The 144179-nt window shown below is 43.6% G+C and overlaps 1 long non-coding RNA gene across 1 annotated transcript; it reads left to right on the top strand.

Annotated features, from left to right (window-relative positions):
* The first annotated feature begins 63224 nt into the window (after positions 1-63224).
* Positions 63225-118880, top strand: LOC121286772. The gene is made up of 6 exons (XR_005945049.1): positions 63225-63321; positions 66140-66312; positions 67154-67325; positions 69304-69481; positions 118364-118492; positions 118719-118880. It is a non-coding gene; the product is annotated as an uncharacterized LOC121286772 (long non-coding RNA).
* The last annotated feature ends 25299 nt before the right edge of the window (positions 118881-144179 follow it).

Below are 144179 nucleotides of genomic sequence, written 5' to 3' on the forward strand. Positions count from 1 at the left end.
GGTGGAAAAAAAGGCAGTTTAACTGAAGTTGAAAATCATATATTTAGGTACTGAGAAGTCTGTCCACTTCTCAATTGGCTTAAGGAAGACAACACATTCCTGGGTCCGTCGTGTTGGTAATCTGATGGAGGCTGAGCAGTGGGAGGCTGAGCAGTGGGATAAAGCTTCCAAGGGGATGTCAAACCAGAGCTGGTATCCCTAGAGGGGAGCGCACAAAGATGTGCTCTCCAGACTTGTACCCCCTCCAAAACAGTTATGTGCAATTGCATGTTTGGATCACAGAAAGTGTCTCAAGGTTTCAGGAAAGCATCTTTTTTTTATCTATTGGATATGGCCTCAGCCAACATTTATTCCCATCCCTAATTGCCCTCGTTCAGAGGGCATTTAAGAGTCAACCACATTTGCTGTGGGTCTGGAGTCACATGTAAGCCAGACCAGCAGATTTCCTCCCCCTGAAGGATATTTGTGAACCAGGTGGGTTTTTACAACAATCAGCAGTGGTTTCATGGTCATCATCAGACCTTTAATTCCAGATTTTTGTTGAATTCAACAATTTAAATTCCACCAGCTGCCATGGCAGGATTTGAGCCCAGGTCCCTGGGGCATTAATTTGGGAATCTGGATTGACTAGTCCAGCGACAATACCACTGCGCCATCACCTCCCCCATTTGATGGGGCTGGGCAACCTGCCTTCAAGCTGTTGCATGGGGACATCCTGACCTCCCATCACATTATGCAAGTTGGCTGAAAAATTAGCTGAACAGTTTGTTGCCTCGTAACGGTTGATTACATGCCTGCCATGTGCCATCCCCTTTTACCAAGTGCACAGGTGTTGCCATGTCCTGCCACCTTTTGCACAGTTAAGTGGCACTCGACGACCTTTACTGGTTCTTGTGCCACTGACCTTTGCACTCCTTCCAGCTTTCTGTGCACCCAGAGGCTTCTGCATCACTCATAAGTCACTGTTCCACTATATTACTTCAGAGCGTGCAGAAGCCAGATGAAAATATGCAAAGTGCCAAAGCATTAAAATAGAATGTCAAGCATCTTTCTTTTATCCTTTAGAAACGGCTTCCCGTTCATCAAAGCAGCGATAATGGAAAATTTGAACGCTGTCACATTTATGATGGCAACCGTGATACTAGCTAAAAAACCAAATCACAGTGTTGTCAGTCTTTTATTGCTAGATGTGTCATACTAAGCATAGTGGAGACTGGGTGGCAATCTAGAATCATAAGCTGCACGCGCACTATTCAGAAACAAATACTTGCATTTCTGTTGCATCTTATCAAATCATTGAAATAACTCAAAGGATTTCAGGTACTGAAGTATTTTTGGAGTGCAGTGTTGACAGACCTGGCAATCGTTCCAACCTGCCAAGTCCTGCGAGCACTGCAATGAGTCAGATGGCCTGTTAATGTGACACGGAGGGTGGAATCGCCCCAGATTTGCACTAAGTGCGGTAGCGGGCGGGGAAAACATCTTACCCACCGGCCGTAATCGCAGCTTTTCATATTGTATTGTCCCGAACCCGCCGCGTTAATTATTCATTCCCGGGAAACCACACCTTTACCTCGCCAGGCGGGGTCTCATTCGACCTGCCAAGCCATCACCTCGCCGCTTCATCATGCCAGGCGTCACTTTTTAAGTGCAGCTGTGCGCACACCTCTTATCGCTTCCAGCCCAGGACTGTAACACAGAAGATAGGATGGCCCGAAAGGCAAAAAGACTGCAGACCCCCATCCCGCTTCAGTGACACATCCCTCGAGCGCCTTTTGAACACCGTGGAAGCCTGCCTTGATGTCCTCTACCTCCGCTCAGGCCACAGGAGGGGCAGCTGCATCACCAATCCAGCATGGGAGGTGGTGGCGGTGGTGATCAGCGCCAATGCCCTGCACAAGAGGGCAGCCACCCAGTGTCAACTCACAAACCCATCACACATCAACAGGGGTCTCACACCTCAAGGGACAACACCACTAACTCTCCCACACACCGTCACATCTTCATCAGCCTCATATCCTCTGGAGCTCGCATCCTCATCCTGTCCATGGCTCCACTCACCACACAAATATTCCACGCAGTGTCCTCTTCACACCTCTCCATCTGTTTTCATGCAGGAGAAGCTGGCTCACATCAGCAGGAAGGGGTCCCAGACCGGGGCGGGGGGGGGGTGGAGTGGCTCACATTAGGCCCCTCATTCACTTTGAGGAGTGTGTCATCACGCTGACTGGTGAGGATGTGGACCTTGCCTGCGGTGACGGTGAGGTCGGCGGCAAACACACTCGTAAGGATCCTGTACCACATCATCCCTCTCTCAACGCAACTGTGAGTGCTCTCTCTCCTGCTTTTGACTCTGCTGACATGCACTAATCATCTCTACTTTGGGTCACAGGGAGCTCTGCCAAGCAACCAACACCCTCAGCCAGCCAGTCCTTCAGCTCCACTCACATCCTCACCTCCAGCCAAGAGGACACCTCCTCCATTGAAGAGCTAGAAATAAGCAGCCTGGAAGACCCATCACAGCGCTTCCCCACACCTTCCAACAGCGCAGAGTCACACACCTTGGTGGAACCTAGATCTAGAGCAGGCTCGGATTCACAATCAGGTGCTCACTGCACGGACACGTGTCCGCAGCAACAGGAGGCAGGTTTGAGAAAGCTCCCCGGCACTTGGAGGACTGCTGGGGAAGAGGCATCTGTGAGGTCCGAATCAGATGACGAGCCTCTCGATTCGGCCTTCCAACTCATCCTGGAGAGTCAGCAGAAGGCGGGGGAACATCAGGTAGAGCTGTTGGAAGCCCACAACAGAGTGGCTTGCGAGTTGGGGGAGTGCATCCACCTGCTCTCTGATGAAGAGGTGTCCACATGTGCGCGTATGGAGGTCTCCATGGGGAGGATGGTAGACGCCATGGAGACCCTGGTCCAGCAGAACGCGGACATGCATGCAGACCTGCACTCCATCACGGGTGAGTTCCTGCAGTGGCAACGTGAGAGGGAAATGGCACACCTCAATGTCCCTCCAGGTGCTCCTTCCCCGCAAAGAATCAGGCCAGGACCCTTGGGCACCGAAATGAAGGAGGCGCAGCAGCTGGACACTCCTGGGTCATCCACTCAGGAATCTCAGAGGCTGTCCTCTCCCTCCCAGTCTTTGTCTGTGACCCCCTCAACCTTGTCCTCTGTCACTGCAGAGGGAGCAGCCGGCCCATGAGCGGTTCTGGAGGGAGAAATGTGTGTGTGTAGCAGGGCCTTTCGGAGCCTCGTGCAAGCACTCTCCCAAACACGCAGATCCTTCCCGTATCACCCTCATCTCAATGTCCTGAGCATTTTCAGTGCTGCCTGCTGGGGTTCACTTTCAGTTGTCCATCTGAGCTGACCTGCATCTCTACCCACCCACTGACTGCACTCCCTTGCAGCATCTGTTCCCATCACCACGACTGTCATTTCACTTTCGATTTAGACAGCACAGTCTGGATTCGTTTATTTGTCAGCTCCCCCATCTTTTCCCCTCCCCCAGTTACCCATTTCCTTACCCCCCCACCCCCAGACATCACCTTCCACCTCCCCTCCCTGACCTACAGCCACAGCCCTTTCCCTTCCAGGATGCCCAGGTGAACGTGCATGTTCCCTTCCTTCTCGAAAATCCCACCACTTCCCCAACATCCTCCTTCCCACCCCCAGGGTCTGTGTCTGCCTCTAAGTCCCCATCAACCATCCTCACCATCCCTTCTACTACTACCATTGAATCCTCACCCTCCCACCCTACCAACTCACTCCGTCCTCTCTCATTCCCAAATTCCCTCATTCCACACCCACCCTCAGTTCACTCTCCGGGAGGCAGTCTTGGACCTCCTTTGCATGTTCATCTGGATATCCCCCCCATGGACCCCTTCCCTCAGCCCTTTCCCCCTCCGGAACCCTTGCCCCCCACCCCCCCGGACTCCTCCCACCACCCGCCTTGGTCCTCTGCCATCAGCAGACTTCACCCCGGCTTAGCCCTTCCTGACTCCTTCAGACCTCTTTACCTCTTCCTCCAGCCTTAGTCCTTCCCCTTCCTGACTCCTTCCTCCACTCTTACTTCTTCCTCCAGTCTTACTCCTTCCCCTTTCCGCACTCCTTCCTCCCCACTAACTCCCTCCTCTCTCTGCACTCCTTCTCCCCTCAAGACTCCTTCCCTTGCACCTTCCACCGCACCCCCCTCCCCCTTACACCTACCTTCCCAGTTGCTATCTTCTCTTCTCCCCTGTTACCCCTTCCGCCCCCACCTCCCAGCCTCCACCCACCTAACGCCTTCATTTTCCCCCCCCCCCGCTCCACACCTCTCCTCATCCTGACACCTCTTCCTCTCCCAGTCGATCCTAGACCTTCCTCTCCCACACCCCCCACCCGGTACATCTTCCTCTCCCAAAAGCAGCTGGACCTTCCTCTCCATCCCTTCGACTATCATCTGTTGTGAGCAGACCCTCAACAGTGACTTTCCAATGTCTGTGAGCTGCTTCGTGGCGGAACCATGTTCATGAGAATCTACCCAGCATGCCATGGACCTTTCTCCAACGTGCTGTTGGTGTCGGGCTCCAGCATCCTCTGCTCCCCAGATGTCCACGATGTGAGCAAGGCCCTGGCGGTAAGTCCCAGCTTCTGCACGTCACACTCATCAAGATGTGCTCTGCACCGACGCGCAATCATGCCGATGTGGTTGAACGATGCAGCAAGGAGGGGATGATGCCCGTGGGCTGGCCTTGTAAATGATATCCAGATGTATTACAATGAGGTTCCGGGTGTCCAATGGTGGGGAACGCAGGTCACCATCGACAGGCTGAGCAGACGATCGCAAACCGGTTTCACGACATCATGAAACCAATTTTTGGCCTTCTTGCCATATTGTCTTCTCACTCCGCTGAGCACGCCCGATGCCAGCGGGCACGGACGATTCCACCCATAACCCTTGAGAGTCTTGTTACAGTGCTATTGCAGCCTTGTTTTCCATGGCCTCGCCACCCCCCACCATCGCTGTAACCTCCTCCAGTCCCACCTCCTCTGAGATTTCTGCACTCCTCCAATTCTGTCCTCTCGTGCATCCCCAATTTTAATCCCTCCCTACAACACCACCAACATCTCAATGTTAAAATTCTTGTTTCCAAATTCCTTCATTGTCTTGTTCCTCCCTATCTCTGTAATCTCCTCCAGCTCCTCCAAAATATCTAAGCTCATCTGATTTGAGCATCCGAGGTTTTAATCGCTCCACCATTAGTGGCAGTTTCTTCAACTGCCTGGATCCTAAGCACCTGAAATCCCTCCCTAAACCTCTCCACCTCTCTATCTCTCACTCCTCCTTTAAGACACTCCTTAAAATCTACCTCATTCACCAAGTTTTTGGTCAAATTTTGTTTCATAAGCACTCCTGTGAAATACCTTGGGATGTTTTACTCATTTAAAGATGCTACCTAAATGCAAATTGTTGTTGCTTGCATTGAGATTGGGAAGATGGTTGGGAAAGTGACAGATTATTGATACACCTTTGAATAAGCGATGAATATATGTTGCCAATAAATTGCTGAGTATAAGTGAGTCTTGTTGATTAGAAGGGTGTTAAGACCTTTTGTTGCCATGGCAGTAGTTTTGTGAAGCAGACCACTTGCCTATTATAACATCCAGCACATTTTTAACCTATTGATTTTAGCCTTGGAGTCTTTAGATGTAGTAGCGTTGGAGGGAAGGGGTAATTAGACTAGGACATGCAGATATACTTCATTTTATATAAAATTACATGGACTATACAGCACAGAAACAGGCCCTTCAGTCCAACTAGTCTGCGCTGGTGTTTATATTCACTCTGAGTCTCTTCCTACTTTATCTGTCTGATCTCAGCCTTTCAGCTTATCTTTCTATTCCCTTTTCCCTCATGTACTCATCTAGTTTCCTTTTGAAAGCGGCTAAGCTATTTACCTCAACCACTTCCAGTGTTAGTGAGTTCCACACACCAACCATTCTTTGTAACTTGGTGAATAGGGTATTGGGGTTACTGTGCTGTGTAATTTTGACCTTGCACCTAGTTGATATGGCCTCCAAGGATTCTTATTTCCATTGATCCATAATTAGAATCTTGCTTTCATGTTTAAATAGCGATGCATTTCATGGTGATCAGTTCCACAAAGAGGTGATCCAATAAATCTACAGTCTAGCACAGATCACGGAAGACCATTTGCTTTATTGATGCCACTCAATCCTTTCAGAATTCACCTTTGACAGTTGGCATCATTTAAACTAAATGGGGTCTAGGTGAGGTTGGGGGTCCTCAGTTTGTGCTCAAATGATTTGGAGGTTCGTCTACAGCTACTTAAATCTTTCAACACCATTCAGGAAATAAGCTGATATTGAATCGAGTAAAATGTAGCATATTACTTGCTGAGCAACATGTACCCCTTTTATAATTGCAAGGGCTGATATTTACGCCAATGGGATTTTACGGTCTCGCCAAAGTCAATGGACTTTTGATTGGCTCAGTGCATTTTACAGTCCCGCTCCCCTGCTGTGACCGGGCTGTAAAATTCCGCCCCGCGAGTGGGGACACCATTCATACTTAACATTTAGCATTTTTCAATATGAAGCGTGTGTTGCATGACTGTCCTCCCCCTTAACACGGGTGGGGGATTAGATGTTTGTCGAATGACAGGGAGTCAGTGCTTGGGGCCAGCCAGAGCTTTGAACCATCAGGTTGTGAGAGGTCGAAGCAACACATGCCAAGGAAGACTTGCCATGGGCCAGAAATTCCAGCAGGTTGTGGAAGGATGTTGGAGCAGTTTTGTCAACCTGGGCCTCACCAACTTATAGAGCCACCTTGAATGGAGGTGATGGGAGTCTCACCAGAGGCCGGTGAATTGGCAAGAGCCCCACATTGCCTTCTTTCAGGAAGACCTGCCAAATTGAGTGCCAGTCAGGCACTTAACTAGACAGCGATGGGAATCCCCCGGTGTAGTGATTGTAAGTAAAACCTTTCATACTGTTTTGGGGATCATGTGACTGTGCAGACGAATCAGCCCTAAGCACGGGTAATCTTAGAGGTGGAGCTTTCCGGCCTTGGTCTTATTTCAAGCATATAGCTTCATCGGGAGCTCTGTAAATAAAGTTTACTGTTTCTAACAAGAAACCTGTCCGGTACACCAAATTTATTACACCCGGGATCAAGGACAATGAAGGAGAAAATTACGCCCTTCCCCCAAGCACTGCCACCAATCAGAGGCTGGGAGCTGTGCATTGCTCGACAGGGCCAGTGGCAGCAGCGGTTGCTGCCAGCGCTGCATCCCCAGCTGAGGCCCAGGATCGCCAAGGGACCCAGACCACGGGTGAGTGATGGCAGGATGGGGATCATGGAGGAGGGAGGGGGGTCGCAGGGGAGGGAGTTTGGCAGCAAGGGCAAGGAGTGGCAGTCAGTGGGTACCCCCCTTCTGCTACTGGGTGAATACAGCGCTGGTGGGGTGAGGCCCTTAGATGGGGATTTTTTGCTTACCTAAGAGCCTCAATTGACAAAAGGGCAGGAAGGCTGTTCACGAGCCTTCCCACGCCTGACCTAATTGGGGAAGTGGCAGGAAGCCGGCAGTGTCGCCACCCACCACTGCCACCCAATTAATTGCCCCTGCCACCAATCTTACATCGGGGGAAAGCATTAAATTCCACCCATGGAGTCATCACAGCACAGAAGGAAGCCACTCGGCCCATTGAGTCCATGAAAGCTCTCTGCAGATCCATCCAGTCTGTCTCATTCCCCTGTTCTATTCCATATCCCAGCAAGTTTATTTCCCTCAAGTGCCTATATATGTTAGAGTAATTTTGCATAGTTAAATAGTGACATTTAACTGAACTCCTGAACTAATCATCTTGTAATTTTCTGTTGTGTATTATATTTTGTTTAGCATATTTGAGGATTTCAGATTAAAAATATCCCATTTACTTTTCCCCTTTGATGTTTGGGTTGGCTTTTATTTTCACCCAGTGATATTACATTTTGTTTGTTCAGACAACTTCATTTTCAAGATAGCAGCAAGCCTGAACTAAAATCCGCCTGGAATTCTTTCTCAATTTATTGCTAAGGTCCGGTCTGCTTCTTCTTGTTGCTTAGATAGATATCCAAGATTCCACGGAGCTATTCAAAGATGAGAAAGACTCCTCACTGGTGATATCCTGCCCAATATTCCTTCTTCAACCAATCTAATCCTTGGCTCAGAAACAGGAGGAGGCCATTCAATCCTTTGAGTTTGGTCCCCCTTTCAATTAGGTTATAGACGATCTATATCTTAACTCCATTTAGTTGTTTTGGTATCATATCCCTTTATATCCTCATGTAAGGAAAATCTATCAATCTCAGTTTTGAATTTTTCAATTGAGCCTCAGCCTCAGGGAGCGAGAGAGTGTGAGAGATACAGATTCCCAACACACATTGTGTACATAGCTGGTTCCTGAAATCACGCCTGAACAGCCTACCTCTAATATTAAGGTTATACCCCTTTGTACTGGACCCCACCAGCCCCACCAGAGAAATTTTTACCCTGTCAGAAGCTTGTGGGATCTTGCTGTATTGCAAAATGACATGTTTTCCGACATAACAGCAGTCACTGCACTTTGGAATAACTCAGAGTATGTGAAAAGCTCTGAGACACTTGAGAGACCTGACAGGTGGTACATAAATGCAAGACTTGCTTTTAATTTGCCTTTTGCAAACATTAATTAGAATTTTCTGAAACGACATATTCCCAATTGAACTTACAGATGATAAGGATCGCTCCGACTTTTTTTACCCCCACATTGTACCTTGAGTCAAGGTACGGGTTTCAATGGAGGCCTGTTCAAAGCCAATGCAAGGATGAGTGTGTTTACAAAAGAACAGGTGCAACCTCAAGTGAAGCTTCAACATCAGACTGCTTTCTTTCGCAGTTTAACCACAAATTGGATTTTGTGCAGCCTGAGTCGCGACATATTACTTTACAATTAGGTAAATTAAGTTCTTCTCTGCATTCAGAGGATTGCAAAACCTGGCACCTCAGTTTGATTTGGTCCTTTGCCATTTCATCAAAAGCCGAGCAAACTCAAGTCTTCAGAAGCATAAGAACAAACACGGACACAAAAAGTCTTGTCAGCCCATCTAGCTTGTCCCACTCAATGGAGGTACCTTGTACATCATAATGTATATACTCTACACCCTATCCAAAACCATGTGACCTCCTGGAAGAAGTTAAAAAGAACAGATACCAACACATACAGGTGAAGGGGAGAGGGGTGGATGTTGTCATGAAAATATAATAACTCTCATAATATTATTGTGCTTTATTGTAGAAGTGGGTTAATAGTGGGGTTTGGATTAGTTTCTCTGTGAGGTTGTGCGTGTGGGGTTTTAATTGAACTGCAGACAGCTGGTCTGGAGCTATTGAGCTATCAAAACAGAAGCGAGGTTTGAAATGCTAAATACGTAAACAAGGCTGAAGTTTTAGAATATGAGGGGTGAGAAACATTTGCATTTTTAGGTAAACCTGAAGTAGCAGTGAGTTTCAAAGAGATGGTGAGGTGTTACACCTAGCCAACAGAGGCTAAGCCAAATAGTGTGTTTATTTTTTCCAAAGATTACTGATCATATGAGTACTATTAAATATTTATGGGTTGAATTTTCTGTTTGGTGGGGGGAGGGAAACAGAATGGGAGCGGCTGTGGACCTGATCGCCACCCGTGATCGGCTCCGCGCCGCCGTGTTACGTGGAAGGGCCAATTAAGGCCCGCCCAGCGTAACGCCCGACTCCCGAGGATAGTGGGAGTGGGCAGGTGGCAGTGGGAGTGCACTGTCCACCGGGTCCAATGGCGACCAGGCGGCCTGTTTATCAGATGCACTGGGAGTCTCTGCAAGGCTGCTCACAATGTCCAGCTGAATCCTGGTGAGCAGGCCAGTCCAGAGGATAAGCCAGCTGAGCAGGCGAGGCTGGGGGGTAGGGCAATGGGACAGGCCAGGCTGGAGGGTAGGGCAGGGAGCCAGTGTGCCCCTCATTTCTCGGATGACTGCGTTACTGCCCTCCTGGAAGAGGTGGCAGCACAGCAGGAGGTGCTGGTTCCCCAGGATGGGAGGAGGAGGCCCCCCCCCCCCCCACATGACGAAATGTGCCTGGGAGGTGAGGAGCTCCTGTGACATAGTGCGGCGCTTCTGGATCCAGTGTCGCAAGCGCTTCAATGACTTGTTGCGCTCTGGCAGGGTGAGTATCATGTCAGCATCGGTCATGTAACCCAGCAGGTCGGCTTACCCCCTGCTGCCCACACCCCCAGCCCACACCCCCCCCCCACCAACCCCCCCCCCACCCCCCCCACCCCCCCCCCTCCCACCCCCCCACCCCCCCCCTCCCCACCCCCCCAACCAAGTCTGACTGTAGTGACTGCATTGAATCATTGGCGGCATGTGTTCTTTGCTGGGTGGGCCAGCAGATTTTGCCCATGCTGAGGTCAGCCTGAGAGGGAGCTGAAGAGATGTGTATTACCCCCGTGGCATGTGTTACACTGAGTCCCACATGACTGGTTTGGGGGCAACCTGGAGGAGCTGCACCTAGGCGCTGTACTTGAACTGCAGGACGTGTCCAAGTCAGGGTGATGACATGCTGGGAGGGGAGCTTCAAGGTGGCGTGGCAGTGATCAGTCTGCTGTCCTCTGCACTCCATGTGCTTGCGCCTCCTTGCTACGGAAGGATATACCATGTGGTGCCTAACGTGATGTAGGCAGCATGTGTCCAAGGGGGAGGTGGGGGGATCTGGAGCAGGCCTAGCATCTTTGTGTGAGTGTTCGGCAGCAGTGGGGAGAGGAGGCTCTGGAGCCCTGATATGTCCCACTCTGGTTGGGGTGGGTTGTGTATGAAGAGATCCCACGTGCAACTTGCACTAATCAATGCTCTTCTCTCAATTTCAGGAGAAGAATGCTCATAACACGGCAGAGCGTGTGGGGACTGGCGGTGGACATGTGCAGATTGCCATTCTTAGCCGCTTTGAGCATTTACTTTGAATATCACTGCCCAGGGTACTGCATGCTGTGCCTGGGTCTGTTGAAATGTATGTTGCTTTACTGTTGCCTTAAAGGAGGTGTAACTAGGAGCTAGATTAATTAGGGGATTTAGGAGTTATTATAGTAGTAGCTTGTAGAGCCATGTACGTGCTTAAAATATTTTCTTCGATTGATAAATGCTTAATTTATTTTTGTGAAATAAACCTCTAAGTCTTGGTGGCCTTATTACTAATGAATTCAAGGCATGCATCATGAAATAAAAACACAAATTGCAAAACAGTTGTGCCAGCTGTTTCAAGTTTCCCTCTGGGATTTTAGCAGCTCAGCATTTACCATCTGTTGTGCCATAACAGTGTGGAATATGGGAAATCCCTCTCTGACAGGCAGGTTCAGGAGATCACTCTGACCCTGGGAAAGTGGGAGAATTTGAGAGAATCATGAAATACAGGAAAGCAAGTGGAACGGTTGGATACATTTTTGTGCCAGCCAGGGTGTCATCTATGGAAGTTGCAATGGTCATTATTTTCCCCTAGGTGGAGAAGGAAGGGATGGGTTGGAGAATTGGGGGCAAGTTCCTTTTCAGTTGGACAGCCTTTTTTTTAATAACATCTGAACTAATTATTTCCTCAAATGCTCAATGGATCTAAAAGGGGGAAATACCCTAGGCCTGCTCTGCTGCTTTTGTGCACAATGGGTGTGTAATTGGAAAATTGTGGGGAGTGCATCCTCCCCACTCCCTCTCCCCATCCCCCTCCTCCCCTCCCCCCCACCACAATAAGCTGTCAGCTGTGTGTGAGTACCAAACAGGTCCTTGGAAAATTTAACTCCAGTGACCCTATGATGCTCCAAAAAAACGCTTTTCTTCCCCTTCTCTTTTGAAGGCGTTTACCTGATTAGCATCCCACTCATCACCTTAAACATTCATTCCTCCACCAATGGCCCACACTGACTGCAGTGTGTACCTTCTACAGGAGGATCTGCAGCAACTCATCAAGGCTTCTTCGACAGCACCTTCCAAACCCCCAACTTCTACCACCCCTAAAGACAAGGGCACCAGCTGCTTGGGAACACCGCTGCCTCCAAGTTCCCCACCAAGTCACACATGACCCTGACTTGGGCATACATTATCATTCCTTCGTGGGCACTGAGTCAAAATCCTAGAGTTCCCTACATAACTATGAGAGTATCTTCACTATACAAGTTCCTGACAATTCCACATGTGAAGGAGAGTGGTAATACAGGCATGTCCATTCCTGCCTCACAAATGGAGACTTCCATCCACAGGAGTCCAACATCTAAAAACTCGTATTTGAAGTGTGATAAATCAATGCTATACCTCAACATGATAATTAACATAATGTGGCGAGCAATCTTCCTCAAGGTTGTGAGTGTAATGTTAGTCAGGACGTCTCTGTCAAGGTGTTTTGCCTCTGAGTCAGAAGGTTATGGGTTCAAATTCCACTCAAGGACTTGAGCGCAACAATTTAGGCTGACACTCCAGTGTAGTACTGAGGGAGTTGCATTGTCAAAGAGTTGGCTTCTGGGCGAGACATTAAACCAAGGCCCCATTTGCCCTCTCAGAGGGATGTAAAGGACCTCGTGGCATTGCTGTGAAGAAGAGCAGGGGAGTTATCTCTGCTGTCCTGGCTAACTTCATCCCTCAGTCAACATCACAAAACAGGTTATTGTCATTATCATATTGCTGTATGTGGAATCTTGCGGTGAGCAAATTGGCCGATGAGCTTCTGACATTACAACTGTGACGACACTTATAAAGTACTTAATTGGCTGTAAAGTACTTTTGGATGAATGTGGTCATGAAGGTGCTATGAGAACATAAGAACATAAGAAATAGGAGCAGGAGTAGGCCATTGGGCCCCTCAAGCCTGCCCCGCCATTCAATAAAATCAGGGCTGATCTGCCCCAGGCCTCAACAACTCTTTCATGCCAGCTCCTCATAGCCCTCATATTTCAAAAATCTATCTACCTCCTCTTTAAATACTTTCAGTGACCTATCCTCCACAATTCTCTGGGGTAGAGAATTCCGGACATTCACTCCCCTCTGAGAGAAGAAATTCTTTCACAACTCAGTTTTAAATGAGCGTCCCCTTGTTCTGTAACTATGTCCTCTAGTTTGAGATTCACCCACTAGTGGAAACATCTTCTCAACATCTACCCTGTCAAGCCCCCTCAGAATCTTGTACGTTTCAATAAGATCATCCCTCATTCTTCTAAAATCTAATGAATAAAGGGCTAAACTGTTTAACTGTTCTTGATAAGTCAACCTTCATCCCAGAAATCAGCCTAGTGAATCTCTTTTGAACTGTCTCCAATGCCAGTATCTCCTTTCTTAAATACAAAATTTTACACAGTTCTCCAGGTGCAGCCTCACCAAAACCCTCTACAGTTGTAACAAGACTTCCCTGTTTTTAAACTCCAACCCTTAACAATGCAGGTCAAAATTCCATTTGTCTTCTTAATTACTTGCTGCAACTACATGATAACTTTTTCTGTTTCATGCACAAGAACACCCAGTTCTGCACTCTTTTGGAGTCTCTCTCCATTTAAATAATAGTCTGCCTTTTGATTCTTCCTACCAAAGTGCATGACCTTACACTTTCCTACATTGAACTCCATCTGCCAAGTTTTCACCCACTCACTCAACCTGTCTACATCCCCTTGCAGGTTTCTTATGTCCTCATCACAACGTGCCCTCCCACCTATGTTTGTACTGTCAGCAAATTGGGATACATTACACTCTGCTCCCTCCTCCAAGTCATTAATATAGATAGTAAATAATTGAGGGCCTAGGACTGACCCTTGTGGCACTCCACTAGTTATGTCTTTCCAACCTGAAAAAGACCCATTAATCACGACTCTCTGCCTTCTGTGTGTTAACCAATTCTCAGTCCATGCGAAAATATTATCCCCAATACCAGGGGCTCCTATCTTGTGCAATAACCTTTTATGTGGCACCTTATCGAATGCCTTCTGGAAATCCAAATGCACTACATCGACTGGTTCCCCTTTATCAAATCGGCTTGTTATATCCTCAAAGAACTCTAACAAATTTATCAAACATGATTTCCCTTTCACAAAATCATGTTGACTCTGTTTAATTGGTTTAAGCTTTTCTAAACGTCCTGCTATTACTTCCTTAATAATGGACCACAACATTTTCCCAATGACAGATGTTAGGTTGACAGGCCTATAATTTCCTGCTTTGTGTCTCCCTCTCTTCTTGAACAGGAGTGTCACATTAGCGATTTTCCAATCTGTTGGGGCCCTCTCAGAATCCATGAGTTCTGGAATATTTCGACCAATGCCTCCACCATCTCTGCAGCATCTTTAAAACCCTTGGATGCAGGCCATCAGGCCCTGGCAACTTGTCTGCCTTTAGTCCCATTAATTTGTCAAATAATTTGTCCCTCAGGATAGAGACTGTTACAAGATCTTTCCTCCCATTAGCTCCTTGCTGATCTGATATTTTTGAGATGTTTATAGTGTCCTCAACAGTGAAGACCGATGCAAAATATCGGTTAAATTATCTGCCAATTCCCTGTTCCCTGTTATCAATTCCCTAGTCACATCCTCCAAGGGTCCCAAGCTTACTTTAGCTACTCTCTTTCTTTTATATACTTGTTGAAGCTCTTGCTGTTGGTTTTTATATTTCCTGCCAATTCACTTTCATAATCAATTTTCTCCCTCTTTATTAGTTTCCCAGTTAGCTGTTGCTGATTCCTAAAAAATCCCCAACCCTCTGGCCTACCACTACTTTTTGCCGCTTCGTATGCCTTAGTGTTTGATTGGAAACTCTCCTTGACCACCTTTGTTAACCATGGGTGGTTCATGCTTCTCAACGAGTCCTTCTTTCTGACTGGAATAAATTTTTGCTGAGTGTTATAAAGTATCTGCTTGAATGTCTGCCACTGCTCAGCCACTGACCTTCCCCTTAGTCTATTTCCCCAGCCCGCTTTAGACAATTCTTTCTTCACACCTCTGTAATTGCCCTTATTGAACCCCTCCATTAGATTCCAGTCTGTAACTCACTCTCGGGTATCTGTTATTCTATATGTAAACCACCCCGAACACCTCGATTAGATTCCAGTCTGTACCTCACTCTCGGGTATCTGTTATTCTATATGTAAACCACCCCGAACACCTCGATTAGATTCCAGTCTGTACCTCACTCTCGGGTATCTGTTATTCTATATGTAAACCACCCCGAACACCTCGATTACAGTCCAGTCTATAACTCACTCCCGGGAGTCTATTATTCTATATATAAGTTGCTCGCCCTCAAACTGAATTTGAAATTCTACCATGTTGTGATCGCCACCCCCTGGAGGATCCTTAACCATGATATCTCTTATTAATCCTACCTCATTATACATTACTAGATCTAAGATAGCCTGTTCCCGGGTAGGTTCTGCAACGTGTTGCTCTAAGAAACAATGCAAATCCTCCTTTTTATTCTTTTTGTTTGAAGAGAAGAGGGATACTGTATGTATTTAGGAAGTCAGGTGCTTTAAGTGATAAGAAAAGTAATTCAAACAGGTATTTACGTCCCTAGGGGTGGGAACAGCATGTGCAAGAATCACAGATTGAAGAATTAGGTCTAGCGTTGTAGCCTTCTCTCGGACTGGAGCTCGATGTAAATCCAACTTCCTGCTGTGAGCACCAGAGAACCTTGTGCAGTAAACGTGAGCGAATGAGCTTAAAAAGATTGAGCTGGCACGGTTATCCAGTCTGGGTGCAGCATTGCCCTTGGACCACTGGCTTACGCCTGTTCAAAGTATTTCCAAGAGTTCTCCACATCCAGCAAGCTATCTGGAAAAGCAAGATGAAAACATAAAAGAACATCTTTAAAAAATTATATATTTCAAATTTGATTTTAATTATGTTTAATAAAACAAAACCCCAGCCCTCATGATTCATGTCCATTGTGGTAAGCTGAGGGCCAAAGGTTCCAATAAATTGAAGCCAGTTTTTTTCCTCTCATTCCAATCGTTTCTTCATTTCCCCACTTCCCATTTCCCGACCACAGCTCCAACTGCCCAGTTTTTCATTCCTTTTCTGATCATTCTTTTAATGGACCTTTCATGGATTTGTATTCATTTCCAGCCTGTTAGTGACTCATTTTGACTGCTTCTTGCACAGAGCTGCCTATTTCCTGTGTATATTTTTAATCCAAATTCATTCTCGGAATTTATTGCCCATAAGATTGAACGGCTGTCTGAGTGCCATTTAAATATGGCACCTGGATGTTGGAGCCTATGAGTTAAAGGTAGAGTGGGCCACTTCCTGCCCACCCTGCCACAAGATTCAACATGCTCTTTGTGGATGCATATTAATGAGCTGAACAGTGCATGATCACATGTATTCAGCCGCCCCACTTTCCAGTGGAAATCACTCTGACTTTCGCTCCCTCCACCGGACTTAATCTCCAGAACGGAAAATTCTGCATCTTTCGGATTAAGTTCAAAGGGGCAAAATAAAGCACTAAGAGTATTTATTGAGAGGCAGTAGCAACTAGTATATCAACCAACTCCAATATCCAATGGCAATTCCTGACAGCAACCCTGGAAGAACAATGGAGCTTTGACCCCCATCAGGTCAATCCGTATGCACATGCATGTTATACTTGAGCTGCCTAATTAAAATAAATATGAATTATTCACGTTTATCCTACATAACTCTGTTGGCCTTCATAGCCAGAGGATTCGAGTACAGGAACAGGGATGTCTTGCTGCAATTGTACAGGGCCTTGGTGAGACCACACCTGGAATATTGTGTGCAGTTTTGGTCTCCTTATCTGAGGAAGGATGTACTTGCTATGGAGGGAGTGCAGCGAAGGTTTACCCGACTGATTCCTGGGATGGCGGGACTGACATATGTGGAGAAATTGAGTCGATTAGGATTATATTCGCTGGAGTTCAGAAGAATGAGGGGGGATCTCATAGAAACCTATAAAATTCTAACAGGACCAGACAGGGTAGATGCAGAAAGGATGTTCCCGATGGTGGAGGATCCAGAATCAGGAGTCACACTCTAAGGATATGGGGTAGACCATTAAGACTGAGATGAGGAGAAATTTCTTCACCCAGAGAGTGGTGAGCCTGTGGAATTCGTTACCACAGAAAGTAGTTGAGACCAAAACATTGTATGTTTTCAAGAGGGAGTTAGACATAGCTCTTGGGGGCGAAAGGGATCAAAGGGTATGGGGAGAAAGTGGGAGCAGGCTATTGAGTTGGATGATCAGCCATGATCATAATGAATGGCGGAGCAGGCTCGAAGGGCCGAATGGCCTACTCATGCTCATAGTTTCTATGTTTCTGTGTAACTCCTCCTCCAGGTACCATGCCCTAAGAGGCCATTAGCAACCATGGACTTCCATTTGATTGGTCCATGATTATGCTTGGCAAAGTACTGCAGTGGTTTGCCGTTGCCTTCTACAGTAAGGCTGACCAGGAAACTCTCCCACTCTTACCGCCTGTCAGCAAGCATATTGGAAGGGTTTACAGGTTGATAGTCAGCCTGTTTGACCATGTTGTGAACTCACTTTCCGTGGTCACCAAATTTGGAATTAGGATGCTACCACCGTGCCACAACACCTCCTTTACATAACTACTCTTCATTAAGCCTTAAAACTGGGTTGTTGATTGTTATACCATTGTCTGATTTATAAATACTAATCTAATCATAATATTCTTACATAACTTAACCAAAGATGACAACCATGGACCCACCAGAGAGTGAGCAGCTAATGAACCAGTTAGACCACTGATCTCGTGTTAATACAATGCAATATTGGATCCACCATGATACAAACTAGAATGTAATTCAACAGTAATATTGACAATCTGATTGCATTAAATGTGAATGAAATAGCATTCCTATAGGGAGGTTTCGCACACTGCTTGGGATTTACAGTGCCTGCAGTATAACTGCAGCCCGGTGTGCAGCCACCCTTAAAGCCTTGATGAAGCTTGGGCCCCTGAAATTCCACAAAGGTACATCCAGTCTCCTCCTGTAACTCACGACGGGAGACCAGTGGGAGACACCAGGAACACAGTCGTTTGCGACCATTTCTTGGGCCTATGACCAGAATTATGGTGGGAAAGCAGTGGAACAGCACATGGAATTTCAGAGGCTTGGATCTTTGTAATGTCAGCAAAGGTCCATTATTGCCACTGTACTCTGCTTATACTAAAGTGTAACCACAATACAGAAGCACTAAGCGGATCACAATACGGTAAAGCGCAAGGCAAGTCCAGTATCATTGCTCTGGCCTAATGGCTCACCATCACCTCCTACAGGTAAGTGTGACACCCTGGCTCAGTCGGATGCACTTTCAATAACAACAACAAAAACGACTTCTAACACTCAGGGTCGCTGTTTCAAAATAAGGGGCCGGCCTTTTAGGATCGAGATGAGGAAAAACATTTTCTCTCAGAGGGTTGTGAGACTTTGGAATTCTCTTCCTCAAAAGGTGGTTGAGGCAGAGTCCTTGAATATCTTTAACGCAGAGGTAGATAAATTCTTGATAAGCAAGGGGTTGAAAGGAGATAGGCAGGAATGTGAAGTTGAGGTTGAAATCAGATCAGCCACGATCCTTCAAAACATTCCTTAAATCCTACCTCTTTAACCAAGCTTTTGGTCATCTGCCATAAGATGTCCTAACATGAATTGGTGCCACATTTTGCTCCATAAAGCACCTGAACGCCTTCGAACGAGGGAACACACCCCGCTCCTCACCACCCTCATGGGAACCTACAACCAGGATTAATACCAGTGGTGGCAGAATGAGACCCTTAAGTGGGCATTAAATACCCACCATGGACTTAATTAGGGTGGAGGCGAGAAGGTGGCAGTTTCTCCACCTGCCACCCTCCCACCCGATTAATTGTCCCTCTGCCACCAAACTCACCAGTGGGGAGAGCACAAGATTCTGCCCAATGGCTTCAATCCTCCCAATATGTCCAATAAGCAGCCTGACTTTTTCTTTTGGAAAAATATACTTTATTCATAAAATATCTGAAAAAACATTACGAAACATTTCAAAATGGCCATCACAAAAAGTCCAATCATATTCAACTTTTCCATGTAGATCATAAGGTGCTTCAATACAATCAATGAACATTACAGACTTTTCAACATGGTCATTACAGACAGTCAGGCAATCAAAATATCGACATAGATCATGTTGCACTCTGAGGTGCTCCAATACAATTATGATACATGTAGTATTCACTGCAGACATTCAATGTGGGTCATACAGCCCGAGGGGTCTATGCAATTCCCAGCCCCTCGGTGCACTATGGCAGAAAGGTCTTAGACAGCGACCTTTCCCCATTGTGCCTTTGTGGCGGCTGCCCCAAGCTTTAGTGTGTCCCTCAGCACGTAGTCCTGGACCTTGGAATGTGCCAGTCTGCAACACTCGGTCGGGGACAACTCTTTGCACTGGAAGACCAACAAGTTTCAGGCAGACCAAAGGGCGTCTTTCACCGAGTTGATGATCCTCCAGCTGCAGTTGATGTTTGTCTCAGTGTGTGTCCCTGGGAACAGCCCGTAGAGCACAGAGTCCTGTGTCACCGCGCTGCTCGGGATGAACCTTGACAAAAGCCACTGCATCTCTCTCCAGACCTTCTTTGCACAGGCACATTCCACAAGGAGGTGAACAATGGTCTCTTCCCCACCACAGCCTCCTTAAGGACAACATGGAGAGAGAGTGAGACTCCTCGGACGTAGGAAGGATCTGACGGGGAGGGTCTTTCTCACCACCAGCCAAGCTACATCTTGGGGCTTGTTGGAAAGTTCTGGCAATGAGGCATTCTGCCAAATGACTTTGACAGTCTGCTCGGGGAACCATCTGACAGGATCCACCCTGTCCTTTTCCCGCAGGGCCTCTAGGATGTTACGTGCTGACCACTGCCTGATGGAAAGGTGTTTCTCCGTATAAATTTTTCCACACGGGACAGGTGGTACAGCACAGTCCAACTACTTGGAGCGTTCCACGGCAGCGTGACCAGACCCATCCTTCGTAACACTGGGGACAGGTAGAACCTCTGCACATAGTGACACTTGGTGTTTGCATACTGAGGGTCTACACACAGCTTGATGCAGCCACACACAAAGGTAGCCATCAGGATGAGGATGATATTGGGCATGTTTTTTCCCCCTTTATCTTGAGGTTTGTACATCACGTACCTGTGAACACGATCCATTTTCGACCTCCAGATAAAGTGAAAGATGGCTCAGGTGATCGCCACAGCACAGGAGTCAGGAATAGGCCAGACCTGGCCCACGTACAGCAACAGCGAGAGTGCCTCACACATGATGACCAGGCTCTTACCCGCAATGGAGAGGGAGCATCGCTCCCACATGGCTAGTTTTCTTTTCACCATGGCCACAAAGCAGTCTGACAGTTTAGAGATGGTGGAGGAGTCGAGAGAGGTAGTGATAGGGTTGAGCTGGGTGTGGTCAGCATGTATGTTAGAAAGATGCTGTAGGATCAAGTTCCATCCCAGGACTGAAAGTAATCTCGACTGATTCTCCGGTGTATTACTGAGGGAGTACTGCATTGTCAGAGGTCATCCCTTTACCACGGGATGCAATTACTCATTCCAATGGCTCAAATTCTTGTGAACAATATCGATGCCTTATGTGAAAAAAAAAGCAGGGGAGGTTTCCAGGTGTCCTGTGAAAGATCCCTTGCTGAATAGAAACAGCTAAGTACAGATTAACCAGTCATTAAATTCTGCCCCGTCAAAGGAAAATAATTTATAGAAAAGTGTGTTACAGTAGGCCTGAGCAGATGAAAAGAAATAATGATTGGTGATTGCTGCCACAAATGGGATTGAACAATTTAATTAAGTTGGGGGACCAAATTCAAACTTTCCCAAGATGATTCTGAAAGGCAGATGAACACAATTAAGATTGGATCATTTAGGTAATTTAGAATGGGTTTAACAGATTCAGAAAAGTGCATTTGATATAATTAAATCTGCTCTATATTCAGCACAATTAATGGTCCCTCTCGGCACTGGTCTTCATGCAGGAAAATGAGCTGAGTGCAGTCGAAAGTGCTGTTAGGAAATCTGAGCACGGAATTGATTAGACATTGTTATCCATTGGTTATTAAAATGGAATTTGGATAATGAATCATGACGAAAACAGCAAATGGTGGGAATGTACGGACCCAAAATCATAACCTATCCCACCCATCAGGGAACTCATGGGATCAAAAATATTGCTGTTTTTATACCCTTCCTGAATTTACTCTCCATTGAATCTATTGGACAGCAATGCCAAACCATTAAGTTAAAATTACCCCTCTGTTTTAAATAGGAACAGATAAAACCAGAGTCATAATCGTTACAGCATAGATGGGGGCCACTTGGCCCAACAAGTCCATGCTGGCTCTCTGTAAAGCAATTTACTCCATCCCATACCTCCACTCTATCCCTGTAGCCCTGCAGTTTATTTCCCTCAAGTGCCCATCCAATATCCTTTGGAAATGATTCACCATCATCTCCACTTCCACCAGCCTCGTAGGCAGCAGATTGGAGCAATCTCAGTTTCCCTCTTTGTAACTTTGAACAGCTTACTTGCAAACAGGACCTAGGGTGGAATTTTTAGGTAGCATGCGAGAGCGCGCGCTCGACTCGATCAGATATGAAATCACGCGAGATGATGTCAGGCGAGCGTTCCAACGTCAACCCGCGCTGGCGCGATATTTCGGTGGGCGCGGCCACCGACAACTAAGAAGACAATTAAAGTTGTTAAGGTTCCAATTGTGCCCGATTTCTCGTGGTCTGTCCAACCTTACAGTTGGCGGACAGGCGAATTTGTCAGGCAGGCTTTGCATTTTTGATGAAACCTCATTCAAGGGCGGGATGAGGTTTCCGTCATTAAATTTGAAAAAATAAAAATGTATGGACAGAATTTTCATCATGTACATGTTCAGGTGACCGATTGTGATGTGTAGACTTTTTTTTATAAACTTGAAAATCTTTATTTAATTGTTTTGAAGTCTTTAACTCTCTGCCTTCAGGGAACTTTCATTCAGCGCTCGCCCGTGCTTATGCCAGCGATCACCCTCCTCCCACCCCCCCCCCCCCCCCCCCCCCCCACCCCACCCCGGCAGCGCTGGCATTGGTCTGCCAGAGTGAAATCATGGTCAGGGGCCGATTGTGGGCAGCGGTCCATTCCCCGGCCACTCCTAGGCCGGCCCATTGCGCCCACATGCTGACCTAAAAACTCCTCTCCAACCTTCCAGTCTGGAATTGGAGTCTAAATTTAACATAGACCGTCCACTGGGTAATTGATGGAATCAAGTCGGCCACCCATTTTACACCCAGCTCAATTTTCTTCAAATTTTGTTTGTCACATGCTAAGGAAAAGACAAACAGGTGAATTTTGACCTATGGTTCCCAAATCCTTCCACTATTGGTGATTTTCGTCACATTGGTCTAGGTCTTCTGTAGACTAATTGATAGGCATTGATTGCTTTGATTATTCAACAGCTCCACTATCATTGAATCATGTGACTATCTGCTTGGTAGAAGTTGAGTGAGATGGACCTTGGTTTCTTGTCTCAACAATTGCTACGTCCCTGAGTCCAGGTTGTAACAATGGTTGGCCTGGTGATCCACCTAATGTTTTGCATGTACCTCTTGCACAGTCCAGAGGCAGCGGGAGTACATCTAAGCAGTAGAAACCAGTTAAAAACAGGTTGATTGAGTAATGTATCCTAACAGTTCTGTAGTGCATTTTTCATCGAGTCTTTATTACTGGAGAGGAGTTGGAGGAGAATTGGTCAACAGGCCAAATTATCCTCTGAGGCCTGTGACAACTCCACACCTTTGTGAAAATTGAAAGAGAAGCTTCAGCTCATCAACGGTCCTGGCCCTGGGCTGCAGGAGACTGCCACCTGATTGGTGCTACGGGGTTGGTTTCTGATTGGGCAATCAAGAATTAGACCTTAACCAATCACCAAGGTCCAGGAATCTAAAGACATTCCAGCTTCCAAGTTTTCAAACTAAGATAGAACAAAAGGCACACGAGGGTAGCTGGGAAGGAGGTGGGGCAATTGGGGGGTGTGAGGTGGGAGGGTCTGCTAGAGGGAAGGAGGATGAAGCGACGCAGGAGAATGGTTAACTTGCAATTCTTCTGTATGGGTTGGGCTCATCTGTTTTTGGTGCGTAGAAGTTTGCATTGTTCTATAATCATTTGGAGCCCTATGTCCATTTTTTTTAAAACCACATTTTGCTTCATTAAGTCATGAGAAAAAGCTTATTTCTGCAATGAATGGTTTGGATCTGGGATGCAGATGGTATGGAAATAGATTCAAAGTAGTCTTTGAAAGGTAATTATCTAAATATTTGAAAGAGAAGAAAAGAATGCAGGAATATGGAGAAAGAAATGAGACTAACTGGATTGCTTTTCAAAAGGGCTGCATGAGGTCTCAATGGGCCGAATGGTCTCCTTTTGTGCTGTACTGTTCCATAAATCATGGATGTGATGTTCAGGTGTTTAATTTGGGGGAGAATCACACCATAATAACATAGGTCTGAACCAACAAGAGGAGAAAAATCGTCACCTTGTCCCTACCCTCTGAACTTAAATTCGCTCCCTAAACCCCAACTCCTTGCTAGGTCTTACCTCACTTTTATAACCATCTTCAAAATCTGTTATAAAAACTGTTGGTTTCAAAATCTGTTGGTTTATTCTGTGGTTTCAGTTATCCCTTCTATCTCTTCTGGTCTTTTCCTTCAGTGAATTCCCTTGGGGCTTTTAGGGAATGGATCTTTCCGTACAGCTCATGTAATTCAGTGGCAAAGTAAAGTTTACTTTTACCATTGTGGCCTGCAAGTATTTATTAAAATAATTTCTGACAGGGGATCTGCATTTATTATAACCATTGCGTGCTTATAATACTGACAGGACTTTTCCTGGCACTTCAGTAAGCGCTGAACCCCTCAGACTAATGGTCTGGTGATTGAGCAGTAGGTAGGAGCCAGATCCCACTTGTGTTTGCCTGGCTTTGTTGCGGACAGGTTGATCAGCAGAAATTGTCCCAAATGGGTCATGGTATTTAAAGCTCGTGACTGCAGCAGTATTTTGCAACCCAGCACTCTGCATAATGTATCTCAACTGATAGAGTATCCATTACCGGTCCCCTCACTTAAAAGCAAGTCGATTAAGAGCAACTTCCTCCTCAGGGCAATTTTAAATCTACTAGTTGATTTCCTTTGGCATTGCTCACAGTCATTTGAAAATGGTATTTTTCTTCCTATAACTGTAACTGCTTGTCTCACCCTCTTTCATGTTTTTGTTTTTTTTTGTTTTCCCATCTCTTTTCATTGGTCTTCCAGTCTTAAAAGAAAGAAACAGACTTGCATTTATGTAGCACTTTCCATGACCTCAGGACATCACAAAATGCTTTACAGCCAAAAGCATTACTTTTGAAGCGTAGTCACCATTGGAGTGTGGGAAAAGTGGCAGCTCACTTATGTGCAGCAAGATCCCATAAACAACAATGTGATGAAGTCCAGATAATCTGTTTTTTCTTTCATGAGGGATAAATATTGGCAAAGACACTGGGGATAACTTCCCTGCTTCATCTTCAAAATAGCGCGATGGGCTCTTTTACATCCGCCTTAGAAAGAAGAGAGGGCTTCAGTTTAACATCTCATCTAAAAAGGCAGTAACACTGACAGTGCAGCACTCCCTCACTACTGGCACTGGAGTGTCAGCCTAGATTCTTATGTTCAAGTTTCTGGGCTGGGACTTGAATTCACATCTTGTGACAGAGGAAAAAGTGTTACCAACTGAGGACAGCTGGAATAACATTTGTCTCCTTCACTGTTTTTTTTGCACATCGCCACCACCATTCCTCACCCTGCCCCACTTTCTGTAAATGTCTTGGGTTGCCTGGGTTGTATATAAGTGTTGTTAATCCCTTGAGGTATGTACAGTCAGACTGTCAACGCTCACATGTTTCTAACGGTTTACTTTTTAGGCTTTAAGGTCAAAAATAAGTGGGTTGTAAAATAGGCATCTCTACTTTCTGCTTTCCAGAAGTAGTGAACTCTTGATATCATCTCAAACAAAACAGATGTTCTAAATTTGTTGGTTTTGGCTCATCTGGTAGCTGTCACTTTGAAATTTTTTTTTAAAACTCCAAAAGTGCACACACAATATGGGATGTTGCATTGGGAAAGTCAGCTGGCGTACCAGCCAACTCAGAGCTCTGTTCTTCATATGTCAGATCACTTTGAGATTGTCCGACCCCTCCAGAGATACCTACACCTCTCACGTTACAAAGACTTCCACTCTTTTAGAGAGCAGGAGTCTTGGCCAAACAGACAGTATAGTTTCAGCAGCTCATGAATCATAAAGCTGCTTAATTGTCACACCTTGTCCCTTCCATGGGGCTGATTGGCTTGCACTCCTCTTCCCCCTGGCATCATGCACTTCCACTGGACTTTCCAACTTAACTAACAGAGCTCCTTCCCAGCCCACTGATGTTGCAGGTTCTTCAGCACAGCCAGGTGAAGAATTTTGAAGCAGCCTTTTCTCTGCACTCAGAGCCAGATACACTGCTCCACACATCTTCTAGATCCCTACATTTATTGTTCTATTTGTAGCAACGTAGAAACAGGAGGAGGCCATTTATCCCCTCAAGCTTGTTCTGCCATTCAATGAGATCATGGCTGATCTGCAGCCTAGCTCCATATACCCTCCTTTGCCTTATTTGGTGAACAAAAATCTGGCAATCTCAGATTTAAAATTAATAATTAATCTGGCATTCCATTTGCAGAAGAGAGTTCCAAACTTCTACCAGCCTCTGTATGTTCAATTCTGTAAGGCCTGGCCTTATTTATAGACTGTGCACCGTAATCCTAGACTCCCATCGAGCTGTAATAGTTTCTCTCCACCTAACTTGTCTGTTACCCTTAATATCTTTGAAAATTTCGCTCAAATCACTCTTTAACCTTCGAAATTGCATTGAATGAAAACCTTATAATTTAACCCTTAAGAGTTCAGGTGTCATTCTGGTAAATCTATGCTGCACTTCCTCTGACATCAATATATCGATCTCAACGATGGGCACCCAGAACTGCTCACAGTACTCCAGGTATGGTCTGCCTAGGACTTTGTGTGGTTGTAGATTGACTTCTACATCCTCGTGTATTCTCATCCACTAGATATAAAACATTCCCTTAGCCCTTTTGATTAGTTTCTGTAGCTGTTCATGACATTTTAATGATCTATGTACTGCCCCCCCCACACCCTCACCAAGTCTTTTTGTTTCTAGTATTCCACCATTTAGAAAGTATCCTTCTCAGGTCCAAAGTGGATGACCTCACATTTGCCTGCATTGTGGCCTCTGGCAGAGCTTTGCCCATTCACTTGAAAGGTTTTGTAGACTTTTCAACACCAGTTCTAAGGAAACCAAAGGGTTGACTGGAACCCTGTATAGTATTAGGGTTGAAAGAGTTAATGTGTGGGAATGTGCAGCCACCCACATGATGATGTAAGATACACCTGAGCAAGAGTCGTGAGGGAGAATGCTTTTAGCTTAGACAGAGTAACACCTAGTCGTGTATATCTGTATATAATTCTGCTATATCCAATAATTCAGTTAATGTTTCGACATGCCAATGTCACAGCAATCACTCCTTAGCCAGCCACAGCCAACATACAACACGGTGACAGCTCTGAAGGATCCTGAAATCTTCAAAAAATCAGTTTTAAAGAAGATTGCAGGTCTGACCTGGAAATGTAGCACCAAAATTGCAGAACTCGGTAAGACAGTCGAAGAACTTCAAAAGCTGCTCCATTGAAGAAGTAGAGGCAGGGAGATTCAGAAAATCAACAGCTCAACTCATTAAGGGCTTAACCACAGCACAAGGTCATCCATCAAGAAACCCTGATCTAGTGATAGAGTTGGAGAACCCGGCGATAATTGATGAAAGGTGAGCAACCGTTAAAAAAGGGTAAAAACTTCAATTTAACAGCACAGTAAGCAGGCAGCGGTGGGCAAGTAACATTCTTAGTGGGCGCATGTTTCGATACATCCTGCAGTTTGGTCCAAAGTTGGCACCATTACAAGAGGTGACCGCAAGGCAGCAAATGAAAGAAAAAAAAACAGCCGCAATATTTGATGTTCTGGGGGAAAGCAGTGAAGAGAGTATAGTAATAACTTTAAGCAAAGAGTTTAAAGGCTTTGCAGAGTTTAAGAAGCAAATATCTAAAAGACTGCAGTGGGTATCAGTGAAAGCTTGATCAGCAGGGGAATATTGCATAACTGCAACAGAAGTTTAAAAATTAAAGCACACCATCTAGAAGCTTAGAGCAGCTATGGATTCCAAATTTACATTACCTGACAGATTTGGACATATGGAAGGATTAAATCAAGCTGAGAATTGGTCACTTTGGGTAAAAAACATTCTGGGTTCCAAATTGCTTCAGGATTGGACAATTAACTCTGAAGATGAACAAATCAATACATTACTGTAGTCGATTGGAACAGTAGCAGATGATGTTATTGTAAGACAAGGCATTAATGAAACCTCAGACAATTTGAAGAAGTCTTAAAAACTTTTGATAATTATTTTAACTTAAGGAGCAACAAGATTCTGGAAAAGAGCCAAATTCAACAAAAGGACCCACAAACCAGGTGAACCAGTAGCTGCTTTTATTAATGGCCTTTACAGACTGTCTGAAGGTTGCGAATATAATGACCAAAAAACGGAATTAATGCAAGACCTCATTGTAATCAGTGTTAGTGATGACACCCTTTCAGACCTATTGCAATCTAAGGAAGAACTAACCTTGGAGAAAGCAGTACAGCTGGTGAGACAAACAGAGGTCTGTAAACAGAAAAGGGCAATATTAGAGGTGAAAAAAACCCTTGATTCAGGACACCTCCAGTGACTGTATAATTTATTAAATATAGACATGTCAAAGAAATTCCAGGAAATGAGATATCATATGGAGGAAGTACAAGAGGCCATCAAACTATGCCAGCGCTGTGGCACCAAAAAACTCCACAGGTGGGAACAATGTTCTGCTAGCACTGCAGAATGCCTTCATTGTAAAAGGATTGGATACTTTGGGAAGTTACGCCAAAGTAAAGCCTCTAACTTTACTGGTGATAAGGAGAAAACCTTCACACACATGGCCATCAATGAAATTGAGGAATTCCAATTGAGGAGATCCATGACCCCCAAGTACATGTTCTGGAATGCAGATATCTGCATCAATGGATATATCACTAACTTTAAACTGGATACCAGAGCGAGTGTAACAGCATCAGACAAAGAACTGTGGCTAGTAACACAATGCCTGAAGCCCACAGGAACCCAGTTGCATGGTCCAGGAGAGTTCAAACTACAAATCAAGGGCACGTTGCAGGCAATGCTCCAGTACAAATGAAAACAGATACTGGAAATGTATGTTCTACGCAATCAGGAATTCTCTCCTATGTGGACCTCAACCTCCTCAAGACAGTGGATGACGTCAATCAATAGACATCTAAGAATGAAACTATCCAACTGCACTGAAGTTGCAATTGGAACTTCACTGCCAATTTCTTTTGACACTCTTCACAGAGGTTGATAATTCAGCCCTTTCCCGGGAAGATGTCCAGGATGGGGGTGGGGGGGTGGGGGGGGGGGGGTTGGTGGGGGTGGGGGGGTTGTGGTGAGTGAACTCATTCTCACTGAAGGCATAGTGAGCCAATTAAACCAGAGAGTACTTGAGAACGGCAACAATTTTTCATCATTTTGTGGTTCTACTGAAAAGATGGAAGCTGAAATTCAAGTGACAGAATACACTGTTACAATTCATCCAACAGTGGTGATGTTTTAGAAAGTGCATCTGCACCTATCCATCCACCAAAAGTGCTGGTCTAGGATGCTAGCAGTCACACAAGTCCAGAACTAGACACAGAACCAAACCATGCAACATTCACCTCTTCCAAACCACTGAGCTTATTGCTACACCAGGCCTGTGGGATTTTGAGGGAGATCAAAATATTGATCAAGTGCATTCTTCACAGCTTCACATTCCACCTAAACAATTTTTTAAAAATTCATTCATGGGATGTGGGCATTGCTGGCTGGGCCAGCATTTATTGCCCATCCCTAATTGCCCTTGAAAAGGTGGTGGTGAGCTGACTTCTTGAACGACTTCAGTCCAGAGATAGCAGTCCAGGGTTCTCAAAGAGTTCATGAATGAGAGGCAACAAGGAGTCATCACTCCAGAAGTAAAGAAAGACAGACAACATCATCTGAAGGTACCAGGGAAAACGCAACAGGAGAGGAAACATGCGAAACGCAGGAGAGCAATAATCCTACAAAATCTAATCAAGAGAGGGAGAGAGACAAGTGATCGAGAAAAGTATAACTTCAAAGAGAGAAAAAAAGGATCAATCCAGGTCTGGATAAAAGACCAAGGCAGAGAAGTTATAATTGTTCAGAGAGAAGTTCAATCAACAGAGATCCTGTTTAGTACATACTTCAGAGAGTACTATAAGAAGGAACAGGAGAAATCTTATCGTCATTCCCCAAAGACAACCAGCAATCACACATTTGGAAGAACCAGATGTTGAGTCACAAACTAACAAAGACCCAGATACTGCAACTCTTACTAAAGATCAACCATGTCAAGAAAAAGAAGTTCAAAGAGAGACTACTGATCTTCCAAGTCTGACAAGAACACTAACAGAGAGAATCGTGAAGCTTCCTGACAGATTGAATCTATGAAGCCAGAGCCTTGGGGGGAGATGTAAATACAAATGTAAACTATATATGGACAGATGGTTGGTAGGAGAGATGTACTATTACAGTTTAAAGGATTAATGAGGGACTGTGGAAACACCCACATGATGCTGTAAGAGACACATGGCCAAGAGTCAAGAGGGAAAATGCTTCTAGCTTAGACAGAGTAATACCTAGTCATGTATATCTGTACATAGTTCTGTTATACCCAATAAACCAGTTATTGTTTAGACATACCAATTTCTCAGCGAACATTCCTTTGCCAGTCACAGCCAACATACAACGCCCTGGATTATTTACCTGCAAGACAAGCTGAGTTTAGCTAAATAAATTGACTGTTCGAGAAAGCATGCTACAAAGATTAGCCGGGTTTGTAAAATTATGGTAGGGACCATTTGGAAGGCTACAAATGTGGAGGCCTTTAGAGACTGCGAGAATTATTTAAACAGCAGGAGGGAGAAATCTGTTCATGTGTCATTGAAGAATGTCATGCAGTTAGCAGCCTGTGATGTTGTTTGCCTCCCGTGGATACGAGGTAAGTCTGCATAGTGCTGCTTCTAGCGGCTCTACGTGGATGAAGTTCTCCCCTCAGGTGTTGTTTTTGTAACAACACCCATGGGAGAAAGAGGATGAGAAGTTATTGAACATGGAATGTTTTATCAGCAAGAATGGTAGAAGAGCAACCATCCCTAAATGAAAGGAAGGCATAGTGCACGAGACAGACTGGAGGAATGCGTTGCAGGATGTAGAGGAATTATTAACTTTTCAGTGTACACAAAGCAGAAGAATTGGCCATTCTGAGCTTCAACAACAACAACTTATATTTATATAGCACCTTTAACGTAATGAAGCATCCCAAGGTGCTTCACAGGAAGATTATAAAGCAAAGTATGACACTAAGCAACATATGTAGATATTAGGTCAGACAACCAAAAGCTTGATCAAAGAGGTAAGTTTTAAGAAGTGTCTTAAGGGAGGACAGCGAGAGGTGGAGGGGTGTATGGAGAGAATTCCAGAGCTTGAGCTTAGACAACTGAAGGCACAGCCACTAATGATGAGGCAATTATGATTGGAACTGCACAAGAAGGCAGAATTTTAGGAGCACAAAAATCTCGGAGGATTGTGGAGTTGGAGGAGATTACAGAGATAGGGAGGGGCAAGACCATGGAGGGATTTGAAAACAAAGATGAGAGTTTTACATTTCAAGTTTTGGGTGACACTGTTGACTTAAAGGTTGTATGCATCTCTACCTGTAAACTTGTTGTGTTTTGATGTTAATAAATCCATTATTTGAATAAGTTTGAAGCCCTGGTTGATCTCAATTCTGAATACCCTCAAATGTTCAGAGTTAAAACTAATAGCTCACAGCCAGTAGCTGTCACATTTAAATGTCACACTTTATGGTCACAACCTCAGATTTATACAAAAGAAAACCAGTCAGACCTACTATTGATTCAAGAATCTACTGACTGCTCAGTCTCTAATTGACTTGAGAAAGGCACTCAAAGGATCTTCCATCTGACTTCAAAGTCACACAAGGAGAGAAAGTCACTCTGACCGCTAAGCGTGCTGATCACTTATTGCAAACAATCAGCATACAATTGATCTCAAAGTTGCAGCAAAATTACACCCTGTATCCTTTAAGTCACAGACACTTGCTGGATATTACATTGCACGTTACATGGTATAATGTACCTTGCTTTTTAAAACTGAGTATCCTGCAGTCTACCATGAATTGTGTCATGGGACATCTAGTACATCTGGAGACGCATTCAGCGTTCATGTAAACTGTAGGCAGAGGTTAGGATCTTTTCTTTCCAATCTGTTTACTAGAGGCAATGATGTGTGACAGACACAGAAGTGCTCTAGATGTAAGACTTTTGATTATGTACGTTTATATAAGAATGTACTGTCAATCGCGGCATATAAGTCAACCCAGCGTGTAAGGTGGCCCCATTTTTTCAGCCCTCAAAATCATTTTTATGCATATATTTGGTGTATAATTCAAACCCCCACTTTTCAGCCATGAGATAGTGTACTTGCATTACTACTTAGCCTCAGTTTTTCACCCCACAAATGCACGTTTTACATACTGGCCCTTATAACTGTTCCCTGTAACTGGGTACCTAGTCCAAGCAAGCGATATGGACAATGTTGCAAAGATGTAAAGGAGTTTAAAATGTGCCTACTCTTCATGTTGGATGCCGATGACATCTCAATATGGCAACCACCCTCAACGGCAGTTCACTTTTCTACTTGGCATATAAATCCACTCCTGTCTTTGGAGGGATTTTTCGAGGCTTCAAAGATCGACATCTGCGGGTAGGAATTTTTACCAATAGAGATTCTAGTGACATATTTTACATTGTTAACACGTTGACTTGTTCTTGTTGCCATATTATAAAAAGAATAAACAGACATTAGAGATAGTGCAGAGAAAATTTACAAGCATGATACCAAAAATGTATGGATGTACATATTAAGAAAAGATTGACAGTCTGGGTTTCTTATCTCTTGAAACAAGAAGGCTGAGTGGTGACCTAATAGAGGCCTTTAAAATTATGAAAGGTTTTGATAGGGTGGATACAGAGAGAATGTTTTCTCTTGGGGGGAAGAACATAACTAAAGACCATCAATATAAGATAGTCACCAAGAAATCCAATAGGGAATTCAGGAGGAATTTCTTTACCCAAAGAGTAGTAAGTATGTAGAACCCACCACTCAGGGAGCGGTTGAAGCGAATAGTATAGACACATTTAAGGGGAAACCAGACAAGCATCTGGCAGGAGAAATGAATAGAGTGTTACAATGGTAGATTTAGAAGAGAAAAGAAAGGAGGAAGGTCGAGTGGAGCTTAGTGCCAACATGGAGTGGTTGGGCCAAATGGCCTGTTTCTGTACAGTATATTCTATGGAATTCCTTTGTAAGTCCCTTTCTGTTTTCCATTAATATATTGATGATGAGCAATCAGGGTGAGGCTATCTGGCCTAATAACTTTACCTGCCACCTTATCGCCATATTCTTCCATTGCTTCTCTCTTGGCAGACTTAGTTAGCTATGTCTTTAATGCGTTTGTCCTGTTTGGTTCAATGGCATTCCCTCAAGGCTCTTTCAATAAGTCGAGGATTCTTTCTTTGAAAAACCTGTTGTAATTTCCCTGTGTTCTACCTTGTCTTTAACTTGTGTCTGCTAATGTTTCAACCTTTGTCATTGTGAACATGTGCCTGGATCAGCGTTCTCAATTCCTTGTACAATCTTGAAAATTTCAAGGAAAATTCCCAAAACACCGCTTTTCTTAAACGAATGAGTGCAAAGTTCACAATCTTTCCTCAGAATAAATTCCCTGGTACCTGGAGTCATCATGTTGCCCTCCTCTGTATATCCTCATAAAATCATAGAATAGTAGGGCACAGAAGGAGGCCATCTGGCCCATCAAATCCTCATTAGCTCTTCCAAAGTGCAATCTAGTTAATCTAGTCCCCAGCCCTTCCCCCATATCGCTGCAATTTTTTCTCCTTCAAGTGTTTAACCAATTTTCTTTTGAAGGCTACTGTTGAATTTGTTTCCACCACCCTTCCAGGCAGTGCATTCCAAATCTTAACCACTCTGAGTAAAAGAAGTTTTTCCTCATGTCACCTCTTATTTTTGCCAATCACCTTAAATCTGTGCCCCCGGGTTATCAAACCTTGGAAACAGTTTCTTGTTATTTATTCTATTTAAACCCTTTTAAACACTTCTGTCAAATCTCCTCTTACCCTTCTGTGCTCTAAGGAGAACATACCCAGCTTCTCCACATAGATCTCTGGAACCTAAAGGTCAATGTTAAAGTGATCAGCCCAGCATGAAGAATCCCAGATAGTATTTGACTGGCACCTCATACAGCAAAAATATAGCCTCTTCTTCCTTGTACTCTATCACAATATCAATACAACTCAATGTGTTACTTGTCATTCTTTAATGTATGCAAGAACAGTCTGTTGCTTTCATTGACATAGCATACCTTTTTCTATAGCTTCGTTAGGCTACCATGCTATCTCTGTATATCATGCATGACTTTACCTAGCAATGTCTAATATGCTGGGAAAGTTGCTTTAAAAATGTTCCAGGATCACGGCATCCTATCTGCTAAAGTGGGAATCTAGAAACTTTATTAAATACACATCCATAAAGTCCAACATCCAGTCTGCACAAATTCTGGCCTCTACTTTATTTATTCGCACATCCCTATAAAATATTAATAGACACTGGCACAAGACTCCGAATTTGCTGAAAGGAATAATAGTGGCGGAATGACGCATTTGGTTATTAATGCACAAATCACCCAAAAACTCGTGACAAAGAAGAGCAATCCCATGAATTGTGAATCAGCATAAGTAGCTGGGCAATTTGCATTGCTCTGCTATTAGCTTTATGACCATGCGTCTCATACTTAACCGTCCTATTGCTTTAATGCAGTTGCTGCATTTGCTCATTAATTGCCCATTAAACTCACCCCAGACAGTTAAGTCGACTATATACCAACATAAGTGCACGGTTAACGTTAATGACTGCCCAATTAAAATCCCTTGCCCAGAAAGTGAATAATTATTAATGTGGGGTCTCAATCCTTCAGCTTTTGAATTGTTTTAGGAAATTTTATACGTGTAAAGCTCAAGTTTATTTTTATATTTTTCCTTACTTTTCCTTTCTAACTCTTATTACTTTCTATCTCTCTCATTCCAATCTTTCTTTCCTTCTCTTTATTTCTTTTCTGTACCTTATTTTGCATTAAATTCACGCATTCTAATTCACCTACCTACCACTCAGTTTATGCACTGTTCATTTCACAATCCTTAAATCACATCGTTTAAAGCGATGCACTTTAGTCTTGATGTTCACCAAGGTCCCAGATGCCCAGTTGCTCTAGCTGCACCATTTTAAGCTCATACTTCCAACAATTTTGTTGGCAAAAGACTTTTAAAACCTAAACATGCAGGAACATATCTAACTAACAGAGCAAGATCATAAGAAATAGAAATAGGAGCAGATGACTGGACCTCTCGAACCTGCTCTGCCATTCAATAAGACCCTGGCTGACCTGATTGTGGCCTTACTCCACTTTCCTGCCTGCCCCCCATAACCCTTAACAATCAAATCTTTGTCTCATTCAGCCTTGAACATATTCAAAGACCTAGCCTGGGATTTTCCGTGCCCGCTGGCATCGGGCATGTTTGTTGGCGTAAGCGGACAATATGGCAAGAAGGCCAAAAATCGGTTTCACAACGTTATGAAACCAGTTTGCGATCATCTGCTCAGCCCATCGATGGAGGGCCACTTTCCCCATCATTGGACGTTGGGAACCTCATTGTAATACATCAGCATATCAGAGACAGCATGATAACCTAACGAAACTAAAGAAAGAAAGAGGTATGCCATGTCTATGAAAGCAGTTCTTTCGTACATTAAAGAATGACAAATAACACACTGACACACTGAGTTATATTGATGTTGTGATAGAGTACAGCAAGAAGAGGCTATATTTTTGCTGTATGAGGTGCCAATCAAATATTATCTGGGATTCTTCATGCCGGACTCATCCCCCCCATCACTGGATCGTCTGCCCACGTTGGCAGGAAAACACGCTGACGTGTTTCACAACAGCATATATGAGGCATGCAGTTGGAGAGCTGCACTTCGCTCGGGACTTCCAGGTTTGTTTGCCTACCTTGCTTCGGGCAGCACTCGCAGTCATCAGCGCCAGGCTTCGCAGGCAGAGCCACATCACTTTTAGGGGGGCTCACGGGCAGGTCTGTACCTACCAGACCAGCCATACAGTGGGGGTGGCTTTTTAACGGCTGCAGAGCTAGGGCTTGCTGGGAGAAGAAGTGGCCGCAGGAAAGGGAAGAGGCTGCAGGACGAGCGCTGCACTGGGAAAAGAGGGTATCCTAGGGTGTGTGGGGAGGACACATATGCAAGTGGCCACAAGATGGTGAGGACTGAGGAGCCAGCCCCTAGAAGGGTTGAGGGTATGTGTGTGAGAATGGGTGGTGAGGTCCCTTGAGCTGGCAGTGAGTGAGATGCTAGTGAATGTGTGATGGGCTTGAGTGTGTGTGAGTTTAGAGCGATGAAGTTGTTGCCTTACCCTGGCGGCACGGATGAGATCATTCATCCTCTAGCTGCATTGGATGACCAATCCCTTCTGTGCAGCATTGGCACTGACCCCCACTGACATCACCTACCAAGGCAAGATGGTTATGTTTCTGCCCCTCCTGCGGCCAGAGCAGGGGTAGAGGACATCACAGCGGGCCTCCACAGTGTCCAAAAGGTGCTCGAGGGCTGCATTCTTCTTGCCTTTCAGGGCAGGCAGGTTGGAAGGCCTCTTAGTTTGCCTGCTCATGGCCATTAACAGGTCCAGGCAGCAGGCAATTGAGGGGGGTCACAGGACAGTCTGCCTCTCTTCCATGGTTACGTACACAGCCAGGTGTCCCTGGAGAGGGAACATGCGGTTTCCACTAGTACACTTAAGGCCTTTCATGACCGGTGTGCACCATAGGGGTTAAAATGCATCATCAGCCCAGGGAATGTTATTTTAATTTAATAAGTTCCTGTTAGAGTTTTTTTTTGTTACAGTGTCCCTTTAAGGAGCTGTTAATTAGTTAATTAGTTAATTTGTTTATTGGATTTTTACTTAAAAGACACTCTTCCCAAAATACTACTTTAATTTGATACGTTTCTTTTAACTATCTATTTTTGTTACAATAACCTAGAAAAACCCATTAAAAAGGAAGGATCATTTGCATAATTAATTCATCTGTTAACAAGTACTCAAAAGAGTATAAAAAGACACTTGTCCTTTCAATTAGTTAATTTGTTTATTTGATTTTCACGCAAAGGAGCATAAAGAAACATTTCGAGGCTACAGTGCATCATCAGCCCCTGAAATGTTACTTTAATTTAAAATTGGGTAAGGTTCCTTTCAAGTTTTGATTTTTGATCCAATGGCCTTTTAAGGGGCTGTTAATTAGTTCATTAGTTAATTGCTTTATTTGTTCCACTGTTCTACTCAAAAGAGTGTAAAGCGACACTATTATTGGAGAGGGGGTTGGTAGGGGTGGGCAGGTCGGAGGACCTGCTCGTTAGCCTGAACCTGGGTTTGGCCAAAGTGGCCATTAGCAGGAATGGGCAGCAGCCGGTTGAGGGGGTCATTCGACCTGACTCCATATCGCTATTCCGCAGCTCCAGTCACACCCGGGTATCCCTGGAAAGGGAGCATGCGGTGTCCACCAGTTGGCTTGAAGCCTTCTGCGGCCAGTAGGTGCCATGGGGTGAAGAGCCTCATCAGCCCCGAGAATGTTATTTTAATTCGATAAGCTTCCTTTATGGTTTTTGTTTTCGTTACAATGCCCCTTTAAAGGGTTCTCAATTAGTTAATTTGTTTATTTGTTTTAATTTGCTCAAAAGAGTATAAAATGACACTTACTGGCCATGGTGGTGGGTTGTAGAGTTAGGGGCGATACAATTGTGGTGTTTCACTTTTTGAATAAATCTAGAACTGAGTCTCCTTCACCAACTGGCTGTCAGAAGTTTAACACCTGGCCTCATGTTACAGCATCTCTCTAAGTGGCAAGGGGTGTGAAAAAGTGGCACAGAGTGTCTGTCTCCCTCTCTCCCCCCTCTTTATTTCCTACCCACTCTCTCTGGCCAGATTGCAATTGTTTAGGTCAATAAGAAATTATAAGAGTTGCCAAATTTTATTGACAGTGCTTCATTCCTTCGTGATTGATCATTTTGCTTTTGGCATGAAAATGAGATGAAATCACTGAGTTACACCATGGTTGGCATCTCCTTTCCATCTCCTCCTGTCTTTTGGAAAGGTTACTCAAAAGTTCTGCTGTACCAATATCTATTTCCCGTCCACCGATGTTGGCATGTTGGCCTCTTTCTTCAAGGGAAGTGGAATGGTTTGGACCACATACTACGCTCCTGCTATCATTGATTCACACTCATCCTGTACCAGCTGATCATAGCATGGTTCAGATGGGGAGAGACTGCTCCTGCAGGATTTTCCTCATTCTTCCTCAATATGTTGCCTCTTAATGATTAAGTGAGGGCAAGTAACTTGGGAAAGGGTTCAAAGATGGCTTTCAAAATTTGCACTTGTGCTAGTACCATAATTCTCAGCATGCAATAGAAGGGCTTTCTCTACCTCATGTGTAATCTCCAGGACCAAGCTATGAGGTGGATATCTGGCAAAAGGTGGATGGCACTATGGAGTGGGTGGGCTCTAGCCCACCCCAATGCAATACATAGTGCCTCAAAGTGGCCACAAATCATTACCAAACTTCTTTACACAAGTAACAGGGTTGAGAGGTTTGCCCTGGTTGAAGCTGGTAGATGGCTTTGGGTTTGGGCATCTAGATCATCAAGGTGACTGGCGCAAGAGAAGGTGCCCTGTGTAGTACTTTAAAGACAGATGTCAATCATGCAGCTGATGAGGGAACTCTAAGATGCGGAATGATAAGGCACTGGGAGATATTAACTGCATGTTGGATATGAGAACGCGCTCATATATTCACAGCTTGGTATCCACCAGGGTGGGGTTGGAAAGATTTTAGCTGCTGGAACACTGCACCTTTGACCATCATTCAATGGTTAAAGTCAATGGGGGTGGTGGTAATACACTCACAGGTTTCAGAGCGAACTGTGTTGCTTGTGAGGAGCTTCAGCTACCAGTGGACTCTAAACAACTCAACCACTTACATTTCACGACTAAAATGATATTTTAGTAATTGTGTTGCTTAGATGAAATTTTCCTAAATTATTTCTCATGTCATTTATCATGTTTTGATAAATTGTTGGAGCTGTCAAGGTTTCCTAGCAAGAGATCGGAGTGTGGAAGCTCTCAGTATAAATAGCCCAATTTCTATGTTCAGTAAATACAAAGGGCTCTGTGTACCACATCCCTCATTTCTGATAAAAAAATAGAAAATCAATATGCTACATGGAAAAGGAGTAATGGAAATGTATTATGCACCAGACATTCATAAGCATTTCGCTCTAGGCTGGATTTCCTTTGCAAATTGATGTGATGTGAATAGAAAAGCATGTGGAATATATAAACATTATATTGGATTGTGTGAGATCTCTTCAATTTATAGTATTACTCAGTAGACTGGCCTTCCCAAGAAATTCAACAGGAGTGCAAGAAGCTAGCTTAGTTCATGTATTTTACATTACATACTAGACTGGGTTCCCCATTAAAATTACATAGGGCAGTGCAAAGGTCATTTTGATCTAAATTTAATGTTATTCCAAACATGACTGCCTTTCCCTTCTGATCAACAGTGCACAAGAGATTTCCCCATTAAATATTTCGAAGTGTAATGCGGTGGCGAGAGGTACCATGAAAGACGTGCAGCGTAAGAGTTCCGTTAAGTAGCTGCCCAGCATTCTGAACCAGAATAAGCTCTTCCTTTGAAATCAATGACAGTGCAAAAAGGTTGGTTCATTACATATTCCAAAATATAACACAGCTTACAGGCTTTGCTGTTGAAAGCGTTCTGAATGAGAGAGATTCCCTTCAGTGCATCACTTGTGCTGTTACACATGAGACAAGCTTTACCACTGAAATTAATGGTGGGAGCAGTAGGTCACTTAGTTTGTTCTTATTCCTGACTCAGATGAAAGCGTAACATTTATCTCTAAGTTGATTTCTATATGGAAAGCCACAGGAACGGGGGATGTTTCACGAATCATACTTCCCTGTTACTTTTTACATAGTTTGACTTGACTTCAATGCCCATGAAAGCAAACCAATTTATCACTGGATTATTTTCCCTTCCCATCCTCTGTCAGGAGAAAGAACTTGTATTTGTATAGCGCCTTTCACAGCCTCAGGATGTCCCAGAACACAAATGCTAAGTATTTTTCTAAGCGTAGTCACTGTTATAACGTAGGAAGCACACAGCCAGACCCCACGAATAGCAATGAGAAAATGATCAGATAATCTTTTTTTTGAGTGATGTTGGCTGAGGGATGAATATTCACCAGGGCACTGTGAAGGATGCCATGGGGCTTCTTCAAAATTGTCTATGTCCACCTGCGAGAGAAAATGGGGCTTCAGTTTTACATTTCATCCGAAAGATGGCACCTCCGACATAGCAGTGCTCCCACAGTGTTTATGCTCACGTCTCTTGGACAACTAAACTGTACAGTTGCTGTTATTTGAATTCTCACCCCTAGCCCACCACAAGAGCCAGGCTGGTATTCAAATGTATAATGAAATTAAATTATTCTTTAATAATAACAATGGCTAGACCTAGGGATCATATAAATAAGATAGTCGCTAATAAATCCAATAGAGAATTCTGGTGAAACTTCTTTACCCACTTTTTTGTTCTGGGAATGGTTGGAATGTCTCTACTGCATGGAATAGTTGAGGCAACTATAGATGCGTTTAAGGAGAAGCTAGACAGGCATATGACAGGGAACAAAATAAAATGTTATTCTGATAGGGTTAGATGAAATAGGATGGTAAGAGGCTTATGTGGAGCATCAAGGCCGGCATTGACCATTTGGGCTGAAAGGCCTGTATCTGTGCTGTAAATTTTGATATGATGTTCTCTCTATGGCCAAGGTATATGAATTTCCCATTCTTACAATGTGGCAGAAACCTAATTACCCAAAGGTGAAGCATTAATATTTACGAAAGCTGGCTTTTGACTGTTTCAAGAAGGGGAAGGTGCATAAAAGATTTACATGGATGATATCAGAACTGAGAGGTTATATCTATCAGGAAAGATTGAACAGCCTGAGGCTCATCTCTCCTGAAAAGGGATTGCTGAGGGGGTGACCTTTAAGATTATGAAGGGGTTTGGCAGGTCAAACACAGAGATGATGTTTTGACTTGCTGGTAGGACACCAAAACCAGAGGCCATAAATATAAGATAGTCACTAACAAATCCAGTAGGGAATTCAGGATAAACTCCTTTTCCAAAAATGGTAAGAATGTAGAGCTCACTGCCACATGAGGTAGCAGAGATGATGATCTAAAGGCAAGCTGGATAATTACCTGAGAGAGAATGGAATAGAAAGTTATTCTGATAGAGTTAGATGAAGTAGTGTTGCAGGATCTTGGAGCATAAAGACTGGCATTGAGGCCAGTTGTGTCAAATGGTCTGTTTCTGTACCACAAACTCTATGTAGCCTATGCGATACAGACAATATTTATACTGATGAACTGATATAATACATACGCAGGCAAGCATTGAATGAGATCAAGGAGAAAGATGTTTGAGCTGCAGGTTTGTATACAAATCAATGAGAACCTTTTTTTTTTAACCATTTACAATACCTAATGGCGTATTTAATAAGGAGTACATACAAGGCAACTGACCTGTGCTGACCTGCTACCTGTATTACTGAGACACTTGATAAATTTAGTTGGAATTTTTGAGCAGTTTGTTAATGGCCCTGACATGACCTCTCAGTGTACCAATGAGCATGGCATCCTAGAGGTGACATGACCTCTCAGTGTACCAATGAGCATGGCATCCTAGAGGTGACATGACCTCTCAGTGTACCAATGAGCATGGCATCCTAGAGGTGACATGACCTCTCAGTGTACCAATGAGCATGGCATCCTAGAGGTGACATGACCTCTCAGTGTACCAATGAGCATGGCATCCTAGAGGTGACATGACCTCTCAGTGTACCAATGAGCATGGCATCCCAGAGGTGACATGACCTCTCAGTGTACCAATGAGCATGGCATCCTAGAGGTGACCTTAAGGGTTTTTCCTCAGAGCACAGATTTTCAAGCAGCAGGACATCACTACTTCTGTGGAAAGTAATAAGTATCGTGTGATTATTCATGCAGCATTTATTCATTTCAAACAGCGTCACCTTTTAACAATTGTTCTTTTGAACAACTACTGCAGCCCTCAATGACTTTGCTCTAGGTGGTCATTTGCTAATGACTTCCCAAGTCCTCTAGACCCTGTTCTGTGTAAATGTGACGTGCAGTGAATAATGTAGTGATTATTTAGCAATTACTCAAGCATTCACTTCAATCATTTCCAAAGTAATGGACTATAAATTTTATAGCTGAATAACCATTATTAATTGAGTTCTCTTTGCTTGCTGTTTCCTGCCACTTTCTGAAATAATTTCAGTAAAGCCCTGTGACCTTACATCACTTATTTTGTGTGCATCAATTAGTTAAAGTTACATATGACAGATACAACAGAAGACAGGACTAGAATTTAAAGCGTGCTTTGGATTTGGAGTCACATGGTAGCACACAAGGGTTAAGCTGCAGATGAATTTACTAGCCTAGCATATGGGTCACTGCATCAATTGAATTAAAAATAAAATTTTAAAAGCTTGCATTTGTATCACACCTTGCATAACCTCAGGTCATCCCAAAGTGCTTCACAGCCAATGAAGTACATGTTTTGAAGTGTAGTTATGGTTGTAATGTAGGAAATGCAGCAGCCAATTTGCACACAGCAATCTCCCACAACAGCAAGGTGATCTTGCTTGAGCAATAAATATTGGCTTGGGTACCAAAGATAACTCCCTGCGTTCCTCTTCAAAATAGTGCCATGGCATCCTCTACATCCACTTGAGATTGGAAGCATGGTCCCAGCATAACATCTAATCTGAAAGAGAGCACCTCTGGCAGTGTTTCACACCCTCGGTACTGCACTGAAATGTCAACATAGATCTTTGTATTCAAGTTCCTGGATTGGAAACTAAACCTATAACATTCTGACTGAGGGATGAGATTTCTACCCACTGAACTACAGATGACACTCCAAGGGTTTCTACTAGTTGGGATTAATAAGGATGGTTGAACACCCACCTTCCTCTCACCCACTCCAATCTGTCTCCTTCTGAACTTGCAGCACTCTACTCTCTCAGGTCCAACCCTGACTTTGTTATCAAACCTGCCGACAAGGGTGGTGCTGTTGTTGCCTGGCATACTGACCTCTACCTCGCAGAGGCTGAGTGCCAACTCTCACGGTGGGATTTTCTGCACCTGCCCGAAGCCGTGATCTTCCAGTCCTGCCGAAAGTCCATGGACTTCTGGCTGGGGCGCCACCTTGCCCGCAGCAGGTCCCACCCATGACAGGGCCAGAAAACCCCAGCCTTAGACACTTCTTCCTACCTCCCCTTGGACCATGACCCCACCACCAAACATCAAACCATTGTTTCCAGGACTGTTACTGACCTCATCCCCTCCAAAGATCTTTGCTCCACAGATTCCAGCCTCATAGTCTCCCATGCTCAGACAGCCCACTTCTACCTCCTCCCCAAAATCCACAAACAGGACTGTCCTGGTAGACCGATCGTGTCAGCCTGTTCCTGCCCCATGAAACTCATTTATTCCTATCTTGACTTCATTCTCTCTCCCCTTGTCCAGTCTCTTCCCACCTACATCCACAATTCCTCTGATGCCCAATGTCATATCAACAATTCCCAGTTCCATGACCCTAACTGCAGGCTATTGAGTTGGATGATCAGCCATGATCATAATGAATGATGGAGCAGGCTCGAAGGGCCGAATGGCCTACTCCTGCTCCTAGTTTCTACCTCCATCCCCCACCAGGATGGTCTGAGGGCTCTCCGCTTCTTCCTCAAATGGAGGCCCGAACAATCCCCATCCACCACCACTCTCCTCTGTCTGAATGAACTTGTTCTCTCACTGAACAATTTCCCCTTTAACTTGTCTCACTTCCTCCAAATAAAAGGTGTGGCTATGGGTACCTGCATGGGCCCCAATTATGCCTGTCTCTTTATGGGGTATGTGGAGCATTCCTTGTTCCAGTCCTCCTCAGGCCCCCTCCCACAACTCCTTTTTCGGTAAATCAATGACTGTTTCAGTGCCGCTTCATGCTCTTGGCTGGACCTGGAAAAATTTATCAAGTTTGCTTCCAATTTCTATCCCTTTATCACCTCCACATGGTCCATCTCCGACACTTCCCTTTCCTTCCTTGACCTCTCTGTATCCATTTCTGCTGATAGACTGCCCACCAATATTCATCACAAGCCCACCAACTCCCACAGCTACCTCGACTACAGCTCCTCACACCCCACTTCCTGTAAGGACTTCATCCCATTCTCTCAGTTCCTCCACCTCTGTTGCCTCTGCTCTGATGATGCTACTTTCCAAAATGGCACTCCCGACATGACTTTCTTCTTCCTTAACTGAGGATTCCCCCCTCACTATGGTTGAAAGAGCTGTCAACCATGTCCGGCCCATCTCTCGCGCCCTCACACCTTCCCCTCCCTCCCTGAACCATGATAGGGTCCCACTTGTCCTCACTTATCACCCCACCAGGCCCTGCATTTAAAGGACCATCCTCTGCCATTTCCGCCAACACCAGCATGATGCCTCAACCAAACACATCTTCCCCTCACTCCTCTGTCAGCATTCCATAGGGACCGTTCCCTCCAGGCCAACCTGGTCCACTCCTCCATCACCCACAACACCTCATCTCCTTCCCAAGGCATCTTCCGATGCAATCGCAGAAGGTGCAACACCTGCCCCTTTCCTCCTCCCTCCTCACCGTCCAAGGGCCCAAACACTCCTTTCAGGTGAAGCAGCATTTCACTTGTACCTCCTTCAATTTGGTCTAGAGCATTCGCTGCTCCCAATGTGTTCTCCTCCACACTGGGAAGACTAAACGCAGACTGGGTGACCGCTTTGCACAATGTCTTCAGTCTGTCTGCAAGCATGACCCAGAACTCCTTGTCGCTTGCCATTTTAACACTCCACCCTGCTCTCTTGCCCACATGTCCGTCCTTGGCTTGCTGCATTGTTCCAGTGAAGCTCAACGCAAACTGGAGGAACAGCACCTCATCTTCCGATTAGGCACTTTACAGCCTTCCTTAACGTTGAGTTCAACAACTTCAGACCATGAACTCTGCACTCCACCTTCACCCCTTTTTTAAAATGTATTTTTTATTTACTTATTTTTATTTTTATTCATTGTTTTATCCCTTTTATCCCTTTTTATCCCTTTTTCTATCCTTTATCCACAAACACCGCACCGCCCCCCCACCCCCCCCCCCCCCCCCCCCCCCCCCACCCCGGCCCCCCAACCCCCATCAAAGGAGCCATCTGTCACTTGGCCTATGTTGTCCTTTCACAGAGCGCTGACACTTGTTCTGCTATTAACACATTCTGCTTTCTTACCTTTATGCCACTATTGGCACCTTCTTCAGCCGTTACCACTACCATTAACACTCCCTTTGTCTTGTGTCCATGACATTTTTGTCAATCTCTCCTCAGACCCCACCTATCGCAGACTTTCTATCCTGCTCTACTTGCTCGACCTCGCTTAAACAGAAGAAATTCCACCACTTTCTACTTCTCTTTAGCTCTGAAGGAGAGTCATACAGACGCAAAACATTAACTGTTTCTCTCTCCATCGATACTGTGAGACCTGCTAAGTTTTTCCAGCATTTTCTGTTTTTATTTCAGATTTCCAGCATCCGCAGTATTTTGCTTTTATATTTATGGTTGCCTATGATCAAAGGCTCCATTCCTCCTGGTGGAACATAGTGCAAACGTGGTTGTTTCTTCCAAATGATTTCCCGACTATAATGTTTGGGAACTGGTGGGTATTGTTTGTCTGAGCTTCAAACCTGTGTTGTCAGCAGTCGAATTCTGTTGGCATTGCAGACTTGTAATAATTACCATTTTATCCTTTTCTTATTCCCAATTATATTCTCCCCATGCCTCTCACTGTTGAAAGTTTCCCACTGGAGTATGATTCTGTGGATACCAGTCATCCTGAGTTGCATTCAGCCAAGTGACTGTCACAGATGTTCAATGGCGAGGCATCGTAAATAATCCCAATGTCATTCTTAGTCAACATCCACAAACAAGCACTTTCCAGAAAGGAAATAATCCACACTGACACTCCCAGTGCAGTACTGAGGAAGCGTTATACTCTGCTCGATATAATTATAATGTCACCAGTGTGATGCCAGAGCTAGCCGTTCAGATTGTTTAATTGATTATACTTTTAGTCAATGATATTTGTGGATGATTAATGGTCTCACCGACCTTTAGGCTAAAACCTTTGATGAGAGATTTAGATTCTTCCATTTACAAATCGCACACATATTGATTTATGGTTATTACATCATTCTTGTCACAAAATGACCAATACCTGGGGGGAATGTAAGGACAGCACAGCAGCACATTTTAATGATAATACAAAAAAAATTGCTTGTGGTTCAAAATTAATCAATGTCAATTCTACATATTTTCAAACAAACCCAAGAACAAATGTTAAATTCCATTTTTTTTTTTACAGGAATAGAAAAGGCATTTTCTAAGAGGGGGAAACATCTAGAATTTGCTTTTACCTTCATTAACTCTTTCTCTTTTTTTTGCACAATTGACTTTTAGACGTTTCAGCAGTGCATTAGAAGCTGCAATGAGGAAACTGTAGGATCTTTCCAGATGGAGAAGCCTTGTTCATTCAACAGAACCACCAAGGTGTCATGAAGGATGCAAAACTTTAATAATGAGGTGAGACTGATTAAGAACATAAGAACCTAACAACATAAGAAATAAGAGCAGGAATAGACCATATGGCCCTGCTCCTCCTTTCATTAGAGTCAAGGCTAATCTTCTGCCTCCAATTCCACTTTCCTGCCCGATCCCCCTATCCCTTGACTCTCTTCGAGTCCAAAATTCTATCGATCTCAGTCTTGAATATATTCAACAACTGAGCAGCCATTGGCTCTCTGGAGTATAGAATTCCAATGATCCATGAATCTCTTTTGCCAGGATGTGATTGGTTAGACCTTTGTCCTATGATGGAATGTCAATTGGGAAGAAAGTTTTTGTATAAAATAATTGGTCGACAACAAATGCGGTTATGATTTTGGTGAAGACCAGTAACTTTTATTTCTAAAAAAGAAATCCAAGGTGTTCAATAAAAGAATGAAGCGACAAGATTCCACAGTTTAAAAGTGAAGAATTTTTATTATGCAACAGTAAAACAAAGCAAACACTAGATATTATCATAGCTAACTATCGATATCATACAACCCAGAATCACCATATGTTAAACAATAACTAACAAGCAAATTCTAGTAGATTATAAACTATAAATTCAATAGCAGACACAACTAAGTTGGATCTTACAAATTGACTCAAGAGTCCTCACAGTTGGTCATCAAACTCAGTCGCAAAGTCCTTCAAAACTCTGTCTTCCTTATGAAGAGTTACAGCTTCTCTCCTTCTAGGATGTAGCCTGATCCCCAGCTGACAGCAGCACTGGACCAATTGAGCTCCACAGCCCGGCTTTCACCAAAAATGGCACGCGTATGCAGAACCTCCTCAACTTAGTCTATATGGTTTGGATCCTGCAATGTTATCGTCAAGTTATGGAAGCAGCTGCAGCAACTTATTCTCAGCTTCTGGATCTGGCCTCAGTCTCCTTCAGTGGCCTGTACTGCACCACTGGATTTCATCAACTACTACTACTGAGCAGGGAAGGCTCTGCGTCCCTTTATATCACCTCAACTAGTTTCAGTCTACCTAGAAGTTTTGCTTTTCAATCTCTATTTCAGTTTTTGTTTCCTTAGAAACTGGGAGGGCCAGTTTTCTTTAATTGTTCCCATTGCTGGTTTCCCTTTTAAGTTTCTGTTATCAGTTATAATCTGCCTCAAAACAAGCAAACTTTGAAACCACTGATGGCATAACAACTTTTAAGCTAGAACAGGGGAAAGTAAACCACCTTGAAAGAAAGCATTAGCTGTCAATTTTGACTGATGGTTATAATAAACACTAAGGATGGCAATTTTTACCTCTCAGCATTAGCCAATCTTTGCAACATTGATTTCTCACATGTTGAGACCAGGAAAATGTACTGTTTTAAAGCATAAATTTTGAGCATCTTGTTGAGAGCTAAGAAATTTCCACACAGTGTGTTGTAAAAGTCAAACTATTGAGCCTAAAGATAATGATCCAGTCGTCACATCTTCCCTACCAGCTCAACTCAGCTGGTAGTACCATTACCTCTAAGTTAGAATGTTGTGGGTTCAAGCCCAGCTTTGGGGTCTGGGAACTTACTTAAGGCTGTCACTTCAGTGCATTATGGAAAGAGTGCTGCACTGTCCGAGGTTTTGTTTTTTAGATGAGACATTTAGATGTAGAAGGTTGCATAGCAACTAAGAGTAGGGAGTGCTCCTGGTGCTTTGGCCAACATTCCTACTACAAGATTAGCAGGTCACTCATCTCATTTTCTGTTAAATGAACATTGCTATCTGCTACATTTGCCCAAAGGGGAGTAATGACCACTCTTCAGAAAGTAATTCATTGGTGCTTTAGGACATCTTGAGGATGCCACAAGACCTTATACAAATCCAAGACCTTTCTTTCTCACTAATTCAATATACCTTAGGTTGGGAATATTCTAAAGTCTGTCCGCACTGCCTGGGCAACTGCTTCTCAAACCCAAACAGAACTATGTCCACATCACTAGATGGCGAGCCTAAATCTTGTTAAATACTAGTCGTTTCACAGATATTTCTTTTCCTTCCTTAGCAGTGACAGTGGTATGGCATCACTCAACAGCTTTCAATTCCCTGAGTGAATGTAAGGAAGTGAAGTAAAAAGTAGAGAAAAGACCATCCTTTGTGCAATGTGAAATGCTCTAATCGAAGGCAGCTGATATGTTCAGTCTATATTAGCTCAAGGAATTTGCAGAAAATTCATCAAATGTGACAGTAAAATAACCTTTGGCAGCTGTTGAGCGTCTACACTTGGAACCTAGATTTGGCCGAGACGATAAGTAAGAGTTTTGAACTCAAGATCTGTCGGATCCCATCTGTGCGGTGACAGCGAAGTAGACAGCGTGGCCAGGGTAGCAGGTGGGTCTCCTCCAGGTACCAAGAGTGCTCAATGCATTAAGATATTTAGACATTGTGTAACATTGAGATGTGGCTTCCTCCCTGTTGTTAATGAACCACTTTTTTATATACAAGTTGAAAAACAGCCAGGTTACTGTTTCACTATAGAATAACAATTAAAAAGGAAGTGTTCCTGACTAATGAGAAAGAAAATGATGGATCTATTGGCTGCCTAATGGCAGCTTCCTTTAGTGTGTTGATGCAGACTAGGAGCGGAACCACAAGAGGTCCTGGCTGGCATGTTATGGATCTAAAGAGTCAAATGTCAGAACGTGTTGAATTAGTTAGGTTAATAGCTCTTCCACTCTGGGACCAGGTGGTCCTGGGTTTCAACCATGTACCAGAATTTTAACTCAGATTTGAGGCTGATATTTTAGTGTAGTATTGAGGGACTTCTAAGCTATCAAATGCTGTCCTTCAGATGAGATGTTACAACCTAGGCTCCTTAGGTCCGTTTTGGTACATTCAGATAGATGACAAAGATCCCTTGGGACTTTTCATAAAGCAGCAGAGAATTGTCCCCTGTATCCAGGTCGATATTCCTCATTCCAGCAGATTAAACTAGTCATTGTTGTGAATGGGATGTTATGCGTGCAGAATGGCTGTTGTGTGGGTTTACATAACAGCAGCCACTGAACTTCAAAGCCAATTCGCCATGGCAAGTATTTTGATATAAATAAGTGGCACATAAATACAGATAGTATTAAATGCCACTGTAGAGTGAGAAACACGACTGGTAAGAGGTAGTAATGGACTGATTGCTGTCAGCAATGCTTCATCACAGCTCACCAATTAAACCTATCATTGCATTTGAGCTTGGGTCATAGAATACATTGCGGCTAGGCCCATTCTTTACAATAACGTAAGCACACAACATTCATTCAGTCATGCCAATTTATACTGAGAAACCTTATGAGCACAACACAGACCGTAAGATGTGTTTGAACGGGTGGAAGAGTGGATGGGCTTGGACACGCTCTTTTTTTCCTGCACATAAGAACATATGAACTAAAAGCAGGAGTAGACCATTTAGCTCCTCAAGCCTGCTCCGCCCTCAATGAAATCATACATCTGATTGTAACCTCAACTCCAAATTCCCGCCTACCCCATATAACCTTGCTTCTCTATCTAGCTCTGCCTTAAAAATATTTAAAGATTCTGCTTCCACCGCATTTTGAGGAAGAGCTTTCCAAGGACTCACGATCCTCTGAGAGAAAAAAAAAATTCTCCTAATCTCAGTCTTAAATGGGCAACCCCTTATTGTTAAATAGTGACCCCTAGTTCTAGATTCTTCCACAAGGGGAAACATCCTTTCAACATACACCTGTCAAGGCCCCTCAAAATCTTATATGTTTGGCTTCAGTTTTGTCATCAAACAGCAAACGTGCTGAGTGTCCAGTTATTCTCACAGTATTGGTTGAGGGAGAAATGTTGGCCAGGACACAGGGTGAACTCTCTCCTCTTAGCATCATGGGATCTCCTCCATCCACCTAAACTGGAACCAGCAGTCAGGGCCTCAGTTTTAACATCTCATCCAAAAGAAGAAACATATGGCCTGCTCAGTTCTTCCCTTTTCTTACTTGAAGGGTTCCACACGAAATGTGTTTTGGCATACTTGACCTGGTGTTTGGCTGGCATGGATGCTAAGTAGAAGCCTTGTTGCCTTGTACTCTGAAGAAGATGCTTGCGAAATGGTGCTTCTCTGAGGTGAGCTAACGTACACTGTTGGAGCACAAGACAAAAAGCTTTACTGTGCTACATCTGACATGGAAGTGCATAAGATGAGCTGCCCAGAATGAGAAACTGTTCTATTCCCAGTGCTAATATCCCTTACCTTAATTAATTACAAAGAAAAGAAAGAACTTGCTTTTATATCATATCTTTCGCATCCTTGGCATGTCCGAAAAGTGATCCTTGACCAATGGGTTTCCTTGGCAAAGTGTACTGACTGTAGCCAAATGCAGCAATCACACACGGCAATGATATAAATGGCCAATTAATCTATTTTTTTCGTGGTGTTGATTGTGAGCTAATTATCAGCCAGAACAACTCTCACAAACTTCAAGTTATGCGATAGAATTTATTTACACCCATTTAAATCCAACACTCTAATCTCATCTGAAGGGTGGCATCCCTGACAATACAGCACTCCTTCAGTACTGAATATGAGACATCGGTTTAGATTACATGCTCAAATCCTGCAGTGGGGATTGAATCTATAACCTTTTGATTCAGGCGCAAAAGTGCTATCACTGACTCAGGCTGGTGCTTAAATAACCACTTATGGAGTTTAAAAAAGATTATTTAGGATGATTTTTTAAAAAATCTTTCTTCACCATTTCTAAATATGTAACTTGCGTTGCAAAGACCTCATTGAGTTTCTTGAGTACAACATTGTCGTGTTAAGATTGAATAAACAGAATTATCAGACAGCTCACTCCCTAAAACTGTGATAATCTCTGATTAAAGCCAAAGCCTTGTCATGGGTCCTTCTTCTAAGATCAGTTAGAGTTCTGACTGATTTTGACATCTGCCTGGACCTTTTTTATAGAGCACCAGAGGAAAGAGAAGAGAATGACAAAAGCTATTGAGCCTGATGTGAGGGAGCTGAAATAATATTGGCAGAGATTCACATTTAACACAGGGTACCTCACAAAGTGTGTTTTTCAGTTGTCCGTTTTTAATTCCTCTTTTCCAGACGTGAGAACTTCCCCTCAAACAAATTCCCTATGGATGGTATCAGGACTGCTGGTTAAAAAAAATAGTAATAAAAAGGCAAATGTGTGGAAACAGATGGAAAAACAAATCAGACTTTGGCGTTTTTATAGAGGATGATTTGAGGCTCTATTTAACTCAGTATTAAACTTTTACTGAAGAATAACACCCACTGCTGGACACATTTGATAAATGAACTGTCCACTATGGGATTGAGCCACGGGGAAGGTCATGCGTTCAACCTCCGAACATTGAGCCAGATGATCTCAGTCAGGGTGTACCATGTTCTCTATAATTGGGGGATAAGGAAAGGGAAACATTAAGATAAAAGCAAAATACTGCGGATGCTGGAAATCCGAAACAAAAACAAAAATAGCTGGAAAAACTCAGCAGGTCTGACAGCATCTGTGGAGAGGAAGACAGAGTTAACGTTTTGAGTCCGTGGAAACATAAGCTTGCTGCTGGAAGTTAGGCAGGTTGTATGTATAGGATTAGGATCCAGGGCCTTGGCCTCCGAGGTTGAAAAGCCTGTTGAAGCTCAATCACACATGTAGAATTTTATTACCTCCAGTCTCGACTGTTCCAATGCTCTCTTGGCCTACCTCGCTCCTTGCCCCTTCCTAAACTTCAGTTCACTCACAGCTCTGCTATTCATATCCTAACTCACACCAAGTCCGGTTGGTCTCTGGATCCCTGGCCAGCAATGCCTCAAATTTAAAATTCTCATCCCGCCGTTCAAATTCCTCCATAGACTTTCTGTAAGCCCCTACAACCCTCTGAGGTCTCCCTGCTCTTCCAATTCTGGTTTCTTGCACAGCCCCAATTTTTATTAGCGGATGTCCTGTTTGCTGCCAAAGCCTTAAGCTCTGGAATGGAAGAACGTAAGAAGGAGGAGCAGACGCAGGCCTTTTGAGACTTAGTGGCCATTTAATAATATCATGGCTGGCTTTCCTCCTGAACTCCACTCTCCTGCTTTATCGACTGATCCCTTGAATATGCAAAAATCTATCAATCTCAGTCGTGAATGTTGTCACGACAGCGGACTACAGCCACCAACTAGCTACGGGCATATTGATTTTATTTTTAAGGAAGACCTGCGTTTTTTTAAAAAAATACAAGTAAAGTCTGATCAAAAGATGGCTGATTATGCAAAGTGACTACTTTCTGGAAAAGTCCCGTACGGATTATACTGATAGACTAGTCCTGAGAGAATGTGGAATGTCACACCTGAAGAGGTGTCAAGGCCTACTTCAAACAGAGACACTTGAAAGGGAGATATGGAGAATGCAAGAGGCTGGACTTTTAATCTCTTGTGTTTGCGGAGACAATGGAGGCTGATTCCCACATCTTAGCAGCCATCCAAAAATCCATCTCCTGTTGACTTATGTCTCAGAATGTGTAAATTGGTCAGAAATGAAAGAAAAACGGACTCTGGGTGCATGACAGGACTATTTCCCCTCTTGGGAATACGCAAGAAAGATGGGTTAAAAAACGCAGACTGGGTGACCGCTTTGCAGAACACCTTCGGTCTGTCTGCAAGCATTACCCAGACCTCCCTGTCGCTTGCCATTTCAACACTCCACCCTGCTCTCATGCCCACATGTCCGTCCTTGGCCTGCTGCATTGTTCCAGTGAAGCTCAACACAAACTGGAGGAACAGAACCTCATCTTCCGACTAGGCACTTTACAGCCTTCCGGACTGAATATTGAGTCCAACAATTTTAGATCATGAACTCTCCTCCATCCCCATCCACTTTCCGATCCCTCCCCCCCTTTTTTCCCAATAATTTATATAGATTTTTCTTTTCCCACCTATTTCCATTATTTTTAAATGTATTTCCATCCATTGTTTTATCTCTACCTTTTAGCCTATTTCAATCCGTTCACCCCATCCCCACCTCCCACTAGGACTATCTATACCTTGCTCGTCCTGCTTTCTACCCTTAATTAGCACATTCCTTAGATAATATCACCACCTTCAACACCTCTTTGTCCTTTTGTCTATAACATCTTTTGGCTATCTCTACCTATCACTGGCTGTCTATCCAGCTCTACTTGTCCCAACCCCCTTAAACCAGCTTGTATTTCACCTCTCTTCTATTTTCACTTAGTTCTGTTGAAGGGTCATTCGGACTCAAAACATTAATTGTGTTCCTCTCCGCAGATGCTGCCAGACCTGTTGAGTTTTTCCAGGTATTTTTGTTTTTGTTTTGGCTTAAAAAACTGGCTTCACCCAAGTGTTTGTGAGTGACAGAAACAAGAAGAAACACCAGTCAGTCACCCCTGCAAACACAAGCAGGTACTTTCTCTATCTCTCTCTTTTGCTGGGGGGCAAGTGTGTTCTAGCAGAGACCACAAGGTAAAAAAAAACAAAACAGCCCCTTTAGTTACCTTGCAGAGAGAACCAGGATTCCTTCCCCTAGGACAAGCCAACAAGTGTCTCCAACAGACTGCGAATCTGCCAAAGTCAGCTCTACCAAAATCACTCAACTTAACGGCCACAATGTTTCACCGTCTACACCTCACAGACAAGCCAAGGACTGATTTGTATTATTTCTTCATTTTTATTTGGACGCTTAACTTTTCATTTCTGATCTGCGTGTGTATGTGTGTGTCACATCATTTTATTATTTTTCCTCGCGTTTTGGTAACGAATAAACTTACACTTTCTTTAACTCAAGAAAGCCTGGTTAAATTGCCTCCTTATAAAAAAGGAAATACATCTGAGACTGGGAAAAGGTATCCACGGGGAAAGGATTTTTAAACAAACCTTGTTGTGACCAACCGAGGGGGTTGAATGAAGAGAGGGGCCAGTTCTTTCCTCCTCATCCGGGATCATAACAAACTTGGGGTCTCATCCCAGTCAGAACAAATTGGGGATCTGGTCTGGGATCGGTTGTAACAATGTATTCAATGACTGAGGATCTGCAGCCCTCTGGTGTAGAGAATTCCAAAGATTCAGAACCTTTTGAGTGAAAGAATGTTTTCTCATCTCAGTCCTAAATGCCTTTTGGTCCCTTTATTCTGAGATTATAACCCCTAGTTTGAGATTCTCTAGCCAGGGGAAACATCCCTTCAGCATCCATCCTGTCAAGCCCCTTAAGAATTTTATACATTTCAATGAGATCACCTCTCACCCTCTTTAACTTTGGGAATATAGGCCTAGTCTTCTCAATTTCTCTTCATAGAACATCCCCCTCAGCTCAGGAATCAATCTAGGGAACCTTCATTGCGCTCCCTCTAGGGCAAGCATGCCCTTCCTTAAGTAAGGAGACCAAAACTGTACAGAGTACTCCATGTGTGGGTGTGGCTATTGAAGGTCGATCATCCCAGTCCCAGGACATCACTGCAGGGGTTCCTCAGGGTAGTGTCCTAGGCTCAAACACCTTCAGCTCCTTCATCAGTGACCTTCCCTCCATCATAAGGTTAGAAGTGGGGATGTTTGCTGATGATTGCACAATATTCAGCATTACTTATGACTCCTCAGATGCTGTCCATGTGCAGCAAGACCTGAACAACATTCAGACTTTCCGCTTATCAGCTCAAGTAACATTCACTCCACATAAATGCCAGGCAATGACCATCTCCAACAAGAGAGAATCAGAGAATCAAACCATCACCCCTTGACATTCAATGGCATTATCATCGCTGAATCACTCCCTTATAACATCTTGGGGTTTCCATTGACCAGAAACTGAACTGAACCAGCCATATAAATACTGTGGCCATAAGAGCAGGTCAGAGGCTAGGTATCCAGCAGTGAGTAACTCAACTCCTGAGTCCCCAAAGCCTGCCCATGCTCTGCAAGGCACAAGTCAGGAGTGTGATGGAATACTCCTCACTTGCCTGGATGAGTGCAGCTCCCACAACACTCAAGAAGCTTGATGTAAAATGTTTGCTACCAGCCACTCCCTCACCACCACTAACAACACCCCCCCACCCCCCACTGTACCACTGTGAAGCACCGTGGGATGCTTTACTTTGTTAAAGACACTATACAAACACAAATTGTGCCAGTAACCATGGATCCAGAACAAAGCAGCCTGCTTGATTGGCTCCTTGTCCATCACCTTCAACATTCATTCCCTTCATGACCAACGCACAGTGACAGCAGTGTGCACTGTCTACAAGATGCACTGCAGCAACTCACCAAGGCTCCTTAGACAGCACCTTCCAAACCTGCGATCTGAACCATTTAGAAGGACAAGGGCAGCAGACACATGGGAACACCACCATCTGCAGCTTCCCCTCCCAGCCACACACCATCCTGACTTGGAAGTATATCACTGTTCCTTCACTGTCACTGGTTCAAAATCCTGGAACTCCCTCCCTAACAGCTCTGTGGGTGTACCTACACCATATGGACTACAGCAGTTCAAGAAGGAGGCTCACCACCACCATCTTGAGGGCAATTAGGCATGAGAAATAATTGCTGGCCTAGCTAGCGACACCCACCTCATGTGAAAGAATAAAAAAGTTTGGCTACACCAATGCCCTATACAATTGTAGTCAGACTTCTTTCCTCTTAAAATCGAATCTCTTTGTACTAAAAGGCTCGCATACCGTTTGCCTTCCTAATTGCTTGCTGCACCTGCATGTTGACTTCCTGGGGCGTAACTTCCGAGCCCCCCATTGGGGGCGTACCCCAAAGATGCGCTGGGAATCCCTCTGGGAAGTTCCCAGGTAAGGGCTTACATTGCAATTGCCCAGGAGTTCACACTTCCTCGGGACAATTGCGTTGCACTGGGAACCATCTGAAAATGCAAACTTCGGATAGTTCCAACAGGGTTACACCAATAGTTTCCCAGAAAAAGTTAGAAGAATTAAAATCTCTTCTAACTTCTGGGTAACTATTGTATAAACTCGGACTGACCCCACAGGACTCCCGCAACACCCCAGACCCCACAGAGACTCCCACACTCCAGACTAACCACCCCCAACAGATTCCCCATCCCCCAACCCCCCCCATGGGACTCGCCCCACCTGCTTGGGGCTGCTCAGCCTCTTCCCCCCACCCCCCATCCACCGGCACATTCCCGACTTTCACCCTTACCCCGCTGACCCGACGGGACCCCCACCCCGGAGGTCTAACCAGACCAACGCACACGCACACCCCCACCCCCTCCCAATGCCCAAACCCCAGAGCCCCCCACAGGCCCACCTTATGTCCGAACCCCTACCCCCATGAAATTCCAACCCTCTCCACCACCCCGAATTTCCGACTCCCCAACCCCTCCCGATCGTCCAATCTCCCGCTAACCCCACAAATGTCTGACCCCACCCCCTCACCCCCTCCCGAATGTCCGGCCCCACCACCCCCCCAAATTTCCCAACCCCCCCACCCCGTCCTGAACATCTGACGCCCCCAACCGCACAAATGTCTGACCTACACGCCCCCCCCAACCCCCTCCTGAATGTCCGACCCCGCACCCCATCCCGATGTCCAAAACCCTTTCCCCACCCCCACCCTACCTCCGAACACCCCCACCCCCCACAAATCCTATCCACTTACCTTCTCCCTGGCCTGTCAATTTCCATCGGACCTTTAAACTGACCTGCTTTCCAGTCAAATCGATGGTGCTGGACTGCGGCTCTGTGCTTCGGAGATGGCTGCGCTGCCTGGATCTCCCCCCGGCCTGAGTCGGAAGTTCGGGCGAGACAGGCACGGAAGAACTTTGGTGTAGGTAAGTGAGCACGGAGTGGCAATCCGGCGCAGATTGCCGCTCCAAGGTAGTTATGGCCCCCCGTGTTTTGTGTGCAAGGACACCCAGGTTCCCCTAAATCCCAACAATTCCCAGTCTCTCACCTTTTTAAAAAATTGTGCTTTTCTATTTTTCCTACCAAATTGGATAACTTTACGTTTCTCCACACCATCGGCGGTGGAATTAATCCAGTCCATCGCAGCAAAAAACATGGCAGCTGGGCCCACTTAATCGCAGGATAAGCTCTGCTTCAGTCTCCTGGTGGCTGGAAAAGCGCCCAAAATTAAGAAAGAGACAGGAAGGGGCCCCGGCGGGAAACACACCCACTTTCCAATAGATGTCATATAGGCTCATTAATGAGCCAATTGACACCAATTACCCCTGAGCCCACTAGAGTTTAGTGGTAGCTCAGGGATTACCAGCAGACTACTGGTGAGGCCCCTCGTTGTCAGGCTTTCTGTGCCTGATTGAGGGCCCCAGCATTGGGAAGAGGAGGGAAGCTCAAAGCCATGCCCCCTGCCCTGGCCTCTGACCCTCCTGCCCCTCCTCTCCTTTGGCCCCCCCTCCCTACATCCCGCCCTCACTCACCTGAGTCCAGGGATCCAGCGGCAATCCCTGGTGAAGCCCCGATGGTATTGCCGACCTCAATCGGATCGGCCAGTTGTTCCCGGTGGGTGGGGCCCTAAATCTCAGAGGAGGCCTGACCCTGACCAGTTAAGCCCCTGAGAGGCATTTAATTTAGTCAGGGCCTCCCCCATCGTAGCAGCGCGGGTTTCCCACCACTTCTCCAACTGGTGAGCAGCATCTGCGTCAGGAATGTTATATCTAGCCCGATATTCCATCTGCCGTATTCCTGCCAACTCAGTTAACCTTGGTATCCCTTTGCAACCTCTTTATGTTCCTCCCAAAACAATTGTACTCTCTCTACTTCCCTTGCGCCCTTTAATTCACTCCCTGACAATTATATCTTTAACTAAGCATTTTGGTCACTTGGTGTAAAATATGACTTGGTGTAAAGTTTTTGTTTGTTACCACCCCACCCCCACTACCCTGTGAAGCACCATGGGGCACTTTACTATGTTAAAGGCACTATATAAACGTAAATTGTTGTTGTGCCAATAACCATGCATACATGCACCAGCTTGAGTTAGCATGTTTAGGAATGGAGATTTAAAAATAACATCTCTTTCGCTAAAACTATTATATTTGACAACTTAATGTCGGACCAGTTGAAGCACTGATGAAACGTTTTACTGATAAAAAAAAAGCTATCCTTCCTGTATTTGACAAGTTTCCTTTGTTTAAAAATGAGTCAGCATCCTGAGCAAATATTTTCTTTAAATGAATTGACCCATTCACAAGGCACACTTGAGTCAAAGTGCACGAGTATTTCATTTAAGTTACGCATGCAGCAATGTGAAAATGATTTTTACCTAGTGGAGAGGTTTCACCAAAAGGAACGTCTTTAAACCTGGCCTGTGGCACAGGTGCCAGCCAACAAAACAAAAGCCAAACCCCAGCCAAACTTTCAGCCCTGCGGCTTCTCTTCAGAAAGCCAGTTTTCATCAGTTCTGACAAAAGATCACAGACCTGAAATGCTAATTGTTTTTTTCTCCACGGGTGCTGCCTGACCTGCTGAGTGTTTCCAGCATTTTCTGTTTTGATTTCAGATTTCCATCAATTACATTTTTTTGTTTTTTCCCTTTACAACCATTGTTTTTTACACCACGTTTGCAAGGAGAGAACCAATTGGCACAGATATCTCAAACAGGACAATGACAGTTAATTCCAAAGTATCAAACGTTGCGCAAGTTCCAGGTTTTAAGAAAGTTCATGAGAAAAGACGACGCAATGAGTTAAACCCACCCGGCAGAAGTGCTTTTCTTTTACACCGGCCATCTCTGATTGTAAAACTCTGCTGAAGGATTGACGGCAGTTTTCATGTTAATGAAGAGCCACTGATTGCAGTTGTGCTGCCGACAGCAATCTTGAATATAAATGATGTGATTTACCTGATGGCATTGCAAGCTGTGGCCTGTTAGGTCTCCCGTCAGAACCGAATGCCTGGAAATCCTTTCCCTCCCTGTTAGCAATGGGATTTGCCGGTCTCCAGACTGGGTTAGGACGAGCAGCAGGAAGAATGTTAGATAATTGGGAGAGGGAATGTTTTGACTGAGCACCAACTTTCCTGCGTTACCTTTTATTGAACGTGCGCAATCAAAGAGAAGCAATGTGAATAATTATCAAAGGGAATTAAGTTTTTATTCTGAAAAAGGAGCGCTGGAGAAGTTTGTTTCTTATGATTCTGGTAGGTCCTGAATTTAATTGTTGCTGCATTGAGAACCAGGGTTCCTGATTGGGCATGTAAAGGAGGGAACCACCTTATACTTCTTACAGGACCAGAGCGACTTTGTGGCTGAGCTGGACATTGCTGCATTAGAATTTGCTGCTTCCAGATATCAGTGTTAGATAAATGATGACAGCAGAATGTTAAAGCCTTTAAAAGCTGACGCATGTATTCTAGGCTGTCAGAGCAGTACTGTCGGAAATGCTGGCTCTCAGAGGAGATGTTAAACTAAAGCCTCCTCTGCCTTCCCAGGCAGGTGTTAAAGATTGCATGGTACCACTGGAAGAAGAGCGGGGCAGGCATCCTGGCCAATGTTCATTCTTCAAATAACACCACCAAAACATTAACACGTAAGAACCTTCATGTGTGTGAAAGGCACTATATAATACAAGTCTGAAGAAGAGTCATACAGACTCGAAACATTAACTCTGTCTTTCTCTCCACAGATGCTGTTAGACCTGCTGAGTTTATCCAGCATTTTCTGTTTTTGTTTCAGATTTCCAGCATCCGCAGTATTTTGCTTTTATATGATACAAGTCACTTCTTTCACATCAATAACCCCCAGGAGGACTCCCCTGGTCTGGGACAGCATCTTGTTCCTGAGAGAACGGATGGGGACTCGGTTTAACATCCCATCTCACAGGCTAAGAGTAAAACTGCTTCAGCATCTCTCTCTGCTTTAATCTCGATCCGTCAGGCACCTGTTACTGCATGGGAATTTCTATTTCCAAACATCTGCAATCCTTATGGCCTCACCAAGAGAAATTGTTTATTTAATGCTAATTAGTGCCCAAGTATTGATCATTGGACTGATATTGTATTGTTTTAAATCTGGTGTTGATTGATCACTTATTAATGGTTGAAAATCACTTCACATTCAGGGGAAGCAAAACTCTGCAAATGCTGGAAATCTGAAAGAAAAATAGAATTCTGATGTCTTGACGGAAGGTAATTGAACTGAAATATTAATTCTTTTTTCTCTCTCCACAGATGCCACCTGATCTCCTGAGCATTCCCAACATTTTCTGTTGTTAGTTTTGCATTCAGGAACTCTCAACTCATCTTGCGTACTGAATTCACTCACCTTTTGTTAATCAATTACTTAATTGAAGCATTGATAGCAATATTAAGGGAACATCAATAATTTCTCACACTTAAACCATTACAGTTGGAGAGGGAGTAAGAGAGGTTTTGATCATTACAGTTGGAGAGGGAGTAAGATCAGAGCAGGTTACACTAGGTTTGAATCCAGATTCTTGAGAATCAGAGACCAGTATTCCAACTAACTGCACCAGCCATTTATCACTCATTTATTTTGGACCCCAATCAGCCATGAAAAAACAATGCTCATTACTCACCCTTAAAAGGTCAATGAAAAATTCCTATTCCTTTGGTGTATTCCTAGTGGGGAATGTGCCCATTGTACAAAAATAGGGAGATGCCATTATTCACTTTCAAACACAACCATTCATTCATTACTGAAACTGGTTGAATCCTGTCATATTTTAGCCATCTGTTTCTTAGCTCTTATGATCTTCACTGAAATATTCCTGGCTGAAAGTTCAAAAGTCCCTGCCGCACAAGTCAATCTGAACTCCCATTTCCCTTTGGAGCATTTACACAGTGACCAGAGTTTTCCAGAGTCGAGGACCTCATTCTATTTTGATAACTGAGTGGGAGAATTGCCAAAAGCATTTGAGAGCATGACCACTCGAGGGACTGTGATATAAAGACAAATACAAGACTGATTACAATCTGAACAAAAATTATGGAGTGGGTTTCCATTGATAATGCCACTCTACAGCTGGCTTGCAGTTTTGAGTTAGTTTTTAATATTACTGATTGTAATAGTTAAAAACTGGCCTGATCAGAACCAGGTTTTACCACGGAGTCTTCACAAATTATAGTAAAAGAATAATGTAATCTTTCCCCATCCCAATAGCAACTTGCTATTATATAGCCCCCAATACATCCCAAGGCATGGGAGGGAAATGGGCACTGAGCACGATTTAGGGGAGGGACTGAATATTTGGTTGCAGAGTGAGATTAAGAGGAGACTTTTGAAGATGGGGAAGTTTTAGGAAGAGAGCTGTAGAGTGCAAGGTCACAAAGCTGAGTGGAGTAAGTGGGAAGATGCACAGTCAGCCAGAGTAGGAAGAGCTGGGGGGAATGAACTGGAGCATAAGGTTCGAAGATGTTGACAGGAAGCTAGGGTGGGGGAAGAAGATGGTGGTGTAGTGGTAACGTCACTAGACTAGTAGTCCTGTGGCCAGACTTATGCACTGGGGACATGGTTCAAATCCCACAATAGCAGTTGGTGCAATTTGAATTCAATTAATAAAGCTAATCAACCAGCTATTACTGATTGTTGTAAAAACCCATTAACCCATCTGGTTCACATCTGCCATCTTTACCTGGTCTGGCCTATACATGACTCCAGACCCACAGCTTAACTGCCTCTGAAATGGCCAAGTCAGTCAATCAGTTCAACAGCAGTTAGGGATGGGCAACAAATGGCCTTGCACTAGATCCCATGAAAACAAATAAAGGAAAAAAATGGTAGCACAAAGAGAGGCCCTGGAGGGACTTGAAAGTGAGAATTAAGATTTGAGGTCAATAAAACAGGAGATGGAGAGCCAGTGAAGATTGGTTTGTGCTGGGGGTGATAAGTGAGTTCTATTGGTTTTAGGTGAGCTGGAGAATGGACATCATAGTGATAGAGGAATAATTATCCCATAGTGTGATTTGAGAGACAGAAAGTGGAAGAGAAAGTTTCACATGTAAAACTTGATAGACCTAAACCAAGAAACACCTTGATAACATGAAGCCAAATTGAGGTAAAGAACATTGTAATTGCGTAAGCTCAGTTTAACATGTTCTTTGTGCGCAAACCACCCCTCTCAACAAATGCCTCCTCAAATCCTAACTTGTTCCCTATTGATGCTCACAAGAAGGTCCATGTTTGTCTATTGAAAAACAGATTAGAAAGGAAAAAAGGTGACCAAGATCACTATTCAGCCATCCTTATTAAAAAATAGACTTGCATTTATAAAGTGCCCTTTCACAGCCTTGGGACATCTCAAAGTGCTTTCCAGACAATTTGAAGTGTAGTTACTATCCTAAGGTAGGAAATACTGCTGTCAATTTGCTTATGGCAAAGTCCAACAAACAATAATTAAATAAGTGACAAATGATAACTGATTTACCCAGTGAGTAGTTAGGATTTGGAATGCACTGCCTGAAAGTGTGATGGAGGCAGTGTTATGATCCCTGTCGACTTTTAAAAAGAAATCTGAACTCCCTGAAAGGCTGACACAACACGTTTTCATGTTTTAAGACTGTAATAAGCAAACTAGGAAAAACAGTTATGACTGAGCACTATTTGTGTTGGCAACATATACTTTAAACTACAGACCAGAACTTCCCCTTTTGCTTTTAACACAACCGAAAATCCTACTTTACAATTATAACTTAAACTGTCCCTTAGGTAGACATTGAATTCTCCCAGAACCAGTCCAAAGTGATTCTTAGCTCCTGAGGGTTTAATTCTATTCTTTTCCTTTCCCGGCCTGGTAACTTTTAACTCCAGAATTATCTTTGACCTTGAATGTTCTTCCTGGGGATTCCCCCCGTAGCACAAGCTAGTTCAATTTTTTAGCTTCGTTTCAAATCCTCAAGAGTTTGATTTTTTCTGTTTCTCTCTCCACAGATGCTGCTAGACCTGCTGAGTTTTTCCAACATTTTCTGTTTTTGACTCTCAATACCTTCCTGGGACTTTGGAGACTAGCAGTATAAACACTGTAAGCTTGATGCTGCTGCCATTGTGTGTAAGTGTGAACACCTCACACCTTCTTTCCAAAACAACCCAGGCCTCCCTTTAATCTTTAACAGCCACATCACTCAGGCCTGTTTTCAGGCAGACTTCAGTACAGGTCACCTGACATTTTATCCTAAATTAAAGACACAGCCTCCAAACATAACAATCTTATAAACCTCATATTTGAAACAATCATGGTATTCAAAAGGGAATTGGATCATTATCTGAAAAGGAAAATTGGCAGAATGGTACAGTGAAATGGCACTCCCTCAACCTAGATTGTTATATAGAGGCTCTAGGGCAGGGCTTGAACCCACAACCTTCAGACTCAGAGGCACAAGTGCTATAATTGAGCCACAGTTGTCACACAATACTAGGAACCATGTGAATTGCTCCTGCAGAAAGCCAGGACAGACACAACAGGCCAAATGGCCTCCCTCTCCCTCTGTGTGGTAAACCATTCTATGTTCTTGGTGTTAGTCAAGGAGACATTAGCTAAGGTGCCAGGAAAACCCCTGGCTCTTCTACAATCGTGCCACGAGATCTGTCGTATCCAAGTGAGTGCGAAGACAGGGCTTTGGTTTAACATCTCATTCAAAGAACAGCACCTCTGACAGCCCAGCACTTACTCAGTATTGCACTGGAGTGTCAGTCTAGATTATGTGCTCAAGTCTCAGGAGTGAGGTTTGAACCTACAGCCTTCCAAATCAGAGATAGAGTGCTACCACTGCGCCTAGGCTGGACATTGCCAGTGGGGATAGAAGGAAGGGCAGTGTATGAAAGACATCCCAGACTGCTTTGATCCCACTCAAGCACAAGTGGCTTTTGGTACTCTGTGATAGCTGTGGCTCAATGATAGCACTTGTGCTTCTAGAGTTAGAAAGTTGTGGGTTCCAGTCCTATAACAATCTAGGTTGATTCTCTGGTGGGGAGTGCTGCACTGTTGGGGATCCTGTCTCTCAAATGAGACATTAAACCAAGGTTCCTTTTGCTTGGATGTAAGAAATCCCATGGCAATATTTTGAAGAAGCCCAGGGGAGTAATGTCAGTTGTCCTGGCCAATATTTACGTTGATATTCTATCACCATAAAAAAATGACAGTTAATCTGGTCATTATCACATGGCTGGTTATGGGAGTTTTCTGTGGCCATTTTCACTGTTGTAATGTATGAAATATGTTCAGAATGTACTTAATTGGCTGTAAACACTTTGAACAGCCTATGATCTTAAAGGAAGTGACAGCGGAGATAGCGGATGCATTGGCAACAATATTCCAAAATTCCCTGGATTCTGGAAAGGTTCCAGTGGATTGGAAAAATGCTAATGTAATGCCCTTATTCAAAAAGGGGGGGAGGCAGAAAGTAGGAAACTATAGACCAGTTAGTTTAACGTCTGTCGTTGGGAAATTGTTGGAATCCATTATTAAGGAAGTAGTAACTGGGCATTTGGAAAATCAAAATGCAATCCATCAGAGTCAGCATGGTTTTATGAAGAGTAAATCATGTTTAACTAATTTGCTAGAGTTCTTTGAAGATGTGACAAGCAAAGTGGATAATGGGGATCCTGTAGATGTATATCTGGACTTCCAGAATGCTTTTGATAAGGTGCCGCTCAAAAGATTAATACACAAGATAAGATCACAGGGAGTTAGGGGTAATATATTGGTTTGGATAGAGGATTGGCTAACCAACAGAAAGCAGAGAGTCGGGATAAATGGTTTTTTATCTGGTTGGCAATCTGTGGGGTGCCACAGAGTTCAGTCCTTGAGCCCCAACTATTTACAATCGATATTAATGACTTGGATTCAGGGATAGAAGGTAATATAGCTAAATTTGAAGAAGACACCAAATTAGGTGGGGAAGTAAGTTGCAATGAAGAAATAAGAAATTTACAAGTGGGTATGGATAGGTTAGGTGAATGGGCCAAAATTTGGCAGATGGAGTTCAACGTGGATAAGTGTGAGGTTATCCATTTTGGTCGGAAGAATAAAAAGGCAACTTATTATTTAAATGGAGAGAAACTTCAGAATGCTTCAGTGCAGGGGGTTCTGGATGCCCTCGTGTATGAATCGCTGAAAGCTAGTATCCAGGTACAGCAGGTGACAAGGAAGGCAAATAGAATTTTGGCATTTATTGCTAAAGGAATAGAGTATAAAAATAGGGAAGTGTTGTTGTAACTGTACAAGGCATTGGTGAGATTGCACCTGGAGTACTGTGCACAGTTTTGGTCCCCTTACTTGAGGAAGGATGCAGTTGCATTGGAGGCGGTTCAGAGGAGGTTCACTAGATTGATTCCAGAGATGCAAGGCTTGTGTTATGAGGAGCGAATGAGTAGTTTAGGCATATACTCGCTAGAGTTTAGAAGGATGTGAGGAGATCTAATTGAGGTATATAAGATGCTAAAGGAGATAGACAAAGTAGACGTGGAGCGGATGTTTTCCCTTGTTGGGTATTCTAGAAAGAGACGCCATAGTTTTAGACTAAGGCGTGGCAGATTTAAATCAGAGATGAGGAGGAATTACTTTTCTCAAAGGGTCATGAATCTGTGGAATTCACTACCTCAGAGTGCAGTGGATGCTGGGACGTTGAATAAATTTAAGGAGGAGAGAGACAGATTTTTCATTAATAACAGGTTGAAAAGTTATGGGGAGAGGGCGGGAAATTGGAGTTGAGACTGAAATGAAATCAACCGTGATCGTAATGAATGGTGGGGCAGGCTTGAGGGGCTGAATTGTTTACTTCTGCTCCTAGTTCTTATGTTCTTATGTTCTTATGATCGTGAAAGGTACTATATAAATACAAATATTTCTTTTTTCCCTGCGTCATTAGATAGTAATCAGAAGAACAATTCCTGACAAATTTTCTTCTCTTCACTCCTGAAACCCCATCCACCTCCACCTCACAGAGAGCTGTGTTCAATTACAGGACCTCTACTCCTACCCCGACTTCAGGTCAACTAACTCAGCACAGATTAAGGATGGAGCCTGAGATTTTCCCAGTCTGTAAGTGGCATTACCATGTTGTGTTCTGCACTGTCAAAGGAGTGTCTTTTGGGTGGGCCTGAGATCCAGCCTGCCTTCTCAGGTGGATGTAAAATATCACACCTCATTATTTCTAAGAAGAATAAGAAAGCTCTCCCTGGTGTCTTGGCCAACATTTTTATCCAAAACAATATCACTTAAAAAGAAAACAGTTGATCTGGTCATTATCACCTTGAATATTGCTGAAAAAAGAGACATGCTTACTGAAGCTTGCACTCATCAGGAGAGATGCAAGAATGCCAAATTTCAAAGGAAGCAATAATTTATACTGCATGAGAAAAGGGTGCTGACTGATTGGCAAGTTGACTCTGATTAGTCAAGGCATTGCAACGGAAAACATAAATAGGAACTATTGCCTAAGTGCCCTGCCCACCACCCACCCCCCACCACCACCCCCAATATTTTAATTCTGAAAAGGCCTGGACATGTTCCTTTTGCCTGCAGAGGACAGATCTCTTCATATAAATGTATGTAGCTTCTAGCAACTGTAAGTGAGCCACATTGCGATACCAACTGATAATCTTAACTTGGTTGTTAGTGTAGTAATTAGCACACTCAGGATCATATTACATTGCTGTTTGTGGAACCTTTCTATGCTTGAATTTGCTGCTGTGTTCCCTACATTACAACAGAGACTACATTTCAAATTATTTGATTGGCAGTAAAACACTTTTGGATTTCCTGAGGTTGAGAATGCTGTATAAAGAAAATAATTTATTTTTTCTCTTACTCCTTTAAACCATTTTCCAGAAAAAAACATTAATGCTTGACTTAACTTGTAAGTTTGTAACTTTTTCCTCAGGTTCCTGATGGTGATAAATTTACTTTGACCTCACAATCCTAGGAACTTGTTGGGGAGTTAGCGCCTGCTCACTAACCAGTTACCACCCAGATTAATCTGACTACAAATGGAGCACTGGATGAAATTTCTTCGATGACTTGTAAATGAGGGAAACAAGCTACCTCTGGGGCCTGTAAGTATTCCACAAGTACTGTACACAAGAATCTAACCAAACTGCCTTGGCAGCCTTTGTTCTAAGTAGGGACATCATTCATGTGTGGCAGTTCTGTGTTTTGACAGTAAGCACCATCTGTATTGATTTAAAACACTTGTAATACATTATGAAGAACAGTATTTTTCTTCCATCCCAATGAATCAAAAGTCCGTTAGTTGGGAAGGGAAAAACACAATGTGGAGGAACTGAGAATTTATGATGTAGATTGAGCGTCAAGGGTGGAGGGGAAATTTTTCAAATTTGCTGCCATTCAGGTTTTCCTAGTTTAAGACTCTCTCCTTGTCCTGCTGCTTAATGTAACAATTTTCTTTTTCCATTCTCTTAACTAGCTTGTTATGTTTAAAAGGCCACATTTCAAGACCCCTCATAACCAGGCTGAAAAGCTGAAGCTTCTCCGTAATGTGAACTTTTGACATTAGGGATCAGTCGTGTGGAACTGCTTCCTGCTCTGTTGTGCTTTGGCAATCGGAACTAGACTGAATGATGAAGGTACAGTCTGCCCAGAGCACTGATCGTGTCTGCCTCTGATTTACAGCCTGATGTAGAATTATGTAGAGCTTTACAGCACAGAAACAGACCATTCAGCCCAACTGATTGATGCTGGTGTTGATCTAACCCTATCAACATATCATCTATTCCTTTCTCCCTCATGCGCTTCTTTCTCTACCTTCCCTTCAAGGACATCTGTTCTATTGACCTCAACTACTCCACATGATAACAAGTTCCACATTCTCACCACTCTGAGTGAAAAGGTTTTTCTTGAATCCCTTGTTAGTTTTAATGGTGACTACTTATATTTAAGATTCTTATTTTGCACTCCCCCACCCACCCCCCCAGAAGTGGAAACATCTCTACATATACCCACCCAACCATCCTTCTCCCTCATGTACTTACCTATCTTTCCCTTAAATGCATCTATGCTATTTGTCTCAACAACACCAAATGGTAGCAAGTTCCTGAATTTCTTATTGGATTTATTATGGTTATCTTATATTTATTGTAACTATCTTATATGCATCAGCTGCTATAGATATATTCTACAAAAAGCCTTTGGTGAAACCATTAGTAAACTGAAGTACACTATAGTGCTTGTCTTAGTGTCTTAGACAGTAGCTCTTCTGTCAACCGTTATTGGCTATAAGCAACATGCAAAATGTTTACCGCACTGGCAAAGTCAGGTAATCAGAATGAAAGGTTTCTTAGCTATCCATGTTTTCTGGGATTACCGTTCCTGTTCAAGTGTTGTACATCATTCCTTTCAATCATCTGGGTTGTTAGGGGAACATTGAATTGAGCCTCCCAGCCTGTGGACTGTTATTAGGCCAACAGCGATGAGGTCACCAGTCTTCACAGTCGGTTCAGATATAGTGTGTTATCTGTCAATGCTGTAAATTACAATGGCCCAGATTTTGCAGTCAGTGGCAAAGTCATTGTTCACTATGTTAAAGCTACCCACAGACTTTTTGTGGGCTTTTGAGCAGCAACACGTTATCATTGGGCATTTGATCCAGTGTGGTGCCCTCTACAGGGGATCTGTAGCAAGTCTGAGCAGGGAAAGCAACAGTGAAGCTCCTCAACCAATTAGATTGAAGAATCCTCCCTGAAAGATACAAAGTCTAAACCAGGAAGTATAAATTAGAACATTTAATTTTCTATAAAAAATCATGTACAGAAAGTGAAATCAAGGAAAGGAAAGATGAAATCAACAGAGAGATACAAGAGACAGAAAGAAACATAAAAATAAATGTTAATTTCTATCTTTGTTAAAATCTCTAACAATAATTAAATTCTGAAGGAATAGACTCTACACTTGTAAAATTAAAATTTCAGTGCCAGAGATGTTATTTGGCAGTAACTATGACATCACAGTTAAAAATTCACTTATGTCTGAATTCATCAACCTGAAAATTTTCTATCATGTTCTGTTGTTAACTAGTTAAGAACAGCAATTTCATGTCCTAGCATGGATTTTAATGCTAAGTCTATCAGCAAGAGCCCAGCGTAGTGAAGATACTGAAGGAGTATGGCAACTTGGACAGCAATCTCAGCATTTCCACATTTAACTGCACATGTACAGACTCCAGAAGTCCTTACTCAATTTACTCCAAAATACAGTGAGTACTGTTAGCCTTACTATAATTTTCATTGCAAAGTCCAGGCTAATATTTGATCTTGTATTTGAATTACTTGAAAATGAAAAGAATTGCAGAGCCTATGGGGAAAGAGCACGGGTATGGGTCTAATTGGTTACCTCTTTCAAAGAGCCAGCATGGACATGATGGGCTGAAAGGCCTCCTTTTGTTCTGTGTGAATCTATGATACCAAATGTACAAGAAAGCAATAAAAAGCAGCAACTGGGAGGAGAGGGACAATGAGCTAAACAGTCAAAAAGTTGCATAGCAGCTGGCAGAGTCTGCCAAGTTAACTGCTGTATTAAAATCATGTTTTTGGAAAGTGGAGGGGGAGATTGGCCTTTACAAGAATACATTTTATAATTCTGCATCTAATTCTGGGTAAGATTGTAAACATTTCCACTTATGTGCCATTCCTGATTGAACCACTGGGTAATACCGCTGAATATGAAGACCAGTATTATTTCACAGTGATATCGATTTTCATCAGTCATCAGCTTGCAGGAGTCTGCTTTCTGAAGGGTCCCAGTGGAACAACAACAACACCAACAAGTTATGTTCATATAATGCTTTCATGTAATAAAATATCTCAAGGCACTTTGCAGGAGCAATATAAAGCAAAATTTGACACCAAGCCACATAAGGAGATATTAGGGAAGATGAGGGCCAAAAGCATGGACAAAAACTTAGGTTTGAAGGAGAATCTTAAAGGGTGAAAGAGAGGTAGAGAGTTGGAGAGGTTTAAGAAGTGAATTCCTGAGCTTGGGGCCCAGGCAACTGAAGGCACAGCCGCTAATAATAGAGTGATCAAAATCGGGGATGCTCAGAAGTGGATAAATGCAGGTAGCTCGGAGGGTTGTGTGGCTGGAGCAGGTTATAGAGATAGGGAGGGGTGAGACCACAGAAGAATTGGAAAACAAGGATGTGAATTTTAACTCGAGGTGTTGCTCGACCGGGAGCCAGCATAGGTCAGTGAGCACAACAGTGTGAAGGGTGAACAGGACTTGGTGCAAGTATGGACACCGGCAGTAGAGTTTTGGATGACTTCAAGTTTACAGAGAGTAGAATGTGAGAGGTTGGCCAGGAGTGAGTTGGAATAGTCAAATCCAGAGGCAACAAAGGCATAAACTCCACCCACATGCTGAGCACTTCCGGTATGGAACTACTTGCACAACTATAACTTAAAGGGATCTTGTCTATCCACATTCCCTAAGTGCATTTTCAAGGGAGATTGAGAGATGCACACTCTACTTCCATTGTTTCCTAGGAGCAGAAACCAAACAACAGTACATCAAAATACAGCGATAGTGATTCACTGAGAACTATTACTATAATGGGTATGGAGAATTTGCCAATATGTTCCCCACATTTACACCATCCATTCTTATCCCAGACTCCCAGATTGTCCATATCAGGAAAATGACACTGAGTATTTTCCATTACCACAAATGTCAATGGAGAAGGCACCACTTATAATGTATTTAAGTGCACAGGCTTTTTCGGGCATTTCGATAAGTGTTTAGCCCTGTTGAAAAGACTCTGCTGATTTGAAACAAAGTCAGATCTTCATTCATCAGGTCGAAGACTTCACTTTCAGGCTGCCTCCTGTTGTGGTTAATAGTGCAAGCAGCTGAATAAAGCTGCCCGAGGTTTCCATCAGCCATTCATCCTGTAAACGTGTTAGAAAATATACCAAGGGCAGAATTTTACGGCTTCTCCCGCCGGCATGATCTTCCCGTACCGCAAGAATTGATGGACTTTTCAACGGCTCACCATATTCACCAGCTCCGCCCCACCACAATGGGGCCCGTCAACTTCCACCTCAAGTTTAAGTCATCCCAGGTCCCCCAGCGGTTGGGGAGGCTTCTTGCACCCCTGGAGTTATTTCATTGCATGGGTTTAAACTACTCAGTGTGCACGGTAGGCAAATTGCTTCACCACGAGCCCGCCCAGTAAATGTGGCGGAGGCTGTATTTATAATCTGAGTTTAGGGGTAATAGTGAGAGGCCAACTACATGCAGGAACGCATGAGCCATTCTGCCAGAGGCAGTAGATTTTTTTGAGTGCTGTCTTCATTACTGCCTGAAGTGAGAATTTTACAATAAACTAGGCGACCTCCCCTGGCACTGCTATTTGCTTGCGATGATGTAACTGTCTTTAACCTAGCTGGCCTCTCCCTTTTAATGTGCCATTGAGAAGAGGGATCCCCATGAGTCATCGTCTTAAAAGGCAAGAGACTGAACCTACAGACAGTTAACTGTTGAAGGATGTTACTGCAGATTAGCTGCCGTTATACATCCCTCATTCCTGTCCTTGGGGAGAAGCCAGGTTAACGAGGTCAGAAAAACCACTAGGAAATCGCTGGTTTTCTTCTTTTGACACTTTGAAGTGTAACAGCTGCACATTAGACGTCAGGTTTTCTATTCTAGTGGATCTTCAGTGGCGTCACTCACAATATATTGGGTGATACACTGTCTTAACCAGACAATGCAACATGATGGCCAGTGTAATATTCGGAAGAGAAAATAATCTATTATTGATACACATTAAATAGTTGGACATGGTGGCTTACTAAATCTCATTTTTTTAAACATACCTTAATAAGGAAAAAATGTTTAATGATATTGTGGTGTGGAAAATAAGTTACTGTGAACTAAGTATGATAGCAAGGAATATTTATGAATGCTGATTAAACATACTAATGTGGTAGATTGATGAACAAATATTCCTTTAATCCTACAAAGTCCAGATCTTAAACAGAGACACAAGTCCAAGTTTCACTGACGTTCAGTCAAGGAATTTTGTTGCACTTGTTAATACTAGGCTGCAACTCAGCACCATCCAGCAGACTAAAATTGGTTCTCGTCTATAACTAGTTGAGGTATTGGTAAAGATATATCATTCAATCAATATTTGATTACATAGCTTTGTCAAATCACAAATTACTAATACTGCTGGTATGATAACAACACTGTGTGTCCATTCATGCCTTTAGCACAATAAAGTGTCCCAAGGCACTTCACAGGGTCATTCTGAAAGAAAATTTGACTCCAAGCCACCTAAGGAGGCAGATGACCCAAAGCTTATAGTCAAAGAGGTAGTTTTAAGGAGCGCCTTAAAGGAGGAAAGAGAGGTAGAAAGGCAGAGAAGTTTAGGAAGAGAATTCCACAGCTTAGGGCCTGGACATCCGCAGGCATGGCCATCCGAAGGTGGAGAAATTAAGATTGGGGATGCTCAAGAGGCCAGAATTGAAAAGCATAGATATCTTGAAGGGTGGGAATGGAGGCAATTAGAGAGATAGGGAGGGGCAAGGCCATGAAGGAATTTAAAAAGAAGTATGAGAATTTTAAAATCGAGGTGTTGCTTAACCTGGAGCCAACGCAGGTTAGCAAGCTCAGGGGTGATAGATGAAAGGGACTTGGTGCAAGTTGGGACTCGGGCAACAGAGATTTGGACATCCTCAAGATTACAAAGGATAGAATGTGGGAAATCAGCCAAGAGAGCATTGGAATTGTCAAGTCTAGAGGTAACAAAGCAATGGATGAGATTTTCAGCAGCAGATGAGCTGAGACCAGGTAAAGTCGGGGGAATAGGTGGTCTTAATGGTGGCACAGATATGTGGTCAGAAGCACATCTTGGGATCAGATATGATACCAAGGCATGATAGTATTTGACAGTTAATATTTGATTGGTAACATGGTGGAAAACATTTGTGTCATTGCTATATTCATGAAGCCTAATTAAGAAGTTTATGGATTTGGGAATGCTAAGCTGCAATTCTATTAGCATATATTAAGAGAGCATTGTTATCTGGAACAGTGTTCTTTTTGCCAAGTTTGTTGCTAGCGATCTATGCAATGATGTATTATATGACTCAATGGTTTCACAGAGTATGCCTGATAAAAATTAAATTCAAAAAGTCTTAGCCCCTTCTTCCCCCTCCTCAACCCCGTGATTTGTACTGTCATGAACTAAGCACAACAGCCAATTTCAGAAGACAATCCTTTGCTTCCTCCTCATTATTTCCTCAGTGGTTGGCAATGTGCCCTTTTGGTAAACAACTCCTACAGTAAGCAGCATGCCCTTTCTACTGCAGCCCATGAGGTGACTCTGTGCCACAAGTTCTATTCACAACAAAACTAGACTGGACAATACAACAGTTGACATAATGTTCTTTGTATGATCTCCTGTTGTGTCCATTCACAGGCATGTTGCCCTGTGTTGAACTCTGCCATACAACTGTGAAATACTCCTGGTTCTATCCCCCAGCCTGTGCTGAGTTGGCTGATCTCAGCTGTGAAGGCAGCAATGATGCCAGAATTGTTCTTAGTAACTTCAGTCTTGGAGGGGTGAGAGGAGAGGGGGGGGGGGTGGCATGGGAGAAAGAGAGAGGAAATAAGAGCAATGGTTGTTGCTCTTGTTTGCCATTTGGTGCTTTTATGACCTAGACCTTTGTGTACAGGGCACGATTTCAGAGTTTGCAGATGATACAAAACCTGGAAGCGTTGTGAATTGTAAGGATAGTGTACTTCAAAAGGACAGAGACAAGTTGGTGAATGGGTGGATAGGTGGCAAACGAAGTTCAACGTGGAGAAATGATTCATTTTAGAAGGAAGAACATGGAGAGACAATATAAAATAAAGGGTAAAATTTTACAGGGGGCTCAGGAGCAGGGGGGCCTGGGTGTATATGTGGATAAGTCGTTGAAGATGGCCGAACAGTTTGAGAGTGTGGTTAATAAAGTACACAGTATCCTAAGCTTTATTGATGGGGATATAGAGTACGAGAGCAAGGAGGTTATGTTGAACTATAAAACACTAGTTGGAGTATTGCATCCAGTTCTGGGCGCTGCACTTAAGTGAAGGTATTGGAGAGAGTGCAGAAAAGATTCACGAGAATGGTTCCAGGGATGAGGAGCTTCGATTATGAAGATAAACTGGAGCAGTTAGGACTGTTTTCCTTGGAGAAAACAAGGCTGAGAGGAGATTCGATAGAGATATTCAAAATGATGAGGGGTCTAGACAGAGTAGATAGGGAAAAACTGTTACCACTTGTGAAAGGATTGAGAACAAGAGGACACACATAAAATAATTGGCAAAAGAAGCAAAAGCGATTTGAGAAAATACTTTTTCATGCAGCGAGTGGTTAAGGTCTGGAATTAACTGTCTGAGAGTGTGGTGAAAGCAGGGTCAATAGAAGTATTCAAAAGGGAATTAGACTGTTAGCTGAAAAGAAAGAATGAGCAGGGTTACAGGTAGAAGGTGTGAGAATGGTACTAAGGGAATTGTTTGTTCAGAGAGTGGTGCCGACACAATGGGCTGAATGGCCTCCTTCTGCGTTATAGCAATTCTGTTATTCTATAGTGCCCAGTGTTAGAAAATACCTATCTGTAGACACTGGGTGAGGACAGGATTGTGCTTCACTAATGATCTCACTAATCAACAGTGGCTCCTGCAGCCAAATACCTCAATTTTAAATTTCTCAGCCCATGTTCAAATTCTTCCATAACCTCGCCCCTTGCCATCTCTGTAATCTCCTACAGCCCTCCCCCAATGCAGCATTCCTCCAACTCTGATCCCTGGCGCAAACCCCACTTTCTTTGCCCTCACATTATTGGCCATGCCTACAGTCATCTAGGTCCTAATTCCTTGAATTTCTTCCCCAAATTCTCGGCCTCTCTACCTCTCTCTCCCCCTGTAACATGCTGCTTAAAACTTACCTCTCTGATTGCGCTTTTGGCCTTGTATCCAAATGGACTGAATTTCATTGCGAGCTTTGGGTTCTCGAATTAAGTGAGGCGGGTCCGCTCCTGACGCTGCTGCTTTAGTCAGACGGCCGGCAGCCCTGAAGCTACAGCAGCCCCACTGGGAGTGGTGGGTGCTGCTGAGGCAGATGGGAGACCTTTGGACCACCACAATATGGAGATGCCATCGGACAGGTAAGTAAAAATTAAAACGTAGGATGGCTGAGGGCAGGAACCATGCTGATTATAGGAGAAACCCATCTGGGGCGAACGTTACAGCTGCAGGTGCTTCCTTCCCTTCCAGCAGGCCCCTCCTTGGGCCATGGAGCCTCTGGCTACTGCAGGGGGTACCTCCATGAAGTTGGCATCCTCCCCAAGCTGGCAGTGGGGGAAGAGTGGGGGGGATGGTCGGGCCCGCCATTAACAAAATGGCCCAGTAAGGTGGCCCCTAATTGAGGCTTTAAGTACGCAAATTGGTTGCCCGTTCGTGGAGTGGCCAGCTGATACACCTTGCGGCCCATTGCTGGAAGACAGAGTCAGGCAGCCATCCTGACATAGCTTCCTACTATTATACCAGCCCCACCCACCTCCACTCCCACCATTCGGGGGCCAGTAAAATTCAGCCCAAAATACCCATCTTTGGCTTGGTGCCAACATTTGTCTGATTACACTCCTGTGCTATATAAATACAATTGTTGTTCCTGTGGCCAACAGCCAGCTTACACAGAGTGTTTAAGATTTCACATGGATGTCTTGTCAGCAGTTTGTTGAGACTTAAGGATCCTGGTTGCACACTTGTTGTGGGCCGAGTTGGTACAATACACAGAGTTGATCAGCAGACACTTCTTAGATGCAACACATTCAGTTTATTTACAATGGTACTCAGCAGCTACACTTGTGTGCTTTCAACTCAAACCCTGTCTCCATACTTTTGACCACTAACTACAGACTACTGACTATAGAGGTAGCCCACACTACTCCTCTACTGGTTACACAAGATCATGTGATCTTCCTTTAACACATCCTTCTTTAAGGTATACTACACATTACATAAAACCATAATTAGCACATCCCTCACCTTTTTACTCAGAAGCACATTTTACATTTACAAGTACAATTTTCTCAAAATAGCAAATTATTTACACAGATAAGTAACCTACAAATTCAGTCTTTCTGGGGCTTTCCTTATGTATGTAGAATGTCTCAGCTCTACAGCTTCAGATGCTTTGTCAGGAACCTCCTTTTCTGGAGTTATCCGAACATCAGGTTCTTTGGAGGGCACCTGAAAATCTGTTTCCTCAACTCTGGAAGGTGCAACAGACACATCAGACACATCTGTACTAGGTTGAGCTCTCTCAACAGGAAACGTTGGCCTGGTCATGAACAGTAGTAGAATAATTTCTTGGTGATTTGTTTCTCTCTTCCTTAGATGACCCACATGTCTCTGTATGACTCGACCTTCCACCTTCATGTGGTAAGGTAGAGGTCCAGTCACTGCACTTATTTCACCCGGTAACCACTTTGGTCCTTCTCCAAAGTTCTTCACGTATACTGTCTCTCCCACTGTAAACTTTCTGTCACGACTATGCCAGTTGGTCTAGTTTTCTGACTTCCTTGATTCCTTTCCACCTTCCCCCCCACCCCCACCCTAAATTCAGCATTATTAAGCTCAGTCTCACCCTGAGTGAGTGTTTCAACAATAATTCCAGAGGTATGACATATGTTGTCGTGTGAGGGATCGTCCTATAATGGAAAAGAAAGTGTGCTAGCTTGGTTGCTATGTAATCCCCAGTTAACCTTTGCATGCCTGACTTGAACGTTTGAACTGCTCTTTCAGCCAATCCACTTGAGGAAGGGTGGTACGGTGAAGTTTTTACATGAGTGATACCGTTGAGGCTGATAGGCAGCTGAAACTCACACTCGCAAATGCTGTGCCATTATCAGATACGACCACTTCTGGTAGTCCGTGAATGGCAAAACTTTGACATAGCTTCTCAATTGTAGCAGAAGACATTGGTGACTTCACCTCAAATATGTCCATCCATTTTGAGTGGGTATCAACATTGTTCCCATGTAAGGCTCCACATAGTCAACGTGTAATCGTACCTTCCTGGCCGCACCTAAGGGTGTATCGGAGCTGTTGAAGGTAACTTTTGCAATTGTTGACACTGCACACAACTCTTCACTAAGCTCTCTATTTCTCTATCCATCCCAGGCCACCATAGATAGCTGCGTGCCATGGTCTTCATTCGGGATATTCCTGGATATGCACTATGTAGTTCAATCAACAAAGGCTTTCATTCTTTGGAGGAACAATCACTCATGCTCCCCAAAATAAGATACCATCCTGGCTCATTGTTTCATGTCTTCTGTTAAAGTTTCATTTCATCAGATACAGGCTCTTGTGACCAACCATGAAGCACTTGTCCTCGTACTTTGGGTAAGACTGGGCCTTGACTTGCCCAGTCTCTGATCTGCCTAGTATATACCGGCGATGAATCTAAGAAATTTAGCAATAAACTAGTTCTTGTGGAACTGGGACATCCTCATATTTTTCTTGTAAGGGCAAACGACTCAGTACATCAGCATTTGCAATTTGATTTCCAGCCCTATGGATGAAAGTATACTCGTATGCTGCTAGGATCAATGCCCATCATTGTATTCTTGCTGAGGTGATGGGTGGTATAGCCTTGTCCTTGATGAACAATCCGAACAATGGCTTGTGCTCTGAAAAGATAGTAAAATGACAGCCGTGTACATACTGGTGAAATTTCTTGACACCAAAGATAATTTTCAGGTCTTCTTTTCCTATCTGCAAGTATCTCTTTTCCGCTGAGGTGAGCGTTTTTGATACATATCCTATCGGTCATTCCATGCCATTGTCCATTCGATGAGAGAGCACTACTCCCACTCTGTAGGGAGATGCATCACATGTCAATACCAATTCTTTCCTCTAGTCATAATGGTCTCAACCATAGTAGATTAGACGAGTGCAACAATTGTTTCACCTTTATGAAAGTTTCTTTCTGTGGTGCCTGCCAAGACCAACATTGGTTCTTCTTGAGTAGATAATGCAGGGGTGCCAGTTCTATAGACAAATTGGGTAAGAACGGCCCACAAAACTTTTTCATTCCTCAGAATGATTTGAGCTCCGAGGCGTTCTTTGGCGCAGGTGCCTCTCTTAAGGATCTTACTTCTTCCCCAACCAGGTAGAGGCCCTGTGAATCTACCCAGTGACCCAAATAGATTACCTCCCTCGCTTGGAACATGCACTTATCTTTTTATAAATGCACTCCAGCCTGCAAGAAATGTTGTAAGACTTCTAAGTTTGCCAAATGCTCCTTTTCAATGAATCCTGTCACCAGAACATCATCTAAATAAACTACAATGTGGGGCAGTCCCTGCTGTAAACTTCCCATTGTTCTCTGGAATATGGCGCAAGCTGAGGAGATGCCAAACAGCAAACGGCTATATTGGTATAACCCTTTGTGTGTATTAATTGTGACAAGTTCCTGGGAGGCCTTCTCTAACACCAACTGTTGATAAGCATGACTCATATCAAGCTTCATGTAGGCGGTTCCACCTGCCAGCTTGGCATACAGGTCTTCGATTTTTGGTATGTGGTGTCTGTCCAGCTTAGCCAGTTTATTAACTGTCAATTTGCAGTAGACACAAATTGGTCAGGTTTAAGGACAGGGACTATTGGTGCTGCCCGTTCTGAGAACTGCCCAGGTTGCATAATGCCCAGTTTCTCTAATCTGTCCTGTTCAGTATCGACATTTTCCCGATGTGCATGAGTGCCGGTCTTGTCTTCATGAATCGGGGGAGTTGCCTCTGGATCCACATGAAGTTTTGTTTGTAGCCCCTGGATCTTCCCAAGTTCGTCCTTGAAGACTGAGATATATTTTTGTAGAAGCTCTGGTAACCCTCTTGCTCTCAGCTGGAAAATTTCAGCCCATTCTAACTTAATCTCCTTTAACCAGTATCGTCCAAGGAGGCTTGGCCCTTCGCCTGCTACCACCATCAAGGGTAGTTTTACCAATTGGCTTCCATAATGGCCAATAACTCTGCTTATGCCTTTGGCTTGGATGTCTTCATCCATGTAAGTTTTTAATTTGGCACCAGTTTCTTCCAAATTTAATTTCTGTTCACCATAATTCAGATATTTGAAGGTGTGCTCACCAATTACTGTAGTGAAAGCTCCTGTGTCCACTTCCATTCCAATAGGTCTGTCATTTACCTTCACGGTTACATATGTTGGTTCTGTCTTTCCAAACGTCAAATTAATTAACGAATAAACCTCTGAATTTGCTGCTTCAGGCTCTTCTACATTGTAGATCTCACAGGTTTTTTTCTTTTGTTTGAAAGGCTGCCTCATTCTTTCCTTGCACTGTTTCATTATGTGTCTGTTTCGACGACAATAAAAACATTCAATTTTTTTTAAACTGCCAATCGTTACAAGGTTGCTTGTTTCCACCTCTGTTCCTTGCTCTCACTGGTAAGTAATTTCTTCTTATTTTTCTGCTAGTGTTGGCTGTTTCCCGCTTCAGAGTCTTACATTTTTGCACCCCTTTAGGCTGCAGCTTCCTGCCCAACATGAAGGACGATGTCATTTTGCACTCCCTGTATGGCTTCTGAGTCCCTTACTGTGCTTTCCATGGCCAGTGCTATCTCTAGCGCCTTCTTAAAATCCAAATTTGTTTCGGACAGTAATTGCTTCTGAATTGTGTCCTCATTCACACCGCACAATAAACAATCTCTGAGCATGTCATTTAAAGTCGTACCAAACTCACAATGTTCCATTATCTGATTCAGACTTGCCACATAACAAGCAACTATCTCCCCCGTGGTTCTATTTCCTGAGTTAAATTTGAACCATTGCATTGTTCCCAAGGGCTTTGGATGGTAATGACCCTTCAGGAGGTCCACCAATTCATCAAAAGTTTTCGAATCTGGGATGCCATCAAACCATAGGCTATATTCGCACACGCAGATAAGATGGTCACTCACCTCTTCTCTTCCCCCGTCATGTCAATCGCTTGGAAAAAGAACGTGAGGTGTTCAATACAATGAGACCAATCGTCCGCGGCTGGATCGAAAGGATCAATTCTTCTGAATTGTGGCATTCTGTGAGGAGATTGCTTCAACGATTAGGATGGAAATTCTACTTACAATTATCATGTGAGCTACAGCCCAATTTTGTTTCTCTTGATTTCTTCGGTTAATTTATTTTATTCTCGAAGCCAGTTTATTGTATCTTCACTTTATCCTCGCTTTTTCCTTGGTTTTTCCTCGTTATCAGTTTGTAGTCAACAGTTTGTTGTGGGATGGCCGAATTGGTACATGTTATGGCACAGCCGATGATAAATGCTGAGTTGTTCAAATTCCAAAGGGAAACTTGAAACAACCGCCACAGCTTGTTTTGCAGTTTATATAAATTTTGAGATGTATTCCTTGTATTCAGTAGTAATAAGACCACAAAATCTTATAGGTTTTACAAAACTAGATTAAACATTTATTAATAAGAGAAATGATTTTTAAATACATACATAGATCTACAAATTACTACTATGATAACTTCTAAATCCCCTACTTAATCTCACTCCCAGTTACACTTTCGTTAAGGCAACAGTAAGACACATAGATTTTGAAAGACCCAGGCAAAGAAACATGATACCTTGATCAAGTTCAATTCAAAGTGTGTTTTGCCAACTTCAGTTCTTTGAAAACAACAGCTTGAGGTATAGATGCTGCAGGCTTTTCACACTTTTACAATCTTAAAATACCTACTCTTATACACAGCCTTCACTCCTTTACACATACTTTCCCCTTTGAATACAAATTACCATTGTTTCACTATGTCTTTGGACTTTATCTTCATGATAATAAAAACCTCTCATAGCACAAAGTTTTATCAGTAATCTTTGGGAAAAATAAACACACTATAGCTAAACTTCGCCAGGCTAGGTGACACTTTCACCGCTCTTTTGAAAACAATCTAATCTGGTTTATTTAAAAATGCAAATATCCTTCCCTTCTAAACTTCCCCCACGTTTACCATGTTTACATCAAAGCCTTCAGACCGGTGCCTTTAATCCAATTCAATCTCTCACACACATGGACCCATCCCATATTACTCTATTTTATAATAAACTCCAATAACATAATGAGAATTATTATATCTTCTTGACAGTACAGTATACAAAGTTGATTTGCAGATACTTCTTAGGTGGAACACATTCTGTTTATTTACAAAGATACTCAGTAGCTACATTTATGTGCTTTCAACTCAAATCCTGTCTCCATACTTCTGACTACTAACTATAGACGACTGACTACAGAGGTAACCCACGCTACCCCTCAATTGGTTCCATAAAACTATGTGATCTTCCTTTATCACATCCTCCTTAAAGGAATACTACACATGACATAAAACCAAATTTACCACAATGTCCATTTAAATACGGTACGGGAGACTGAATGTCACCTGTGGGGACATTGCCCCAGCTTCAGTCACACCTCCAGGAAAGGAAGAGAGACAGGAACAGAATATTTCATTTGTAAGCAACATTGGTGCAGATTTTCAAGGATAAACATTGCTTGATTGTGGTAGAATTCAGTGTCCAGTAATGTTCCAGGACAATAATTATGTAATCAGCAAGCAATTTTTCTGGCTTTCTTAAGCTTCAATCTCTGGCAGAGGGCAAAAAAAAGGCAGACAATTATTTAATCATAAGTTGGGGAAGAATTATTTGGTTTATTGCAGATTCTTAGGGCAGTATTAGATAACAAGAAGATAACAGGAATGCTTAATGAAAGAAAGGAAGAGAGACTTATGTGGTTATGAACATGTGTTATAGTTTGTTTTTAATGTATTAAATGAAACTATATTTTGACTAGGTATGTGTAGGCTTGATGCACATCTGTTTTGAATGAAGAAATATAACCCCTTTGGCCTACTCCTGCATTATTGACCTCAGCAGGGCTCTCATCTGCAGTTTTGTTATTTTCATGTTGCATCTATGTTGTATTAAAATTCTTTGTACAGCCCACACTACCAGGAAGGGTCACACTTGCTTCCCATAACACTCTTCCCCTTACATTTTTCCCATAACTTTGTTGACTGTGTAACAATGCTTCCTCTAGCACACCAATTGATAAAGCTTCATCTTACTATTCTCGCCTCTCAGTCAGAAGGGTCAGGTTCAAGCCCGACTCCAAACACTCGAGCATGAAATCTAGGATAGCACTCCAGCGCAGTAACTAGTAAAGGACAGCTGCACCGTTGGAAGTGGCGTCTTTTGGATGAGTCGTTAAACCAAGGCCCCGTCGGCCCTCTCAGGTGGATATAAAAGATCTCATGGCAATATTCCAAAGAGAGTTGAGGAGTTATCCATGGCGTCCTGCCATTAGTTATCCCTCATTCAACGTCACTGAAAAAAAGAGGTTATCTGGCTATTGTCACATTATTGTTTGTGGAGCTTACTGTGTGCAAATTGGCTGCTGTGTTTTCTACATTACAACGTGGTTATATTTCATAAGTACTTCATTAGTTGAAAAGTGCTTTGGGGTATTCTGTAACCTTGAGAGGTCCTATATAAGTGCAAGTTTAACATTCCATTAAGAAAACTGGTCATGGTGATAGATCAGGTTGAAACACTCCCCTGCTGTCTCTGTAATAAGAACATTAAGCAAACGCCACAAAGTAAGTGATAATTTTTTGCATACCCAGCAGTGACTATTGTTCCGCAGACACATAAGGTGGAATTTTCGGTGCCTGTAGGCAACAGACGTCAACGTGGGCGTGAGTGGACAATATGGCAGGAATGCCAAAAATCAGTTTGCAATCATCCGCTCCACTCATCAATCGCGGGCTGCCTTTCCCACCACTGGACATCAGGAACTTCATTTTAATACATCTGCATATCATTATAAGCCCTGCTCGCCAGAATCATCCCCCCCCATCCGGGCACATTGGCAGGATTGCATGCCAATGTGTTTCACAACCATACATAAGGGACATGCACCTGGCGAGCTGCACTTTGCTTGGGACTTTGAGGTTTGTTTGCCTACCTTGCTTCAGGCAGCACTCATCAGCACCAGGCTTCACAGGCAGGACCACATCACTTTTAGGGGGGCTCACAGGCAAGTCTCTGCTTACCGGACCAGCCGTAAGGCTTTTCAACAGCTGCAGGGCTAGGGCTTGATTGGGGGAGGGGAAGAAGTGGCCTCAGGCAAGGGAAGAGGCTGCAGGGTGAGGGCTGTACTGTCGAAGGGGGGTATATCAGGGTGTGTGTAGGGACACAAGTTGACGTGTGCAAGTGGCCTCAAGATGGTGAGGGCTGAGGATGCAGTGTCCAAAGGAGATGAGGCCAGATGGAGATGGGCAGGTGTGTGCGAGAGAGTGAGTGGTGATGTCCTTTGAGCTGGCAGTGAGGGAGATGCCAGCGAATGTGTGATGGGCTTGTGGGTTTAGAGTGATGAGATGGCTGCCTTACCCTGGTGATACAGATGAGATCATTCATCCTCTTTCTGCACTGGGTGGCGAACCTCTTCTGTACAGCATTGGCACTGACCACCACTGCCACTGCCTCCCAAGACAGAGTGGTGACACTGACGGGCCTCCTGTGGCCAGAGCTGGGGTAGAGGACATTGCAATGGGCTCCAATGGTGTCCAGAAGGCATCCTAGGGATGCATCACTGAATCAGGGGGCTGCAGTCTTCTTGCCTTTCGGGGCCATGTCTTCTGTGCAGCAGCCCTGGGCTGAAAGAACTGAGAGGTATGTGCACGGCTGCACCTTAAATATGGCGCCCGGCATGAGGAAACAGCACGGCGGGCGAATCAGAGGGCACCCACCAGCGAAACAGCATGTTTCCTGGAAATGCAAGATTAATGAGGTGGGATTGGGATGATACAGCGCAAAAATCTGCCATGGCGGCTAGTGGGTTAAACGTCCTTTTTCCTGCCTGTGGCCACACTTAGGGCAAATCTGGGATGAATTTCCTCCTCCCCCCTCCCCCCACCAATATTTCCTATTCCAAAGTCTCAACAAGTGTTCCTGCCAATAACGCTCAGGAAAGTGGGAAACATGAAAGCCTTCCCATGTATTCAGCAATTTTAAACGATATGATTTATTTATGGTCTTACCAATTAATTAAAAATAAAAGGATGTTGAGGTTAAGCTTTAAACTTTTTGAAATGCCATCCTGAAAGAGAGTCTGACTAAATAAAATGAGGGAGTTATATATCTCATCTGGGCTGCCAGATTAGTTGATTAGGAACAGGAATTCTAGACTCTTTCCCTCTTTAAACTGTCTGTATCTCTAAATATTCCATCAGAATCTTGGATGAGTTAATGTTTGTTGTTAATATCTGTTGGTTCTGCTGGCTGACATTAATGGAGAGAGTGCTCTTGTGAGTTGTGTAATACAATAATTGGTACAGTATGAGAGGAAATGCTGTGTGCATTGGGGTACGGACTAAGAACTAAAGGGTGTTACGATCTCTATGGAAACTGATCACAGTTGAATGAGAAGTTGGAGCTCCTAGTTATTACCTGAAAGGTTGACACAACAAAATTTCACATTTTAAAATAACTTTTACTGTATCAATGACTAAGCACTATTAATTAGGCACTATTAGCTCTTCATTGACAATTTATACTTTAATCTACCAAATAGAGTTTGCCCCTTTCTGCTTTTAATGACAACCAAAAACCCAATTCTGTTACCTTACTCGGCCTCTTAAGTAAACGTTCGCTTCTCCTGGAACCAATCCAAAGTGTCTTGTGGCTCCCAAGTTCTTTTCTTTTCCTTTCCCAATGCTATCTTCCACTATGAGAGGTTTCCTGGAGATTCTTCCTCTAGCTCCAGCTAGGCGAACTCTCCAGCCTGGTTCTAATTCCTCACAAACTTCATCTTCAAACTGAGCCCGAGCTCTGACATGCATCCTATGTGGTGAACAGTAAAGTCACTATTTCTCTGCTTAAGGTGCAGGCCTGGCTAACATCCATCTTTTTGCTCTCCAACTCCCTGTCAGCTGCAAATTACACAAAGACTAAACTGAAACTTCCTTTCTGTCTGTGATATCTCTGGGTTGTTGTCAGGAAGGTATAATAATTTTCCTACTGTTATTGGAATTTATTGTAAAGTAGAGTAACATTGGGATCTGTGTCAATGTGCGTGTGTGTATATGGGACTTAATTGAGTTAAAGGCAGCTGGTCTGAAGGCTTTGATGTATCAGAAAATAAACCAGGTTTGAAATGTTACATAGGTAAACACAGGGCAAGTTTTAAAATGTAAGGCGTAAAGGGAACATGTGCATTTTTAAATAAACCAGACTAGCTTGAATTCAAAAGAGGGAGTGAAATGTTACACCTAGCCAGGAGAAGTTAAAAGACTGTGTCTTTATTTTTCCAAAATATTACTGGCAAAATTGGTACTATGATAGATTTTTATTATTGGAGAGGTAAAGTCCAAAGACATAGTGAAACATTGGGAATTTGCATTCAAAGGGAAAAATATGTATAAAGGAGAGAAGGCTCTGTGTAAGGGTGGGAATTCTAAGATCTAATGCAAGTGTGAAAAGCCTCCAGCATCTAAGCCTCAAGCTGCTGCCTACAAGGAACCGAAGCTGAGAAAAACTCACTTTGAATTTGACTGTTCAAGGTATTGTGTGTTACTTTGCCTGGGTCTTTTAGAATCTATGTGTCTCACTGTTGCCTTAAAGGAGGTGTAACTGTGGTTTAGATTAATTATGGGATTTAGAAGTTATCATAATAGAAATTTGTAGATCTATGTATGTGCTCAAAATCATTTCTTCTATTAATAAAGGTTTAATTTAGTTTTATAAGAAACCTGCAAGACTTGATGGCCTTCTTTTTACTGAATTCAAAGCCCGCATCTCAAAATAAGTACAAATTGCATATAGTTGTGGCAGCTGCTTCAAGTTTATCTCTGGGATTTGGGTAGCTTGGCATTTACCATCCGCCTGCCATAGCAGTTGTGGTGAGATTTAAATTCATGTCTCTGAATCATTAATCCAGGCCTATGGATTATCATAGTAACATAACCTCTATGGTACAATAGTTCTAGAGGAAGCCTTCAGTTTGTGTTCTTCAGCATCCTCTCTGCTGCTTGATTACATAGTATTCACAGGGAGAGCTTAATTTTAGGAAACATCTCTGATCTATATGTGTCAAGCTCATCCTTTCTTTTTCTCAGTGTTGCTTGGCAGTATGATTGAAGTGGGCCACAAACAAAATCAAACACACTTCAGCCTAATGTACTGTGAATTAGATACAGAATAAAGCTCCATAAGCGTTCAAGAGCAATTCATATTGAACCAATATGACATTTTCCCACTTCACACACATACCACATTGTGGCCTCTTTGTGCAGGATTAAGCCCTATGTCCACCCATTCCTCGTTACCCTTGAGAAGATGGTAGTGAGTCTCCTTCAGAGTGTCCAAACTCTTGGTGGCCCAGCCGTATCAAACTTTAATCTCAATCAGGACATTCAGAACCAAATAGTCACTTGATAGTTAAATATTCATCAGGAATGTCTTTAACAAAGGGTAGAAGTTCTGAAAAGTCTGGTACAGTTTATAACTCGAGCACAGTGATCCTATTTGTCAACATAACTGGATCCTTTGGTCGATAGAGTTGCTGAGACTGAAATGAGCTCCATATATCCTGGTATTAAAGTTTCGTTCTGATTTGCCAGTGCCCAAAGATTAAAACATTGAGTTCTGACAAACTGTTGTAACATGAGTCATTGTGACTTCATTCTCATGATGCATTGGCTCTTAAACATACCTTTAAAATATGTAGTATACAAATCATAGGCTTTGCAGATGCAGTAGCAATATATTGTAAATAAATAACAAGTCACAGTACCCATCATAGCACACCACTGTGCAATTGTTAATTCCCACAGACACACTGGCAATTCTAGGAGCCAGGTGATATATCGAAATATCATACAGCTGATGCTACCAATTTATATAGTTTTGAGAAGAAGCTCTTTCTTTCCCCTCTTCATCCTTGCCAATGCCTCATCCACGAATTATGTGTGTACACTGAAGGTGAGCATCGATAGGCAATTCAATGACAGACCCAATCGTAGCCCAGTACTGTTTTCAAACGTTAGTTGTGCTATGTGTTATTGTCTTTTGGTTCCCAGATGTTGGTAACAATTCCACTTTAAGCTTGGAAAGATCATAACTCTATTTTTAACTTGCCAAGCTACCTTGTACAAAAGAGGGACTAGTTCAACTAGTCCTCTTGATCACGTGATATCAGTCTCTTGTGCAGCTGTGAACATTTACCAGAACACTTACAATATCAATTAGTTCCTAGCTCTTTATAGGTACTTACAGATAATACAACAATAGATAATAGTTTGATTTCCCCTTCCCTAGCCCAGGATCCCTGAAGCCAATTGTTGCAGGGGAGTGGAATAAGGAAACATCTTTCATACTAAGGGTAGTGAAAGTATGGACCTCACTTCCTCAAAAGAGTATGGTTGCCTGGGGTGATGGCGGTGGTGGTGGTCAGTGGAATTTTATTTTCTTTATTCATGCATGGGGTGTGGTTGTCACTGGCAAGGACAACATGTGTTGCCCATCCCTAATTCCTCTTAAGAAGGTGATGAGTCACCTTCTTGAACAACTACATGTGGTGTAGGTACTCCCACAGTGCTGTTAGGAAGGATGTTCCAGTGACAGTGAAGGAAGGGTGATATACTTCCAAGTCAGGATGGTGTGTGATTCAGAGGGTAACTTGCTGTGTGGATTTGTTGCTATCTGCCTGCTTCCCTTGTCCTTCTGGGTGAGAGAACAAAGCTGAGGCTTTTCTAGCAATATTGAGAACAAGGCCTATCAATCCTGAGATTGGTAGATTTTCATTAGGTAAGTGTATCAATGAATATTAAACAAAGGTGGGTAGATGGAATTGGCGTATAGATCAACCATAATCTAACTGAATGCTGGAACAGGCTTGAGGGGCTGAATGGCCTACTCCTCTTCCTGTGTTCTGTTGCTCCTGTACATGTGGCCTAGATTTTACGGTCCCCTGCTGGTGGGTGGGGGAGGTGTCAGGCAGTCTGTCTGCTCTTGGGACTATTATGGCCACTTAAGTGCCTCCATCTGCCTCAGCCACTATTTTACCCACAGCTGGGGATGTCCACATTATGTGTAGGCCAACAGCTTTTACCGTACTGTCTGTTGTCAGGCAGGGCAGGGGTGGCAGGGTTGGGGGAACATCCTTTGGGCTCCCCTATGCTCAACAGAGGCAACACCTACAAGGCCATAACCCCTTTTAACCCTCCCACCACCTGGCTTCTCAAACTGTGCCCCACTGATACCCTGGCACTAACCTTGAATTCTGGTTCCATAACCTCCCCTTGTTTGGGAACTGCCTGTAGTCCCAGCAGTGGCCACCATTCGATTCTGGCACTGTTGGGATTACAGAGCCTCCAGCCAATCTGATTGGCCAGCAACTATCTAAGACGTGACTTCCCCCGAGATGGGGGCAAAAGTCTCAAACCTTGGGCAAATGTTGGTGCTTCCAGCATAAAATGGCTGCTGTGCAGCTGGGTTTTTTTCCCCTCAGGCTCCCTGTCGACATTTTAGTCAGGGTGGGGGTTGGACAGGAAATTGCACCCCATAAAATCCAGCCTTTTATTTCTGAAGCTCTGAATTACCTCATTCCAAAAAAACAATAATATTGTGCATATTATCTACAAATTGGTAACCTTGCGGTTTGTTCCTCTCCATTTCCTTTTTGAATTTTCAGTTATTTTTTCTGACAAGATCAAAACAAATGCAAAGAAATCCTACTGATCCCCTAAACCATTTGTGGTACACTTTCTTCCTCTGTTTCTAAAGGGGCTGAATGATTGCACTGATGTTAGCTGCCTTCCACTCAGTGGCCACTCTTCAAAACACGTCAAAATAACTCCATTTCACTCATTGTCAGGGAGAACAGCTCTCACAAACTAATCACCGAATGATTGTGCCCAGATATTCCTGATAGGTTCATGTCATTACGAGCAAACTGTTGATAACCGGCATTACATTAGCAATCTTGAGAAATCACAAGACTGCCCTGCTGAGGATCTCACATTACAGCGACCAGTAAGACTTTCTGCCGTCCATTCAGTCCCCTTTTAACTCAATCCTCAGCCAATCTGCAATAGATTTGAGGGCTGCTGAAGGTTACTGAAAAACTAACATGGAATGTGATTGACAAGAGAGTAGGAGAAGGTGAAAAACACAGCCATTTCCTCTGGGTGGTGAACTTGTACTTCTGACCCTTGTGTTGCTCAAACAGTCCATCTCTCAGTGCAGAAAGAACGTACGGTCAGATGTGAGAAAGGTCTTGGCTTTGACAGACCACTTGAGAGGACGTTCTTGTTGGTGCTGCTGGTGCATGCCGAGGATCGTCACCTGATTGCTTTCACTACTGTGACTGTTATGTTCCTTCTATCGGCTCACTTTGTTCAGCGAACACAGTTGCACGCCTATCTACTGATGAGTGAGTTGGTAATCAAGACAATGTAGACAAAGAGATCTTCATTGTAAAATGAAGCACATACTGTTTATTCACATAAGTAATGGAACACTAACACAAGTGCCTTCTCCAACACAAAACCCATTCTAAAACTACTGAGTAACAATGTAGCCAACACTGCACAGTGTGTAATTGCGTAATACAATCACATGTTACTCTGCCCACATTCTCTTAAAGGTGTATTGCACCTCAGATTACCACAATTACACTGCCACGTTTTCTCCATCCTCCTGCCATGTTTTCCCTGTAAAATAGTGACCTAATCAAAGATGGCAGTCGCACTATCAATGGCTCCTGCCATCTTAACACATCCAAAACATTGCACATCAAATCCTGTTCACCCACCATCCCTGTGTTTGCTGACCTGCATTGGCCATGAGTCCACTAATGCCTATGTCTTAAAATTCTCATTGTTGTTGTTCCACGGTTTTGTTTCTTAGTATTTCTGTTACCCCCTTCAACTCTCCTGAGAACTCTGAATTTTTCTAACTCTGGCCTTTTGTGTGTCACTCACTTCCTTTGCCCCACCATTGGCGGATGCACCTTCCAGCGTCTGAGCCCTAAGCTCTGGAATTTCCTCTCTAAACCTCCCCGCCTCTTTCCTTCTTTTAAAATGTTCCTTAAAACTTAGGCCTTCGACTGAGCCTTTGGCCACCTGTCTCATTCTTTGGTCTAGTATCACTCTCTCAGTCTGATTACATTGCTATGAAGCACCTTGGGACATGTTATTAAGTTAATTTCATTATCTTAAATCTATCAATCTAATGGCTGAAGTTTGAATAAACAGCACATAGTCAGAGAAGGAATTAAGCATTTTAAGTATAACTTGAGGCATGAACTAAAACTGAAAGAATGTCCTTCCACAATTTCTGGACAGCCCAAATTGTTTTACAGCCAATGGGTTTTAAAGTGTAGCCAGTCACATTTTCAGAAATGCAACAGCTAATTTGGGCACAGCAAAGTCCCACAGTATCACACCGAAGTGTCAGCTTAGCTTTTGTGCTGAAGTATCTGAAATGGGATTTGAATCCTCAACTTTGACTCAGAGGGGTGAGATTGCTACCAAATGCGCCATAATCAACATACTACAGACAGCCTCTTGTTATAGTTCCTTAAATAGACAACAAAATTGTACATGGTGTGGGAACTAGGAAAGAAATGGAAGGTTTAAAGATTCTTGATCATGTCAGATGAGAGGGAAAATTTGGAGAGACATGGGAAAAAGACCCTGATTTTGTAATAACTTGGAGAATGCAGGATGGGTTTCTTGTAAAAAAAACAGTAAACTTTTATTTACAGACTTCAGAGGAGACTACATGCTTGTTCCAAACCAAAGCCTAAAAAGCTCTGCCCCTAAGATTCCCCACGCTTAGGGCTGATTACTCTATACAGTCACATCATCCCTATAATGGTAAGAAATGGTTTAACTGACAATCATTACAGATTTGTATCTAAAAACAGGATAAATGTTTTAGCACATGCCATAGATAGTAAGTGATAAAATGTCTAATACATTTACATATAATGGGCAAGATGAATGGAGTCTGAAGGTATTATAAAGTTTAAGGGATATTCTATCTCAGAAGAAATAAGGTCAGTAAGTGACCGTCCCTGATACACAGGCATGTAAAAATTGGATAATTTATGCAATCAAGTGAACAGCCAACTCACTAAGAAAAAAAATCTAAAAAGGAGAGAACAATTGCAGAACAATGGAAGACACCGTAATGCAAGTTGAGCACTAATGCAATCCTTGCAGTACTGTAAATAACATGAGTGGAGGACAGATCTCATCTCAGTACAAAAAAACTCACATCTACTTGGTTGACTGTGAGTAGTGTACGAGAGAAAACATTGTCCAGGATTCGCTTTCCTCCTGAGTGGTTTCATGGGCAAAAGGCCAGCTTTTTAAAAAATTCATTCATGGGATGTGGGTGTTGCTGGCTAGGCCAGCATTTATTGCCCATCCCTAATTGCCCTTGAGAAGGCGGTGGTGAGCTCCTTTTTGAATCGCTGCAGTCCCTGTGGTGTAGGTACACCCACAGTGCTGTTAGGGGGGGAGTTCTAGGATTTTGAGTCAGTGACAGTGAACAGTGATATATTTCCAAGTCAGGATGGTGAGTGGCTTGAAGCAGAACTTCCAAGTGGTAGTCTTCGCATGTATCTGCTGCCCTTGTCCTTCTAGATGGTAGTGGTCATGGGTTTGGAAAGTGCTGCCTAAGGAGCCTTAGTGAACTGACCACTTTAATATTTTGGTGACGTCGGCAACTCTATTATATGATGCCATGTTGCACATGTCCAACTTGAACTGCTTTGAGCTGGAAACTTTTTATTTCTTTTATTTTTATTGCATTGTATTTACAGTACAGAAACCAGCCATTCAGCCCAACTGGTCCATGTTGGTGTTTGTGCTTCACACAAGCCTCCTCCCACCCTCTTCATCTAACTCTATCAACATATCCTTCTATTCAATTTGCCCTCAAGGGTTCATCTAGGGTCAAGAAAACAAGAAATTGTAACATTTTTCATCTGCTAATATCAGTCATTTTGTTATGTACTGGAATCAGGCAGTTGAGGTAATTGGAGTAAGAGCCAAAGTGACTGCACAAGTCTATAACCAACAGTAAGAAGTAGCTTTGATATGTTAATGAACAAAGAAGAACTTCAATCAGAGTTTTACATAAAGCAATAACAGGACTGTTTGTGACTGGAGTTGTTTTCGTTCAAAGGGGTATATATGCAGGTTGTAAAAGGTGTAATTAAGGTAAAGATAGGGTAAGTTTGCTTTTACAAGTCCAAGAGCTAGGGTGGTGAAATTTAATCAATTTCGGAAAGAAAGCATTTCCGAAGAGACTAGTTGAGACAATAGAGAGATCAAATGGAAGAAATGCATTTTAAGAAATATTGATGCCTAGGCAGAGGTAGATTGTCAGTCTCCTAGAAGACAGCAGGATAGTAGGGAAGAATTCCCAGAAGACAGTGTGAACAAGGCTAGACCTGAGAATGCAGTTGTTGTCAGCCTTAGAGGAAACCCAAGGAAACAAGGCACTGTGTGGTAAAAATTCTATAGATTTTAAAATCTATGAGGATAGTTGCTGAACAGAAAAGGGAAAGGTTATCTCTGAAGGTGGTTAAGATCTTGTGGAACTGTTTGAAAGCATTCTTTAATGGGTAAAGCCATTCTTGTGTTTAAGCGTAATCATGTTTGTTCCCCTTTATTCTTTTAATAAATGTTTACTTTACTATAAAATCATCACTAGTAGTTGGGGACATCATTTCCTGATTTCAGAGCCTCTCCTCATACTATACATATTGCAAAAATCATTTCACATTTCCTTCTGGGACCTGGGCAGCTTGGCATTTACCATCAGCCATGCCATAACACTAGTGTCTGCTTAAATGCATCTATGCTATTCCCCTCAACTAGTATCTAAAACAAAAGCACAAATACCTGGAAAAACTCAGCAGGTCTGGCAGCATCAGCGGAGAAGAGCAAAGTTGACGTTTCGAGTTCTCATGACCCTTCAACAGAACCTAAGTTTGCTAACCATATAAGGCTGGGTGGAAATGTAAGCTGGGAGGAGGAACCAAAGAGGCTGCAAAAATCGAGATATAGACAGGTTAAGTGAATGGGCATCGATGTGGCGGATAGAATATAATGTGGGGAGCTGTGAGGTTATTCATATATTTGGCAGGAAGAATAAAAATCAAAATTTTTTTTAAAAAGTATTAAATTAGTAAATGTTGATGTTCAGAGGGACTTGGGTGTACTCGTACTAGGAACACAGAAAGTTAGCATGCAGGTGCAGCAAGCTAGTAGGAAGGCAAATGGCATGTTGGCCTTCATTGCAAGGAAATGGGAGTATGTTCTGATGTCGTGTCATATTAGACTCGAAATGTTAACTCTCTTTCTCTCTCTACAAATATTGCCAGACCTGCTGAGTTTTCTCAGCATTTCCTGTTTTTATGTCAGATTTCCCATCCACAGTATTTTGCTTTTATTACAGGAATAACAAAGTCTTGCAACAATTGTACGAAGCATTGGTGAGACCACACTGGAGTACCACATGCAGTTTTGTCTTAATATCTAAGGAAGAATATATTTGCATTGGAGGCAGTACAGTGCATGTTCAATAGGTTGGTCCCTGGGATGAGTGGGTTGACCTATGATGAGAGGCTAAGTAAGTTGGGGCCTGAACCTTTCCCTTGTCGGGCATGCATGATCGGCAGGTCCAGGGGGCTGTCAGTAAACGGGCCACTGACCAAGATCGGCCCCCAACCGCAATATCACTCTGGCTGACCAATTAACAGCCAGCCAGTATGAAAGATGTGCTGTGAAGCTGAGCGCTGCAGGGGTGGGGGCAGGAAGAGGGCAGGTGATGATGTCACCGCGGGCACAGGTGAGCACTCCGAGAAAGCCCCCTAAAGGCAGGCAGCTGCCTCAGGGAGCTGCAGACCTAAAAATAATAAGATAACACACACAAAACCTGCAACAAAAAAAAATGCCCATGCAGCACAATCAAGCACCTGAAAGCATACCTCATAAAAATGCTGTCCCGAGATATTTCTTTTTATTTGAATAACCTAACGGAGATTTCATCCCACCCTCAGATGAGGTTTCGTCAAAAATGTAAAGGCCGCCTGGTTGATTGGCCCATCTGCCAACCGGAAGGTTGGATGGGCCATGAGGAATCATGTTCAATGGCACCAGCTTAATTGCCAGCTTAACTGTCGGCGGGCGCGCTTACTCACCATGTCATGTGCCAAATATTTATCCTGCTTTAGTATACAAAACTGTACTGATGGTCAGTTAAACCATTTCTTACCGTTATAGGGATGATGTGACTGTGTAGAACAATCAGCCCTAAGCGTGGAGAATGTTAGGGGCGGATCTTTTTACCTTTGGTCTTGGAACAAGCATGTAGTCTCCTCTGAAGTCTGTAAATAAAGTTTACTGTTTTTTACAAGAATCCCATCCTGCATTCTCCAAATTATTACAAAATCAGGGTCTTTTTCCCATGTCTCTCCAAATTTTCCCTCTCGTCTGACATGATCAAGAATCTTTAAACCTTCCATTTCTTTCCTAGTTCCCACACCATGTACAATTTTGTTGTCTATTTAAGGAACTATAACAAGAGGCTGTCTGTAGTATGTTGATTATGGCGCATTTGGTAGCAATCTCACCCCTCTGAGTCAAAGTTGAGGATTCAAATCCCATTTCAGATACTTCAGCACAAAAGCTAAGCTGACACTTCGGTGTGATACTGTGGGACTTTGCTATGCCCAAATTAGCTGTTGCATTTCTGAAAATGTGACTGGCTACACTTCAAAACCCATTGACTGTAAAACAATTTGGGCTGTCCAGAAATTGTGGAGGGACATTCTTTCAGTTTTAGTTTATGCCTCAAGCTTTACTTAAAATGCTTAATTCCTTCTCTGACTATGTGCTGTTTATTCAATCTCCAGCCATTAGATTGATAGATTTAAGATAATGAAATTAACTTAATAACATGTCCCAAGGTGCTTCATAGCAATGTAATCAGACTGAGAAAGTGATACTGGACCAAAGAATGAGACAGGTGGCCAAAGGCTCTGTCGAAGGCCTAAGTTTTAAGGAACATTTTAAAAGAAGGAAAGAGAGGCGGGGAGGTTTAGAGAGGAAATTCCAGAGCTTAGGGCTCTGACGCTGGAAGATGTGTCCGCCAATGGTGGGGCAAAGGAAGTGGGTGACACACAAGAGGCCAGAGTTAGAAAAATTCAGAGTTCTCAGGAGAGCTGAAGGTGGTTATAGAAATACTAAGAAACAAAACTGTGGAACAACAATGAAAATTTTAAGACCGAATCATTAATGGACTCATGGCCAATGCAGGTCAACAAGCGCTGGTTGGTGAGTGAACAGGATTTGATGTGCAATGTTTTGGATGTGTTAAGATGACAGGAGCCATTGATAGTGCGACTGCCATCTTTGATTAGGTCACTATTTTACAGGGAAAACATGGCAGGAGGATGGAGAAAACGTGGCAGTGTAATTGTGGTAATCTGAGGTGCAATACACCTTTAAGAGAATGTGGGCAGAGTAACATGTGATTGTATTACCCAATTACACACTGTGCAGTGTGGGCTACATTGTTACTCAGTAGTTTTAGAATGGGTTTTGTGTTGGAGAAGGCACTTGTGTTAGTGTTCCATTACTTATGTGAATAAACAGTATGTGCTTCATTTTACAATGATCTCTTCATCTACATCGTCTTGATTACCAACTCACTCATCAGTAGATAGGTGTGCAACTGTGTTCGCTGAACAAAGTGAGCTGATAGAAGGAACATAACAGTCACAGTAGTGAAAGCAATCAGGTGACGATCCTCGGCATGCACCAGCAGCACCAACAAGAACGTCCTCGCAAGTGGTCTGTCAAAGCCAAGACCTTTCTCACATCTGACCGTACGTTCTTTCTGCACTGAGAGATGGACTGTTTGAGCAACACAAGGGTCAGAAGTACAAGTTCACCACCCAGAGGAAATGGCTGTGTTTTTCACCTTCTCCTGCTCTCTTGTCAATCACATTCCATGTTAGTTTTTCAGTAACCTTCAGCAGCCCTCAAATCTATTGCAGATTGGCTGAGGATTGAGTTAAAAGGGGACTGAATGGACGGCAGAAAGTCTTACTGGTCGCTGTAATGTGAGATCCTCAGCAGGGCAGTCTTGTGATTTCTCAAGATTGCTAATGTAATGCCGGTTATCAACAGTTTGCTCGTAATGACATGAACCTATCAGGAATATCTGGGCACAATCATTCGGTGATTAGTTTGTGAGAGCTGTTCTCCCTGACAATGAGTGAAATGGAGTTATTTTGACGTGTTTTGAAGAGTGGCCACTGAGTGGAAGGCAGCTAACATCAGTGCAATCATTCAGCCCCTTTAGAAACAGAGGAAGAAAGTGTACCACAAATGGTTTAGGGGATCAGTAGGATTTCTTTGCATTTGTTTTGATCTTGTCAGAAAAAATAACTGAAAATTCAAAAAGGAAATGGAGAGGAACAAACCGCAAGGTTACCAATTTGTAGATAATATGCACAATATTATTGTTTTCTGGAATGAGTTAATTCAGAGCTTCAGAAATAAAAGGCTGGATTTTATGGGGTGCAATTTCCTGTCCAACCCCCACCCTGACTAAAATGTCGACAGGGAGCCTGAGGGGAAAAAAACCCAGCTGCACAGCAGCCATTTTATGCTGGAAGCACCAACATTTGCCCAAGGTTTGAGACTTTTGCCCCCATCTCGTGGGGAAGTCACGTCTTAGATAGTTGCTGGCCAATCAGATTGGCTGGAGGCTCTGTAATCCCAACAGTGCCAGATTCGAATGGTGGCCACTGCTGGGACTACAGGCAGTTCCCAAACAAGAGGAGGTTATGGCACCAGACTTCAAGGTTAGTGCCAGGGTATCGGTGGGGCATGGTTTGAGAAGCCGGGTGGTGGGAGGGTTAAAGGGCACCCAAAGGAGGTTCCCCCAACCCCGCCACCCCTGCCCTGTCTGACAACAGAGTATTGTTGTGCGGTAAAAGCTGTTGGCCTACACATAATGTGGGCTTCCCCAGCTGTGGGTAAAATAGTGGCTGAGGCAGATAGAGGCACTTAAGTGGCCATAATAGTCCCAAGAGCAGGCAGACTGCCTGACGCCTCCCCCACCCACCAGCAGGGGGCCATAAAATCCAGCACACATATATAGGAGGAACAGAACACAAGAGGAGTAGACCATTCAGCCCCTCAAGCCTGTTCCAGCATTCGGTTAGATTATGGTTGATCTATACCCCAATTCCATTTACCCACCTTTGTTTCACATTCCTTGATAAACTTACCTAATGAAAATCTACCAATCTCAGGATTGATAGGCCTTGTTCTCAATATTGCTAGAAAAGCCTCAGCTTTGTTCTCTCACCCAGAAGGACAAGGGAAGCAGGCAGATAGCAACATCACCACACAACAAGTTTTCCTCCGAATCACACATCAGTATATCATGGAAGTATATAATTGTTCCTTCACTGTCACTGGAACATCCTTCCTAACAGCACTGTGGGAGTACCTACATCACATGTAGTTGTTCAAGAAGGTGGCTCATCACCACCTTAAGGGCAATTAGGGTTGGGCAACACATGTTGGCCTTGCCAGTGACACCAACATCCCATGCATGAATAAAGAAAATAAAATTCCACTGGCCATCACCCCAGGCAACCATACTCTTTTGAGGAAGTAAGTTCCTCACTTCCACTACCCTCAGTATGAAAGATGTTTCCTTTTTCCTCTCCCCTCCAACAATTAGCTTCAGTGATCCTGGGCTAGGGAAGGGGAAATCAAACTGTTACCTATTGTTGTATTATGTGTAAGTATCTATAAAGAGCTAAGAGCTAATTAACTAGGAACTAATTGATATGCATAAGTGTTCGCCAACCATAAGGCTGGACGGGCCACAAAAAATCACGTTCAATTACACCGTTAGTAGGCTGAATTGCCTACTTAATTGTCGGCGGACACATTGTCCGACTGTCCTGCGCGCCCAATGACTGTAATATCACGCGAGTGCGCAATGGCTTCAGGACCCTTGCCTGACGTCATCTCATATCCGATTGGATCGCGTGCGTGTCCTCCTGCGGAAGGTAAAGTTCTGAACTGAGTCTAGACTCTCTGGAGTTTAAAGGAATGAGGGGCGATCTCGTTGAATCATACCGGATTCTGAAGGGTCTTGTTAGGGTAGATAATGAGAGCTGGGGAATCTCGAACACGGGGGCACAGTCTTAGGACAAGGGGCCAGTCTCTTAGGACAGAAATGAGGTGAAATTTCTTCACTCAAGGGGCTGTGTGTCTTTGGGATTCTCTACCCTAGATGGTTGTAGATGCACCAGCATCAAATATATTTCAAGCTGAGATAGATTTTTGGTCTCTCAGGGAATCAGGAGATATGGGGGTGGGCAGGAAAGTGGAATTGAGGCCGAGGATCAGTCATCATCATATTGCATGGTAACCTAAGTTCAAGGAGCTGGACCATCTACTCCTCCTCCGATTTCTTAGTTGCTTATGTTCTAACGATTTCTACATTCTAACCATCATTCTAGGCAATAATGTTCCTCCTGAGTTCCCTGTTTGGATTCATTTATTCCCCCTGGGATATGGCCAAAGGGTACTTGGTGTAAAAATTGGAAATGTTTTTGCTATGTAAAGCAAACAAAAACCAATGGAGAAGCAAAGGATTTTAAAAAACAAAGTTGGTCCATTTGGAAGGGAAGCCTGAGACCGAGAATGACAATTTTCATTTTGGCTGCAATTCAAATGGGAGACGATGTTGAGTGAACTGTCAACCTGAAGATGAATTATGGAACTATTCATTCTAAGATGGGCATGTTGTGCCACTGTCAGTTGGCAAGAAGCCAAGCACAAAATTGAGCAAGTCTTAATGCAAAGCTGGTTATGCACATCAGGCCAAATAGGAAACTCTAGTGCCGTGTGTGAGTGGGAGCATAAAGCCAAACCAATTTCAAGTTCAGAACAGTGAGACCAGCCAGTTCTTGGACTTGATGTGTAGCAACAGTTAGAACTGATCAAAAGTATTGATGAAGTCAGAAACAATAATTGTCTAAAAGTGACAAGAGAAGCATACTAATGTATTTAAAGGCTTGGGATGCATGGCAAGGATGCGGAGCATCGGACTAAAGCCAGACACTTGGACCTGTTATAAAAACAGAAAATGCTGGAAAAACTCAGCAGGTCTGGCAGCATCTGTGGAGAGAGAAACAGAGTTAATGGGCAGAATTTTCCGTTGTGGGGGAAGCGGGGGAGAGAGCGGAAGCGGACAAGGGCGGACGCGGATCTGATCGCCGCCCGTGATCGGGTCCACGCTGCCATTTTAAGCGGGCGGGCCAATTGAGGCATGCCCAGCGTATTTGCCGACTCCCGAGGATAGCGGGAGTGTGGGGGCTGCGGCGGGCGTGTACAGACCGCCCGGTCCAATGGCGACCCGGCAGTCTGTTTAAAAGAAGGCCTAGCAGCCTCCTGTAGGCTGCTCACAGTGGCCAGTTCGAGTTGCAACATTGCTCGATCATAGAATGATAGAGTCAGGGGTGTGTAGCACAGAAAAAGGCCCTTTGGCCCATCGAGGATACATGGGTCAAACAAGTACCTAACTATTCTAATCCCTTTTTCCAGCTCTATAGCTTTTTATGCCATGGCATCGCAAGTGCACATCCAAATACTTATTACATGTTATGAGGGTTTCTGCATGTACCACCCCTTCAGGCAGTGGGTTCCAGATTCCCACCACCCACTGTGTGCAAAAGTTTCTCATCATATCCCCTGTAAACCTCTTGCCCCTTACCTTAAATCTATGCCCCCTGGTTGATCCCTCCACCAAGGGGAAAAGTTCCTTTCTGTCTACCCTATCTATGCCCCTCATAAGCTGCAGTTATGAGGACAGATTGCATAGACTGGAGTTATTTCCCCTGGAACAGAGGAGGTTGAGTGGGGACATAATGTTATACAGCTCAATCATGTCCCCCCTCAATCTCCTCTGCTCTGGGGGAAATAACCCCAGTCTATGCAATCTCTCCTCATTACTGAAACTCTCCAGTCCAGGCAACATCCTGGTAAACGTCCTCTGCACTCTTTCCACTGTGATCACATCCCTTCTATAATGCACATTTCGGAACTGCAAACAGTACAGTAGCTGAGGCCTAAGTAGCGTTTTCTACAGTTCGAACATTACCTCCCTGCTCTTATATTCTATGCCTCGGCTGATAAAGGCAAGTGTGCCATATGCCTTCTTAAACACCTTATGTACCTGTCGAGCTACTTAAGGGATCGGTAGACATGCACACCAAGGTCCCTTTGACCCTTGTTACTTCCCATTCATCATGTATTCCCGTGCCTTGTTTGTCCTGCCCAAGTGCATCACCTCACACTTATCCGGATTAAATTCCATTTGGCACTCATCAGCCCATGTGACTGGCCTATCTTTATCCTCCTGTAATGTAAGGCTATCCTCCTCACTATTTAGCACCCCACCAATGTTCATGTCCATTGGTTCTGGAAGGTTGAGTACATAATGAGCCAGGGGGAAAGGGATGAATTGTGTCACTATATGCACACTAACTGATCCACTGCCCATGTTATTAATTTCAGCATCATCAGAGCACAGCCAGCAGGAGGTGCTACAGATATCCCCTCTCACACACCTGAGGGCCCCCAAGTCTCACCAGTGTCATACCATTTCTGCAAGGCAGGCACCAGTGCAGATACTAGCACCTCGGTGGGCATTGAAACATTGGCTAGTGTCCCAGGGCACAGTGGAGAGGGCACTTCACATTCACTGAAGGAGCTGGCAGAGGCAGAGAGTGCCGATGGCGCCAGCAGCCGGAGGACTGCAGGGGACCAGGCACATGCTCAGTCGGTGCCTGATGTTGTGCCTCTGGAGTCATCTGCGATGCAGCAGCTGCAGGAAATGCGGCTGGGTGTGCGGGAGCATCTGGATGTGATACATGAGGCTATGCTTTGCTTGGTCTCCATGGTGGAGGAGTTCATGTGGAGCATCTGTGATGAGCCTCAATGGCTGAGTGTCATGCTTCCTCCATGGAGAGAGTGGTAACTCTCATGGAGAGGCACCTCCAGGAGACCAATCAGGTCCTCCTGGGATTACGCTCGGACCTGCAAGCCCCGACAGCAGCATTGGCCACAGCTGGTCAGTGCCAATGTGGGAGATGGTGTGGGCATCAAGCTTCCCAGCCCATCCATCCACGGTGAGCAGGGAGATCCAAAGCGACCTCACTTCGGCACAGCAGCTGCCTGTCGTTGCTGCAAGCTCCTCTCGGGGCACTCCAGATGAGGGCACCGGTTCCTCCGCCCCTCTCCCAGGGACCGTATCACCTGGTGACGCTGCGACAACTGGGGAGATGGCAGCTGTGGAACTGGCAGCTCCCTGCCAGGCGGGGCCAGCACAGGCTCCACGGGTAAGAGGATGACCACCAAGGTCATCAAGGCCAACAGGACAGCAGAGTGAGCAGGCTGCCTCAGAAGCCACTCCAAGCGATGGGGCAGCACCAAGATGTAGCACCCGCAAACGGAAACATAAGGCACACCGTGGGTTTCTCACTGGTGCTTCTGTGTTGGGCCGAGATTAGGTCCTTAGAATTTCTTTTCGCTTGCTTACAGTATTGTTTTACAATTGGGAGAACATCTGATTTGAAAATTAAAATTCAAATGTGTGACCATGGCTGAGGGTGGCTTGTTTGTTCTGCATGTGTATGTTTAAGAAAACTGTCATGAGTGTTTGTTTGGACTTTCAAGTTTATGTACAAGGCCCTTAGTTCCGGCTGATGACTTGGCAGATTTTGCAGCTGTTAAGTATGGAAGCACGAGGCAAGGCTGGTCCTCCTGATCCATTTGTGTTGTTCTAGCTGAAGGTTCGTTGAATTAAAGCCTCCTGGGTGTCCCTGCCTCCCTGGAGCATGCCCAAGTCAGCGTCTACCCCCTCAGCATTTCCCTGTGCGTGCTCGTCCTCGGACTCACTGCTGGACTCATCGTGTGCAGCCGCAGCCACTGCGCTGACATCTTCATCATTTACAACGTCTCCCCTTTCCAGCATAAGATTGTGGAGAGCGCAGCTTGCAACCATTATCAGTGACACACGATCTGGGGGGTACTGGAGTGCGCCCACTGAGCGGTCTAGGCATCGGAAGTGCATCTTGGGAAGACCGATGGTTCTCTCCACCACAGCCCTTGTGGTGCTGTGGCTCCTATTGTACCGCTGCTCAGCTTCTGTTCTTGGATGGCGGAGAGGCATCATGAACCACATTCTGAGGAGATAGCCCTTGTCACCCAGCAGCCAACCATCCAGCCAGGCTGGAGCATTGAAGAGCCCCGGCACCTGGGAGTGTCTGAGGATGTAGGCATCATGGGAGCTCCTGGGTACCTTGCACAGACTTGCAGAATCAGCATCCTGTGATCTATCCCGTGCACTATCTGCACGTTCATGGAGTGGAAGCCCTTCCTGTTGACGAAGGCACCGGGCTCACCTCCTGGTGCCTTGATGGCCACATGTGTACAGTCTATAGCACCCTGGACGCAGGGGAAGCCAGCAACGGCCACGAAGCCTCTGGCTTGCTGTGTCTGACTTGCCTGGTCCCAGCGGAAGTGGATGAAGGTCAATGCCCGTCTGAACAGAGCGTCTGTCACCTGCTTGACACAAGTGTGCACAGCTGATTGGGAAACATCGCAAAGATCACCCACCAAGCCCTGTAAGGAGCCAGAGGCATAGAATTTGAGGGCAACTGTGACCTTCAGAGCCGCTGGTGTGGGGTGTCCACCCACACAGTTAGTGGAGATCTCAGGGCCAATCATCTGACAGATATAGTTGACCGTCTCCCTTGACAGTCGGCGCCTCCTTCGGCACTGCACCTCAGTCATATTGAGGTAGCTGCTTCACCGCCTGTATACCCTGGCTGCAGGATAGTGGCGTCTTCTGCGGCTCCTTCCACCTTGGACTACCTCTTGGCCCTGCACCCCTTGTGCCTGTGCCTCCCAAAGGTGGCTACCCTGGAAGCTGAATGTGCATTCCTGGTCTCCTCCTCCTTCTAGCCCTCCCTTCCTCCTCAGAGGAGCTCCCTTCAGTGGACATGTCAGATCCCATAACCAGGCTAATGGGAGGCTTCCTGAAAGATACAAGCCTGCAAAAGATCCCTGACGGCAGAGTGCTGACCTGAAGGTCAAAAAGTACACAGGAAGCTGCTGGAATGCGTTCTCAGCTACTACAGATCACACAGGCAAGTTTAAAATACTTTCTCCAAGAAATACTCCACAAAGCAGATTGCCGACCCCGCTGAGGCCTCTTATCCCGCCCATGGATGAGGTTCATAGAAAAGTCTCTTACCCGCCTGCCCATTGCACCCGTGCGCAGACCCGAAGATCACACGGGCGTCTAAAAATTGGCGTTGATCGAAGACTAAAGGGCCTCAACTGGCCCGTTAATTAATGGTGGGCGGGCGTCAGTCTTCATCGCGCGCCTGCCCAGTGAAATATCACGATGGCGCGCAGTGACCACCCGCCATTTTACACGTGGACGTGTGGGGCCCGCCACCTCACACATCAAACTGAAAATTCTGCCCAATATTTCAACATGGACCGGAAACATTGGAAAGTCATACGGACTCGAACCGTTAACTCTGTTTCTCTCTCCACAGATGCCGCCAGACCTGCTGAGTTTTTCCAGCATCTCCTGGTTTTATTTCAGATTTCCAGCATTATTTTGCTTCCGACTTGAACCTGGTTTACTAATTAAAGAACCATCAGGCCTCATGGTATTAGCCAAGAATTTGCTGGGGAAATAAAAGTGAGTTCACAATGCATGGTGTTATTGGTGAGTGAAAGATCCAGCAACTTGTAGTGAGGAAGATATAGCCCGAGATTTGCGGATCACCACAAGCTGGTGAACGATTTGCACTATTCTGCCGTGTACTTCTGGGTGAGAGAACAAAGCTGAGGCTTTTACCGCAATCCTGAGAACAAGGTTGAAAGAGGAACTTACTATCAGTGGGTGCCATTGTCCCCATGAATGCCACAATAATGCTGGATATGTGCCCTAAATAAGAAATGAACATGGTGCATAAAGTTAGGGCTGGTACTTAACAATGTGAGGACCCTGTCAATGGGGTGATTAATGGGTCTGACATGAAGCTCAAACTTGGAGACCCAGAAAGTGAATAATTGAAACTTTGGACTTTCACCCCTTCAGGCAGGAACCTAAAGTCTTTGTAAAATTTAACATTTAATTTTTTTCTTCATATTCCTTTCTTTTCATTTTCCTCCCTCAATCTAAATCTTTATTTCCCTCTCTGTCTGTGTCTAATCTGACTCCACTTCACATTTCCTCCCCCGTCTTTCACATTGTTTCTTTCCCTATAATTGCATTTCATTGGGTAAGGTGATAGAATATTGCTCCTGTCAGTCACCAAGATCCCAAATGCCTACTGACCTCGCATTTATTAGTTACCAATTTGCATTTCCAGCAATTTGCATCACAAAAACATTTGGAGCTGAGAGATGAAGAAGAACTGTTTAATCACAGCTGTTTATTTATTCATTTGTGGGATGTGGGCATCGATGGCAAGGCCAGCATTTACTGCCCATCCCTAATTTCCCTTGTTCAGGGGCATTTAAGGGTCAACCACATTGCTGTGGGTCTGGAGTGGCCATGTAGGCCAGACCAGGTAAGGATGACCGATTTCCTTCCCTAAAGGGCATTAGTGAACCAGATGGGTTTTTACAACAATCAACAATGGTCCCACGGTCATCATTAGACTTCTAATTCCAGATTTGTATTGAATTCAAATTCCACCATCTGCCGTGGTGGGATTCAAACCTGGGTCCCCAGTGTATTGCCCTGGGTCTCTGGGTTATTAGTCCAGTGACAATACCGCTACGCATCACCTCCCCTATATGCAAGATGCCCTAATCCAGCAATCCAGGCCAATGTTTGTAATGAGCCAGACAGAATGGAAAATTTTGAGGGGGTGAATTTCCTCACAGTCTCCTTTCAACTCTGTCATCTTAAGTCCTTTGGAAATTCAATGACGCCCTGATTGCACAGGTCAACGGGAGCTTCCACTGAGGTTCCAGCAGTAGAGGGGAAAATCCCAAAGGAAATGCATTCCCTTGGTATGATAATGAACTTCAGTGGGCCAATTCAATGGATCAGTCGTCAGGTGGCAAAAGAGTAAATGAGTAAAATACGACTCAACCAGATTTAAATAAAGTTATAGAATGGGAAACATAGACTATTGATGGAGGAGCAGCACAGTTACCAAACGCCACAGTCCTCAGCACACTTGACACAAATTGAGCATTATGCAATTGGATTTCCTTATGGTTTCAATGAGTATCGTTGCCCATGGCGATGATATTCTTCCATCCTGCTCTCATGCGCCTTCCCTCCAGTTTAGCCTGGGTCTGTCAGAGTCTAGTGCAACAACCTCCTTTTCCCACCTAATCTCTGTGGAGACACATCCACAGTACATGCACAACCAACAACCCACCCTGCCCCCACAACCCACTCCACATCACCTGCCTCATGACAAGGGTCAGTATTGCAATCCGCAGCCAGTGAATTTATTGAATCGATGAGGCCTGGTTTCTGTGGCCTAAGGCAAGGTAAGTTCGGCCCACCTGAGGCATTTCAATTACCTGTGCTGGTTTGTGTTTGCCTGTTGGAACTGTATCCTGGGGAACTGGCTGGTGTGTTTGTGACGTGCTTGTTAGAGCTGGACCAGCACTTGATGAATAAATCATAGTGTGGGGGCCAACGTTCAGCCTAGTTTTAATATGCTTTTCAGTAACGATTCTTAAAATTTGTCTTATGTCCTTCAGTTAGGAGAAAATGACCAAGTACATGTAGCCAAATAGATTCAGAAAGCATCAGAATTCAAAGAAAGGAAGGTGGAAAAACAGTTTTACTTTTACTTTTCTCCCCCATTGCTGTGATTGAGTTCCATTTGCTTTAGGTACTTTCAATTCGTCTCTGAGTGGAGTCTGCTGTGTGTGCGCAGGTGTTGACTATTCAACCAAAAAGTGCGTCACAGCTGAGCATATCCTGATCTGGTCCGACATCCCGCATACGCGCATAGGGGAAAGGTCAATTAAGCAACCAGGAGCAGGAACCCTGGCTAATTTTTCCTCTTCTTGTCTTTAACAAACCAGGGTAGATTATCCAATTGATCATTCCACTGCCAGTGGCGCACTCACTTACTTTGAGTGGGTTAATGCCAGCATTGAAAAATCACCTATCAGAAAATTCAGGCTTGAGTATCTAACTGGTCAATGCATAACAGGTTATAAAATTAAAATAATTAAATAATGATCATTACTAAAGCATAGTTGCTAAAAGGCTAGCTCCCTAAAGCCGTTAGCTTTGCTCAGTTACAGTCCCCACGATTTACCATCTTAATGTTATCAGCATCTCTTTCTATTCCTTTCTTCTTCAGCTACTTATCTAGCTTCCATTTAAATTCATCTATGCTATTCACCTCAGTTACTCCTTGAGGTAGTGAGTTCCACATTCTAACCGCACTCTGGGTAAAGAAGTTTCTCCTGAATTCCCTGCTACATTTATTGGTGACTATCTTACATTTGCAGTCCCTAGTTGTGGTCTTCCACATATGTGGAAACATCTATTTGATGTGCATCACAAACAGCATTTGAGGCATCCAGATCGGCAGAGTTTTAATCGGTCACCTGGATGTGACAGAAGGTGACTGCGGCTTTTAGTCCAGTCAGAAGGCTGGCTGCAAACAGAACTAGAGTGTGTGTGGATGGCAGACTTTTCATTGTTCATTATGGCTATCCCTCTTGCTCAGGGTAATTATTGGGTTCAGCCTCCCCCCTTCCCCCATCCCCAACAAAAAAAGTACCGTGGTAGAATTGCATATAAAACAACACAGAGACAGGTCATTCAGCCCAACTGGTCTGTGCTACTGTTTATGCTCCTCAAGCCTCCTTCCAACCTATATCTAACCCTTTCATATCCTCAGTGTACATTTCTAGCTTTCTCTTAAAGGTCTCTATGCTATTCACTTCAATTACTTTTGTGGTAGCCAATTCTACATTCTAACCACTCTCTCGATAAAGAGGTTTATCATAAATTATTTATTAATTTTATTAGTGAGTATCCTATTGCCCTAGTGTTGGACATGTAGATCTTCTCTACATTTACCCTGTTGAACCCTTTCATTATTTTCAACAGTTTGATTATGTCGCCCTTTTTTTCTGTCGAGAAAAAGCCCCCATCACCTGAGGGAACGTTCTACTCTCTTGACTTCAAACATAATCTAGCAAAGGCTTCAGAACATTCGCACATCCTCACATCTCTGCTATTCAATCCTGGTTTGCTACCCTGCGGATAAAGTATTGTATTCTTCTCCCAGATCACTGCAACACGCAGTAGTCTATGGATTGCTGTACAAGCAGAGAGCTCTTATCAATCAGAACTGTGTTTTAAAACTCAAACTCATTTTGTTCTCAACATGTGAGTGCTGAGGATATGATTGGTGGAGCTGGGTTGGTAGAGTTACTCATCCTGTCAGCACGAGGGAGATCCTCAAACCTCCTTCACCCTGGTGGATCTCCTGCTGTTCTTCAACCGCCAGCCAGTAAACAGGATGACTGAGGGAGTATCCCTTCTGACAGCGTAGGATGATGGTCAAGATGAAGTGAAAGCAAGTAGCTTTGAAGCTCCCCCTTGCAGTCAGCAGATAATGGATGGCAGACTCCATCAGCCCCACACCACTGGAGTAAAAGATCATAAATGGAACATCACTTGACCTGAAAAGCTCCCCGCCACCTACATCCCACACTGCTTTAGCGTTAAAGGAGAACATGGATATTGGATGGGACGGGGACAATAACTGATCTGAACAGCCCCAAATGATGAAGGAAGGCTTGGATAGAGAGATTGAGGATTGAGGTGGTGAAATCATTTGATTTGAACAGCTCCAGCCCTATCGCATCTGAGGTATTAAGCATGAAGCTCTTTGAGGATAAAATTGAGTTGGAAGAAATGAAAACATTTTGAAATAACTAAAATTTACTTGTGGTCAAGTACCCTTTTTGGCACATCTTCACCGAGATATTGTTCCAGATAGCAGTTGCTCATTGACCAATGGGCTGAACCCTATTCTGTTGGACTGCTCACTCTGCAAACAGAATTAGAACCTCTTTGGTGTGACTTCCTTCTTCATTTTCACTCCACCTGCTGCTCACCATTTCAGGGAAAAGACCTTTAACAGAGGTCTGCTTAGTATCTAGCCCCACTTTCTGAGGAATGTGCAGTTTTGTTTTTTTTATTGAACAATGTCTGCCTGGGTTGTGTCTGCTCTGTCAGGTAATTGAACATCCGAATCCCAGGGTCAAGGTCATGAGGGTAGCCAGTGAGGCATTGTGTTGATGCTGTCTGGAGTGGTGCTGCTCCCTTTTCCCACCACTGTCCTCCACCCAGCCCCACCCCCACTTCCCCCTAGGTTGTCTCCATTGTGAGTTAATGGTTTTGACTCGCTGTCTGAGTAAAGCATTATGAAAGGAGGAGCTAAATTGCTTCTCCTGAGGGAACAAGGAATAAGAAATCGGAGAGCAAATCACACAACTCTCTTATACCTTCCAGCAAGAATGATTTGTGATACTGGTTGGCCCTAGCAAACATAATGGAGCAACTAAAAAAAAAATTAACCCTTCTTTTGTCTTGATGAAACTTGCGAATGAAGAAGAGCAGCTTTTTCTCTGAGGGCTCCCCCCCCCCCTTACTCTCTCTCTCTCTCTCTCTCACACATTCTCTCTCACTCTCTGTCTCACTTTATACCCTCTTTCTCTCTGCCCCTCATCTCTCAACTTTGCATGGCTAGTTTAGTTCTTCAAAAAAAGTGACCTGTGTACTAGCTGTGCTCCCTTAATCCTCAATCAAAATAAAGTATTCGTTATGCACAGGAGGGGGGTTTAATTTAGAACAGCTCTGATTTCTCCACTCACTAACAATCCATAATTGGAAAAGTTTTTTTGATTTATGATTTCCCCCTTTATAAGTGGTGGGACCTTTCCCAACCCTTCAGTTTTGGAGTGATCCAATCACACACACACACAAAAAACACAGGAAAGGGTTATGCAATGTCCACTCTTTTTTTGCATTCGTACAATAAAAAATAGACAGGGGAAAGAAAGGGGTTCAGGGCAAAGATCATGATAAAAATAAGAATTATGTTTTCATGTGAGTCCAGAGTCCAGAATCAAAAAGTCCACTGGTGCATTCCTTCAGGGATTAGCAGGCTGAAACTGTTGCAGACCAATTTGCTATTTCAGAAGCAATGACTCCCACGATGGAAGAATGCACGTAGAGATGAATTAGTCTTCTAGGCACAGATACAGAAATTCAGATGTTCCAGTAGAACCCGGTATAGATGAGGGCCAGGCAAATCAAAACCTGGGCAGAGGCCTTTGTTGCTACCTGTTAGGTGGTAATTAGCTGCCAGAGGCAGGCTGCTCTCACCTGGAGTCCTGTTATCTCTTCTGAGGTTAAACAGTAACTGAAGCTGGAATCCAAAAACTGTATAATTCAAGCAGCTCAAGTCTCAGTCATGTGACAGGGTGGTTTTGAGTCGAGCTATTCAGCTAACAAGGTCACTTTTTAAAACCCATTGTGTTTTGAGCAGATAAGTGTAGAACCATTCGCATCCATTGGATATGAGGAGTGGATGAAGGAGAGTCTGCAGATGTGCTGTACTTGGATTCCCAGAAGGCATTTGATAAGGTGCCATATCAAAAGCTACTGTGGAAAATGAAAGCTCATGGTGTAGGGGGGTTACATATTAGCGTGGATAGAAGATTGGCTGCCTGGCAGAAAGCAGAGAGTAGGCATAAGTGGGTCTTCATCTGATTGTGATGAATCACAGAATCACAGAATGACAGTGCAGAAGAGGTCCTTCAGCCCATCGAATCTGCACCCACACGTGAGAAACACCTGACCTACCTACCTAACCCCATTTACCAGCACTCAGGCCATAGCCTTGAATGCTATGACGTGCCAAGAGCTCATCCAGGTACTTTTTAAACGATGTGAGGCAACCCGAGTCCACCACCCTCCCAGGCAGTGCATTCCAGACCGTCACCACCCTCCCAGGCAGTGCATTCCAGACCGTCACCAACCTCTGGGTAAAAAAGTTTTTCCTCACATCCCCCCTAAACTTCCTGCCCCTCACCTTGAACTTATGCCCTCTTGTGACTGACCCTTCTACTAAGGGGAACAGCTGCTCCCTATCCACCCTATCCATGCCCCTCATAATCTTGTACACCTCGATCAGGTCGCCCCTCAGTCTTCTCTGCTCCAACGAAAACAACACAAGTCTATCCAACCTCTCTTCGTAACTTAAATGTTTCATCCCAGGCAACATCCTGGTGAATCTTCTCTGCACCCCCTCCAATGCAAACACATCCTTCCTATAATTTGGCGACCAGAACTGCACACAGTACTCCAGTTGTGGCCTCACTAAGGTTCTATACAAGTCCAACATAATCTCCCTACTTTTGTAATCTATGCCTCGATTGATAAAGACAAGTGTCCCATATGCCTTTTTCACCACCCCACTAACATGCCCCTCCACATGAGTGGAGTCCTGCAGGGATCTGTGCTGGGGCCTCAACATTTTACAATCTTTTTTATTCATTTACGGGACGTGGGCATCGCTTGTTAGGCCAGCATTTATTGCCCATCCCTAATTGCCTTTGAGAAGGTGATGGTGAGCTGCCTTCTGGAATCGTTGCAGTCCATGTGGTATAGATACACCCACAATGCTGTTAGGGAGGGAGTTCCAGGATCTAGGCACAGCAACAGTGAAGGAGCGGCAATATATTTCCAAGTCAGGATGGTGAGTGGCTTGGAGGGGAACTTCCAGGTGGTGCTGCTCCGATGCATCTGCTGCTCTCGTCCATTTAGATGGTAGTGGTCGTAGGTTTGGAAGGTGCTATCTAAGGAACCTTGGTGAGTTTCGGCAGTGCATCAGTGGTGGACAGATTGAATGTTTGTAGAAGGGGTGCCAATTAAGTGGGCTGCTTTGTCCTGATGGTTTCAAGCTTCTTGAGTGTTGTTGGAGCTGCACTCATCCAGGCAAGTGGAGAGTATTCCATCACACTCCTGATTTGTGCCTTGTAGATGGTGGACAGGCTTTGGGGAAGTCGGAAGTAAGTTACTCACCACAGGATTCCTAGCCTCTGACCTGCTCTTTTAGCCGCAGTATTTATATGGCTAGTCCAGTTCCATTCCTGGTCAATGGTAACCCCCAGGATGTTGATAGTGGAGGATTCAGCGATGGTAATGCCATTGAATGTCAAGGGGCAATGGTTGGATTCTCTCTTGTTGCAGATGGCCATTACCTTACACTTATGTGGCAGGAATGTTACTTGTCACCTATCAGCCCAAGCCTGGATATAGCCCAGGTCTTGCTGCATTTGGACATGGACTGCTTCAGTATCTGAGGAGTCGCGAATGGTGCTGAACTTTGTGCAATCATCAGTGAACATCCCCACTTCTGACCTTATGGTGGAGGGAAGGTCATTGATGAAGCAGCTGAAGATGGTTGGGTCGAGGACACTACCCTGAGGAACTCCTGCAGTGATGTCCTGGAGCTGAGATGATTGACCTCCAACAAACACAACCACCTCCCTTTGTGCTAAGTATGACTCCAACCATCGGAGAGTTTTCCCCGATTCCCATTGACTCCAGTTTTGCTAGGGCTCCTCGATGCCACACTCGGTTAAATGCTGCCTCGGTGCCAAGGGCAGTTACTCTCACCTCACCTATTGAGTTCGGTTATTTTGTTATGTTTGAACAAAGGCTGTGATGGCGGAACCCAAACTGAGCATCAGTGAGCAGGCGATTGCTAAGCAGGTGGTGCTTGATAGCATTGTTGATGACCCTTTCCATCATTTTACAGTTGATGGGGCAGTAACTGGCCATGTTGGATTTTTCCTGCTTCTTGTGTACAGGACATACCTGTGCAATTTTCCACATTGCCGGGTAGATGCCAGTGTTGTAGTTGTACTTGAACAGCTTGGCTAGGGAAGTGGCAAGTTCTGGAACACAAGTCTTCAGTACTATTGCTGGAATATTGTCAGGGCCCATAGTCTTTGCACTATCCAGTGCCTTCAGCCTTTTCTTGATATCACGTGGAGTGAATCAAATTGGCTGAAGACTGGCATCTGTGATGCTGGGGACCTCTGGAGGAGGCCGAAATGGATCATCCACTCGATTGTTGCAAATGCTTCAGCCATATCTTTGGCACTGATGTGTTGGGCTCCTCCAGCATTAAGGATGAGGATATTTGCGCAGCCTGCTCCTCCAGTGAGCTGTTTAATTGTCCACCACCATTCATGACTGAATGTGGCAAGACTGCAGAGCTTAGATCTGATCCATTGGTTGTGGAATCACTTAGCTCTATCTATCACTTGCTGCTTATGCTGTTTGGCACACAACTAGTCTAGTGTTGTAGCTTCAGCAGGTTGACACCTAATTTTTAGGCATGTCCTGTATTGCTCCTGGCATGCCCTCCTGCACTCTTCATTGAACCAGGGGTGATCCCTGGCTTGATGGTAATGGTAGAGGGGGAAATGCCGGTTACAGGTTGTGGTTGAGCACAGTTCTGCTGTTGCTGGTGGCTCATTGCACCTCATGGTTGCCCAATCTTGAGTTGCTAGATCTGTTCAAAATCTATCCCACTTAGCACAGTGGTAGTGCCACACAAAACAATAAGGGTATCCTCAATGTGAAGTCAGGACTTCATCTCCACAAGGACTGTGCAGTGGTCACTCCTACCGATATTGTCATGAACAGATACACCTGCAGCAGGCAGGATGAGGGTGAGGTCAAGTATGTTTTTTCCTCTTGTCGGTTCCCTCACCACCTGCCACAGACCCAGTCTAGCAGCTATGTCATTTAGGACTCAGCCAGCTTGGTCTGTGGAGGTGATGGACATTGAAGTCCCCCACCCAGTACATGCTGCGCCCTTGCCACCCTCAGTGCTTTCTCCAAGTGGCATTCAATGTGGAGGAGCACTGATTCATCAGCTGAGGTCGGGGTGCGGGGGACAATTCGTGGTAATCAGCAGGAGGTTTCCTTGCCCAGGTTTGCCTGATGCCAAGAGACTTCATGGGGGCCGGAGTCAATGTTAAGGACTCCAAGGGCAACTCCCTCCCGATTCTGCCACCACCTCTGCTGTGCCTGTTCTGCCAGTGGGTCAAGAATACCCAGGGAAGGTGATAGTGGTGTCTGGGACATTATCTGTAAGGTATGATTCCTTGAGGATGACTATGTCAGGCTTTTTGTTGACTAGCCTGTGAGACAGCTCTCTCAATTTTGGCACAGGCCCCCAGATGTTAGTAAGGAGGACTTTGCAGGGTCAACAGAGCTGGGTTTGCCGTTGTCTAGGTCAATGCCGGGTGAGCCATCCAGTTTCATTCCTTTTTATTGACTTTGTAGTGGTTTGCTTGGTCATTTCTGAGGGCATTTAAGAATCAACCACATTGCTGTGGGTCTGGAGTCCCATATAGACCAGGCCAGGTGAGGACTGCAGATTTTTTCTTCCCTAAAGAACATTTGTGAACCGAATGGGTTCTTAATGAAAATCGACAATGGTTTCACCATCTGCCATGGTGGGATTTGAACCTGGATCCCCAGAGTATTACCCTGGGTCTCTAGATTACTAGTTCAGTGATAATACCACTACACCACTATCTTTATATCAGTGATTTTGATAAGGCGGGTGAAGGCATGATAGCTAAATTTGCAGATTACACAAAGATAGGTAGGAAAGTATGTTGTGAAGAGGACATAAGGAGGTTGCAGACAGATATAGATAGGTTGACTGAGCAGAAATCTGGCAGTATTTTGTCTTCAAAGTCTAGTGGGGACAGAAGCTATCTAGAGCTGTTTTATCAGGGCTTATATATTAACACCTCTAATTTAACAGTTAGATTCACTATAAAATCTTTGGTCTTTACTACATTTCACTTTGTTATTACCTCTACTTTCACAAACAAATTAGGAATACAACCTATCACTCCATTTTTTTTTGTTTAATTCTTCACCACCTAACAAACCAGACTCACCAACATCTACATCTTTGCTTCATTTATGACCAACAGGCAAAACATCTATTCCTCTTACATTATGTCTGTTGTTGAGTTCACCTACATTAGATGCCTCAAAGATGATGTCCATCGAATTGTACACATCGCAGGGGACATCAAAAATTTTGACCGCTCGTGAGTCGAAGACCAGAATTTTCGGCTTGGCGAGCGGGCCCGCTCACCAAGATGTAAAATGATGCGCAGTGACATCAGGCATGCGTCCCGATGTCACCGTGTGTCATTTAGATTTTCAGTTCAGCGGGCACCTAGCCAACTTAGCTGCACACCTGCCAAACTGTCAAAGGCCTATTAAGGCCATTTAAATATCAATTAAAGTTATTAACTGAGGATAAATTTTTTTCATTAAAGACACTGTCACATTAGGGGACATGTCTTAAATTATTTTCTTTTCTTTAGTTAAATTTTTAAACCTTAAACTATTCTCCCTGAGGCACAGATTTCTGCGCTCTTTTATGTGCATCTGCGAAAGAGCGCAGGCCCTGACTGAGGGAACTCCCCACCCTCCGCCCGCACAGGGAGCACTCAACGCTTCAGGGCGCACGTCACGCTGGGCGGGCCTTAATTGGCCCGCCCACATAAAATGGCGGCGCGGACCTGATCGGGGGCCTGCTCCTGCCCGTCCCCACACAAAATCCCCCCAATGGGGGAAAATTCTCCCCTAAGGTGCACTGGGTACAATGGACCCCGTTACATGACGAATCAGTGGAGTACAACTTGGGACAGGAGAATAAAAGAATGGACAACTGGTTCTACAAAGCTCGGGGCATCAGGGGCAAAACTCCAGTCTCCTGGTCCCAAGAAAAGCAGCTGGTGGCAAGTCCTTCCCAATCCGAACAGTGCCTGAGCCTCCCCCATTGTAGCTGGCACCTGTGTACTTTCACAGTGCTGGGAGTAGGTAAAAGATGAGATAATCCTGAGGCTGAAAACAGAGAGGACAGCCCTCTGGCAGGAGGAGGAGACATTGGAAGCTATGAATTCCAAGTTCCAAAATGAAATGGTGCATTCGCAAAAAATGGATGATATATTTACTTATATAACTTATTTTAATGTTATTAGTACACCTCTTTCTGTGACTAGCAAACAGCTCTGATTGGAAACCGTTGATAGAGTAAATTGGAGTTGTCCAAATGGCCTCCCACAACTCTGATATATGAATGATGCCAATTATTTCTCACCATGTTGCAGCTAGAGTGCCAGGCATTTCTTGGCCTGGTGATGCACCACCCAGCACTGAGCAAAGAGTCAAGCCAGGGCCAGGTGGGGGGAGTCATGGGCCCTGGTGTTTCTCCTGTTTCCAAGCCCTTTATTTCTCCCCCACTTTACCCACCCCACCTCCCACATCCTTCAGATGCCCAGAATTGGGAACCATAGTCACAGTGGGGTTAAACTGCTTTTATATAGGTTTAACAAAACTTCTTGGCTTTTGTGCTCTATGCCTCTATTTATAAACCTCGTTTAAAGCTCAGGTTTCACTTTACAACCACAGCATTGTCAGACAATTGCACACAACTTGCTTTCTCATTTGAACTGGCCATATGAAATATCAGACAGTATATTCTGCAACCATCTCTGTTTCTTTGAGCCTGGTCCTATGCAATATCAGACAGTAACATCCAAAAGACTTGAACCTCACAAGCACCACAAACAACAATCCTATGTAGAAATGAGAATATTGTGACCTAAAAGTGACACATTCTACTGATGCATGACTCCCGGTTTAATTCCCAAGTTTAAAAGTGGGAAAATCTTCCAGTAAATTAGCACCAACCAATTCATCTGCAATAATCTGATATTTCTAACCATACTTTGTTAACAGAAAAATTACATTTTGCATTGAGTGATAAATATTTTCTCACTTTAAATTGAAACTAACCATGCTTACAAATGCCCAGCATGAAGCACATAACAGGAGGGCAAAGTACTGCAGATGCTGAAAAGCTGAAATATAAATAGAAAAAGATGGAAATACTCAGCAGACCAGGAAGCTTTTGTGGAGAGAGAAACAGAGTCAGCGCTTCAGGTCCACAACCTGCACCAGCTCTGACCAAGGGTCACTGACCTCTGTTTCTCTCTGCACAGATGCTGCCTGATGTGCTGAGCATTTCCAATTCTTGCTGTTTGTACTGGAGCAAAAATAATCCCTTTTGCCAGCCCTCCAAAAAGCAGTCAGACTGGTTCTAAGCCTTTCATTCCCCTTCAGCAACAAACCCAGCAGCTGCTGCCTGAGATCTGGTTAGGTACAACATTAAACACGAATTTCAAAATAAATAATTAAGGTTTGAAGAAAACATAAACTTGCCGAGCCAAAAAAAATTAACATCAAAGCAATAAATTGATCATTTTTAAGAATGAGTAATTAAGAAAAAATTACCATTAAAAAGTGCGGAGCAGCAGAACTAACAAAATCTTTTTTGCCTTTTCACTTAAGAAACAGAAATAGAGAAGGAAAAGGCCCAGAGTCCTGGTCACCAGGGAACGGGAAGGGATCAGGGCCGAGCTAAGGAGTTGAGTTTAACTCACACCAACCTTGTGTTCATCTCTGATGGCGCACAATCACACTCACTCACACTCACTCATACTCACACACTCACTCACTCTCACGCCACACCATCAAGAGGGAGGACGTCGGATAGAAAGTGCTCGGCCCAGGACCACACACCATCAAGTGGCAATTTACTTTTGAAATAGCATGCATATGGCCAGTTCAAATGAGAAAGCAATTTAGAAAGGAGTTAGATAATTGAACTGGAAATATAGCTGCAAAGATCATTCCACATGTATATAGCAATGGTATTTGACTTTAGTAGTCAAAACAGAGAAAATGATTTTATAAACTATATAGAAACCTAGTAATTAAGAAATATAAAGACCTAATGAAGAAATTCATAGTACAGGGATTATTAACATGACTAATGGTAGTAATTAAGATATTAGCCAATCAGCAATTAATCACAGAAATAATAAAGTGAGAGCAAGAGTAAAATAAAAAAGTAATGATGCAATGGTAATGGTCCACTAGTTATGTGTAACTTGTCATGCACGTACAAAACTAGAACAATGCTAAAGCCATTGTAATAAATCAGAGGAAATTGTACAGGAGGGAAATAAGAAACTTAAAAACTCACAAGCCTTGTCCACATCTTCACTCTGCCAAACTCAGGCAAAGACATTTCAATTGCCCATGGGAGAGAAGGTGCTCTAAAAATAGGACATGGAGGCCTTTAGGGAGCTGGCGCATGTGCGGAAGGGCAAGAGCACAGCCAAAAGTGGGCACGCACTATATCAGCCCGAAGGCATCCTGATTGTCAAACCAAATGGCTGTACGGACTCGGGCTCTCGCTCCAGGACAATCTCGAACACTAAGGTTTTGTCCCGGGGCAGGGCTCATTGAGACATGAGCGGTGCTGCCTGAGTCTGGGCCCCCTTCTCCCACCCCCTCCCCCACCCCTGCCATGCATGGGCCCTTAGATTATATGCACCTCCTCTTTCACACCCTGAGTCAAGCCCCAACACTTAAGGAACTCAAGGAGGCAACCAGCAAGCAATTGTACACTCTAAATGATGGCAAGGTAATTATGGTCCTTATAATTAATTTTCAAAACATTTAAATATCATAGTTTGTTTAAGCAAAAGTTCTTTAGTGAGGATAGATCAATATGATGAGATATAGGTGACTGCAGTGTTAAAATTGCCTCCATTGCCAATGACTTAAGTCATACAGTAAGACTGAACCATTGAATAATTTCCCTCACGTATTGTCTGTTGTTAGAGTCTGTATTATTTTCCAATTTTACATGCAGGATACTGAGTATGCCCCTGATTTTACTTACAGGTGCAATTGTTGGTGGCACTAAGATCCCAGAGAGAGAGTGTAGAATATTGTACAAGGCTGAAGGACGAATTTGCTGTTTGTTAAGTCCCTGGCTGTTGCTGTCTGGTGGACCACCGCTCTCAGGGACAGGTCAGTATGTGGGAGAGCATAGACAGATTGTCAACTCTGGAGCTACTGCAAACTCTCTGTTCTCACCATGCAAGTTGAATTAACAAGCCACTTCTTACCTCAAATAGTTGCCACCTCTGGCCATGGTTCCATATTTCTGATCTATAAATCTCTCCCATTGTACCTGTTTCTGTGGTTAAGGTTCAGATAATTCCAAGCTTAATCTTTTTCTCTTATTTTGTCGCAGCATGTCTCACCTGTCACCCCAATAGCCAGGGGCTAAGAAAGAAACCATCATGAAAGAGATCAGAAAAATTAATCACTGAGAAAATTCAAGAGCTCAATAAGACACTGAAATCCATGGCGAATCATCTAAATAATATTTAAGTATGAATTTGTATTTCCTAGATAAGACAGATTACAGCTGTATGTGTTTTGGATTTCTACATTTTAACTATAGCTGTGCTTCTCTTGAATCCCATTAAAGTTTGGAACTTATGGTGTAGTTAAACTAGAATATTTGTTTTTACTTGACTGACCCACCTAAATTGCACACACAGACAGGCACATCAGTGATTATTTTTCACTTGGGCATACCATCATGCTGACGTTTATTAATGGTGCTTATATGGAGTGGTGAATTAATTTTCTAGATTTGCAAGTTTAGGATTGGAACCAAACTGCCAAACTTGAACTAGTTGACCTGGTCTGTAACTGGCCTCAACTGGAACCAGTTGGGCCAATAGACTTAGCCAGCCTTAACTGGCCCAGGACCATTTGGAGACCAATTGAACTGGCCCAGGTGTCCCAATTTCCAGTTGACGGTTCCATCTGGTGACCTGGGCCAATATTTATCCACTCAATAAATAACATTTAAAAAACATATTATCTAAGCACTAGCACATTGCTGCATGTAGAGCCTTGCTGTGAGCACATTTGCTTTCAACAGTGACTACAGTTGTTTCACAAGTACTTCAACAGCCTGAGGTTGTGAAAGCTGCTATACAAATGCAAATTCTTCCTTTCTTAGACTAGTAGGAGGCCAGGAATATTTCTGTAGCCCTTGGCTGATAGAATTTTGTGGTGTTCAGCTCATGCACAGACTGATGTGACTCTATGAAAGTCATTTCGAGATATGCTTACTTATGTAATATCAATAGTCCTTGCATTTGAAATGTCTTAAATATTGAAATATATTGAAATGTCTTAAAGCACCATCTGAGCACAATTTATGACTATTGTTAGGTCACAGAGTCACCAACAACATCTCCACAAGTGGCAATGAGACGAATCACCATTCATCCAAAACAATAATGAGTTGATTCATCATTTAACTCATTTTTTGTGGGTCCTTTGAAATTCTGCTGCCCATATCCTAACTTGCACCAAGTCCATGACCGTAGCTTCTTGCTGATTGGCATTGACTCCTGGTTAAAACTCTCATCCTTGTTTTTAAGTTTTTAATGGCCTCACCCCTCCCTTCCTTGTAATCTCCTCCAGCCTTTTGAGGTCTCTGAGCTCGTCCAATTCTGGCCTCTTATGATTCCCTGATTTTAATCACTCCACCATTGGTGGTTGTCTCTTCAGCTACTGAGGTCCTAAGCTCTGGAATTCCCTCAATTCCTAAACCTCTTTGCCTATCTCTACCCCTCTCTCCTCTTTTGAGATGCTCCTCAAAAGTTATTTTAAAACCATGTTTGTGTTCATCTATCCTAACACCTCCTTATGTCGTTTGGTGTCAAATTTTACTTGGTAAAGCTCCCGTGAAGTGCTTTGGGTTGATAAGGTGCTATGTAGATGCAAATTAGTTTTGTTGTTGGTTATTCTATTGCACAGAATCTCCTGCACTTCTCTTAATAGTGCGATAGGATCATTGACATCCACTGGAAAAAGTAAATAGGACCTTGGTTACACACCCACTGCAAATATATCTGAAGTCTATTTACAGATTACTTCAGTATATGTGCTTGGATATTTAATGCATTGAATAGGTTACAGATTAACTTGAATGATTCCTCAAACTCTGATGATCTGATCTTAATATGTTCTCCAGGGAAGTGATGGGAGGTGGCAAACGAAACCTGGGAAGATAAGGAAAAGGACTCACTCCTCAGATCACTCTCATGGCTCTTCTTGTGTCAGACATGGTTCTGTGGCAGTATTCTTATCTCTGAGTCAGGAAAGTTGTGGGTTCAGGACCCACTCCAGCACAAAATCTAGGCTTGCATTCCAATGAAGTTCTAATTGTTGGATTGTCAGAGCTGCCCTTCAGAGAAGTCAATAAACAAAGGCCCTGAGTGTCCTCTGGCATTACTTTGAATAAGAGCAGGATGTCTTGGACAATATTTATCCCTTAACCAACTTCAATAAAAGATTTGGTCATTATCATATTCCTGTTTGTAGAAATGTGCTCAAATTGGCTGCTGCATTTCCTACATTACAACAGTGTCTACACTTCAAAATATACTTTAGAAGGCTGCTGCCTAAACTAAAATGTAATATATTCTCCATGCTTTCCGTAGTGTTGAAACCCAAGTTTGGTGATAAAGCTCACAACCTTCTGTCCTGACATACTATCAACTAAGCTGGGCCGAAGTTGCATCAGTAACAGACCAAATCTTGGTCGGAGTGGGACACCGTGTGATATACACTGTTAATTAGACTTTTTCCTGTATCCTTCAAATCAAATTTAAACTGCATTGTAACTTGGTGGAATTGCAAGCTGATAACAAGGGATCTCGGTTATCACGGAACCAATAGTCTATCTCCTTGAATAATGAGATTTAAAGATTAAGAGGGAAAGAGGAACAATGGAGATAGACATCAGCTGAATTAATGTGGGTGAATTAGCGTCAAATCAGGCATAGAAGGAGAAATCGAGAGAGAAAAAAAGATTGGACCAAGAGAGAGAAACAAAATAGACAGAAAGGAAAAGTAAGACTGTTAGCAGTGAGGAAAGTGGAGGAGTGGTGTAAACCAGTCAGCAGGTTTGGTAATTGAAAGCTAATGGCCTGGCTGGAACTTTCTGGCTGATTTGTGCATTTGGAACATACATGTTGTGAACTTGTCATTACTTTTCTAAGAAGATTTGAATAAGAAAGAAAATTTTACATTTATATAATGTCTTTCACAAGCACTGGATGTTTCAAAGTGCTTTACATCCAATTAAGAAATTTTGAAGTGTAGTCACTGTTGCAATAGGAAACGTGACAGCCAATTTGTGCACAAGATTCCACAAACAGCAATACGGTTTTGACCAGATAATTTATTTTAGTGATGTTGGTTGAGGGATAAATATTTGGGGAGAACTCCCTGGCTCTACTTCAGGTAAGTGCCATGCTTTTACATTCCCCTGAGATGGTAGGCAGGGCTTCGGTTCAAAGTCTCATTCAGAAGCCAGCATCTCTGACAGTGCAGCACTCCCCTAGAATTGAAGTTAGCATTTATTTTTATGTTTAAGTTCTGAAGTGGGATTTGAACCCACCATGTTTTGACTCAGATTGAGTGTGCTACTAACTGAGCCACAACTGACGCCTGTAGGCCTATTATTTTAAGCTACTAAACCAAACCTCATATTTTCATTTTTATCAAATTCATTCATGGGATGTGGTCTTCGCTGGCTGGGCCAATATTTATTGCCCATTCCTAGTTGCTCTTGAGAAGATGGTGGTGAGCTGCCTTCTTGAACCACTGCAGTCCACCTGGTGTAGGTACACCACAGTGCTATTAGGAAGGGAATTCCAGGATTTTAACCCAACGACAGTGAAGGAACGGCGATATATTTCTAAGTCAGGATGGTGAGTGACTTGGAGAGGAACCTCCAGGTGATGGTGTTCCCTTCTATCTGCTGCTCTTGTCCTTCTAGATGGTGGTGGTCATGGGTTTGGAAGGAGGCATCTAAGGAGCCTTGGTGAATTTCTGTAGTACATCTTGTAGATGGCATACACTGCTGCTACAGTGCGTCAGTGGCGGAGGGAGTGAATGTTTGTGGCTGAAGATTGGTTGTAAAGGTTAAATTTTCAGCCAATTGAAAACCCAAGCTTAGAGTGATCTCCTCACATAGGGTTGCCAACTGTGATTAAATGTATTCCTGGAGGTTTCATCACTTGACTTGCCCCCACACTCCAGCCATTAGTCAGCCGACACCCGTCCCTGTGATGCACTGCCTTCTACACCAATTAGAAAGCAAAAAGACTCACTACCCAATTGGATGATGTGCAAACAGCCTTTTATACCCCCATTTTCAACACTTTTATATCTGGTAAAGAGAAATGTTCAAAGAAAATAAAAAAAAAACAATCTTTTTTAATGCCCCGATGATGACATCAGCTCCTGGGAACCCTAACCTCATACAACATGCAACAAAGGCCAACACTTGTTGCAGTTTTGTACAACAAAGAGAGGAATGGGGCTACTGCTTAACTATACTGATAAGTAAAGAAACTTTCAGCACTTGGGTGAAAATCGAGAAGGCTGTTTAAAGAAGAGCAGAAAAAGTGAAGGCTGCGAGTTGAAGTCCCAAGCTGCTTGTCAGTCAGACACAGCTGGGCATGGTTGATGGAATTTCAGCACTTCTCAGTCAGGCTTTCACAGCTCAGTGCTGAAGCATGGCTTCGAATCTCAGGTGAAGAGAGAGCTCAAGCGAGTTTGCTGCCAGATGAACACACAGTGGCACTGACAGTCTTGCTGACGACTTCTCTGATCCGGAAAGTTCCGCACTCTTCTTGCACCTTGGATGCTGCAAGGTGTAAAGGTGGAATGAGTGGAGAAAAAAAAAAATGACACTTCCCTCTTTTGGTGATTAGTTGTTTTGTGTGACGATCAAGTTTAGGGATGTCAGTGCTGGAATACAAAACAATCCCAGCACCGAGTGTCTGCATCAAGCAACGCGGAGAGAGTTAAAACACAGTTAGATTTAAAAGCAAATCCCTTCTCCTCTGGTCCATCATGGCTCAGTCCCATCCTCGAGCAGTAACCTCAACCGTCCCCTGTAATAGTACCTCAATTCTACCCCTATACCTACATGAGCTTCCAACTGTCTAACTCAAGAGGTGGGATGCTACCACTGAGCTAAGTCTTTGGTTTTTTGAGTAGACCCTTGAATAATAATTCTCCAGTACCTGCATTATATCCAAACTTCGAGGCTGTGAAGCTTTCAAGCATGAGGTGGCATGGAAGGGCAGCAGCACGTTCCGCCACAAGCATCTTCTATATTATTTTTAAGATTTTCCTTCCTTTATTTCTCCAAGCTCCAGTTTACCAGGACAGGCTAGTGATTTCCCTCCAGACCAATGCCACACTGAACGTAAGAATGACTTGCATTTATATAGTGCCCTTTACATCCTCCAGATGTTCCAAAGTGCTTTTTGACCCATGAAGTACATTTTGAAGTGTTGTCACTGTTGTAATGTAGGAAATGCAGCAGCCAGTTTGAACACATTAAGCTTCTACAAACAGCAATATGATAATGACCAAATCTTTTATTGAAGTTGGTTGAGGGATAAATATTGTCCAAGACGTGCTGTTCTTATTCAAAGTAATGCCATGGGATCTTTTACATCCAAGTGAGAGGACACTCTGGGCCTTAGTGTAGTGACGTATCTGAAAGACAGCTCTGAAAATCCAGCACTTAGTACTTCACAGGAATGCGAACCTAGATTTTTTGCTCAAGTCTGGAGTGGGACCTGAACCCACAACTTTCCTGACTCAGAGATAAGAATGCTACCACAGAGCCATGTCTGACACAAGGAGAACCATGAGAGTGATCTGAGGAGTGAGTCCTTTTCCTTATTCTCCCAGGTTTTATTTGCCACCTCCCATCACTTCCCTGGAGAACATATTAAGATCAAATCATCAGAGTTTGAGGAATCACACAAGTTAAATATCCAACACACACACCACTAAACCTGCAATCTGTAAATAGACTTCAGATATATTTGCAGGCAAATGTTGGAAGTTAAATTCCTCTTAAAAATAATTTAATATGACAGGCTCCAGTGGCTCAGTGCAGCATCCAGGAACTGAGTCAAATAGAGCAGGATCCCACATTCATGCTTACCCGAATCTTTGGGGTGGTAGTAACTGGGCTAGAAGGAGAGTTGGGGGGAGGGGGTGGTATTAAACAGCCAAGGTTCCTGTCCCTGATCACTATTCCATTTCTCCTAGAGCCATTCACTCATATGGATGTCAGTTAAGTACAGGACTGGACTCTAGGTCCTATACAATCTTCTGGTTCTCACTACCCAGGCTTGCACATGAAGGAGATGTTACCAGATGCGCATTTGAAGATGTTACCAGAGGGTAACAGACACCTAACGATGAATTAGTTCCTTCAGGGAAAAATGACAGGGGGAAAGAAAAACGGTCTACTAGAACTATCCGTGCGGTTTAATTAAAATAGTTGTTGAAGGGACAAGGAAAATAGGTTATAATTAATTGGTCTCAGCCGTCTGAAAGATTGGCCCCTTAGGGACCTCTTGTCCTTCCTGGGTTCTTGGAATATTGCCCTACTCCTGTAACTTGGATACTACACCCCGCACACAATGTGTTTCCCAGCCTGTGCTACAGGCTCCTCAGGCGCCAACATGAATATATAAGATGCCAACACAGTTTTATACAACTGGCCAATTAAACTGCACACACCACTTCCAGGCCTGGCTTGACATATGTCAACTTAAACATAGGGCTTCTCCTTTTAGGCTGCCTTGAGGACATTTCTCAGGACATGGTCTTGTCATTCGTTGTTCTTTCAGGGTCGGTTACCTTGTTTAAACACATTCTTTCTTTTCCCATTGATGCAAAGCTCGTTTTATGATAAAAGAAAAGCAAAATAGCCCACTGGATTGGCTGGCACTCAGCAGGTGACTCTAATGGTAACTATCTAGTCAGAAAACTTGTATGTTGTCTCCCAGAGTTAATCTAGCCAAGAACTGGTCTATACAGGCCATGAAAGTTCAAAGATTAGAGTTTAAAATCATACAGTGCAGAAGGAAGACATTTGACTCATCAGGCCTATGTCAACTCTTCGAAAGAGTTATCCATTCTCTGGCTCTGCTTTTTCCCCGCAGCCCTGTAAATATTTCCTCTCCACGTATTTATCCAACTTCCTTTATAAAGTTACTTGTGAATCTGCTTTCCCCCACCCTTTCAGGCAGTGCATTCTACGTTATAACTTGCTTCATCAACGAAAATCTTCTCATCCCCTCCTCTTTAGCTAACTCCCATAAGTCTGTGCCCTCTGGCTTCTGACACTCCTGCCAGTGGAAACAGTTTCTTCATCTCTACACCAGCAAAACCCTTAATAATTTTGCAGACCTGTATTAAATCTTCTATAACCTTCTCTGCTCTAAGGGAAAACAAATTCTTCACAGCCAATGAAGAACTTCTGAGGTGTAATTACTGTTCTAATGTAAGAACTGCACCGATGATTTCAAATCTATGACTGCAGGTTATTAACTCATTGGAAAAGATAGTTTTTCTCTATCAAGATCTTTCATCGCCTTCAAAGCCTCTATTAAAAAAAGAGGAAAAGAACGACCAATGAAAATATGAGTTTCAGCATTTACGGAAACTTGTCATAAATTGTTACTGTCACAATTCAAGCTACAGAAGTTTCCTAAAGAACCAGCGGTGAGATGAAAGATTTTACCAGAGTTATTCTAATCTGGAATGCACTACTTCAGAGGGCAGTAGAGGCAAATTCAATAACAGAGGGAATTGGATAAATATTTGAAGGGGAGAAAATTGCAGGGCTATGGGGCAAGAGCAAGGGTTTGGGGCTAATTGGATAACTCTTTCAAAAAAGACAAACAGGTACCAGGCTGCAGTCTACAAGATGCACTGCAACCACTTGCCTAGGCTCCTTCAACAGCACCTTCCAAACTTGTGACCTCAGCCATAAGAACAAGCGTTGAATGCGCATGGGGACACCGCCACCTGTAAATTCCTCTTCAAATCACACACCATCCTAACTTGAATATATATTGTCATTTCTTCACTGCCAACTAGGTCAAAATCCTGGAACTCCCTCCCCTCTGGGGACTGCAGTTGTTCAAAAAGGTGGCTCACCACCACCACCTTCTTAAGGTTAATGGGGATAGGCAACAAGTGCTGACCTTGCCAGCGGTGCCTATATCCCACAAACAAATAACAAACGGCCTCCTTCTGTGTTATTAGATTCTATGATTCTAAGGGTCAGGTGTCAAACCACCTGAACTTTGTTTATCTCAGGCTGTTTTGCCACTTTTGCAAATCACACATTAGCATTTATCAATCTTGTTGTGATATCATTAGAAAGGACCTCTCAACAGTTAAACATCTGTAGCTGCAATCTGCAGCCTAACAGTTCTGAATGCAGAATACAGTGAGTGTTAAGCAGGGGTTATCCGAGCAAGGTTATCAGGGCAGTTTTGAAAAGGTTAGCAGCCCATCAACTGACAGGGTTATCAATCCTGATAATCCCTCCACTGGTTGACAAGCGATGGTTGTATTAATTAGCAACCCAGCCTCACTTATCCTATCACGTGGAATTCCTGGAATGCAAATGAGATGCAAGTGGGACAAAAGGAGATGATGCCTTAGAGTGACATTTTACAATTCATGGGTTCTCAAACTGAGAGTCATGAAGGGATTCAATGGAGTCTATGACAACATTAGCTTACACCGGGCATGCTGTACGCACTGTATTTCCAAAATACTTTATTTTTTATGTTGATTTTATCTGCTCGGTATTTCTTTTTCTTTTATTCATACATGGGATGTGGGTGTCACTGGCTAGTCCACCATTTATTGTCCATCCCTAATTGCCCTTGAGAAGGTAGTTCAAGCATCCTTGAGCCGCTGCAGACCATGTGGTGTAGGTACACCCACAATGCTGTTCGGGAGGGAGTTCCAGGATTTTGACCCAGCGACAGTGAAGGGACAGCGATATATTTCCAAGTCAGGATGGTGAGTGGCTTGGAGGAGAACTTGCAGGTGCTGGTCTTCTCAGCTATCTGCTGCCCTTGTCCTTCTAGATTGTAGTGGTCATGGATTTGGAAGGTGCTGTTTAAGGAGACTTGGTGAGTTCCTGCAGTGCATCCTAGTGCTACAGTGCTGCTACTGTACATTGGTGGTGGAAGATGTGAATGTTTGTGGATAGGGTGCCAATCAAGCCGCCTGCTTTGTCCTGGATGGTGTCAAGCTTCTTGAGTGTTGTTAGAGCTGCACTCATCCAGGCAAGTGGACAATATTCCATCACACTCTTGACTTGTGCCTTGTAGATGGTGGACAGGCTTGGGGAAGTCAGAGGTAAGTTACTCATCACAGAATCCCTAGCCTCTGATCTGTTCTTGTAGCCATAGTATTTACATGGCTAGTCCAGTTCCATTTCTGGTCAATGGTAACCCCAGGATGTTGACAATGGGGTTTCAGTGATGGTAATGCCATTGAATGCCAAATGCCGATGGTTAGATTCTCTTTTGTTGGTGATGGTCATTTCCTGGCACAAATGTTACTTGTCACTTGTCAGCCCAAGCCTGGATATTGTCCAGGTCTTGCTGCATTTGGACATGGACTGCTTCAGTATCTGGGGAGTTATAAATGGTGCTGAACATTGTGCAATCATCAGCGAACATCCCTACTCCCAACCTTATGATGGAAGGAAGATCATTGATGAAGTAGCTGAATATGGTTGGGCCAGGGACACCACCTTGAGGAACTGATTTAAAAAGAGATTTTCTGAAACGTTCACACTATTGTCTTTGCTTCAGTGCTGTGTTGAGGGAGTGGTGCACTGTTGGCATTAACGTTTTTTCAATAAGACATTAGATCAAGACCCCATCTGCCCTCTCAGGTGGATCTGTAAGATCCACTTTCAAAGGAGAGCTGATGAGTTAACTCCCTGGTGTTCTGGCTAAAATGTCACCAAAAAACAAATTGTCGGCTCATTGTCATGTTGCTGTTTATGGGAGCTTGCTGAGCACAAATTGGCTGTTAGATTTCCTGCAGCATTTAGACTTTCAAAAATACTTAATTAGTTGTCAGATGCTTTGGGGTATCTAAGGTTATGAAAGGCGCTATATAAATGCAAGTTTTTCATCATTTTACCATTGAGGAGCTGACACCCATCTTCCAGTACGGCTCCCCAGGATCGTGTTCATATCTACATCAAGGATCTTCTGCATGGAAAGGTTTCAACATCGCAGTTAGAGTAAATAGATTAGAGACACTGCAATAATAAACTTGGTGCAGGTAGTGTCTTAATCTGTAGAATGTGATGGATAATTAGATACTAAATTTTGAGTAACCGTTCAGTATCCACTTGGGCTTTCAGACAGAGATGGATTTTTGGTGCCGTTTCCAATTAAAATTTTAATTGAAAAGTGAGGTTTTCCTCCCAAAACATTGTCAAAAAATTATAAGCTTTTTAAGCTTAGAAATTGCTGTGGGCAATTGCATTTATACCAGCAGTAAATGTGCAATTATAGAACTAATGGCAGAATTGGTGATTTTAACAGGATTTTCCCATCCATTGAAGAAGGCTTGTCCCTTTTATTCGTGAAGATGTTTTTCTACAACTGAATGCTTTACTAGACCACTCCAGAGATAGGGTTGCCGATCCTCCAGGATTGTCTTGGAGCCTCAGGAATTAAGGATGGCCTGTGAGCCATCTGAAAAGAGAAAAAACTATTGCCACTGAAGAAATTGTGGGTTTTTGCAGTTTCTTTGAATACTTCCACTTATGAGTTGTCAAAATACTGGTGTTTGGATTAAAACAAAAAGGCTGTTCTTTGGGTAGGGCAGTTAGAGGCAGCATATCACACAATAAAACCTCCAGGGACATACCCAACTAGAATTGGCAACCCTATTCAGAGGGAAATAAGAGTCAGCAACATGGGAACTGGAATCCTGTCGAGCCCAGAGAAGAAAGAGTTGGCCCATATTCTCCACCCTGAAGGATGTTGGAGAATCATTTGGGGTTTTACAACAATCGGTCAACTTTCAGTCATTTTCTTTTCTGATGCTAATCCACGAATTACCCGATTCAGTGAGTCAAAGGACCCCAATTTGCATGTATTAATGAGACTCCCTCTTGCATCAGCTGCATGAAAATTATGGTCCAGTAAGATGGTGATGGGCAAATATCTAACAGGATCAGGACAGTAAATCTTTGCAAAGATACTTCAACTCTACTTCTGCCCTATTCCTGTAGCGTTGGTTGGTGAGTTAAACATTGCCCCCCCATTGGTTTCCACCTGTTGTTCAATTATAATGTGAGGATTGTTCAGGTCTCACCACAACACAATGATTTCAATTTATCTACATTAATTCCCATGTGCACTAATTGGATAAATCAAACAGAACGAAAAGAAAGACTTGCATTTATATAGCACTTTTCTTGGCCAGTGGATGTCTCAAAGCATTTTACAGCCAATTAAGTACTTTTGTAATGTTGTAGTACTATTTTGTAATGTTGAACTACTCTTGTAATGTTGGAAATTCAGCAGTCAATTTGCACACAGCTAACTCCCACAAAAAGCATTGTGATAATGACCAGATCATCTGTTTTAGACATGCTGTTTGAAGGATAAATATTGGCTAGGACACCAGGGAGAGCGCCTGTTTGAAATAATGCCACAGGATCTTTTATGTTCACCTGAGAGGACAGAAGGGGCCTTAGTTTAACATCTTATCCAAAGCACAGCACCTCCAACAGTGTTGCACTAAGGTGCTAGCCTGGATTTTATACTGAAATCTCTGGAGTGGGACCGAAAACTACAACCTGCTGACTCAGTATGAAGCCCTACTGATGGAAAGCCTAGGAGTGGGTGCAGTATTCTCATGCCCTTGTTTTGGGATGTTAGCCAACAGAATCTACCTTTGAGCAGTTCTTATGTATGGGAGGCATTATGAAGGTTTTGGGTGTGAGCCTCTAGGTGGCTTATAATAATATATACACTACTATATATGAAGGATGACATTGTCAGGAACTCAATATCTTTCTGCTAGATGCCCAAGGCACCATCAAGCACTCCCACCCACACCAGATAGAGATTTTCAGTCCTACATAAACAATTGAAACAATGGAGTTTTATGTGGTGCTGAATGTGTAACTCTATGATTAGTAACTATGAAAGTTGACGCATTGGGATAAATTCTTCTTGAGTTTCAATGCAGCAAACGGATATATGATGGAGAGCCTGCACTTATGTTTCAACAGATGTTACACTTGCACTATCGGCTACAATGTGAGCTACTTAAGATGAAGCTGTGTTTAACCTGGCTGCCCTCTAAGGCCGCTGCTTGGGTATTATCTGTACAGAAGTACATTAAATAGAGTAAATAAGGAGAAACTGTTTCCTGTGACAGGATAGTAATTGACAAAAGAACCAGAGAGGAAATGAGAATTTTTCTTTTACACAGCAAGTTGTTATGATTTGGAATGCACCACCTGAAAGGGTGGTGGAAGTACATTCAATGATAGCTTCCTAAAGGGAACTGGATATAAACCTGAAAAGGAAACATTTGCAGGGCTATAGGGAAAGATCAAGGGATTGGGACTAATTGGCTAGTTCTTTAAAACAGTCACCCATCACAGGCTCGATAGACTGAATGGCATCCTTTGAGCTGTTGTCTGAAAGGCAAATCCCAAATCAATTGGAAGCTAATTATTTTTTATTCTTTCATGGGATTTGGGCATTGCTGGCTAGGCCAGCATTTATTGTCCATCCCTAACTGCCCTTAAGAAGGGGGTGGTGAGCTGCTTTCTTGAACTGCTGCAGTCCATCTAGTGTAGGTACACCCACAATGCTGTTAGGGAGGGTGTTCCAGGATGTTGACAGAGCGGCAGTGAAGGAACGGTGATATATTTCAAAGTCAGGATGGTGAGTGGCTTGGAGGGGAACTTCCAGGTTGTGGTGTTCCCATGCATCTCCTGCCCTTGTCCATCTAGATGGTAGTGGTCATGAGTTTGGAAGGTGCTGTCTAAGAAGGCTTGGTGAGTTCCTGCAGTGCATTTTGTAGATGGTACACACTGCTGCCACTGTGCATCAGTGGTGGAGGGAGTGAATATTTGTGGATGGGGTGCCAATCAAGTGGGCTGCTTTGTCCTGGATGGTGTCAAGCTTCTTGAGTGTTGTTGGAGCTGCACTCATCCAGGAAGGTGGAGAGTGTTCCATCACACTCCTGACCTGTGCCTTGTAGATGGTGGACAGGCTTTGGGGAGTCAGGAGGTGAGTTACTTGCCACAGGATTCCTAGCCTCTGACCTGCTCTTCTAGGCACAATATTTATATGGCTAGTCCAGTTCAGTTTCTGCTCAATGGTAACCCCCAGGATGTTGATAGTGAGCGATTCAGCAATGGCAATGCCATTGAATGTCAAGGTGCGATGGTTAGATTCTCTACAGGCAATATAGAGTGGTCTATCATTTATATGACCGACGTAATTGGTACAGCGGAGATATTTTAAAATCCCAGAGGGAAATTTTAAACAACTGTCATAGCCTATAATTTTAAGTGTTATGTTTGCGGTCCTATAAATTCAGGAATCAGACCACCAGTTCTCGAGATTTTACATTAACCTAAATGAAACATTTTATTAATTTACACAGGTTAAAAGATAAACACACATGGCTACAAATTACTACCATCATAATTTTTAACACATTCTCAAACTAATCTCCATTAAGGCAACAGCAACTCATAGATACCAGGCAAAGCATTTTCACCTTACAAATTCAAAATGAGGTTCTTTTCACTTTAGTTCCTGTGGAAACAGTTGGAGCCTTATAGCTGCTGTTGATCTCACATTGCCTCTGCCCCTGCACACGCAACACTGCTGAAGTTATACCTAGCACCACTCATCGAATGTAAATTCTCATTGTATCACCAACCTCTCAACTAAACCTCTCTAACAATGAAACCCCTTTCATAGTACCAATTTTATTAGTAATGTAAACATATTGCTTGGTATCTGCTGGATAGGTGTCAGTTTTCACCCCACTTCTTGAGTGCTCTCTTCAAAAAATGCAAATACACTCTATCTCTCCCACATATCAAAACTAGTACACATCAAAGCACGCAGATGAGCTGGCTTTAATCCAATTAAGACAGACCCACAGACTAAACCTCTATTTTGAAAGAAAATATTTTCCAATAATATTATATACATTAATAGCATCATGATAATCATCTAGAACCACTGCACCAGTCAATTCCCTTTGAATGAGGTATAAATGCTGTCTGTATGATTACTAGAGATCAGGACAACTTTGACCATGCTTAATATAAAATGGAAACCTTTGCTCTCTATAGCAAATGCGGCAATCCCATGTATTGCTCCTGTAGGCTAATGATAAAATAGAATTCTAGTTAGTTTGTCAAATTCAGAGTTTGTCAGACATCTTAAACCACCTCTTCTGATTGTATCAGGAACACAAAAAAAGTTCTCCGAGTCATAGCAGTTAAATATTCCACACATTAGTTAAATAGTTAGAATGTGAAACCCGCCCTTAGGGAGTCATGGAGGCAAATAGCATAAATGCATTTAAGAGGAAGCTAGATAAGCACATGGAGGATGGGCAATGCATGAGCCAGTCTTGGTGCAGGGTAGCAAAGCTATGGACGAGATGAGGTTTATGCAGCATGGAGGATGAGAACCGGCCAGGAGAGCATTGGAATAGTTGAGCCTAGAGATGTTATTAAGGCTTGAGGAGAGTTTCAGTAGATGTGCTGAAGTAGGTGTTGCAGCGAGTGACATTACTGAGACTGAAGTATGTGCAAAGAGAACATCAGGGGTGGAAAAGAAATGTACAGAAAGAGACAGAACACATTACTCCTTTACCAATACACAGGATAGAAAACATCTTGAGATATGATACTGAGCGCTAAATGTCTTGAGGCCCTTTGGTATAATATTTAGTTCCAAGAGCATGTTCCATCTGCTGGAACATCAACATCTGCTACAGTTTATTTTGCCATGACCAGTGAGTTTGTTTGATAATTTCAAATCAGTGAAAGAGTCTTGTTTTATTTAAGATGACGAGAATAATAAAGGCATGAAGATTCATGTAGAGTGTGTGTGGCCAACACTTGAACTCCAGCAAAGGATTAGGTTCAACATCTCAGTGTTTCTTGCTGTGTCTGGTTCAGGTTGTGGCAAAGAATAGGCTTGCCCTTAAGGTCAGGTGTTGTTAACATGATTGCCAACAAACACCGGATAATTCATACATCCTGAGAGTGTGGGGTCAGTAAATTAGCATTATATTGTCAACTTATTTAGTTAGAATGGGAATCACAGTCAAGGTGGAGTAAAGGGAAAGAGAAATGTCAGAGGAACGGAGAGTTGCTGAAATCCCATCAGAATAGGAACGCTGGATGATTCCACTGCGGAATTATCCTTCACCCTGAGGTACACAGTATAGTTCCCCAAGTTGTTGTGCCAAGTGAGATCGACAAGTTGAGCACAGAGAAGAGACCGAACTAGGTTCCTTCCTGGTCTATATGGTTAAGTTCCACTCTAGACAGTGTACTTATTCACTAAGCCATGTCTGCTCTCCTTATTTCTAAAATAAAAGCAAAAAACTGCAGATGCTGGAAACATGAAACAAAAACAAAAATTGCTGGAAAAACTCAGCAGGTCTGACAGCATCTGTGGAGAGAAAGACGGAGTTAATGTTTCGAGTCCGGATATGGACTCTCCACAGATGCTGTCAGACCAGCTGAGCTTTTCCAGCAATTTTTGTTTTTGCTCCTTATTTCTATATTGTCCTTTTTGTTCTTTCAAGCTTCCCATAGGTGGACGTTGAACATCAGACATTGTGCACACAGTCTGCATTGCCTTTATAAGCCAATCATACACTAGCAATGCACTCTTATAACCAAAACAGCATAAATGAAATAATTTCATTCTTAGCACTCTTCTTGCAGGTCCTTGGTTTTATGACTCTCATAAGTCACTTCAAAGATGCTTGCTCTTGCAAAACTAGGCTGATGGTCAGGTAAAATTCCACTGTCTGCTACAGTCATATTCTTAACTCTTCACTGAACCATTTCCAGGATATCTCAAAGTTCTTTTACTTAATCTCCTGTTTATTTTAAACACCTGGGACATCAGTACAATAAATCATGGTTTGATACAGTCCAGACATCCCATTAGCTTGCTCCAGTTAAACCTCACACCGGGTCTTATGCATTGATATCACAATTCTATTCTCCAAACTCTCCTTATGGGCAAGAATGGCAATTAGTGGCGAATTTGAGAGCGGAGTTTATTCCATTTTTCCATAAATATAAAAACGAGGGCGAGAAAGTCCATGCATTGTTGGCACAATTCTCCCAGGGAAATCCAGGGAGGAAGACTGTTGATTGCAATGGGGATTTTCCTGTCATGCACAGCTTCTCTCAGGTTCACAGTTCTGTCCAATGCTCCACTAGGTTCTGGATCCTAGTAATCAGAGTAACACTGCTTTAGCCATGTGGCCTGTTGTTCAGTGGCTAACTTGACAAAGTTGTGTGGAGACGTGCAAGGGTGGAGTATCCCATCACACTGCTGACTTGTGCATTGTAGATGGTGGACAGGCTTTGGGGTGTCAGGAGGTGCGTTACTCATCGCACGATTCCTAACCTCTGACCTGCTCTTGTAGTCACAGTATTTATATGGCTAGTCCAGTTCAGTGTCTGGTCAATGGTAACCCCCAGGATATTGATAATGGGGGATTCAGTGATGGTAATGCCATTTAACATCAAGGGGCAATGGCTGGATTCTCTCTTGTTGGAGATGGTCATTGCCTGATACTTGTATGGTGCGAATGTTACTTGCCACTAGTCAGCAGAAGCCTAGATTTTGTCCAGGTCTTGCTTCATTTGGACATGGACTGCTTCTGTATCTGAGGAACGCAAATGGTGCTGAACATTCCCACTTCTGACCTTTTGATGGAAGGAAGGTAATTGGTGAATCAGCTGAAGATGGATGGGCTGAGGACACTACCCTGAGGAACTCCTGGAGCTGAGATGATTGACCTCCAACAACCACAACCATCTTCCTTTGTGCTAGGTATGACTCCAACCAGTGGAATTTTCCCCCTGATTCCCACTGACTCCAGTTTTGCTAGGGCTCCTTGATACCACACTCGGTCAAATGCTGCTTTGATGTCAAGGGCAGTCACTTTCACCTCACCTCGGGAGTTCAGCTCTTTTGTCCATGTTTGAACCAAGGCTGTAGACATATTATGGCACGTAGGGCATTTGTTGTCACGTGGGATGTCAAGTCATGTATCCTCAGTTCGAGTCATGGCACATTCTTTTCACCATTCTTGCTTTTCCTCTTTGTTTTTTCATTATTGGGTCTCAAAATGCTGAGATGCTTCACACGGTCTCTGCCACCATCTGCTTTGGCCCAGGGCAGTGGAATTTTATCCATCAGCCTAGTTTTGCAAGAGTAAGCATCTTTGAAGTGACTTATGATAGTCATAAAACCAAGAACCTGCAAGAAGAGTGCTAAGAATGAAAATATTTCATTTATGCTGTTTTTGGTTATAAGAGTGCATTGCTAGTGTGTGATTGGCTTATAAAGGCAACGCAACCTGTGTGCACCAAAGAGTTGGTGTCAATGTTGCATTTCTTCATGTGGGCTTTCAGCACATCCATGAAGCTCTTCTTCTGTCCTCCTCTGCTGCATGTGGCCTGACTGACTTCCTCTTAAACGCATCTGCACGAGTCACCTCAGCCACTCCCTGTGGTCACGAGTTCCACTTTCTCACCACTCTTTGGGTAAAGAAGTTTCTCCTGAATTCTCTTTGGATTTCTTGGTGACTATCATATATGTGGGGGAGGGGGCCTCTTGTTTTGCTCTCCCCCACAAGCATTCTCACTGTGTCTCCCCTGTCAAAATCTTTCAGAATTCTAAAGACTTTCAGTAGCTCAGCTGCCAGCCTTCTCTTTTCAAGAGAAAAGAGACCTGGCCTGATCAGCCTTTGCTGATAGTTATAATTGACTGATACCATGGCAACCTGTCCACTGAATTACTCACTCACCTTCCCTCATTCAGCTGATACAGGGTGTGCTCAATCGACTCCCGGCCAGGGGCTGCTTGTGGCTTCACTTCACTTTCAGCATTTCACTATCTCAAACAACAGCACCGGCTAGACTGAACCCATATTGTCACGATGCTGAGAGGGAGCTCAAGAGGAGATTAAAAAGTTACATTGAAAATGATGGGAGTTGGGGGCAAAATGCTTCCATTTAGTTCTTCCAGCCCTTGCATGTTCACAGTAGTTTTGCAATTGAAAAGGAAGGACATGATGAACAGTTTAAAATAAATTTGAAAAAGATTTTTCTCTCTCTATGATGACACTTTAAGCTGACAATTTGAACAGAGCATGTTCGGGCTTGAAGCACCATGAGTGGTGTTTTAAGTCTCTCCAGTCATTGCTATGGCATCAAATTGGTTTTTCTAAGTGCCCCGAGTCTTAAAAGCAGCCTAGAGCTTTAATATGAGATGATTGACCCTTCTACTTAATGATTATGCTCTTGGCTTAAATGCATTTCCTGTTGAAGCGATGAATTTGTATTCATTTAGCTCTTAGGTTTGTGCCGCCCTTTTGCACCTGAGGGGCAAAGGGGTGAGGCTCCCAGGTGGGAATGTGGGCTGGAGGCAGAACTAATGGGGCCAATTCTATGACCCGCGTTTCCGTTTAGTTAGGCCATGTTGCCTCACAAAGCTCTCTTGTGCCTTGTTGTTTGGACACTGTGGTTGAGTAAATCTACAGTATCTGTAAGAAACAGTCGGCAGCCCTCGCTACCCCTGCCCTCACTTGCCACCCCCCCACCAACCACCACCCCCACAACCTGTCGCCCTCCTCAGCCCAAGGAAAACGATGCCTCCCAAAGCCACAAAAATAAAGAGCTAATGAATTATTTCTTGTAAAGCTGAGACTTAATAGCATCAGTGAAAGACAGCTGCATTTCTGGAGACAACTTCTGTCAATTAAGGCTATGCTTTGGACTCATGCTCTGACATTCCTTAGTGACAGAGAAATTGTTTCACTTGATGGTGAAAAATGGGATCTTTCCATCTCCTGGGAGGTTTTGCCTTTCTTTTGATGAATGCCATTATTAATAATATTTACTCAGCATAAACGCTGGTTCCTCTGAGATATTTATATATTTATATTCCCTTCTCTGCCTTTATTTTACATATACTACAGGATATTACCTCTTTCGGCTTACTTTATGCATGGAATGCATTTTGGAACTCGTGACTTGGACTGAAGTTTCATCATGCACTGTAAAACTTCATTGCTGTCACTCCACCTTATATGAAGCACTTCTTAGCATGAGAAGTTCATAGCATGACTGTTACTTTAGTATAGAAACATAGAATGGTACAACATAGAAAGAGACCATTCAGTCCATTGGGCCTCTCGCTACTGAATTTACTGAGAAGGGGATGGAATTTCCAATCATCAAAATTTACACACAAAAGCTTAGCATATTTATATTACATTCCTACATGTATTACTTGCACAAGGGTGTTAACCAGTTTACAACTAATGCAGTGTTTCTGTAAAGAGTGTAATATGGGACATATTAAATGCTTCTAAACTTGCCTAGGTCGGGAATTGTACCTGAACTTCTTCAGTCACATGGAGGGATGAAAGAAACTAGTGTTGTTCTCCACTGAACACTTAGAGCATCAGCTGTGGCTCAGTTGGTAGCATTCTTGCCTCTGAGTCACTAGTCTCCAGGTTTAAATCCCACTACAGGGCTCAAGCATAAAAATCTAAGCTGGCACTTCAGTGCAGTATGGAGAGGTGCTGTCTTTTGGATGAGACACTAAACTGAGGCTCCATCTGCCCGCTCAGGTGAAGGTAAAAGATCCCATGGCACTATGTTGATGAAAAACATGGGAGTTATCACTGGTTTCCTAGCCAATATTTATCCCTCAATCAAAATCACAGAAAAAAAGATTATCTGGTTATTATCACATTGTGAGAGCTTGCTGTGCACAAATTGGCTGCAATGTTCCCTGCATTATAACAGTGACTACACTTCAAAATTACATAATTGGCTGCAGAGCACTTCAAGATGTCCGGCGGTCATAAAAAGTGCTATCAAAATGCAAGTTTTTCCTTTCTTCCTTAGGGCAGAGGAGGAAAGATTTGGTAGAGGTTTTCAAGTCTGAAATGGCTTTTTTAAAGTAAAGAACAAGAAACTATCTCCAGTCAGAAGGATAGGTAGCCAGATGGTATAAGTTTAAGGTGATTGGCAGCAGAACCAGAGATGAAATGAGGATTCTGTGATTCTGTGATTCTGAAGAATTTTCTTTTTAACCCAGCAAGGTGTTATGATGTGTAATGCACTATCTGAAAGGATGGTGGAAGAAGATTCAATAATATCTGTCAGATGGGAATTGGATAAATCCTTGAAAAAGAACAATTTGCTTAGGCTATTGGGGAGGAGCAGGCTCAGTGAGACAAATTGCACAGCTCTTTCAGAAAGCTAGCATAGGCACGATGGGCTGAATGGCTGCCTTCTCTGCTCTATGATTCTATGATTACATGATAAGTTGAATTGCACTTTTTCCCACATAGGTCAGTCGTCCATATGGATGGTGACAATCCCAGGAAGCTGTCTGTGTCTAAGCTGTTACCCACATTTAGGCAGCTTCTCTGTCCAACTCTTCCTTTCTTGGCTTATTTGTGAGGCTGCATCGTCTATGCTAACAGCTGACAACATTAAAATAACTCAGGCAAAACTGAATCAAACTTAATAAACTATAACACACTGCACACAGCAGCTGCTATAAATACCATGCAGGGAATTTATGACCTTAGTCACATATTTTCCAAGTGGCTGAGTTCAGTCACATTTCAGCTTACTCTACTGTAACCAGGATTATTGAGTTCTGAATGGAGCACATTTTGGATCAAGTCAATTGTGACTTTTTTCAAAACATTAATTGTACATTTCACAGATCTCAGGCTAAAGGAGATTGTCACTCGAGACGATTGTTTCCAATTAATTGTGTTACCAAGTCTGGGATTTAAGATGCCACCTGTTGAATAGCAATATTGTACCACGTCAATAATGGTCTTACTATTTAAACCCAAGTGTTAAGTTAGAGCTCTTAGGAGTTAATGCGAATGTCACTAGTTGTCCCCAAGAAGTGTCACTAGGTCTAGTTAACTTCCAACACATGCAATCAAAGAAATACAATGGAGATTTGGAATTACACAAACATTTTAATAAACTACAGCGTAGCATTATAAAGGTACATTCATATAGCGCCTTCAACATTCACCGGATGCCCTAAAGGGGTTCACAGCCAATTAACTACTTTTGAAGTGCGATGACTTCATGTTGGTAAAAAAAAACATTGAAGTTATGTAAACAGAGTAACCTCCTAAGCCTATCATTATTACAGCTCTCCCACAGATTATACAAAATATATCAAAGTCTTCTGGATTTCTAGCCCACGGGGGCTACTTGTGGCTGTGCCACCTTAATGTGTGTGGGGCTTGGGAAAATGTCCTGGGAAATGACATGACAATAAGCTGGCAGGAGATCCACCGGCATAGACAAGATAGCACCAGGTCAAAGTGATGCAAGTGGAAAAACATGGAATTCTACATTTAAAAACAGAACTATTTGCTGACTACTCTAACTCAGTATTGACACCAAAATGGCAATCTGGTCATGTGGAAATTAGAAAAAAGTCCAATTAGTGCATTGGAGGGGAGTCTACAACTGGCCTTAAACCCTCTGACCTAGGGTAGAGAAAACGTGCCATAGTTCTTGCTGGTGATCACTACCCTATTAAACTAACCGAGTGAAGACAAGGTTGGTGACTCCCTTTGGTCAAATAAGCCAAAGACATTTAAGAAGTCACACACCAATGAGGGGTTTTGCCTGCTAGGGACAGAAACGAGTGGAGAAGCAAGCACCTAACTTCCCAATGTGTGCACGCTCTGAGAAAGGCTCCAGGATGAGAATGTGAGTCCCTAAAATCACCCTTTAGCTGCCTAGGTTCTCATGTGAATGACGGTTGCTGGACAGGGGTGAGGCTGATGAGCCTTGTGAATTTATAATATGACTACTGTAAACTAGAACAACAAACAAGAGTTAATTGAGATAAAAACAAAAAACTGCAGATGCTGCAAATCCAAAACAAAAACAGAATTACCTGGAAAAACTCAGCAGGTCTGGCAGCATCGGCGGAGAAGAAAAGAGTTGACGTTTCACGTTCTCATGACCCTTCAACAGAATTGAGTGAATCTAAGGAGGGGTGAAATATAAGCTAGTTTAAGGTTGGGGGGGGTGTTGGGTGGGGGGGGAGAGAAGTGGGGGGGGTTGGTGTGGTTGTAGGGACAAGCAAGCAGTGATAGGAGCATATAATCAAAAGATGTCACAGACAAAAGAACAAAGAACACAGAGGCGTTGAAGGTGGTGATATTATCTAAACAAATGTGCTAATTAAGAATGGATGGTAGGGCACTCAAGGTACAGCTCTAGTGGGGGTGGGGTGGAAAGACTAGCAGGGCATAAAAGATTTAAAAATAATGGAAATAGGTGGGAAAAGAAAAATCTATATAAACTATTGGAAAAAACAAAAGGAAGGGGGAAGAAACGGAAAGGGGGTGGGGATGGAGGAGGGAGTTCAAGATCTAAAGTTGTTGAATTCAATATTCAGTCCGGAAGGCTGTAAAGTGCCTAGTCGGAAGATGAGGTGCTGTTCCTCCAGTTTGCGTTGGGCTTCACTGGAACAATGCAGCAAGCCAAGGACAGACATGTGGGCAAGAGAGCAGGGTGGAGTGTTAAAATGGCAAGCAACAGGGAGGTTTGGGTCATTCTTGCGGACAGACCGCAGGTGTTCTGCAAAGCGGTTGCCCAGTTTACGTTTGGGCTCTCCAATGTAGAGGAGACCACATTGGAATGCAGTAGACTAAGTTGGGGGAAATGCAAGTGAAATGCTGCTTTACTTGAAAGGAGTGTTTGGGCCCTTGGATGGTGAGGAGAGAGGAAGTGAAGGGGCAGATGTTGCATCTTTGAATTGAGGTTGCCCCAACTTGCCCCAACCCACGCTTCCCACCCCCATACACACAGAAAGCAACCACTGTTGGGATGCTTTCTCAGTCCTTTCTACCGTTTTAACTTTAACATCCTCTAAGATCATTTGAGTGACATCCCTAACTTTAAAAGGGAAATTAAGAGAACATGAATTTAGATAGAGAGAAGCATGAATTATAGATAGGCGATATCTTGCCGTTCCATCCTTTGACACCCTAACTTAGAAAGAGTCGAGCTACAACTTATACAATTAGGAGAGACACGGCAGGAGACAGAGCTCTTAGCTGAATGTCTATATTTTGCCAAACGAAAATGGGGGCTAGATTTTTTTTTTTGTTTTGCCATTAAAGGGATGAATTCGTCTTCTATTTTCCCCTTTGGCATTTAATCACAGCATCAAAGCTTAATTGGCCTTTTCATCTGTCATGCAGGAAAATAATTTGTGATGAGAAAAGACAGATCTTAAGATCGGTCGATTTCCCTGGCTTCATTTTGTTCCTGCCTGCCCTTGCACAAAATACTGCTCTTCACATCTGCAAGACATTACGAAGGAGAAGTGAGATTAAAAAAAAACCCTTGTGGATTTACGCCGCTGCTTCTAGGTTTGATTCAACTCGTGAACTTCACTTGAGTAGCTCTGTGCCACCGACAAAGACACATTCTTGGAATTAAAACCACATTGGGTTCTAGCTTTTAATGACATAAGAAGGTCCTTTGATCATAAATTAATACCAGTTTGTCCTTCAACATACAAAACAATAACGTTTATTCAAAATCCCCAAGCCAGGCTTTTAAATATGCATGGCTACGTTTTTTTAGTTACTGCATGCTGCAGATTATTAGCATTGCACAATCGAACATGTGTCTGCTCCACTTCCCATTATTCTGGACTCTTGACAGATATTGGATGCAGAATATCCAGCACAAAACTGAGCTGGTTGCGATTTTGTATGCTGTATGGATTAAAGTCATCATCCTCGTCTCTTTGTCATGCTGGTTATCATCCACAAGACTGCAGTACAAGATGTATTGGGTTTCACGAGCAACGTGTGTGATGAGCAGTCATTGCTGATTATGAGAGGGGATGTGACAAAATCTTTCTCTTTGTTTCTGCCATCCTGGGATCTGGAAAATCAAATTTGTGGCCTGCAGCCAGTGTACAAAGTAATAAATATCATCAGGAGGAAATGATGATCATATATGTGTGTTATATCACTGCTGGGAGCAGGAGTGGGAATCCCGCTGCAATTGGCCTCTCCAGCGCCTGCTCCAAGAACTGAGGCAAATAGAAAAGTTGCCTACATCTCTCACTCCTTTCAACTGGCCAGTGACCTTCATGCGAAGTCCATGGACCAGATTTTGCTGCTTAATATAACAATGTGCTTAACGGCGTTCACCACTATTAATGTGTAAATCATCCAGCAATTTGTTGCAAGGAAGAACTTAGATTACTACAATATAAAAAATTGGAGCAGATGTAGGCTGTTTGGCCCCTCGAGTCTGCTCCACCATCATGGCTAAGCTTCAACCACAGCTCCACTTTCCTGTCTGGTCCCCATATCCCTTCATTCCCTCAGAGTCCAAAAATCTATCAATCTCAGTCTGGAACATACTCAGTGACTGCGACCCGCCACAAGGTGGACATTAAGGTCCTCTTCTGACAGATGCCCTATTGCCCCCACAATGGTCAATGAAATGCATCACAATCAGGGTTAGAAATTTAACTTGGCTGGCAGTGTAAAACCAGCAAAATTTAACTGTTGCCTCCTTTATGTTGCAGCTGTGATTCACATCCATTGAAGTAACTGGAACTGAATGTCGGACATTAGAGTGGGGCAGGGGGAATGCCTCTCTCACACTCCTGCCTGAGATGAACTTCTACGCCACTCTGTCTAGGCGATGTTTGACACAGCAACACACCTAAGCAGTGCAGTCACTGGAGCTTATTTCCACATTTACGTTTTTTTTAAATTCACACTCAAAAATGTTGAAGACTAGGCATTAGTCTTTGAATCAAATTGCTCAAACAGTACTGATAGTGAGACCCTGTTTAGCAGTCTGCTAAAGAAAACCCTTTCAATGTGTCTGCAGTTGATGACACAAACCACTCCCGGAATGGAGCAAATGCTATGGTGCTTGAAGTGGAGATGCCCAAAGATACATGTTTTTGTGTTGTATCTGAGAAAGCACAAAATGAATTACCCAATCATTCCACTCCATATGGAACAAATAACTTCCAGTCTAATTATCATTAATCTTCCTGTACGTGCTACTACCAGCTACAAGGCCCACGAGAATATGTTTAAGGGGGAAATGTGTCAAAGAATTTCAACAAACTGATTTCAAACAATGACCAATTAGCCTTGGTGAATGCATGCTTCTATTGAAACATTAGAGATTAGCAAATCTGTCAGCTTCACTCAAAACAGCTTGTCGAGTGAAGCTTCAGCTAGCCTAAACCAAGGATCAACCAATGACCTGGGTCAGCCCAAAACATGCTATTAGGGTATTTGCTTGCTAACGGGCTCTCTGCTAATGGAGTGGTCTTATTTTGGAGGAACATGCATTCAAGCATAATTTTTATTAATTGTTGATTTTTTTTTGTCTCAACTTTATTATGTTCTTTTGCTGTCTCCACCATGTTTGAATCCAAAAAGCCGG

This window comes from Carcharodon carcharias, chromosome 14 (genome assembly GCF_017639515.1).
Source record: "Carcharodon carcharias isolate sCarCar2 chromosome 14, sCarCar2.pri, whole genome shotgun sequence".
NCBI lineage: Eukaryota > Metazoa > Chordata > Chondrichthyes > Lamniformes > Lamnidae > Carcharodon > Carcharodon carcharias.